General features: G+C 32.8%; 8 protein-coding genes and 1 long non-coding RNA gene across 18 annotated transcripts; 1 reads left to right on the forward strand and 8 right to left on the reverse strand.

Moving 5' to 3' along the window:
- The first annotated feature begins 3,914 nt into the window (after positions 1–3,914).
- LOC115968672 (cilia- and flagella-associated protein 251-like) lies at positions 3,915–7,491 on the forward strand. The gene is made up of 2 exons (XM_031088130.1): positions 3,915–4,099; positions 5,445–7,491. Exon 2 carries the CDS (start codon positions 5,506–5,508, stop codon positions 7,093–7,095), a length of 1,590 nt encoding a protein of 529 aa, XP_030943990.1. The 5' UTR covers positions 3,915–4,099; positions 5,445–5,505; the 3' UTR covers positions 7,096–7,491.
- A 9,518-nt stretch (positions 7,492–17,009) lies between these two features.
- Positions 17,010–18,926, reverse strand: LOC115968686. The gene is made up of 2 exons (XM_031088161.1): positions 18,217–18,926; positions 17,010–17,945 (listed from the first exon to the last, which is right to left on the reverse strand). The coding sequence occupies exons 1-2, from the start codon at positions 18,828–18,830 to the stop codon at positions 17,267–17,269; spliced, it is 1,293 nt and encodes a 430-aa protein (XP_030944021.1). The 5' UTR covers positions 18,831–18,926; the 3' UTR covers positions 17,010–17,266.
- Positions 18,927–30,170: 11,244 nt separating this feature from the next.
- On the reverse strand, positions 30,171–30,821 carry LOC115966678 (agamous-like MADS-box protein AGL61). The gene has a single exon (XM_031085858.1). It carries the CDS (start codon positions 30,819–30,821, stop codon positions 30,171–30,173), a length of 651 nt encoding a protein of 216 aa, XP_030941718.1.
- Positions 30,822–41,674: 10,853 nt separating this feature from the next.
- On the reverse strand, positions 41,675–42,334 carry LOC115967581 (agamous-like MADS-box protein AGL61). The gene has a single exon (XM_031086701.1). It carries the CDS (start codon positions 42,332–42,334, stop codon positions 41,675–41,677), a length of 660 nt encoding a protein of 219 aa, XP_030942561.1.
- A 9,796-nt stretch (positions 42,335–52,130) lies between these two features.
- Positions 52,131–52,793, reverse strand: LOC115966679 (agamous-like MADS-box protein AGL62). Its single transcript, XM_031085859.1, has one exon. The coding sequence runs from the start codon at positions 52,791–52,793 to the stop codon at positions 52,131–52,133; it is 663 nt and encodes a 220-aa protein (XP_030941719.1).
- A 3,489-nt stretch (positions 52,794–56,282) lies between these two features.
- LOC115967908 lies at positions 56,283–58,015 on the reverse strand. The gene is made up of 3 exons (XR_004086587.1): positions 57,951–58,015; positions 56,512–56,569; positions 56,283–56,350 (listed from the first exon to the last, which is right to left on the reverse strand). It is a non-coding gene; the product is annotated as an uncharacterized LOC115967908 (long non-coding RNA).
- Positions 58,016–90,636: 32,621 nt separating this feature from the next.
- On the reverse strand, positions 90,637–102,781 carry LOC115969626 (aspartate--tRNA ligase, chloroplastic/mitochondrial). The gene is made up of 15 exons (XM_031089315.1): positions 102,259–102,781; positions 102,038–102,181; positions 101,556–101,665; positions 100,721–100,832; positions 100,507–100,578; positions 97,791–97,882; positions 97,342–97,462; positions 96,231–96,353; positions 94,307–94,502; positions 93,960–94,147; positions 93,793–93,864; positions 92,935–93,033; positions 92,730–92,810; positions 91,354–91,411; positions 90,637–91,129 (listed from the first exon to the last, which is right to left on the reverse strand). Exons 1-15 carry the CDS (start codon positions 102,607–102,609, stop codon positions 90,960–90,962), a joined length of 1,989 nt encoding a protein of 662 aa, XP_030945175.1. The 5' UTR covers positions 102,610–102,781; the 3' UTR covers positions 90,637–90,959.
- Positions 102,782–116,492: 13,711 nt separating this feature from the next.
- Positions 116,493–119,489, reverse strand: LOC115966680. Its single transcript, XM_031085861.1, has 3 exons — positions 118,140–119,489; positions 117,360–117,923; positions 116,493–117,260 (listed from the first exon to the last, which is right to left on the reverse strand). The coding sequence occupies exons 1-3, from the start codon at positions 119,487–119,489 to the stop codon at positions 116,493–116,495; spliced, it is 2,682 nt and encodes an 893-aa protein (XP_030941721.1).
- A 14,035-nt stretch (positions 119,490–133,524) lies between these two features.
- Positions 133,525–142,215, reverse strand: LOC115969627 (protein argonaute 16-like). Of its 10 annotated transcripts, none has more exons than XM_031089323.1 (10): positions 142,034–142,214; positions 140,838–141,113; positions 140,553–140,650; positions 140,293–140,461; positions 140,075–140,191; positions 139,896–139,997; positions 139,656–139,718; positions 139,357–139,417; positions 134,101–134,149; positions 133,767–133,845 (listed from the first exon to the last, which is right to left on the reverse strand). In XM_031089323.1, exons 2-10 carry the CDS (start codon positions 140,913–140,915, stop codon positions 133,839–133,841), a joined length of 744 nt encoding a protein of 247 aa, XP_030945183.1. In that variant the 5' UTR covers positions 140,916–141,113; positions 142,034–142,214; the 3' UTR covers positions 133,767–133,838. The 10 variants fall into 10 exon arrangements, 9 of the variants coding, with proteins under 9 accessions (XP_030945184.1, XP_030945183.1, XP_030945179.1 ...); XM_031089319.1 differs by having other exon boundaries at positions 139,357–139,498; positions 142,034–142,213; XM_031089324.1 differs by lacking the exon at positions 139,357–139,417 and having other exon boundaries at positions 133,525–133,845.
- Between the last annotated feature and the right edge of the window lie 1,964 nt (positions 142,216–144,179).

The raw sequence follows: 144,179 nt of genomic DNA on the forward strand, positions 1-144,179 counted from the left end.
ATCAGTTCGCCTTAAGTTTCTTAATATATATATATATATATATATATATTAATCCTTACTAGCACAAATAATTTTTGTTTTGTCTAATTTATAAAGGTATCTTTCCTAAATACAACTTGACTATACCAAATTAGTTTCCCAAAATGTCTATCATGCATTTCATGCTAGAGGCATCTCCTAAAGGCTTTGAATTGGTAATTCCCTCTTTTTCTTTTCTTTTTTTGCCTCTTTTAGTGGGTAGAAGGACTGTATCAAATAGCCATGAGTTGTGTTATGATGGGTATTTCTTTATTATTATTATTATTTTGCCTCTTTAACACACACACCCACACAGACATATATATAATTCATTATTTAAGGGAGATGAGATTTGAATTTTACACATCTTTGTTGGCAACACTAGAAAATAACAATTAAACTAGATGCTCTTTAATAGTTGTGTATTTTTTTTAATATTATTAAATTACTATATTTGATTTTTCTTTCTTTAATACTATCATTTGAGAAAACTTAAGAGATGCTTTGCATGGAGGACATTATTTTTTTAATATTATTTAATAATTTAGATTGGGTAAACTCATAAACTTCAGTTTAATTTGGAGCTAAAACATATTTAAATTGATGGATTCAACCATTGCTTAAAGTAATAAGCTAAATGGTGCTATTTTATTTCAACTATACTCCTTTTTTTTCTGGATGGTAATTATAGTAACCCTGCATGTGGTTTGGCTTGTTTTCATTTTGTCTATCCGTGGTTTGAATAGTGTCACTTTGCCCACTTAAAGTTTGTTTTGTTTGTCTTTCATAATCCATGTCCATTAAAAATAAGGGTAAATATGTATTTTTACACCCCTTTTATATCTCTCACCTCCCACAAAAATATAAACAAAAACAAGAGAAAACAAGATCAAAAAGTGAGAGTTTTGTAAAAATTAATATTTGGAACCCCATGTTCAAAACACCTAACAACAGTTACAAGAATGCAACGAAATCAAACAAAAAACTCATAAATCTTAGCACTTAGCAATAGGATCGATCCTACTTTTGCTTGTGTTTTATACCCATTAAAAATTTAGATTTCAAAGCCAAACCAAAAACCCATAAAAAAATCCAAGCATACTATGATTCCACCCTTCATTCCAACTTTCAAATTCCCCTAATAGTAGCCTACATCACAGTAGTCATAAAGCTTGAATCAAAACCTAAACCCAAAACAAGAAATTAAAATTTTAGCGGTCGTGACCCAATCCAAGCACCACCATGATCCTCCCCTATTTCCTCTGATTTGCTAACGTGTACCACCACCACCAACACCCAAAGACTTCCACCATCACCACCACCATAACTAGAACCCCACCTCACAAACCCACCAACACCATTGTGCAAGCAATAGCTCAAACAGAGGGGGCATGAAATATGGATTTAGGGTTTGAGCAAAGAAAGAGAGTTATTAATAGCAACGCTAGTGACCCAGCACATCCATGATCACGCCGCAACCAAGATGCAACCACCGCAACAACCCAAAATCTTAGATTGACCACTACCAAAATCCAAATCACTACCCACACGTTACACTTCTCCTTAAAACCCAAACCCGAAGCAATCGTGCTCCTCCTCCACAAATCAAAATCCAAATCCATACAGCCCCTCTTGCTCCTCCGCTATCGCGATCATGACCTAAAGCTACCGTCGATTTGAACTGTGGAGAGAGAGAGAGAGAGAGAGAGAGAGAGAGAGAGATGAAATCAATTAAGAAGAAATAATAGATAGAGTTAAAAGTAAGTAAAATTTGCCTTTTGAATTATTTTCTTTTGAGTGTTACAAAGACATTATGTGTCCTATTAAAGTTCTTGAGCCAATTTTATAAATTTTTACAAATGGTATTTTTTTTTTTTTTTAATCTTGTTTTTATGTTTTTGTGTTTTTTTTTTTTTTTTTTGAAGGAGAGAGACATAAATTGGAAACAAAAATACATATTTACCCCATTTTTAATAGAGGTGGGTTAGAGTTTAACCTATATAAACTAACTATTTTAATAATTAGGGGAAGGTAAAAAATAATAGTAAGGGTCTATTTGGGAACCGTTTATTTTGCTGAAACTGAAAACTTTTTACTAAAAGTATTGTAGATAAAGGTAAAAGTTAGCTGAACTGGAGAGAGAGAGATGAGATCAAATAAGAAGAAATAATAGATAGAGTTAAAAGTAAGTAAAATTTGCCTTTTGAATTATTTTCTTTTGAGTGTTACAAAGACATTATGTGTCCTATTAAAGTTCTCGAGCCAATTTTATAAATTTTTACAAATGGTATTTTTTTTTTTTTAATCTTGTTTTTATGTTTTTGTGTTTTTGTGTTTTTTTTTTTTTTTTTTTTGAAGGAGAGAGACATAAATTGGAAACAAAAATACATATTTACCCCGTTTTTAATAGAGGTGGGTTAGAGTTTAACCTATATAAACTAACTATTTTAATAATTAGGGGAAGGTAAAAAATAATAGTAAGGGTCTATTTGAGAACCGCTTATTTTGTTGAAACTGAAAACTTTTTACTGAAAGTACTGTAGATAAAGGTAAAAGTTAGCTGAAATAGTATAGTGGGATCTATGAATAGTACAAAAAGTGCAGTGGAGCCCATGAATAGTAGCAAAAATAAGTTGAATAGTAAAATAATTTAGTTTTTTTATCCGCATCCAAACGCACACTAAAACTCATAGTTTTATCATTAGGACAAATTAAACCCCAACCTTTTATAAATACACTAAAAGAGAAACCAAAACAAATCGTATGCTGATGCATGAAATTTACATTTATGAAAGTCTAAGGTTTAAAATGTCACATTTAAAAGTTTGGGATTTGATGTGTCCCAATGATAAAATTAGGATTTTTTTTTTAAAATTTTTGGGTACTTTCCCAAAATATATATATATATATATATATATTTTTTTTTTGAGAAAATTCCCAAAATAATTAATAAACTGTAGTCATTGATAAAAACACATTAATTTTAAAATATATAATACATACATATATTAAGCTATTTGACACATGCATATACGATTCTTTAAAATACAAAATTTAATTCTTCTAAAAGTAATACAAAATTATAATATATATTTAAAATTACTATTATAAATATTAAATTCTACTTTAAAATTTATAGGCAACAGCATTTTACTTAGAGTAGGATTTTAAATTTGATCTAGAGTAATATCCAAACAATTATGATATTTTAAAAATAAAATTTCATAAAAAGGAAATTATCTTAATAATGACATCGGCTTTTTATTTATTTTTATTAAGAGTACTTGCATAAGTGATTGTATTATAGAAAATATACCACATTTTAGCCAATTAAGGTAAAAATTTGCCCATATTACCATGCAAAATTGTGTAAAAATATACGATTGTCATAGTAACCTTGTAAATTTATAATGATACTATTTATTTTGCATTTTATTTTTTATTTTTTCTTATCTTGAGGATGAAGAAAGAAAATGAATGATAGCTACTATGTAAAGAAAGATAAAATAAAATAAAATAAAGAAAATTTAGTATATTAATGAAATGGAGTGTAAAATAAATAAAATTATATAGAGTATTTTATAAAGTGAGTATAAATTTTTTTTTTTTAAATATTCTTATGCTAAAATAGATAAATAAAAAAATGCGAAAGCTGATGCAAATTGTCTAAACATTTTTTTTTTTTGGGACAGAATTATCTAATCCTTGACCCAATCAATGCTTCAAAAATCCAATTATTAGTATATACAGTAATAAATTATGTAGATGGATAAAATTAAAAAAAAAAAAAAAAAAAAAAAAAAAGAACAGAATTTTTGTTTTTGAAAATGTCAAAAAAGGACAGAAGTTGCTTGGTCATAAACGCTAGGGAGCTACCCTCAAAAGGCTTTTTTATTACCGGATTTTTCGTTGATTCTTCACTCGACTCTCACGCCCAAAACCCATTTGCTCAACAAACAAACACAACTCTCTTTGAGACCCACATTTTAATTAATTCAACAACACCACCCTGTCTCTCAGTCTCTCAGCTTTCACACTTTCCACCACACTCTCACTCCCTCACTTTGCTTTGCTTCTTCAGGTAATATATACATCACTTTCTCCCTCTATTTAACATTTTTGTATGAAATAATGTGTATATGAAGGAAGATCCATGTGTGTGCTTTGTTGTTATCTGTGTTTTTGGGCTCAGAGTTTGTTTGGTGCTTGTAATTACCTGTTTTGGGAAATGGGTTTCCATTATTAACCTCAAGTTATGGGATTTTGGCTCTTGTTTTATTTCTGGGTTTTGGTTTTGGTTTTTTTTTTTGGGTATTGGGGTTCTAGGGTTTGCTTTGCTTTTGACCATTTTGGACTTATTTTCTTAAAATTTTCTAATTAGGTTTCTGTGGGAATTTCACTTTACCTTCGTTTTGTTGTGTTTTGTATTCTGTTTAGCGAAATGGGTTTTCCTTGGTTTGGAAAAATATGTATATTTTTATGGGATAGAAGGTGGGGTTGCTTCCAGTTCTTTGAAAAGATTGTTTCTTTTTAAGAATTAAAAAATTATACTGCAACGCAATCTGGGGTTTGTTAATGATGTGTTTGATTGCCTGAAAATTAGGAGGAAAATGATTATAAATGTTGAATGTTAGAACTTTTTTTAATGCCAAGAAAAAAGAAATTGTCTTTCTTGGTTTTTAAAGTACAGTTACCAACTGTTTGGTTGCTGTCCCCAAATTTAGAATAAAAAAGATGAGAGATGAAGAAGTGAGATTTGTGAAAGAGGCTGTCTCCTGGAAAAGGTTTTAATGGTTATGTTCAGTGTTTCCGAAACATAAATGGTTCTGTGTTTGAGACAAAACTTAATGTAGTAATTGTATTGGGCTCACTTGAGGAGGCTGCTTATTAGAATTTCAAGATATTGTATTTTTAGTTTCCTTTATTTCTGCGAATGATTTCGCCAAAACTGATTGGAGTTGAATGTAATTTAAATTTCGGAAGAAATTTGTTTCAATTCATAGTTGTGGAACTTAGTAAGCACATGGTTTAACTTAGTCATTTTAGGAACTTAGTCACTTAGGATTCCTCATTCTCTTGTTGTCAACTTGTGCATATTTCAAAAGCCCTATTAAGTTAGGCATTTCTGAACTCTAGACCCTCGTCTTCATAATTAGATAGCACTTTGAGCTAGATATATTATCTTGAGAACCATCTCGAGTAACCTGAAAAGGGAATTAAAAAGACTAAATTAATTTTTAGTTCAAACAATTGGGCTGCCCATATAATTTTAACAAAACTCGTGACACAATGACGGTGGAATGAACTTGTCTAAGTTTATAATACTAATATACTTAATCATGAAATGAACTTTTCAGACTTCTGAATTGATTGTTTTCGGTGTTTTAATTTAATTCATTTATTTATTTACTTCTTATTCTGGGCAGGTGTTTAGACTTGATATTTACTTACAGAGAAGATAAGGACAGGAATTTAGGGAAGTCCATCATGTTCAAGCGATCACCAAGCAGACCCAGATCCAAAAGCGTCAAGGTAAAACATATTCTGCAAATTTGTCTATTACTTGGTGTGTGTTTCTGGTTAGTCTACCAGGTCAAGCGCTCCCATGATAAAAAGAAGGAATTTAGTGAGAAAGATGCAAAACTCTCGGTCAATGCACAAAGTGGTGGTGAGCTTCCTAGATTAGGGAGGAAAGATCTACCTCATTTGGAGGAAGTAATTGAGAAAGAGAATCATCAGGAAGAAGAGGAAAAAGTAATTGGAGGAGAGGAAGAGGAAAACAAGCCAGATGAAGAAGAGCGAGAAGAAGAAAGCAAGCTTGATGTAGAAGAGCAGGAGGAAGAAGAAAACAAGAATGAAGATACAGAAGATGAGGAAAGGGGTGGTGGAGACGACGAGATAGATGAAAATGATGAAGAGAAATTAGGCAGGGAAGCTGATCATGATGAGGAATTTGTGGATGAAGAGAAAGAGAGGGAAGAGGAGCATGATGAGAAGGACAGTGAGAGGAGCATGGATAAAGAAAGTCAAGTAGCAAATGAAAATTTTTCGGAGGATCAGGATCATGATGTAGGCGATCAGAACACTCATGAAGCACGAGAGGAAAATTACAAGGGAGATGATGCTTCCAGTGCAGTGACCCATGATACCCAGACTATTATCTCTGAAACTGAGAAAGTGAGTTCAGAAAACTCAATTGAGAAATCAGAAGTGAGTATCTTGGAGCAGGAGAAAAAATTGAATCACACTGAAGAAATTAATAGTGATCAAAACAATTTAATTGTAAAGGCAAGAGGAGATGAAATGACTAAGAATGGCACTTCTTTGAGTGTAACTGATGTTGAAGGCAAGGGTAATGATAATTCTTACAAATCTGCTGATAGCTCAGTTACAAATTCAACAGTGACAACCCAATCCGGTGATCACCCTGAAGCAATCAATAACACATCACTGTTGAGTACCAATGCAGGCAATAACTCAACTGAAGTAAGTACTGAAGGCCATGACACAGCAGTAACAGGTACAGACACTTCTGATTCTTCCCAGCAGAATGGAACAGTGCCTGTACCTGATTCAGCACATGCTCATAATTTAACAGTGGATGTTTTGACTACTGGAGAAGGTGTGAGTGTGCAAAGCTTGAAAATTGAAGAGACCAATAGCTCTACGACAGTTTCTGAAAGCAATCAATCTGATGGTAATTCAAAGCTTTCAGTTAAAATTGAAAATGTGGAAGCAGATGCAGGAGAATCATCTATTTCACATAGTAATTCTAAGTCTGCTGTATCAGAAAACTTAACAGGTGAAACAGAGAATGGCTCTGGGTCTTTGGCAACAAAGGAGAATGCTGATGCTACCGAAAATGACAAGTCAGATGGTAACACTGAATCAGGTAGAACTGAAGAAAGCTCAGACAATTCCTCCAGAGATGGGACTTCAGATTCTGTTCAACATGACCCTATTGATGTTTCAGATTCCCATATTGCCTTGACTGAGAAAGAAGTTCGCACAGATCTGGATACATTGCCAGATATCAGAACAGAAGGGGATAACAGTGAAGACACTGCAGCAGAGTGAGTGCCGTGGTAAATGGCTGTTTCGTTCCTGTGCTCTGGAGTTTCTTGTATGTCCCTCTGTCTTCATACTACTTATAAGGTTATTAGAGTGTTTTGCTTCACTGTTGATGAATGTTGCCTAGAGGATCAAGTTAGCAGGAAACATGTAGGCTAGTGGATATTATCTGCAGATTTAGTCTGTAATTTATTCAACTTTTTAATTTATACTTTTTTTTTTTTCGATGTATTTAATGTGTGCCATGGTTGCTTAAGGCCAGAACTGCACAGTTAGAGCACATATGGTTAAACCTTCAAAACTTTGTTTCCAATGGATTGACGCTCAACACAATGAAAGATGTTTGATTTCTTGGAACATAATGACTGAACAGCTACCTTATTTGACATTTTGTCTCAATTATGTTGTGTCTTTGGTTAAATAGGACTGGCGTTCTGCTAAAGATGAAAGAGCTTCAACGTTGGATTTACCTGAATCCAACTTATAATAAGAACTTGTCTTACCTTGTGCATATTGTTCAATGATGAAATCATCACCTATAATATGCTATATTTGATTTGTTTGGATATATGGTCAAGAAATTAACAACTAATGGTCTTTTTCTCAGACTACTTGTGCGGTCATATTATCATTTCTTGTGTGATGGTTGCCATGAGTTCTCTAACTAAAATTAATTTAAGTTTAACCAAAAAAAAATGCAAAATCGAATTTGGATTTTTTTATAATATCCAGTTTGTTTAGATTCATGTTACCAAATTAAAATCAATTGATTTAATTAAATCAATTATATCATCTCTGATTAGTCATATGACATCTAAACACCTTAGAGTTGCTCCAGTACTCAGACAACCTCTTTTTTATTGAGAATTATATATAAAACATAATATATAGAGTATTAACAACTAGATTTTTCCGAGGAATATTATAATCTTTTTTACTACATCAGTTTTACTGATCGATATGTAATCAATCACAGAATGGTAAATTAGATATTTATTTATTAAGGTGGCAAAAATCACATTCATTTGATTATAACCTCAAATTTGTAGTAGTTATAACATTTTCCTAGCAACTATTTTTTTCAACTATTAGTGTTTGGCACCATGCAGTAATGTAATTCCGTATGCAATGTTTAATTACCATGGATGTAATGTTTTAAATTCCATTTCGTTTGGTTAGTATGGTTGGAATCTTCACATTCAACTTCGTGTCTTAAACAAGCTATGTCATATATGTATCCAAAATGAGTGATAGCTATTCGTCCTCTACAACAATGATGGTGGCAGGGGAGCTTCATTGGTGTCTTATTTTTAATTTATATTTTTGGTGTTTGGACCTAGGCAGATGAGCAACTATGGGTGAGTTGGGTTCAGCCTTTTGGAACTGAACTTTTTGAAAAAGTAAGGTTTTCAAAAAGTACAGTATGAAATTTGGTTTTTTGAAAAAACTGAGTGTTAAGTAAAAATGGTTAAAAAATATTTTATAAAAAAGCTGAGTGTTTGATTTGCACTTATAAAAGTGGAGGTTTGAGTTGTAAATTACTAAAAATGACAAGATATATATATATATATATATATAAAAGAATTATTTGTTTTAATTATCTCTCTTAATGCAAGTTATGGACACAATATTTTTACAAAAATTTCACAATAAAGTCTATATGACAAATTGTTAATGGTAGATAAAAAATAATAATGTCACTAGTAGGTCCAAATGAGAACTAATAACAACTTACTGTGTAAAAATTATTATGAGATTGTTATGAAAATATTGTGCCAATGACACTTTTTTTTCTCTAAAGAAAATAGCACTAATTTAAAAAGTCTAGAGATATAATAAAATGTGACAATATTTTCACAATACAATTTATTTTTAGTTGTGATCAATCCCAGTCTAATAAAAGATTTAACACCTCCACTGTTTTGAAATTTTTGTGATAATTTATTGTGTCCTAATACAGTTGTAATTTTCATTTTGTAAATTTCCTTGCATGGACACGTATTCCACTCTACCTTTTATTTTTATTTATTTATTTATTTTACTTTTTTTTTTTCTTAACCACACGTTTCCTTTCGCCCTTATCTTCTTCCACCTTTGTATTCTCCCATCCTTATCTTCCTTCTCTGCTTCTCATTTTCTCTAATTTCATTAAAAATCAATTAAGGTGAGGCTTGTTCTGAAGCAGAGCAGCACGGAGAGAACCTTTCTAGCAGCATAGTGGGCAATTTGGTAATTTAACACTATCTTTAATGGTAATATTAATATTGATGAAACGTGCATTAGCTTTTACAAAAGACTCCGAAAAGCTGTCCACTGCCAAAGTCCTCTTCCTTCACAATTTCAAAACTCAGCTTTTAGCTAAAGCTGCTTTTAAAATCTAACTAAACGCTCATATAATTTTTTGGGTTTCAAAAAGAGCATTTTTGCCTTCTAAAAGTGCAAACAAACGGTCATTATATTGCACTTTAAGAAGGTTTGAGTAGAACGAGTTATTAGTGCAACTCAAAGTGGAATTAAAACATCAGTTGTATGATCATTGATCACTGACTAATGGACCATTGGACTTTAAGAAACTTTTTCTACCATTTCTCTCGAACAAAATTTTCTGTGAAACTTGTTGAGTTTCCTATGGAGTAATATATTTCAAGTAAAAAGTCACCAATATAATATTTTTCGTAACTTTTTTTTAACTAATCACTTTTATTTAGATTTACTATCAGTGTCATTTTTATCATGTATCAATTATAACAAATGATATATCACATGTTAACAATTATGATAAAAAAAATTATGAAAAATATGTCTCTAGACTTTTAATAATTATTCCTTCAAGTGACACTAACTCATTCAACAAAAGGAGGAAAAAAAATAACACTAATAAAAATGGTAAATTCCAATCAACTACTCTTAAATTTGAGCTAATGTCAAACACGTTCATGACAATTGAAAAATAATCAAGTTGATCCCTAAAGACAAACCATGTGTTTGTATATTTTACCTAAAACAAATTTTATATTGTATTTTTTCATTACCAAGGCTACAACGTTACATCATTTTGCTTTTCCCAAAGCCAACAAGTACTCTATAATCCTAAAGAAATGTCAACCCAATTTTAGCATGAGGAAAGAGACAGCATTCACTCGAAACAAAAAACAAAAAACAAAATTGGACTAAGCAAATAGAAAGGGGGCTTCTATGAATGTCTTGAAGGAAAGGTACAAATCATTTTTTTTTTTTTTATGTAGGTACAAATTAGTTCTTGATATTATAATATAGCTAAAATTTCTAGTCATTGAAGCAGTATCACCTGTCAACAATTATGATAAAAAAAATTATAAAAAATGTCTCTAGACTTTCAATAATTATTCCATCAAGTGACACTAACTCATTCAACAAAAGGAGGAAAAAAAAAATAACAATAATAAAAATGGTAAATTTCAATCAACTACTCTTATATTTAAGCTAATGTCAAACACATCCAAAACAATTGAAAAATAATCAAATTGGTCCCTAAAGACAAACGGCGTGTTTGTACGCTTTACCTAAAACAAATTTTATATTGTATTTTTTCATTTCCAAGGCTACAACGTTACACCATTTTGCTTTTCCCAAAGCCAACAAGTGCTCTATAATCCTAAAGAAATGTCAACCCAATTTTAGCATGAGGAAAGAGACAGCATTCACTCAAAACAAAAAACAAAATTGGACCAAGCAAATAGAAAGAGAGCTTCTATGAAAGTCTTGAAGGAGAGGTACAAATCAATTTCTTTTTTTTCTTTTTTTTTATAGGTACAAATTAGTTCTTGATATTACAATATAGCTAAAATTTCTAGTCATTGAAGCAGTATCAATGTCAACAATTTACATACACAATGGACTTGGAGGTTATTGGACAGCTTTTGGTTTCATTTTATAGTGTAATAACTTTTTTTATTTTTTGAGAGAGAGAGTTTCAACCTATGGCGTCCGCTCCTGATAATAGTTCTTTATCATCAGACCAAGACACCAATTAGTTTTTGGTGTAGACGGGGATTGAACCCCAGATCTCTTATACAACCATCAGAGATTTTACCAGTTGAGCTAACTGAAACCCACTAGTATATTAACTTTGATTGATAATTATTAGTGCAAGCTTTTTGTATTAAATAGATGGTATAATGTTGTGAATGTAACTGATGGTATGTATAACTTTGACAATGATGTTAATGAATGGCTATTATGAACTTGATTAATGGAAATGTAAATTTTACCTTACTTTTCTATACTTGTTACTTCTTAAGTTTGTGAAAGAAGTGTTCTTTGTTGTTTATGTTTTCATCGTAGGAATGTGGAAGGGAATTATCTTATGCATAACATTATTTAACTGCTTGACATGGTTGAGTTGTCTTTATTGTTAAATAAAATCATGGATTATACTGTCGATATGTACCGAAGGAGTTGTGTTCTCTCTCTCTCTCTCTACTGTTAGACAAAACCACCATATACTACTATTTATATGTACAAGCGCATTATTGTTAAGGAAAATTGGAAAGAAATACAACATCCAATCTCACACTAAACTGGTATCCAATTTCCAAAACCATACATTATCATTTGGAAAAACAAAATTTAGACCAGCTGCATTTCAATTGAGTTTGGCGCGAATAATATTGTATTTCTTTATTGTCAAACATTGGGTCCCATAGTTGGACTATAATGTCTCCTTCAGAAATTTCAAATTTCATTTAGAAAGCATTTGTATTTAAGTTGGAAGGAACAGAACAACTTTGTTGGTCTTACTTTCTGAACCTGCAGTCTTGGAAATGAAAAATTACAATATAAAATTTGTTTTAGGTAGAGAGCACAAACATGTTTGTGTAGGACCAATTTGGCTATTTTTCAATTGTCTTGGATGTGTTTTGAATGCCATTAGCTCAAACCTCAGGATAGTTGAGTAGAATTTACCCTAATAAAAATAACATCATCTCAAATGGCTACCAGGGTGCAAGTGTTCTTTCTTATTTAGAAGGAGCTCTATATGTGCCAGTGTTAATGATGCATTGGGCTACAACAAGTCAACAATCTAGACCCATTGTAACTGGGCCAGACTTGAGCTGCCAAGCCCGCTTTGTCAGGCGTTTCATAGCTTTAGTCTTTAGGTAAAAATTTCAAGCTTATTAGAACAGTCAAAGTCTGTGTATTAGAGCATTCAGTTGTGGATTGTTTCCTAGACTGTGAAGGAAAAGAAATTTGGATGTGGATAGTTTGTATGTGAAGAGAGAAAAATTGATAAATATTTAAATTAAAAAAATAATAATATTTTAATAAAATTGAGAAGAAAATAAAGAATTGGATATAGAGTATTTTGAAAAGTGGTTAATTAAAAACGAAAACGTGGGAATGCTCTCAAAAGCCAATTCAAGGCTTATCCAGCCTTTGGTATGCATTGGATAGCATCAGTTTGTGGGAGTCTTTTATTAAGTACGAAAGCCGAAAAGTCTTTGTTGTCTTTAGGTTTTTCTAAAGTTATTATGCTAAAACATTTTTTTTTTTTTTTTTTTTTTGAGGTTGTCTAAATTACTTTGACTTTGAGCATCTAACAAATACAATCTCTCTCCCCACATATAATTTGAAGTGAATGTATATCTATTTAACCTTCTACCTAAGCCAAGATTTTAATGATTTATTTAATTTTTATTATTAGTTCTATTCCACACTAAAAAGTTAGCCTAATGTGAGTTTCAATTAACTCAACCGATAAAATATATGATAATTGAATAAAAGATTTGATATTCAATCCCTACCTACACTAAAAACTGATTGATGTCTTGGTCTGATGATAAAGAGCTATCATTAAGAGCGGATGCCTTAGGTTAAAACTATCTCAAAAAAAAAAAAAAAAAAGTGGTTAGCCTAGTCAATGCATACGATCCAATATTGAGATGTCTTATAGTAGTGCCAAGTGAGGCAAATGTTTAAGATTATAACAACCAAAAAGGTTCTAAATCTACAAAGAATGGAGCAGACTATTAGAAATGTATGTAGCCGGAGATATATTTTCCAAGTGTGTTTTTAATTCAAAAGTCGTCTTAATTATTTAGAAGATTTGGAAAAGGTCGTGAAACTCTATGGTCCTTAACAAAATCAAATTTCGATGGGCCAATTTTTTAGGTAAGGAGGGTAATCGTGGGATGGTTATTCAAGATTTTGTTTTTTGATACAAGATAGAAATTTTATTATAGTTTAATCTAAATGTATAGGTGTGTGAATCTTCCTCCTAGAGATTTGAATTTTGGTCCTTACTCCCTCATCCCACAAGAACTTTGTACTTGTAGAATGAGCATCGTGCCAAGAATGCGCAGTGGTGTTATTCAAGATTGAAAAGGCTTGGTAGTAACTTGTATGAATAAGAAAGTAAAAGTGGTTCAAAATGCTAAGAAATTAAGAAGTTATTGTATTGTCTCTGTCCAAGCTCCAATTTGCAATTAGGGGGGGGGGGGGGGGGAATCACGAGGATATAATATTGGTTAATGATTCACTAAGAGTATCCACATTGGTATGTCTAAAATTTTCTGTCTATTTTACACTAAAAACCTATTTTTTTTTCTATTTTACACAATTAATTTGCAAAAATATCCGTATCAGCTCATCTATTATTAGGGCTGTCCAGAGACCCTATGAACCCGACTCGCCGCCGACCAAACTGACTTCTTCGACGGTTAACGATGGGTTTCTTCCTCCAAAACCCAAGTTTGGTAGGTCGGATGTCGGTTTTCCTTCTCCGAAATCCAATCAACCTGATCCAACCAACCCACAAAATTTCCTACAATATTTGGTAGATTGGGCGAGATCTAGGCCATTTTTGTCAAGATCTCGGTGAGATTTCGCCGAATCTAATTGAGATCTTGCCAAAAATGGCCTAGATTAGGCCGGATTTGGTGAGACCTCAAAGATTTTAGTTGTTTTTTTCACTATTTTCATGCAGGATTCTCGCCATTTTCATGCCAGATTCTCTTCGTTATCTAGATCTTCGATCTCGACCGTCCTGCCTGCCACCTGTTTAAGTTCCAACCCGCCCAATCTGATCATCCTTTCGCTCGGCGGCAGGTTGAGATTTCGTCCACCTAATCTGACCCAACCTGCGGACAGGCCTATCTATCACGCACTACGTTTTCTTTAAATAATCATTTATTTTTATTATTTGAACTAGGGATGGCAATGGGGCGGGGTGAGGCTAAAGGATGAGGTCTTCGTCCCTACTCTGCATGACGAGGAAAACTTTCTCACCCCATCCCCACCCCTTGGAGCCCCGCGAAGTCCCGCCCCAACCCGTAAAACTCCACTTTTTGTTAATTTGCCCTACAACTAGTACAATTTTTTTAATGAAACCTATTTCATTAATAAAAATATACTTGAAATTACAACTAAATTTATCCCATCAAATCAAATCAATTTAAAAAAAAAAAAAAAAATCTCATAGTATAACACATAACAAAATAAAGGTAGAGAACTATATTGGGTAGAATAAAATAAGCTAATATTGATATGTTTGTTTAAATAGTAGGGTTTTAGGGTATGCAAAATTTACAATTATAACCCTTAGCAACGCTGGGCGTTGTGGAGACGGGGAGGGGTAGGGGGGTGGGTCTAAACTCATTCCCACCCTGCCTATGGTGTGGGGCTAAAATTTTGCCCCATCCCCACCCCACCACCTTTGCGGGCAGGGAAAACCCGCGCGGGGCGAAGCGGGGAGGGGTGGAGCAAAACTGCCATCCCTAATTTCAACTATCACTCCAACCACACATGGTCTCTCTTTTTATTTTATTTTATTTTTCATTTTTCAGAACAGTACTCTTTCTCTTCTCCATAACCCAACCACTCCTCTCTATCTCTAAAACTCTTAGTCCCTCATGTTCCTCCATAGCTAGAGCTCACCTTGAGCTCCGTCCAAGGCCAAGAGCCCCAAAGCCCTTGCCACCACAAGTGGCAGCAAAGCTCAACAACATCACCACAAACAGTGGTTAAAACTGGACTCCTTGAACCATCACAGACCCAATTCGGGTTGGTACGGTCTTTTTTTCACTCTCTCATAACAGCGGTGAACACCCAAGCTTCCATGATAGTGGCAACAGCAGCTTTGGCGTGGGTTTTAGGTTGATTTGGTTTTTTAATGGGTTTACGATTGGGATTTTGTTTTGGGTTGATTTTGTGATGAGTATTTAAATTTGTTTGAGGTGATTTCTTCTTCTTCCTCTTTTTTTTTTTTTTTTTTTTTTTGGATTGAAGATAACAAGGGAATAGAGAGAGTTAGAAAAGAGAGAATGAGGGTGAGAGAGGAGAGAGAAAAAATTGATTTAATAATAAAATAGAAAGCTAGAGTAACCGTGTAAATATGCATAATTATTGTAGCATTTTTAGATATGAACAGTGTTATACACCCATTGGCGTGGGTAGTTTTTGAACAAAAATATGTAAAATTCACCACATTTTTTTTTATTTTCCATGGATTGGTAGGATTGGGTTTAGGGTTGCTCTAACAGTCTCGAATGACTTAAAAAAGAGAAAGGGCCGAATAGTTCTAAGGATATCCACATTATTGATGAAGCAGAAAGCACTCTAGAAGAGTTCACAATAATTGAGGTAGCTCATGTCATCAGAATAGATATAATAGTGTGGGATAGCTGGAAATGAAATGCACGTGGATGACTTCCAACCTTGGATTGATGAGCTACAAGGCTCTTCTTGCCCACGTGTGCATATTTGAGATTTCAATGAATCTAACTAATTGCAAGATTTGTATAAAAGTTAAGAATAATACCAGCGTTTGGTATAACTGAAAGGTCCTTAATGTTTCTCAAAAAAAAAAAAAAGAAAAAAAAAGAGAGAAAAGAAAAGAAAAGAAAAGAAAGGTCCTTAATGTGCCAAAAGATGAAGTTTCATACTTTCATTAATAAACTAGGGCATTTGGTCAATATTCTCTCTCTCTCTATATATATATAGATATATCTTTTTATTTTTATTTTTTATATCTGGATTCGAACTTGTTTGTTGCTCTACACCTAATTAGACCTGTACACTACAGCGCTTGTTGATAGGGAAATACTCTGGGACAACCATGAAAGAATGCAAGAGACATTGTTACCATATAACATGTAGATTTAATCACACTCTAAGACATGTAAATAATATTAGATGAGATTTTACCATGAATTTGCATATATGATTGCATATTTGTATTTTTTTTTTTAATTATTAAAATTTAGTGCTAATAAAAATAAAAAGGAAAAGAGAATATGTTAATGTTAACAATATTTTCTATTAACCTCAACAACCCCACCTTGAGAGAGAGAGGACCTAAACTATAGAATAAGACATTTTACATTGGTTTTTTGCTTTCACATGACTTTATGATAATAATTGACTGAGTGCATGTTCTATCATCATTTAAAAATCAACCCTCTCAAAAAAAAAAAAAAAAATTCATTTAAAAATCAAACACATGCTGTCTAGCAATAAGAATATGATTCATTTATTAGTTGTAATTTCATGCCTTTCTTTTTTTTTTTCTTCCTCCCTTTCCAAACGAAAAGTAAATGACGAAGAAGAGTCATGTAAGCAGCATCAAAAACACTTTGTCAAAATATGATCAAAACAAAATAATAATAATAATACTTTGTCAAATACAAGCACCAAAATCTACAGCATAAATCTATCATAGTGTTGAAACTTATGACTAGAGATATCCCTTTACACCTACACATTTGAGATTACATCACATTTCTAGCTGGGGATGCCATAATTTTCACTTATTATTAACCATCCAACTCATTATCCATTAAAATTAGAATCTTCATCACGCCACAGACACATGGATTGCTTTAATAAGAACATTTCTCCCAACATAAAATTCTCATACTCTTTCCAATATAGCACACATGGACTAAAAATCAAAATTGATATTAATATTATTCTTGTTTTTATTAATAAAAATAAAAATTAAAACTATACAAATCACAGGCATAGTAAAGAACTAGTAAAAATTAATCCCTTTATGCCTAATAATTCCTCACTGTACAATTAATGTTTAATCCGGAAAATCCAGACAAAAAAATTGCTGTTAGTTTTCAGCAATATGAATGAGTCCAATTACCCCCCTCCAAAATAATAAAACAAAAATCTGACAAGACCCGACCCGACCCTATTGCTGCCTCAATTCCTTTCGGAGCTTCTTCGAAAAAGACCCGCAAGCATCCATGCTCAAATCCATGGCTGCCGCCAATGCCACAAAGGCCGCTGCGTCCTCCGTGCATGTCACGTGCTTTACACCCACCTCCACCGTTGGTTTGCCACTTTTCCCCGCTTTCCTCACCGTAGAAGACATCACAAACCCTCTATAAAACTGAAGCAATGCTGCCGACCCGAGTTCGAACCCGGATCCGGATCCGGATCTCGAAGCAGGTCTGGACCCATTCCATGACCCAGATCCGAAATCCCAACTTCCTCTTGGGGTGTCCATTGCAGTGACACTAGAGGTTTTGTCCACACAGAATTTCCCGCCACTCTTGGAGCTGAGAGTCCCCGCGGCGATCTCGGAGGTGGTGTCGGGACCCGAGAAGAGGTGGAAGCGGTAGCCAATGGCGTCGGGGCCCCGGCGCTCCCGCCACGCCTCGAGGCGGCCCCACGGGTCACACGCCACATCCCCATGGCGAAAAATGAGCCACACCCCGGGGCTTGATTGGCTGACCCGCCCCGGCGACCCGGGGGACGGCACAAACCGTGTGACCATTGAGGCCATCGCCACCACTGAACCCGACAAGTCGTGCACGCTTATTTGCCATCCCTTTCTGTGTTTACAACTGGTTGAATTACTTTGTTCACTGCATAGGAATGAACATATTTAAGATTAGTATAACGTTGCGAAAGATTTCGTTTTCCCTTATTTTCTCAACAACCAAACAGAAACAAAAAGAGACGGATTAATTCGATTCAAGTCTTGGGGTTTTAGAACTACATGAGATCTTAAATTAACATTTAAATGGGTTACCAAGAAAATTCAAGTTTTTGGGGTTTAAGAAAAAAATTCTTTCATATTTCCACTTATTTTCTGGACAACAAAACAAAAACAAAAGAGGACAAAAAAGAACCAACCTTGGTAACGAAATTTGATCGGCCATGTTTCTGAAACTGAACTTGCAAGAGAACACAGGTTGTCTAACACTCCCATGGACTTGATAGACTTGAGGACTACACTCTGGTTCTCCACCGAACTCAAAAACAAATCTTGGGTCTGGCTCAGCCTTAACGCTCAAGTACAATTGCGCAGACGAGCCCTTCTTGTTATTGTTTCCAATGCCAACCCAACCTTGGAGAATGTTACTAGCCCTTGTCTCCACAGCACCCAGATCGATCTCTACAGGGACTGTCCCCAATAGCTTCCCACTGTTCAAACCACAAGTTGTGCCTCTCCTCCCTGTGTAGATTTCGATCAACAAGATTGGATTTTTCTGCTTCTTGAGGAATTTGTCGATGTGGGTTTTGTCCAAAGTGAAGCAAGCCGCTAAGGAATTGTCATGGGAGTGGATTTGGTTTTCTTGAGTGATTAGAGGGACTGTGGTGAATTGGGTGGGAAAGTTCTTGAGACTAATCTTGCAGAAACATGGAGAGGTAGAAGGGTGGACACCAGAGAAGGAGGGTTTGGAAGCTATGGGAAATTTCACTCCAAGATTTCCTACAAGGATTCGTACAAACTGGTTCGGATTCATTAGGAGTTGTAAAAGTTTTTCTTGGACTGGTTTTTCGTTTAGATGTGTTTATGCCTTTGAGAGAGAGAGATGTATATAAAAGGGAAAGGAGGGAGCGAAGAAAGAGGAGATAGGTGCAACTGTAACTGTAAGTACTAAGAACAGCTGTCTTTTTTTTCTTTTCTTTTTTTTTTTTTCTTTTTTTGAGAAAAGTTTAGGTACAGCCGTACAGGTACAGCTGGGTATTTGAGGTATTTGAGGAAACTCAAATCCAATTCGATTTTTCTTTCTTTTTTCAAATAAAAATATAAAAAATGATCCCTTTGGTAGATTAAGAAAATTTTATTTGTGCAAAATAAATATATATATATATATATATTTAAAAAAAAAATTGATGACACAAACTTAAAAAGAAATGGGTATTCACGTTACTAAAATTGATTAACCTAAAGAGTAAATGATGTGTTGGGTATTTTCTGTCAAAATAGATGAAGTGGAAGTGGTCAATTTTCCTACTGAGGAAAATAATTTAATTTAACATAAATGACATAATGTATGCATCAATTTAAAAAGAGAATATACTTTCATCAAAAAAGAAAGAGAATATGCTAAGGTGGGCTTATATTTTTTCGCGTGGAATAATGGATGGTTGAATAACTTTTGGTATTTGGTTGCTTGGGCCTGATTGGTTAAATTCTACCTACACAAAGAAGTCCATTCTTCTTCTTTTTTTTTTTTTTCTTTTTTTTTTTTTTTTTTTGGGGGGGGGGGGGGGGGTGAATGTAAGTAAGCCATTCATTTGTTAACGTTGAGTTACCGTTAATAAAGTGCTAACACAATTATGAAAAGTTAGATTGCTTCAAGAAATAACCTAAGAAATGACAAGTTTTTGAAGAATTAACCTCTCTCTCTCTCTCTCTCTCTCTCTCTCTCTCTCTCTCTTAATTGCACCTATGCTCTAATCAAAGTTAAGGGATTTCAAGTGTTTTGTCTAGTTGCTAATTACATTGAGCTAAATATGTAAATATTATATATATATATATATATATAAAATCATTTATACATAATAGTCAAAATTTAACCGCCGTGCACCTTTGATGCAATGGTTACTCCATAAGTATAAATACTTGCGGGATGTGGGAGTGTAAAGGTCAGAGTTCAAGTCTCCAAAAGGGAATTTTACACATATATACACTTAGATTAAGTTAGAGTAGATTTTCTATCTTATATCAATAAAATTTAAAAATAATATTTTCTTAAATTTTTTTTAAAATAATAAAGAAGAAGAGGAAGAAGGAAAGAGACATTGGAATGAAAATTGACAAAGAGGCACTGCCATCACATTTCCAATTTTTTAATGAATCTAGCTGCTCTAAATTTTTATTAAAAATTTGTAATTAAAGGCTCCAGCCTCTAGGAAATTTGAAACAATAAATTTGTGAACCATTTTTTTTTTTTTTAAAGTTGGATTTATTACAAAGTTTAGGGAAAATGCTAAACATATATACATATAATAGAATTTCAATTTATAGTGTCTATTCCATGATTTTTGATAGATATAATAGAATTTTAATATATATTGTCCACTTCATGTTAATTTATTTTTATCATCAGACTAAAACACTAATAAGTTTTTGATGTAGATAAAGTTTAAATCTCAAATCTCTTATTTGAGGATAAAAACCTTACAAGTTGAACTCACTTTGGTGTAAATTAATGTTGATAGCAAAATTACAAACAAAATGACTCATGCAACTACGCAATTCGGAAACATGGTGTACATTAATGTGATGTAATCTAATCCTATTAATATATATATATATATATATATATATCTTAAGAGATCATTGTACTTTTTTGTTATTTTATTTAAGTTTATTTTACAATTTTTTTTAAAGATATAGGTACATTTAAAATAAATAATAATTGACAGAACACTAATCCACCGTGATGTAAATCAACGTGATGCAACCTATTAGTACATGCTTGCCATTATTTTAGTTTTTATTTTTGTTTTCATTTCATAGCTTTACCCGTTTAAAAAAGAAATTTGTAACTTCAAAATAAAATAAAAAATTCGATCCCCAAATCAATAGGTAATTAATCATTTGGCCCACCCATCGATAGGTAACTAATTTCTTTATGGGCATAAATAAATTTAATAATTAAATGAGGAATACAACTATGTGTTTTTTACCACTCAAATAGATTACTTTAATAATTATAAAATTTTATTGTAAAAAGAAAATTAGACGTTTGTATGATAGACAGGAGTTAGATCCAATATAATTACTATGTTTAAGAATTATTGTAGCGTTTTTCACCAAAAAAAAAAAGAATTAATGTAGCGTGGAGAGAAAGTGAGAACGAAAGTGTAGAGTAGAGGTTTCCGTAGTAGTATAAAAAATTGCATGAGCATGCGTGGAGTAAGCTGGAAGTCAGTGCACACGTACACTTTTAAGTTATTGCCAGCAATATCGCATGATATGATATATGTGAATTAGGTGTCACTTTCTGTTTCTGCACGTACGGATTCTCGATTGGCTGCAAAGAGATCTACTGGTGCCCGACAGGCCACAACCCATTAAACAGCTGTCCCATTTGCCAACATTTTCGCACCTGGAGGGTGTGGGGTCGGCTTGGACTATATTTTGACTTTATTTAATTAAGACTCAATCTACAAAAAGAAACGTGGGTCCTACTGGTGACTACTGTCAACTCCCTCACTCAAACCCACCCCCAACCCAACTGATTTGGTTACGTTGGACAAGTCTGCCACCTCATTCCTGTAATCCTTCCAGATTGGATCTTCCTTCCTTAACATAGTTTATTATTATTTTAAGAATCCAATAAAGAGAACTAAAGCTGATAACTATATATGTATATAGGATTTTAGTAATGTGTACCGTAAGGTCACACAATATACTATTTTTGAAAAAAAATTTATAGGGGATTATATGACACTAAAGTGAAGGTGTGTATATCCTTATTTCTAAAATTAACTACCCTCCTTTCAAAAGGTGTGTATATCCTTGTTTTAGGAAATAGCCATACAGCAATGGAGTTAAAGCTATTTTTTAGCTTCATTGTTACAGTGCACATCTATCTATGGATGTACACTATAGCTTAGAGCTATAAAAAAAAAAAAAAAAAAAATAGTCCCTGCCCGGTTGTGTGTGTGGCTATGATGGTTGTGTGTAGTAAATATATTATTTATTGTAGTAGATATCTTATTTTATTATAATTTTTATATTATTTTATTATATTGAAAGCTAAAATAGATTCATTGTTGCAGCATGTGTAGGTAAAATAAATAAAGTAACTTTTTGTGGTGCCAAATAACTAAATTTTTAGCTCCACTGCTGTGGATGTTTTTACTAGTTAACTTAAAATACATTTCCATCTCATGAGAAAAAAATCTACATAACAGAATTTTAAGATGGAAATTTAAAGAATAATATCTAAGTATTGTACCTAAATCTTGCCTAATATATATATATATATATATATATATTAAAAATAAATTATGTGTAAGATTATAGATTAATTTGGAAAGGTTGAGAAACTGTTATGAATTTTCTTAATGATCTTAGAAGAATTCATTACAATTTCGATTACACTTGTGAGCTTTATCATCCTCCTTATTACTTATATATATATATATATATATATATAAAAGGTAAACTATTTCTAAAATTTTAAATGTAAAATTAATGGTGTGTATTAATTAATTAACTAATCCAACTAATTTGATCCATTATTCCAATCTAACACCTCATGTTAGTGTTCTATGGATTAATAGATAGAGATGAGTTATAATTTTATTTTTTGTTTAAATTCGGGTGGATAGAATCAGCAAAATTTAAAATTAAGTGAATCCAATCCATTATTATAATAATTTAAAATAATCTATATACATATATTTTATTTATTTTGAGAATAAGTTTAAATTTTTGTTATTTTAATTTTTTTTTTTTTGGTGAAGTTATCTTATCGTGTCTGATTGTATAAAATATAAACTAAAATTATATATTCAATAATGGGGTTGAAAATTTTATGAAAGCCTATTTATTTATTAGGCTTGATAAGATGGCCCTAACCCCACAACCCAGCTCAATTCCTATGGGTTAGGTTGGGCAGGTTTTTAAAGTTGCCTCGAATTGGGTTGGATAGGGATTTATCATATCGTGGAGATTGGGTTGGATTAGGTTAGGTATCTGGATTGAAAAATACCCCACGTCCAACTCATCTATGACTCATGCCTACGAATGTGCAAATTTCCATACGGAAGTGTTTTTTTTTTTTTTTGGTTGACAAACTGTGGAAGTTTATGTATTAGTGCCTAATTTTGTAACTTTCTATTTCTTGTGTTTAAATTACAATCAAGTATTCCAAAACCCAACATTAGGATAAATTTTCTTTTATCCAAAACGAAGATAATTGTATTAATAGAAAGGAAAAGTTAACAAATTTTCTAAGGGCATTGGTTAGGAAATATTTTTAGAAATTTTTTATGGAAAAAAAAATTGATAACTTTTTATATTTTTCATAAAAGTTATATTAAAATTAACTTTCCTATAAAGGTTTAATAACAAATGTTCTAAGAGAATTTGTTAACGGAACCCATAATATAATAAATGCTACATAGCGCATTTTATTCTATATGTGAAGTATTTAGTTGTTGGGTGTTTCATAATTAGAAGCCAAAATGCATAAAACATGTATCATTCTTGCTAGGCGATTGGCTTTGTGATACACATATGCATAACTTCAGCCTGCCAATCACTAGAGAGTAACATCCTAGATAAAGACATTAGACATGTATACTTTCATCATTCTAATGAAAAATGTCCTAACGGGTGTGGGAAAGTGTGGCAGCAGGGAAGCCATATACAACTTGCTGTGTAATGGCCTGCAATGGCTTAGATCGTCCTTACTAGAGAAAGACTACCCTAATGTGAGGGACAATATTGTGATTTTTTTTTTTTTTTTTACTTAAAAAGTTATGTAACTTATATTTTTCAGACAATATTGTGATTTTTTTATTTAAAAAATTATGTAACTTATATTTTTCCTCCCCTATTAAGAAGACTAAAAAAAAAATAGGTGATGCTAGAGTTACTACAAAATTTTACAACATAGGTTTTACAAATTAATGTGTCACTAATTGCAAGAAGTAAATTAAATACTCATTTATTATCCTATATTGAAGTGTCACTGATCACATTAAGCTTTTTGTAGTAAAATTTCTATTAATTTTAGCATTTCTCCAAAAAATTGCTAAAGTCAACATTTTTATTTACCAATAACCACTTACTACATCAATAATTTGTAAAATAGTTTGTAACTCTATCATTTTTCAAATAGAAATCTAACCCGATCACTATTAGACGAATTAATTACATTAAAATGTTAGAAATTAAATTTGTAATAAAAAATTATAATATAAAACATTAACCAAATATTATTTGAGTGATATCTAAATATAAAAAGAATCAATAGGCTCATGAACAGTAAATTTGGTTTAGTGAGCTACCCTTTTTCCTCCTTTTTTTTTTTTTTTCCTTTTTTTTTCTTTCAAATTCACCAGATTGGTTTTAGCTTGTTTTTGTTTGTTGTTGTTGTTGTTGTTGTTTTTTTTTTTTTTTTTTTTTTTTTTTTTTAAAGAATCTTTACATGTTTACTTTGTACTTGTAATATAAGCTTATATTGTATACACACAAAAAGTGGTAAATATAATATACATTTGCAACAAAAAAAAAATGATAAATATTGTACAAATTTTGCAAATGTGTACAACATTTGCAAATTTTTATGTGTTTATAATATAAATTTACATTGTAAGTATAATGTATATTTCTATATATAGAAAGAGTGAATAGGAAAAGTTACAGTAATTTCGCTACAATAGTTTTGGTATGTTCAATTTTCACTGTTTCGTTGGCCACTTTTTTTATTTTTATTTTTTTTTATGTGAAATAGTGCGAATTAGACAAACCAAAGATAATGTATCATGTCTGCTGCAGCTTTATGCATTCACCAAAAATATTATTTTTTTTCACATTATTTCACATTATGAAAATGTCCAATGAAACTATTTTTTTGTCCATCAATAACAACCTGTAACAACTTATTACTTATGATTTGTTGCGAAAATATTGTGGACATATAAATTATTTATTTATTTTTGTGAAATTGTTAAGACATCTTATTGTTGTCACAATATTTTCAAAACAGCTATCAATTATTTATAGGTCAAAATAAAATGAAACAAAATTATAAAGGTATTATGTAAATGTTGTGTCATTCTATTGTGTTTTTATAAATTTTTTGTTGGTTTAGTCAGTTTTTTGAGCCCAAATTCACTGTTTCACATACAATTTTCATGGGTTGACTTTTTGTATTTTTTTTTCTTTGCACACCATTTTAAGTAAAAACACATAGTTTTACACAAAACAACAATAACAAAAACTTAGGAAAAAAAACACTTTTCATCCTTTATTTTTGGGGTAGTTTATAATTTCTCCTTAAACTTTAAAATCAAGCAATTTTTACCTTAATATTTTGGAAAATAGCAAATATTTCATATTTTTATTCTCATAGTTAAACCCTAATAAAAGCTTATGATTCTTAAAATATTTTATTTTGTAATATCTAAATTACTCCCACTAAATTTTAACATCCCAAAAATTTTCTTCATATATTTTGAGTTTTAGATGGTAGTAATTCTTGGAAAGTTGGAATGATGACACAATGTGTTTTATTTGTTATCCAAAAAACATTGATTTTCTAGGTTTTATTTTTATTTTTTATAGCAAAACTAAGTTGTTTATTGTTGAAAGGTGATGATATTCGTTATCATTCTTAGAAATTTTTAGTGGGTGGATATATTGCCTTTAGCAAATAGGAACTAAAAGACTATTATAGTAAAATAGATATTTATATGTTAAATAGCTACCCTAATTTTGTGGTTGATCAAAATTCTTATATGAATGAGATTATCTTTTTATGACATAATTATCAAAATTCTTAAAATTTGTATCTCATTTGATTAATGTAAATCTCTACGTACTTTAAAAATCAAATGATTTATATTTTGTTTTGTGATACAAATAAAATCTAAAATTGAATGAGATTAACATTTTATGATATAATTATCAAAATTCTTAAAATTAGTGTCTTATTTGATTAATATAAATCTTTACATATTTAAAAATCAAATGATTTATATATTTGTTTTGTGATACAAATAAAATCAAAAATTGATTTTAATTACTACTCTCTTTTCACGGCAAGCACATGACTTATATGTGCTGCCCTAACTAGTCTAAATATAAAAAGACCAATTTAAAATTATCAACCCCAAAGTATTAAGCTGGCCCAGAGCCGTGTGGAACAACTCAAGTGGAAATGGCTAAAGCCCAAAACCGAGAGACCTCTCATTTGCTGTTGATCCTACTATCCGAGGTACAAGAATTACATGAAAACCACTAGACTTTATGTACGTAGTAGTTCACATAGCACCCCTAGAATTCCAGGTTATGATCATCATGATAAGTGGAACTTGATCAGGAAAGTTAACAGAGCTGTGTGTAAGTAGTGCATTGGTGAGGAATTCAATTTGATGTATGGAATGACCCTCTCTTGAGAGTGTGTGGGAGAGGGAGGAGAAGTAGACCCTATTGCCTTTGCCACAAAATTGTCTCTATAAAAATGAAGGCAAGGTTGCAAGAGGAAAAAGTGGGATGATCTTCGTCTAATATTAATATATATGTGTGTGTATATATATATATATATATATTTATATAAAAGAGTATAAAGTGAAATAGAGTATTTGAATTCATGATCTATCTAAAGAGTGTGCTTCGAAGAAAGTTTGGGGGGGGGGGGGGGGAATTTAACATATATATGTACCTATATGTCATCAATTTTTATTGAGGTGGCTTATTTTTATTGTCATGAAGTAAAAAATTAGCTTGCAGACTTTATATTCCAGAGTTACCTAATAGTTTCATGAAGTTGATAATATAAAATATGCTACGTTTTCCATCGAAACAAATGAAGTGTTAGATTTTACTTGAAAGGGGAGAATATTCGTGTAGAGAGAAGAACACTCCGTTCATTAGTTAACTAATGAAGAAAGAAATAAGTTTGATGATCATTTTGATAAAAAAAAAATTGAAATTATTTCATATAAAAAACCAAAATAGTTACAACATGATATAACTTTTAATCACATGACCTATTTAATAGTAATGTTACTTGTTTAAATAATTTATAGAGTTATGTGATTTACAATGCGTATGCATGGTCTTATAAACTGTTCCATAATGGGTTGGACTTGGAGGTGATTCCTATTGTAAAAACTATTACAGTCCCATTGTATTTTATTTTATGTAGATTGGCATATTGATAGTGGTTATGCAAATGTGAGTGTCTAAGGTTGTAAATGAAATAAATACAATGGGACTGTAAATGAACCAAAAAATAATTAAATACAATGGGGCTGTAACCTATAAATGAACCAAGCTATTTATGAATAGCTTGAGCTCGACTTTGAAAAAAATTTGTCTATGTCCATTTGTTAAGCAAACAAGTTAAGATCAAGTTTAAGTTTATGGTCAACTATTAAACAAGCCAAATTCAAATAAAATAAATTTTTTGTGAGCATGAGACTTGATTTAAATTTATATAATATTATATTTTTATATGTATATTTGTTTATAATTTACTCATAGAATTGAGAATTGATTTTGTAAGTTTGTAAATAGGTTCACATAGTACCAAATTATTATTTGTAGTTTATTGATAATATAAACAATTCATTTATAGTAAAGATTCATAGATTTGTAAAAGGGAAAAAACTATTATTCATGGTTTTACTATATAGAGGAAAAGAATAAATTATTCAAGTAGCTTGCAAACAAGTTTAAACTTGTTTGACAATAAAATGAACCAAACTTAAACATATAATAATGTTTAGTGATAAGCTCGAACTTAGCTTATGTTCAAAATAAAATTAAATGAACAAACTTAAATTTTTGATTCTCAACTTAGCTCAGCTCATTTACAACTATATTTCTTTTATTCCTAAAATAGGATGAACCAATATTTTCTACCCATGAGAAATCCCGACTTCAACTCTAAATAAATGGCAATTGGCTCATTATATTTTTATTCCCTTCTTATATGGCTGCTATGAGGCTTTGAGAGTATATTTCTCCTCCATACATGCTCACTCTGCTCATGTATCAACCACCATTGTTTTGTGAAATCAAGGGCTCTCTTTCAAGACTTCAATTGAAACCTCATCCTCAAGTCATGGAGATATGTCATTTCTTTATAAAACACTCATACATGCTTTGAATAAATCAAAATATCTTGTATAATTATAACAATTCCTTCAATCTGGTTTGAAGAAAAACTTTATCCTATATATATATATATATATATATTTTGTTCAATCTAAATTGACAAAGTAATAAGTATTACTAGTAATCTTTAAGTGTTGAAAAATAGTAAAATTTTGTGTATTTGTCTTTTTAATTGAGAATGATGATGATTACCACCCTTTCAACAAATGCTAAAAGAAACAAAAAGATTAAAGGCTTCCATTGTAGGTAGTAATAGTGAAGGTCTTCCCAAAGGACCAAAACTTCAAAAAGAAGGAATGAAAGGTCCAGAAAGGGAAGGGTTTGGGGCATTATTTTAGGCCTTTGACAGCATGAGAAAACCTAACAATATAAATCCTAGATCAAGAGAAATGCATGAAACTCAAAATACATTACACAAACGAAGAGCAGAAAGGATGAATCACTAAATGCTTTGCTTGAATGATGAATTTCACAAATTAAATTCATTGTGTAATTCACCATTCATATCATAAGAGGGACTACCATATCACCATGTACTCTAAAAGTACTTAATCATTTTCTAGAGGAAGTAACATTAATACATTTATGATTTATTTTAATAAATGACTTAGAGATTAATACTTATCCTTTTATGTTATAGATATAATTTCAATTATGCTAATACAGAATAGAAATATCACTAATCTATAAGAAAATTGAGATAATTAATCTATAATCACAAATTATTTTACAATATTTTTACAAACGGTTGATATAGCCAACTTTTTATTAGTTTTCACCTAGGCCCACTACTAACATCACTTTTTTTATTTACCAATAATCACTCATTACATCAGCAATTTGTAAAAAGTTTGTATTCCTAGCATTATTCAATTGAGATAAATGCTTCTAAGTTTACTCTAGCAAAAATCAGCAACGCCCAATATAATTAATGATGAAAAATAGCAAATATCAATAAATTCCTTATAGTCTTGTAGGCTTGTTTATCTATATTCTTCTTAAACTCCTTCCACGTAATCCTTAATTCGTTTCCTTTCAAAATAATAATAATAATAATCGGTAATTGTTGGAGCTCCATTCCGACCGCATCCATACGGAATTCCCCAAAAAAAAATTTCCTTCCTAAATGAATATGTTAGAGGATAAACTTATTCTGTTTTTGCAGACATATTGTCATTGTTTATTAACGAAAGCAGCTTTTTGATTATCAAGAAATAGAAAGAATAAAGCAACTTCTTCAGGAGCTAATTAACCTAATCGATGCCGTAAAAGAAAGCTCCTCAATGGTTTTTTATGTGGTGATTTGATTGGTGAAGAACTGTAGAAGTAGTATTAGGTTCTTATGCATTGCACCAAAAATTGAGAAATTCTATTTTACAGTTAAGATTTTATATATAATATATATTCAACTATATATTATGATATCATGTATTTTCGATTAAAATTTTAAATTAAGTGTTACTAAATTCACTTTAAATTTTCAATATTTAACATGAAACATGAATTGGATTCATTTTAAATGAAGATGATCCTTATTCAACTTGCAAGATAGATAGGTCATGGTATTTTTATTGTTTCAATGTCAAAATTAGATCATATAGAGAATATATACTAATGAAAATAAGCTCATCTAAACCCATAGAAAATTATGACTTTAATTAACTGTAATTAATTCTTATCGTAGGTTACTTTTCTAGTGCAAGGCTTTTCTCATTTTTTGCAAGGTTCCACTAGGTTAACGATCACGTCAACAAATGATTATGACCACTCCAATAACAACTGTAACAATAAACATTATTTTAAAACTCATCATAATTATTTATTTACAAGCTACAACTATAACTGAAAGAAGAACCAAAGAGTAGACCATAACTAGTAGCTAGGAAGGCACTAGTTTTTCCCTGCCTTCAGAAGATTGAAAAAAAAAGGGAAAAAAAAAACAACTGGTAGATGAAAAGAAATGCATAGAAATTCAGTTCAATAAAAATTAAAGCAGATACCCATAAGCAAAATCGTAGGCATTAGGGATAGTAGAAGCAGCATCAACTTTAGGCTTGCTCTCAAGAAATTCAACATATTCTATACCATTCATCTCCAAGTGTGGTAAAGAATTAGGAGCAGACTCAAACAAAATCTTGTTGGCTTGTTTTGCTACATTCTTCTTTAGCTCCTCAATCGAAACCCTTAATTGCTCTAACTCATGTAGCCCAAGCTCATTGATTGGAGCTTCCCACCAGCATTGTCTTTGGTTAGCCCTCCTCATGTGGTCAAGTGCTTCTCCATACTTTTTCTCAGCTTCGACTTGATTGATAATTTGAGTGAGATAATTGTTGAGCTCACGAACATTAGCATTTTGATGAGCTTCAATGAGCTGGTGTTTCTTGGACCCTAAGTTAGGGTTTCCAGTAAGAAAACGATCAAGTATAGGCTCAACGTTGGGGTGACCAAATGAGAAAATCTTGCCCGCTGGTGAGAAAACAACAATGGCAATCTCAGCCCCACAAAGTGTACAAAGCTCACTAGCTTTCTTAAAAAGCCCTGACCGACGTTTGGAGAATGTAACATGTCGATGACTTTTGCTCAGAATTTTTGTACACCCTGTCTTTTTGCGACCCATGCTAAGATTTTGCTTTGCCATAGCTAAACCTATCAGAGATTCAACTCGACTAGACTGAAAGGAAAAATACTTGTTTTTTTTATTTGGATTTTCTGTGCTTCTGCCGGGAAAACTGAAAAGTGGGTACTTATATAGGGTCTTTTGCGTTAACTATGTAATTAATTACTACTAAAACTATCATTTGTGTGTCTTAATTGTCAATTACTTTGTATTATTAATCAAAGATTTGGACGTTACAAAATCTTCTTTACTGTGTGGATGATAACTATGACATAATTATCTATTTATAGGTTTATAATTAATGATCATTTAACCTTTAGAGGTCATAATATAGCATATTTGAGGCGGGTTTATATCTTAATAAATTGGAATTAGAATTGAGTTTGACTTTCCTTCACAATAGATTAAGGAAAAATACTTTACATTTTTTGATCGAAAAAAGGAACTTTAGATTTACTTCTAAAATCGCTTTCATACATACAGCTGTTATCTTTTCCCTTTTCCTCCAAAAAAAAAAAAAAGCTAATATCTTTTCCTAAATTAAAAAAAAAAAAATACAGCTGTTATCTTTTCCCTTTTCCCCAAAAAAAAAAAAAAGCTAATATCTTTTCCTAAATTAAAAAAAATAAAAAAATAAAAAAATAAAAAATCTCTTACATACATGATGAACCAAGCTAATCCAATCTGAAGTAGGCCATAGAATAAAAGGCATTGCCCTTTGTCTTAGTATTATTTTTTTTAATAAAGTTTCTACCTATAGCGTCTACTTCTAATAATTGCATACTTTATTATTAAATCAAAACACAAATTGGTATTACAATGAAATTTTTTTTTTTGGTTGAGAATTCACATTGAAAAAGGTTAGAGATGTTTTAAAAAATAATTTTATTTGGAATAGATAAAATTTTATGCAAACCATAAACTAATACAAGATGATTTTGTATGTGATATAATAAGAACCTCAAAACCATCTTTAATACTATTAAATTATTAATTACTATGAAACTAATGCGAGGGAGATGCCTCCTTGATGACTGTCTTTAAGCATTGCAACTAAGCACCAAATACAGAGTTCCTGGTTCGTTTAAGTGGCTACAGTCTGGGATAGCTAGTAAAGTTGGGTTGGTCTCACTCTCAAGCAGAAATATGAAAATTATACAGAAAGAAAAGTCAGTTTCCACAATCCTAGATTTGTTTTAAAATTGTACTAGGCTGAATCTTCACGAACGTTCATTAAGATATTGTGTGACGCAGAAATATGATCCACGATCCCAGAATGCAATCACTAAAATAGCTCATGACGTACAGTAATACACGGTCTAAATCCTAAAACTACAAACAAGGTTGTGAAAGAATTTATAAAGAAAAAACATATATACTTGTCTATATAGTCCATACAATTGTGGACATGTAGATACGCATATTATGCACACGCGTGCACTCAATCCATATAATACTTAACCAATTTAAATAATAATAATAAAAAATGTTACTCATATTTTTTTTTTGATGAAAAAAATGTTACTCATATGAATACTAAGTGGTATTTTAATGTTATAAAACCCATTGTTATTAATTTCATTTTGGACCCATTTCGGTTTGTCTAGTGGAACGAAATATTTCGGTACTGGCCTATTTCGGCGTACCGTTTCAGGATGTTTCGGGGTTTCTAAAAAAAATATATATATATATATATATTTATATATATGTATATGAACACACACGTATACAACCTATTATTTACAATTTATTGTGTAAGAATTGTGAAAATATTATCAATATAACATTTTTCTAATAATAATATTTAAAAAAAAATAAATTAATATTAATATAAAGTTATAAACCATTGTACAAAATGAGGAAAATAAAAATAATACCTCTGACATTTGCTTTTGAATTTTTTAACTTTTTTTGTCATTTCCAAAGTTACTCACGTGATGGGCTCAGAAAAGTTAAAATTTGAAATCAATAAAAGACTTTAGGAGACACTAGGACACTCAAGACAATAGAAAATAAAAGGACAAAAGACCAGTCCCACTAACTAGTGGATACAAAACGGAGAAGAAGAAGATGAAGAAGTGGGCTAGGACGTTGGGTTCATTCAGGCAAATGGTAGGCCGGTGTCGTTTGGATCTTTATTTTTTATTTATTTTTTTAAATTTTAATAACAAGCTAAATCCTGTACTGGCCAGAATTTACATCTTGGCCGAAATTGTCCGGAATGGCCCGAAACAGCCCGAAATCTGACTCGAAGTGGAACGTGGGGTATTTTGGTACCAGTTTACATACCGATACGAAAAATTCCGGCCATTTCGGCTGGAACGGAACGGTATCAATAACAATGATAAAACCCATAAAAATTCGTTATATTGTGTTAATTTTTTAGGGTTTTTATATATGAATAAACCTTGATGTAATTTTTTTTATCAAATTTTTACTTATAATTCTCATGTAATGATTTTTAGTGAGTAAATAAATCCCAAGAACAATTAATGTTAATTGTATTTAACTTTATAAAATGATTAAATCATAAAAATTTTAAGCCATATTATAAGTACCATTTGTGCATCAAATACTTTTGAGTTCAACTTAAAAATAATATTAAATTATAAAGTTTATTATATAACTGTTTTTTAAATTTATTACTTAAACATTTATTTTTGAAAAATAATAAATATCATATAAAGAATTTGAACTCTTAACCCTTTTAAAGGTAACATTTTTTAATTTTATTTCTTTATATTTTTTATCTTCAATTACAAATTTCTTTCTTTATTATTATTATTATTTTGAATCCTTCCTTTTATTTTACCTCTTAACTTTAAGATAAAATAGGAAACGTCAAGGGCCTTTTACCTTAATCAGCACCTTCTCATACACAAAGTTCTTGGGAGGTTTAAGGAGGGGGGAGGGGGGAATTTGAGCTGCGAGATTAACAATATATTGTAACTATCTCAAAAAATATATATATATATACACACACACACACACATATATATATATATATATATGAAACATTTTTTTTTTGTAATGTTTTTTTTAATAGGTTTGACATATAAAAGAAAATTAAAGAAAAAATTCAAAAATGGAGAAGAAAAAAGGGAAGAAGAAGACCATTTATAAGGAAAAGGGGCAAGGGGGTTGGGCCCTCTTGACCCCCTACGCTGCTCTTGTTAGTATGTTTTTATAATTTATTTGAACATTTGTAGGGAGAGAAGAGTAGAGGGTAAGGGAGAGGAACTTTGCCTCTACTTTAATTAAAAAGTTGTAGTTTCCATCATGTGAAGAGAGAGGGCAATCAACCTGCTCATTTCCTTGCTAGAAGAGCAGTTTTATCTACATATTTTGATGTATAGGTAGAAGAACAACAACTAGATTTGGATGATGTATTCCAAAATAATTTCATTCATCAATAAAATTGAACCTTACTTTTTCTTATTTAAAAAAAAAAAAAAAAAGACATCCAAACTAGATTCATTAAGCTTCCTCAGTCATCTCATTCTACTTTCCTCGCCTCCCCCTCCATCCAAACACAATCTCATGGATAAAATTAAGGCATGAGGTTAACTTTATGATGTCCCACTATAATTCCATTTCATATTTGGAAAGGAAAAAAAAAAAAAAAAACTCAAGTCCTCATTCCCATCAATCTTCTTAGATATTTGAACCCTAAATACAGAAGGTGTTAACCAGTTGAGTTACTATTTAAATTTGTATACTAAAAAGAGTCATCTCGTTTGTATAGGGGCTTAAGGAAAATGAAAGCTATATATAAATGTGGAATACTCATAGTTTGACAAAATATTTATATTCTAAGGCAATTTTAATGGAGGAATCACTTTGAAGTGTTCCCAAGATGAAGGGTAGAAGTTTCACACCCAAGAACTTTGGATCTCATAAGGCTTTTTATTTTATTTTATTTATATTTTTTTTTCTTGATGAGGGATCTCATGAGGCTTTGAAAACCACTAGCCACTAGGCCAATCCCTTGGGGGTTAATATATGTGTATTTATGTATATGTATAAGTCATCATTATCCTATTCTAAAAAGAAAAGAAAAAAAGTCATTATTATCCTAGTCATTATATATTCTCTAATTGTAATTGAAAATTAATTATTTTTTTTAATTTAGTTTAAGTGATATTAAGAATACAACAAATTTTAGCTTTTTCAAATTGATTTGTCATTAATTTTAAAAAATAATAAAAATTAGACATTCATTTAAAATTTACTAGTTATATTCATTACTGTGTCATTTTGCAATGGTTATGTATAATCCTAGAATTTTCCAACTAATTTTTGTAGATTTAATTGTCTAAACGAAACCTATTAAATAATTGTTGACCAAAAAAATCTAACGGATCCAGCCTAAAGAAATTTACCTAACTCTTGCCTTCGCTTTTAATATAAAAGACACATTAGATATCAAATGGTTTGGATCTATCCTAACGATATATATATATATATATATATATATATATATATATATATATTCCCCTTTTTTGAGAAGACAGAACGATACTTAATACTTCTTCTTTTTAAAACAAAAATAAAATAGTTTAATATATATTTAAAACCTTTTCGGTGTGTAGTTCTGTATTTTTCCGACCCAAAAAAAAAAAAAAAAAAAAAAAAAAAGATTCTGTGTAACTTTTCTATTTTATGTATTGTTACAGATTTTCTTCAAAAAAATAAAGTATTGTTACAGATAAACATCTAGCCATCTAGGCGTGTTTTGCACGAGGGGAAACAAAATCAAGTTCTTAAGAAACGATTTATTTTTGGGGTACGAACTTTCTCGATGAAGGTGGTAAAATTAAGAATACTTACTTGGGACTTTCTAAAAATATTTGAATAATTTATATTGTTGTAGGCATATGTGATATACCAATTAGAGATTCTATCCATCTACACTATTTCGATGATTTGTCATTGTATACTCCTCGAAAGAGAAAAAAAAAAAAAAAATCAATCGTTTGTGTAATTATGATCATTAAACTCTATATATTGGCAGAGTTCAAGTGATAGTATAAATGGTAAGAACATCTTTTGTAGTGTCACATAGGGGTGTACGTGCTTCGGTGCGATTGGTTTTGGAGAGGCTTTTTGCACTATGCTTATAAGTTGTTATTTCACCCTATGCTTGACCGCACCTCACTTTTGGAGGATAAGAACTAGTCAGCACAAGGTGTGGTTAATCTTAGCGGCTCGGTGCAGTTCGTTTAGCTATGTGGGCTAGCCTTTTAAAATTATTATTCTAAAATTTGGGCTTTTGGGCCTCTAAAAAATAGCATTTTGAGCCCATTTTGACTTCTTTTTAATTGGACCTTTCTTTGCAAAGGGCTTATTTTTCCCCAAATACTACATTAAACCCTTATAAAATAGAATTTATAAAACATACGAATTATAAAATGCCTTATTAGATTAGATAATCAAACAATAACATCAACTTTCTCAGTGCTAAAATCACAATAACAACAAGATAATCAACTAAAACCATAATAGCATGATATAATAAACTAAAATCATAATCAATCAATAGGATGACCAACAAATAAATTTACAATATTTGAGCCCTAGAAACAAAATCAAATAGCAAACAACACGAGTGAACTTAAAAAAAAAAAAAAAAAAAAAAAAAAAAAACTAGAAGCAAAATCAAACACAAACATGAAAGTTCAACACAATAGGGTGAATTGAAAACAAAATATAAAATAACCCTAAAAAAAAAAAAAAACTAGAAGCAAAATCAAACATGAAAGTTCGACACAACAGGGTGAATTGAAAACAAAATATAAAATAACCCTAAAAACAAAATCAAACAGCAAAGAAAAAAAAAAATCAAAGGTATTTCATAAGTGGATCTCATCAAAGAATTTAAACAAGATCAATGCCTCATTCATAATAGAGGCCCATCATATTTTAGAAAATTTCCCCATTTTTTTCTCTTTTATCAAACTTATTTGGACCTATATATGAAGTGAGCCGTGACACTTTGAAGCCCACACCAACACTTCGTCTTTTTCTTTATGTTTTGTTTTGTTTTCATTTTTTTTTTTTTTCCATTTTATTTTATTTTTTAATTTTTACTTATCCCAACCTGTTAGAGTATTTTATTTTTTCCATTCCTAAGACCATCTCTTCTAGCCAAAGCCCATTTGCAATGTTCAATCCCTTCCTTAAGATGGGCCTTACATCTAGTTTCAAGGATCATGGTCCATTTACTTTTTCAATCTCCCTACTCTCATATGGGCCATACATCCAATTTCAATGATTTGGTCCAATGGTCGTGTCGGTCTCATTTTTTTCAAATGATTTCACCTTTTTTTTTTTTTTAATCCTCATTGAGTTTTTGGTGGGCCTACCCAACTCTTTGGGGTTTTAAGGTTTCAAAACATTATGGATGAGTCCAACATCATCTCAATAAAGCTCATAACATACATGATCTTGGGCCTTTTGTTTGAGAAATTGTATTGGATTTGAGGCCAAAAGTTAGGGTATCTTATAAGTTTATAGTCCATTGTCATTTTCCAAAGTCTATGCATACTCATGCTTTTAGATCCCTTAATTGAAAAAAAAAAAAAAAAAAAAAAAAAAAGAAGGTTTTGAACTAGGCTCAAAAGTTAGGGTTTACCGTGGCTAATTGGATCATATTCTTATTTCTTTTTGGGTTCTTCTTTAAGACATGCAACTTTGGGCTTTTCCCTAGGGATCAAGTTTTATGGCCATTCTATGTATGGCCGGGTATAGATTATTAATAGGGTTTCCTTCTCCTCTTCCTTCAAAATACCACTCACAACTAGGTGCCTTGTTCTCCAACCTAGGTGGAGTGGCCCTTAGTGGAGGAAAAGATTTATCTCCAAACTAATTTAGAGAAAAACCCTTCAAACTTTTCCTATATCTTTTTATTGTTTAAGAATTTTGAAAATCTAACCGTTGGATTGCATTTTTTTTTTTTTTTTTAATGTTCTTAACATGCATATCAAATTTTGTTCAAATAACAATCAATAAACTTATTTTTTATGCATAGTTTTATATCACAAAAACTTAAAATTTAATCATTTTATAATAAGAACATATAATCCAACTATTAGATTCTCAAAATTCACATTCAATAAAACGATATATGAGGATTTTGAAGAATTTCTCCATAATCTAGTTTAGAGAGAAACATTTTCCCTTAATGGATAGGTAGGTTAACTTGTTATTGTAGTTATATGTCATCACGAGCAATGGCACATGCTGTGAGTTTATGAGGTGAGGTACAAAGACCTTAAGCCCGAATGGGACTTAAGATCCCCCACCTACTTCCCTTGAGGGTTCATAGGGTAAAGAGATGTGCAAGGCATCATTAGGAGGGTCCTTGTTAGATAAGCTACAAAATAAACTAAAGTCTTAACTCTCTATCCCCAATGAAGTCTCCACTTTAGGCTCACCATCCTAGACATGGGATTGTTGCCCAAGGAGTATGCCTCAACCAAGTGGATTGGAGGTAGGGGGCTGGGAGTCGTCACTTAGTTCAAGTCCAAAAACCAATTTTGATCCCTTGTAAAGGTCTACACTGGATACTAGATTCGGAGTTAGGATACACCTTAGGACAGTATTAGAAACCCAAGTCCCCTTGGCATGTGGGCCAAGGTTCCATAGCCTAGCTAGTTCTATCAAGGAAGCCCATAATGGGCAATCCTAAAGCATGCAAGAAAGTAGCACACGTGCACGCGCGCGCGCACACACACACACTCATGTGAAACCTAAACTAGTCATTCATTCATCACACATTCAACATTCATCAACACATTCATATTCATCGTTCATGTCATAGTAAAGAAGGAAACATATCTGCAATTCAAAAACAAATCAAGCCTAATTAATCAAGTCAAGGTAAATTTGAGAACAAATCGAATCTCTCTAGTCAATAATCAAAGTAAACCAAATCACACCAAAGATGCATTAATAAGGGAAAACTTCATTCTAGACTTATCCAAATAAAATTTGATTATGGCAATGTCAACTAAAAATCATGGAAAATAACAAATAATTATTAATTTCCCAAATATGAGTAAAGTCAAATCTTATGACATACGAAAAGTATCAAAGCAATCAAATCAAAAAATCAAAATACAAAATTTTTCCTATTTTTAGTCAAGCTGCATATGCAAGCCTGAAGCATGCATGCACAAATATTAAACTTGTGTTCGTACAATCAATTATGAGTGCGCATCCTAACATGAAACCTAATTCCAAAATTATTTTCCATATTCAACTGGATTCACATGATTTATAATTTATTGACTTGACTCTTTCATTGAGAACAAACTATAACATAACAAATTAAATCTAAACTAATCAAAACCTAGTTCTATGCAAAAACAATATCCAAGAACACATTCATAAAAATAAACAATCATATTTAAGCAATAAAAAGTCATGGGGGAAGGACTTACCTTGATTGAGAATCACATATTTGAAACTTATAACTGGAAATAAAATGAAATTTTGAAATGGTTTTGAAAGAAGGATTAAAAACCATGTTATGCATAAAGTGACTTTTAAGATAGAAGTTTTGGAAAAAAAAAAAAAAATCATGAATAAGACTAGTGTGAAAAGATTGAGTGAAGAAAGAAAGTTTTTGGAAGACTCTTTAAAATTTATTTTGAATGGAGGCATAATGTGTGTATTTATAGAATTATTTATAGAAGAATAGAGTTTCTGTGGCAATTTACATAGGCTTGAACTAAGGATAAGCAGCCTTAAAAAGATGCATACTTGGTCGACAAAACTACTATCCAAACTTCAAGTGGAAATATCTTACTCATTTTAAATTCAAATAGGCCAAGTATGAAATTCTTTTAAAAAAATAATAATAATAAATTAGGCCAAGTATGTGTCAATTTTGAAGATTTGTATGTCTAATTTCCAAAAAAAAGAAAAAAAGAAACAAACAAACAAAAACTCATTCAAAAATTAGTTGTTGTTCAAGAGATATTGACAAAAGAGTGAGCAAATGTCATTTTTTGACATCACTTTTAAAGTAGTTTAGAGCATTTCTTAGTTATGATCACTTCTGAACAATCAAAAATACTTTAATTGCCTTTTAGTTAATATTTTTCAAGATCCTCTTTGGGACTGGGACCACAGGTTATTAACTAATATAAAATGTAATATCTACATTGTTGAGCCCATTGGTCTAAAGACTCTAAACTAGGTATCAGGGGAAAATAATTGGCTTATAGGATTAGTGTATGCCCTAGTGGTTTAGCAAGGGTCAACATAATTTTCAAATGTACTAATCATAGATAATACAGAAATGACATTTCATTATAGAATGCCAGATATGTCTTAGCCCTAAGCTTTTTACCATATATTTTTTTTTGTGGGTATGCAACCAACCTCAAAAATCCCATTTCTAGCATAATCAAAGACACTCACTTATCAAAACAGAAAGACACTCACTTTGATTTCAATCTTACCTTGTTTAACTTTCCTTGAATTTTGGGATATTATTTTCCAGCCAAGTTTGCCCAGTCTTCCCTCTTCACTCGAAACCTCCTCAACAAATTCCTTTTAACAAGCTCAATCATGGTTACTATAGCTATAGGCATATCCTCAGGATTGCTGATGGAGGACTTGAAATTCTCTGACTAATTGTTCATAAGCACATTAATCTAAATGTAAGCTCAAATAAAAATATAAAATAAACCTAGTGCACGTACTCTAGTAACATTAAAAAATAAAATAAAATAAATCATATTTTCTTCCACAAAAAAAAAAAAAAAAAAAAAAAATCGCATAAATTTCTTTAACAATAGTTGAAATGACATATTGTAAGCAATTTACAACAAAAATGGTAGACTATGTTGTAATATATACCTTTAAAGTTTGGAGTAAATTTGACTTATGCCCTAGAGTTTAAACTAATTTTTTGTTTTCTGACTAAAAAAAAAAATTGTAAGTTTTCTATTTTATGCAATTGTACAAATAAAATTCTAAATATGTTTTGCATAAGGGGAAACAAAATCAAGTTTTTAAGAAACAATTTATTTTTTAGGATACAAATTTTCTTGATTAACATGGTAAAATATTGTGACTTCCAGTTAGCTTAACTGTAATAGTTTTTTATCGTCAAATAAGAGATTTTAGATTCAATTTTCATGTACTCCAAAAACCAATTGATATATTGGCATGATAATAAAAAGAAATCATAATGAAGTAGATGCTATAAGTTTAAAATACTATCTTATCGATAATTTTAAAAAATTGGTGAAATTAACATTTCTTACTTTGTAATGGTGGTTACCAGATTGACAAATTGAAACTACATCCGGATTATAGGCATATTTGATTCAACATGAGACTCTCTCAATCTACACAATTTAGATGATTTGTCGTATTATTGTAGCCTCCAAAACAGAACCCGAAAAGAAAAAAGAAAAAAAGAAAAAGAAATCAATGATTTCTGCAAATGATTGAATTTTACTCATTAAACTCCATTTGTCCCCTAAGGCACCTACGTAACAATTACTGATGGCTCTAGAGCAAAAAGGCAGTTAATATTGCAGGCAGGCCTTGAATTTTTTCATTAATGCAAATTCATCACAAATGAGTTCATCAATAATGAGTTCTAATATATTGAGCTAAATGCATGATCTCTACGAATGGGTTCACTAATTTCGGAAATTGGAGAAGAAATCATACCAAAAAATCTATGTAAAATCCCTAAGTGTACCAAGAAAATTTATTTTCTAGATTATCATTCAACTACAAACCATAATTAAAAATGAAAACTACACGTAGATTGGTCATGACTAGTGAGTTACTAGCATGTAACTACCTCCGAAAGGAAACCAACAAGAAAAAAAAAAAAAAAAAAAAAATCAGAAAAGCCCATTTCCATAGCCAAAATTATAGACATTGGGCATAGTGGAAGAAGTATTAAACTCTCTATGTTTGTTCTCAAACAAATCAGCACTACTTCCAATACCATTCACTGCCAAAAATTGGGAAGAGTTGGTAGTAGAGCCAATCAAGATCTTGTTGGCTTGTTTTACTACATTCTTCTTTAGCTCCTCCATTGATGCCCTCAATTGCTCGAGCTCATGCAATCCAAGCTGATTGAAAGGGGCTTCCCACCAGAACTGCCTCTGGTTAGACTTCCTTATTTGGTCAAGAGCTTCTCCCCGCTTTTTCTCGGCTTCCAATTGATTAAGAATTTGAGTTAGGTGTATGTTGAACTCGCGAACATTAGCATTTCGATGAGCTTCAATAAGTTGGTGAGCACTAGACTCCAGTGGAGGGTTTCGAGTAAGATATCGATCAAGAATGGACTCAACTTCCGGGTGGCCAAAAGAGAAGACCTTCTCTGCTGGGGAGAAAACTATTATTGCAATCTCAACCCCACAAAGGGTGCAAAGCTCACTAGCCTTTTTAAAAAGTCCTGAACGGCGTTTAGAGAATGTAACTTGTAGATGATTTTTCTTCGGTATTTTTGCAATTGGAATCTTTTGGCGTCCTATGCTAGCCCTCTTTTTCACCATAGCTATGTCAGAGAAGACTCAAAAGAGATAGCAATATCAATAGCAAAACTTTGTTTTTCTTAGTTTAATTAGACTTGTTATGGTTTCAGGAGAACCATTTATGGGGTATTTATATGGCTTTTTTCTTCTATTTTGGCAAGTCTATTGTCCTTTGGCAGCTTAATTCTGAATTAGTTAATATGATTAATTCAAGATTTGAAGGTTATAAAATCTTATTCACTTAATGGATGATTACAAATTTACAATGAAACTAATTATCAATTGGTTGGCATAATAAAAGAAATTATTTGATGACTTTGGAAGTGAATGTCAACCTCTTTCATAGGTGTCTGAATCTGATAGACATATTACTAATCATAATTGACTGTTAATTGTTATTATTTAGTAAGAATTTATTAAACTCTTCCCTGGAATTCAACGTTATCTATATAGCAAGATTTTATTTTATTTTTTATCTGAAGGAAGATATAACATGATTATTGTGAGTGAAGAATTGTGTTTTATGTGTTGTAGGTAGCACCAAAAACTATTAGAGAGATAAGTTGTAATTGCCCCAGCGTATTGAATCAATTTTCGTTGATGCAAGTTTTTTTATTTTTTATTTTTTATTATAAGGTAGATGTGAGATTTAGATCATTAATTGTAAAGGCGATGTAGTAAGAAGAAGTTGACGTAGTGAGAATTTGCTTAATGAGAATCAAATATTGAACTTAACTTCCTTTTAGATTAGGGAGCAGCACATTAACTAGAGTCTTTAAACATATTCCTCATATAACACAATGATATTATATTATACCAAAACAGTGAGAAAGAAAATAAACCCAATTGTTTCTTTGGCTCGAAGAACAAATAATGTTAATTATGTAAAATTATTCAGTGCATCTAATGTATTATACATTTCTCTCATATAATGGCATATATAAAACTCAAATTTATGTGAATAAGAGAGGTGCCGGATATACAGAATAATTTCTGGTCGACAACGGCCAGTTCTATTTGAGTTACAACGAAGCAAAATGTCCATTGGATTATAAACTATAACTACTGACAAGGACAAAGGAGACATGAACTGTCAAATACTATACAGATTATATGGATATACCAACGAGCTTTATCCACATCATATCTGCCTCATTAATGGCGAAAATATGTGCATTTCAGGAAATGTATTTGGATAAATTGTAGAGGATATAGTTGCTTCATGTCAAAATTTACCTCAAAACTGTCTACAATGCTAATTTTTCTAGTATTGATTCTTTATTCCTTTTTGTATCTAATTTCCCATGTTTTCTCTATTTTCAGGTTGGCAACTAGTTAGTAGATATTAAAAAGTAGATATGCAAGTGCATATGTTTTAGGGCTATAATTGAACCAAGTTGATTATAAACAATTTGGGAATAGTTAAAAAGATAAAAACTTGTTTATTTAACAAATGAGTCAAGCCGGCACTAATTTTAGACTTGACTTTTAAATGAGTCAAGTTTAAACATAATAATGTGTTTGTTAACAAACTCATAAGTATAAGACTTGATTTAGGTATATATATAATATTATGTATTTATATGTTTACATATATAAAAATATATTAATATGGAATTGATATTGGACTATGTATGTTATCACAGAAGTTCATAAGTTATCAAATTATTTTGTATAACTTATTAATAATATAAATAGTCCATTTAAAATAAATAAAATTTATAAATAAGTTTTAACAATACAAAGTGGGTGAATTTAATTTTATATATAATATACAAAAATTATTCTATCTAATAAATTCAAATAATATAATTATAGTTATAATTTAGTTATTAATTATTAGCATAGATTTGTGATGGGGTTAAAAATTTTAGTCAAGTTGCTCATGCATAATCTCGAATTTATTCGATGATAAACTAATCGAGCTTGAAGATGTAATTTAGTTTATTGATGATTATGAGCTCAACATGTGTTCAAAATAAAACTATATGAATAATCTTAAACTTTCATTACTCAACTTGACTTGGCTTGTTCATTGTCCTAGTTTATAATAAAATGATTGTAATTTATTTAAGAGGCTAGAACAATACACAACATGGAAGGATAAACAAGCTAGCTGTCAATTTGCTGCAACTATAACTAATGATACAATTTAGAAGTGCTCGTTTGGGAGAATTTATTTTTATTAATTTATAAGGCTTAAAAATAAGCTAAGAAAACTTAATTGTATCTAGAAATAGTAAAACTTTAAAATTTTTTACATAAGCTAAATAAGCTATATAGAATATAAAATGCTCAGCCAATAAACCTTAACTCCAAGGACATGTATGCCTTAAGTTTAAGGCAATACTACAGACATACTCATTTTTTCACATGGGTGTGAATTGATTTGTATTTTTATATTTTTAAATGATTAATAAATAATTTAATGGTTTAAATAATTAATAAAAATTATTTTTTTTATGTTTAAAATTTAAAAGATAGTCGTTTTAACTTTTAAGAATTATATTTGCGCTTTTAAAAAGGTAATGGATAGAAGGATTAGATTCATTAGAATGATAGCGTTATTAAGATTAATGAACGTCTAAAATGTCAAAACTTAAACATAAGGGTTTAAATGACAATTCATCAAGTTTAAAGATGTAAATTGTATTTTCACCAAAAATATTATTTGAAAATAAGAAGTGATTTTTTTCCCTTCTTAATTTCTTTTGTTTGATGAATCAAAATGATTACCGACTAATCAGACTTGATTGGTTTTGGCCTAAAGAATAAAAACACCAAAGCACAATATGATTAGAGATAAGCATATAACCCCATTAATTGTTCTAAGATCACAACTGTAAGTGGTTTTCTATTACATTCACATGGAATTACCAATTTTTTTCCACCAGACACAATCAACTAGATCATAATTGGGGAAAAAAAAATTTGTGTCCACATATTTTCTCTAACCTTATTTCAAGTTTTTAGTCCCATGAGTAGCCTTGTCATCAACCCAACTTGCCACGCCGTTGTTGGGGCTCAAAACTACCAATTGAATCCGACAATCAAAAGGTCTTGATTCCAACCAAAAAGGAATGGATTTCAAAACTGTATTTAACAGACCGTAAGAGAATATACAGGCATACAGCCCCATTTCAGATTAGTCTTGCAAAAGGTCCATTCCAAGGCTAGGCCTACGGCCCCTACTAAAAAACCCTTCACCCCTTTTATAAAAAGGTCTCACTCCCTATTTCATATAAAGGCCCAAGTTTTATGATAGTCTTTTTAATAATAATAATAATAATAATAATAATAAAATAATAATGGTTATACACTATATTTCCTACCTCTAATAAGGCCTTCAAAATATTGTGGGTTTCAATTAACTCAAATGATAAAGTTTCTTATTATCAAATAAAAAATCTAGGGCTTAATCCTCTCTTACACAAAAAATCAATTAGTGTCTTTGTCTGATAATAAAGAACAATCATCAAGAGCAGATGGTATAAGTTGAAACTTTATCTAAAATAATTTCTTCTAAAAGAAGGTCTCCAAAATATTAAACTAATAGAAACTCAACCCAATTTAAACCCCTGATTATTGGAAAAACAGATATATACATGTGTAAAAGCATCAAGGATGATTAATTTTTCCTAACAGCTTGAGACTTTAATTTTTGTAAATGAATATTTTACATGTTAGATTGTCAACATTAACCACAAAATCTCTTACATAGCCCTACACCAAACAATTTTTATTTATCTTATAACACCAAAACCAAAACCAAAACCAAAATTGAAAATTAGATTAAAATATTATTTTACCATGCATTGCATTATATTCATCATAAAGTAAACCCCCTTTTATGAAAATTAATAATTTATTTTGTTAAATTTTATGCATATTTGACTCTCCATATGAAATTAACATTGGTTCAGTTAGATATTTTATCATGTTATATATTCAATTTGTCAAATTAAACTTGATTTTGAAAATAAATTTATTTATTAATATTTAAAAATAAATAAAATGTCCCACTTTAACTTATTGCTTTGGACCCAAATTGAATCGGCCTACAACAACATATTCTATTGGGCCTAAGTTATCCGCATTACGGTGACCCATATGATTACTACTACGTTTGCTATGTAAACAATTTTTAAGCATTACTGTACTGCATTGTTTTATTTAGTATAATATATATTAATTACATTATATTCAAGTCCAAAAATTAGAAAAGGGTCCACAGGTCCAGAATTTAAAAAAATAATGACGTGTCAATGATTTAATTGATGATTTAAATATATGATATAATTTAAATTCAATTAAATATATATATATATATATATTAAAATAATAATATGGAAAATTGTGAGGTTTTAAAAGTTTATGTAGCATAATATTATGAAGTCAATCCCTTCATCTGTAATCTATATATATAATAATAGGTGAAACTGAGAGAGACTCAAATTAGAATTTCAAATTAAAGTTTCAATTTTGCGCCATGTATCCTAAATTTTTTATTCTTAAAGAGTTTTATTTCTTAATTTTAGAATTAAATGTGGAACCACATCATAAATATTAATCCAAGTGAGTTATTAAGTACAAAAACCAAAGAGTTTATAATAAATGAATCGTAAAAAAAAAAAAATATATATATATATATATATAGATATATTAAAAAGTGTTTCACAATAATTTTAAAAAAAAAATATATATATATATATATATGGACAAATTTACATTTTATTCCCAATAATATCCTTACAAAATTTTTTAAAGAGTTAACAAAATATAAAAATGACTACAAATAGTATTTAAATTATATATATAAGAATTATATTATGCATCTTATTATATATCTTTAAGTGTATCAATGTATTTATATAGTATTACAAGCTAGTATATATAAAAAGATTTTCCTCTTTTAACAGGACTTTTATATGGTTCAAAAATACTTTTATTAATGAAAGGTAACTTCATTTAGAAATAAGGTCATAAATGTCAAATAACAAATTTTATTTTGAATTCAAAAAGAGAATTCTTAAAATTTAGGATTTTTTTTCCTTCATGTTCAAAAGAGAAATTACAATTATTGCTTATCTCTAAAATTTATCATTTTTATTTGTTTGAAAAAAAAATATTTCTAAATTATTGTAAACACAAAATTTTCACTAAGTTTGAAAATCAAACAAATTGAAAAATGTGTCACAAATAGATTTTTGTATTAATCAAGTAGTGAGTACAAACTCTGTTTCAATTTTTTTACAAAAAGTGCTCCTCTTGTTCTATCTTCTTTGTGGTCTTGACTTGAAGAAAAAAATTTCTTGATTTTGGTTGGAAGATGGATCGAACGGTCTTCACAACAAATCTCTAGTTTTGAGCTTATTAGAGGTTTGTTGTTCTTCAAGTTCTTCAAGTCTTTCGAACATTCTTTAAGTTCTTTGAAGATTTTTGAGACAGAATTTCTCCAAAACTTGGGCTTCTTGAAAACTTGGTGTTGAAAATGAGAGGAGACGTTTTTCTATTTATAATGGTTTTAGGGGATAAACTCTACTTTAAATTGATATGCTTGAAGAGATGTAGTAGACTTTGATTGGCCCAAATTTTGTTTAAAGATAATTATCTCTATTTATTTATTTTGATAAAGATCATATTTTGATAAAGATAATAATCAAAAAAGATAAATGATTATCTCTATTTTATCTATTTATTTTAATAAAGATAATTATCTATCAATTTTGAATAGAAAATTTATTTTTATTTTATTTATTTTAATAAAGATAATTATCCATCAATATTAAATAGGAAATTTATTTATCTTGTGGGACCAATGACGCGTGTCAAATTTCAATATGCCAAAGTAACACCAATTTGGATGACACATGTCATTATTTGATTTAATTAATTTAATGAATTTGTCACTAAATTTTGATGTGGCATTTTTAAATTTGCTTAAAATTTTGTCTCCTACAATTATAATAGATGCAAATTATTAACAAAGTCCAAAAAAATAGAAAGAGACTAGTATTATATATATATATATATATATATATATATTCAATTAAGTATGTAATAGTATTCAACCAAACTAACTAAATAAATCAAATTAATATATTTATAACATCCACAGTAAATTAATTAAATTCAAAAGTAATAATACATTGTCATTTAATCTTTATTTACAGTACATAAAAGAAAATTGCAAATTAAAAGTGAAGTGTCAAGTGTGATATTCAAATTTTGAAGAGAGAGAGAGAGACAGAGAGAGACATAGAGTAAAAAAATCATGGATAGGGTAACTCTATAAATTATTTTTAGGGTTGTCACTAAAAAAATTAAATTATACAAAATCTATAAAAGAAACAGCTTAAATATATTAACATCACAACAAAAAAAAAAAAAAAAAAAAGCACGCAAATACATATGAAATATTAAAATTTTTCGTACTAGCAAAGAGGGAAAAAATTACTAATAGGAGATAAAGTGAAAATTGAAAATGCTGATATGAGAATAATAAAGTGATTACAACAAATTTATAACAAATCTTATACAACAAGTTGTTATTGGTGGGTAAAACATGTCAATATTGAGCTCAAATTAGAATTATAATAGCTTATCACATAAGATATATTGTGAAAATATTATGGATGTAGCATTACTCTTATTTTTGTTAAATTCAAATTCTTATGATTCTTGGGTCATAGTGTTTAAATTTTTATTAGGTGGTTAAAATAAGTTAATTTAGTATATAATATCTTTTTTGTAAGTAAATAAATACATTTTTTAAGTTAGGGTGGTTACAGAACAAATTAGTTTAAACGAGGGTGATCCTGTGACCACCCTCACATACAAGTAGAGTTGTCACTGCATGGATATGTCATTTTTTTTAAGCTCAAGTAAATAACCCAATTATTTTGTATTGAAAAAAGCATAGCAACTTGTTGGATTCAAGTCAAAATATAAATTGTAAAAAAACTTAATTAATTAATTAATTTTTTTTTAAGGAAAAACTCAATTTAAACCACATGTTTATGTATTGTCCAGATTCATATGATATGAAAAGATTCAAATCAAACTTATCTGTGTATTATATGAATAATGAACATGATCAATATGGTACCTTTTTGGTTCAATATTCTAAATGAATTCTATTATACGTATTGCTTATTGTATGAGACTACAACCCTAAGAACTATGACTAATTAGGCATTTACTTCTTATATAGAAGATGCAGATATGATATTCCAACACTGTGATAAGCATAATCCATCTTGTAACGCCTAAAACTTGTGCTGCAATGCTGGATGTTGTTCCTATATTTCTTGAAAACACCACATCAACTCCTAACTCTGTTGATTCCTCTTACTCCTACTGAACCCAAGTTGCCAAGACTTAATCCGTTAATTTTATTATTAAAAAATTCCTCTAGAGGTGGATCGATCCCATCTAATAAGAATGAAAATAAAACCCTAATATCATAGAGAATAATACAGCAAGTATAAACCTTGAAAACACCTTTACAAGCCTCTTGTAGTTCTTCCTACCTCTCCATTTACACTACCAAACACAAGATCACTGCATGTGTTGTTGGAATTCTCTTTAAAACCACAAGGATCATTATAAATCTTCAAGAAGCCTTGAAGTAACCAAAGGTTTAGTTTACCAATTGAGTGATTGACTTGTGACATCAAAAAACTGTGAAGACTCAAGGCAGGAGGAGTCTGCAGTTGCAAGCAGATACAATGTCTCATGACTTGTACGGGAAGTCTAGTAATTAGTGTAGTTTTTTTATTGCAAAATTCTTCATAATGGATTTGATAAGTTAGGTAGTAAACCAGAGTAACCCTCATCGCTATATGTGTGAGTTGTTCGCTTGTTAATTTTTTTTAATGCTTGTATATCCATGATTTATATTTATCTTGAAATTGATCAACTAATTACCTGGACTTAATAATTGAATAATTATTAAAATTAATAGTTAGCCGATTTCATTCAAGGTCTAAACAGTGTTTCTCAAATTATTTCCCTAGCTCCATTTCTTCGGAAGGGAATCATTAATTCAAACATTATATGGATTTAGCCCTATCAAGGATTAGGGCTGCATTAAAGGGGTTGCCTTCCATGACTAACCTAAATCCTGATGTATGAATAATGTGCGATATGCTTACCGAGTAGAGCTTCAATTACTACTCACATTATGGATTTTTTTCCTAAATGAGAAAAGGTTAAGAGGAGGGATAACCAGTCATAGCTCCCCTATCTAAACGTTACTATAGCATATCCACCAAGCAAATAATGTATAAGAGGCCTGGACAAGGAAGGGAGGTCGCAGGCACTCCCTTCAGTCATAACTTGACCTTACTCAGTAATTGATCACCATGATCGAACATAAGCTCATGCTATTCTTGTATATAGGATTTCATTAGTTTCATTACAAGCAAGCTCCAAATCCAAATGGTTTCACCATGAAAGTATATGCACGGATCCAAGGCACCATTGCCATTTTAAGTATCATATGAAAGAGTTAGATATCTGGGGCCTATTTGGTATTGTTGTTTAAACAACAGTTTTTGTTGTTTAAACAATAATACACGTATTTCTACAACACTTTTTCACTCATACGTATTTCAACAGCACTTAAATAATGTTACTACCAAACGGATCCTAATAAGTTTGTCATTAAGGTTCTTTGTACTTTAGATTAACCTATCTTCTATATGGTTCCCAGCTTGTTACCCTTCCCAGTAGCCTTTTATTGATCGATTTCGATGGACATAATCAGATCATTTCTACCATTTTCCCTGCCACCACTCTCATGATCATTGGAAAACTCCCAATTGTGCCTAATCGTAGGTACTTCACCTCAGTGGATTATAACAACTTACTTTAGAGCAATAGGTCAAATTATTCGTAAAATATATATATATATATATATATAAATTATTAAAAAAAAAAAAAGAACAAATGTGCTAATTAGAAACCGATCAAGATATTGAAAGGTTAATTTTATTAGAGTTTACAATCTCAACTAACCAAAAAGAAAAAAAAAGCACTTTATATCTCAACTAACCAAAAAAAAAAAAAAAAAAGCACTTATAAATTTAAACAGCAAATATTGTTTCACATTTGTTCTTGTAGATTCAATTCGCATGCCCATAATTTTACACAAGATGTACAATTTTTTGTTTTTGTTTTTTCGATATTCACATTTAAAATGTGATAAAAATCATGTGTACGGACGATATAAATCAATGCCCTAATTTATAATATTTATTTAGTTTCTACAATTAATTAAATTTTAAATGATTTTATCTATAAAAAAGTAATTCTATATTTATGAACGGTCTTTTCACAACACATTTGAAAAGTCTGAGGCTTACTAGTAGGTTCTCCTTGTTTTTAAAATTCAAACTAAACAAAAAGGAAAAATCTAATCGAAGTAGAATTATCAAAACCACTCATTGGTCGAAATATTATAAACTACAATTAATAATATTTTATTACTGTGTGAATCTGTAAACAACTAAACACTCATAACACTCAAAATAAAGAACATAAATATACCAGAGTAATTCTTTGATACTCTGGATCATAAAAAATAATGCCCTCTCCTCTCACATTTGTAGTAGAGTTTACTCATTAAATATATGTTATAGTCTACTACAAATGTAAGAGGAATGAGCATAATTTCTCGTATTCCAAAAGTATTTAAAGAATTTTCTAATATGAAAAATACTTTTAAATTAAACATACAACACCCTAAACACATTGCCTTGAAACAGACTGAGGCTAAATCAGTTTCCTTCTTTCTTTAACATCTCCAGAAACCTCAGAAAAACCCATGTCCATATCCATGATTATATGTGTGGGGCATCGCATTGCCACTGAACCCAACATTCTTTGTGTCATAAGGGATTGTGGTATCAAAGGGAATAACCACATGGTCGGAGTTCCCAGCTCCAAAAAACTGAGGAGGATTTGAATTCTGGATCAAAAGCCTGTCAGCCTGCTTAGCCACGTTCTTTTTCAGCTCCTCCAAAGACCCCTTCAACTGCTCAAGCTGTTGCAGCCCTAGCCCTTCAATAGGTGCCTCCCACCAGTGCTCAGCCTGGCCGGCTTTGCGCATGCGGTTCAGAGCCTCGCCACGCTTCTTCTCAGCCTCCAGCTGGTTTGTGAGCTGAGTGAGCTGCACATTGTGCTCCCGAACGCTGGCGTTCCGGTGTGCTTCAATAAGCTGGAGAGTGCCGGAGTTTTGGGGAGGGTTTCGGGTGAGAAACCGATCAATGATAGTCTCCACACAGGGGTGGCCAAAAGAGAAGACCTTCTTACCTGGTGAGAAGACAATGATGCCAATCTCAGCACCACATAGGGTGCAAAGCTCGCTGGCCTTCTTAAAGAGTCCAGACCGGCGTTTTGAGAAAGTCACTTGGAGATTGCTGTCATTAGGCATCTTCACCATCTCGATCTTTTGCCGGCCCTTGCTCTTTCTCATCGTGTTTGAAGGAAGGAAATACAAGAACCTTATTAATGAGGAGAGAATAAAGAAGAGAGAGAGAGAGAGAGAGATGGAGAGTTATTTGGTGATGTATAATGTGTAAGACTACACTAGGTCTAGAGAGAGGTGTGGATTTATATGGTTCCTAAGTAGAGATTAAACTATTAGAGCTGTCCAAAATTTTTATTTTTTTAATTTAATTATTATTTTTTAGAGAAAGAGCTGTCCAAAATTAACATTACTACTGTTTTTGGAGTATTTGAAATCTCTTGACTGAGTATATATGGCAAAAATTGGCTGTATAATCAACCAAAGATACTACTCTTATCTCACAATACTTACTCTACACTTGTTATAACCGACAATTCGTACACAAGCAATTCGATATAGAATAATTATTCAGTACTCCAAAAATATAACAACATGTATAATACTTCCTTTTTATCATATAATAGAAAATCTCACTATATAATTAAATTTATAGTATGCTTGACTATAAGATGGGAGAGTATCAAGTCGTAGTACTCCAGAAGTATCTAATTATTTTCTTTTGATATATTCTCCTACCTTTAGGGTGTAATAATGCAATTGCGTAGAATTGGCGCGTGCAAATAATTAGTTTTGAGATGAGATTTTAGTAATAGTTGTTATTCAATGCCCGCTATTCGTACATTTGGACCATTATAGTTGGCTCAATGGCTAACTTACAGCGTTTATTTTCATTATAGTGAGAAAATGAGTTAAAACATGCATTGACAGGATGATTTATGTGGAAAATCCGGAGGATAAGGGTGAAAAACCACAGTTGGAGCACAGGAAATGCTCTGTTCAGGTACTGTGTATTTCAAAAAGAATGAAATACAAAATATTCTCCTCTGTCGTTCTCTTCCTCTCCAGATACTTGAAAGGTAGAAACATGCATATTTTGTAAATTTATGACAACCTATCAATTAAAGGAAAATACTTTAGAGGACAAAAAAACATAGTATCTAGGGCCATGTTAGTGAAAATGCTAGTTAAACTCTATTTATGATCTACTTTTCTTATTCTAACTTAGATAGTACCGAGAATATATTACACAACAAAAAACTTTCATATGCATCAGGCGCATGAGATACCGTCTCATTATGTATTACACAACGAAAAACTTTCATATGCGTCAGGCGCATGAGATACCGTCTCATTAGCCAACATATTTGCATTCCTTCCAAGTTGCATTTTCCAAATACTACTACATCTATACGTAAATCTTGCTTGCAAAAGTTTCCGGGGGAGAAGTTAAAGAAAATGAGTTAATTAATAGGAATTTCAGAAATGGAAGGCAGAAAGAGACTCAATAAAATTCATTACTATAGAATTTAAACAAGAAAAATCATTAAGATAGTTGGCATTGTGAAATAATCATATCTAGTAAGAATCCAACAAGATGGAAGGATTAATGTCCAATTTAAACATTTCAAATTTCAAGTTTATCTGCACGTTTAAAAAAAAATTGTACTGCTTCATTTATATTCTGTCAGTGGCGCTAATTTATAGATATTAGAAATCTTTAATTATCCTTGTTGGAAAAATTAAAAAGATCTTATCTTGAGTTTGTATAATTATATTGCGTATATATATATATATATATATATATATATTCTTCTTATCAGTTTTAAATTATGATATTAAGAATGTTAAACTCTATCCATGGGCTTGGATATTATCCTTGTTGAAAGAACTAAAAACAGCTTACCTTGCTCATTTATCTTCCATAAAAGGGGCTAGGCTTCCAAATAATTGTTTATAATATAATGTAACTTGTTTGGCTTGCAAATACCATGGGCTTGATAGTATTCTTGTTGAAAGAACTAAAAAGTAAAAACAGCTTACCTTGTTCATTTATCTTCCATAAAAAAGTCTAGGCTTCCAAGTAATTGTTTATAATGTAACTCATCTGGCTTGCAAATACCACGGGCTTAATATTATCCTTGTTTTTGTTTTTTTAATACAAGATATAAATTCTACTCTAAAATAATCTAAATATATGAAGCTCTTTTCTGAAAACTTGTAATACCTAAATTTGTGTTATGTAATTAAAAAGAGTATTAATAAAATAAATGCATTTATTTTTATGCATTAATTATTTGTGTGGTGCACTAATTATTTTATGTCAACTAAATTTTTAAGTTTAAGGTTCTTTCTCTAAGATTTACTATAATTAATTGAATTGAATTATGGCCTTCTTGCTCAAATTCATTTGTTTTAGCAAGAATTGAAACAAGGTCTAACATAAGCCAAAATTAATTTAATAACACACAATCAAGATTATAAAAAATGTTAACAATAATAATGGAGCACTTAAGTTAGTGAAAATAATTCAATATTTGTCGATTCACTCAGAGTAGATTCATATTCTTAATTATATTAGTTTTGACCGTTTGCATTTCCTCACTTTTGTGTCTTCCTCCATAGCTTCAAAGTAAACATGAACATACACCAATGCACAAGTTCATAATGACAATGGATGATGATGGAGCTCACCTAATTTTAGGGATTTTGATCCCAATTTCCGATTTTCCCCCTTGCACATGAGGTCTTAATTAAACTAGTTTTTATGTTAATTTATTCCATGTCAGTGGTACATGTGGCATTTGAGTTGGCATAAAAAATTATTTTTTATTTTAACTATTAGTCACATCAGCATTTTCAATACATCATTTTACAGTAAGAACTATTTTGACACAATATCAAAAATCAATGACTAAATTAGCCTAATAATAACAAATATAGCTGTTGGCTAGCAAGGGATGTAACAACCCAATGTCAATCAAAGTTTTAGCAAAGTAACAAATAGTAACAACAAAAAATATACCACTCAATTAGTTAAATTATGCCTCCTTTATCTTTTCCTTTTTCAAATCAAACAATTGGATTTGATCTCATGGTATGAACATCATGAGCTCATGGTTAATACCATTACATCATTCAAGCATTGTTTGCGTAGCACATAAGGCCATATATGCAAGGAAATGCTGATTTCTGTGTCACAGATTCACACACAAAAACACAGACACCTCTAGATGATGTTCAGTGGCATGTCAAGTGAATGATATCTTCTTATTGTTGTATTTCCATGGCCATTATACAAAGTCTGCAAGCAAATTGAATGCTATAGCAAAAAGACAGTACGAAAGTAGAATAATAACCTTTGATGCTTGTTTTAACCCTGCCTAACCACAATATTGATATATTACGTCCTTAAATATATGGTAACCGTTCCCTCACATACTAAACTGGGTGCCAAAAGAACTAGCAAAAGATCCCAGAGCAATACATATGAGGGAATATCAATGAGCAAATTCAAATAAATAATTAGTGTAGATGAACAATTGAACAACAAGACACTACTGAGTTTAAAATGATAGATCTTTCAACTGCTGAGTATCGACCTCTGATGGTGCACGAGTAAGGGCACACTGCAGTTGTTGTCTTTGGGAAAGCTATAACATCCCTGATGGAATTAGTACCTGCCAACAACATAACCAATCTATCCAACCCGTAAGCGATTCCTCCTGCAAGGGAAAATAAGAACTTCACGTGAATTAATATTTTAAGAGCAGAATGATCATAATTTGCTATCTAGAAAAAACTATTGATGCATATATATGTATATAGGTATGTATACGCATGCAGGCAATGAATTGTTACTTGTAGCTAGTGCAGAGTTTCATACCATGTGGTGGAGCACCCATGTCTAATGCCTCCAGAAGATAACCAAACTTTACTTCAGCCTGTAGAGAAATTGACATATTATCACATTATTGGAGGAAAGCAAAGGTGTTCAACTCTACCTCATAAGTCGACTACACTAGCATTCGTCTAGATAACCACTCTTGATTTCTCTGGCTCTTACCAATTTCATAAATTCCTTAGACTTTAAACTATCCACAATATTATAAATTCAGGATCAAACATCACTTTTCCTCATACAAAATTTAATATGCATTCCCTTTTCCAAATCAAGAAAAAATTAGGCAAGAGTTTATTTATTAAATTTTATAAGTAGCTGTCATTTTCATGTCCATTATTGTCTCTGTTCTCTTCCTGCTTTATATCCAAATCAACAGCCAAATGAGGAATTTTTTAATGTGTTAGACATAACCTATACAAAAACTAAAAGTTAATTAGAGCATCAACAAAATGCTCATATAGAGGATGGTTTTTTTTTCCTGATAAATATCAGCAGTAAGGCATTGCGCCAATGGAATTCCCAGTTTCCACTTCTGCTTGTGCTTACTCAAATCTCTAATCAACAAGATTACTAAATCAAATAAATGGTTCAAACAAGATATGAACCAGTGCTACATACGCAAAGACAAACAAACATACAAGCATATATGCATATGCAATATTTCTACATATATCCAATGGAGGAATAGGAAGTAATGTACTGTAACTACACAAAAATTACAAAACCCTGAGACCCATAACCCCTACCTACAATAGTGTACTTCCAACAAAGCCACAGGTTTACGTTAAAGTCCAAAGTGGAGAGGGTATTAGATATAGAATTCCGTTTAATAGGATTAAAGTTCTTATATGTGCTTAATAAACGAATTAGAAACCCAAACGCAATGATAACCTGTTTTATTATTACAACCATAATATAAGGTTTAGATCAAACATAAATTAATCGTGTTACATAGTTTCACCTTATTAATCAAACATATGACTCTCTAATTGCAATATGACCAATTCAATTTTAGCTTATTCTAATATATTTTAATGGCTAGGCTATTATAGAGACATTTAATTCAATCTTTCACCAGTACCAAGAACAATAGTGGCCCATACAAATAAAACTCTGTATGCAAAGACAACTATGTAAGCAACATCATTTGATCTTTTCATACAGGAAGTGCACTTTTGTGATGAGCTTAGGGCTTAAACTTATGAGCTTTATCTACTAATCTCATTCTCATAATCACTATGCAGTATAATTACATCATGTAGAGACATACAGACTTTTTTTATTAAGTAATATAGAGATACACTGATACAGAGTATTAAAACTACAGGAAACAAAAATCACCCCAAACAATAGCCATAATAAAATGTGTGCAGAGCCAATTACACAGTTTACACTGCACAAAAGATTATGGATCTACTCACCTGCTCCTGGGAGATGCCAACAATTTCCAAAACCTTTTGCTGTACGTCACGTTTAAATATTCTCAAACTTCGCCCACCAATCTGACAGGACCATAGGAAACAGGGTAACAACATATTGGTTAACATCAGGGAGAAAATAATCATAGGAGCTTCTGGCTTGCAGATGCCAGAAAATGAAAAGAAATTAAAAAGGATAATAAATCACCTCCACTCTTTGTGGTGGTGGCTACTGGTAAACTTTGGCTAGTAGCAGGTGAAAATTAGTCATTTTAAGATCATATTATAAAAATATTTCTATTCTGTAACAACTAGTGGAAATGCAAGATTTCTTTTTTGTTACAAAAAAATAATAATAATAATAAATAAAAAATCTTCAAATGACGAATTGACAATTGCAGTTTGAGGACGCAGTTTCACCGTGGCAAGAGGTATCAGGTATGCAATGCAGTGTAAAGCATGTTGAAGATAGAATGTCAGTTTCAACCCAGGCTTTTTGTTTTTTTATCATTATGTAGCCTCAGGATCATGACCTGCATCTTTTCAAGAATGAATATCAGGCCAAAAGATCTGCTGATATATTGGCTTAGTAGCGATTATTTTTGTTTCAACATCAAAGTTCCTAGATCTGCCACCTAGGTAAATTCCTTTGCCGTGGCCGTAATAGTCCTTGTCGACTTTCACTAGATTTTTTTTTTCTTTTTTAGAAAACACTGGGGTCACATTAGCAATTATTTACCTAAAAATTATTTAATTCTCCTAAAGGATCACATTAGCAATATCTAGTGGATATTCAATGCATAAAATGTCCATTGTATCCCCCCAAAAAAAATTGTAAACCCTTCCTAAATTTTACACCCGTACGTGGTTTCAAAACCAATTGGTGCCTCTGTCATTAAAGTTGCCAAAGAGGATTTAAATGCATTCCAGTAAAAATAAAAGCTTCTTATGTAGGCATCAAGTATTTGTAAGTAATAGACAGGATAAAATTGGTTCTGGGATGGACTCAGGTGGGGCCCGGGCTCCCTCGGGTCCCATTTTTTTTAGTTATTATATATTTATTTTTGTAGTTGGGCCCCCCTTCCAAAAATTAGGTCCCCCTTCTCCTCAATAAGCCTAACCAGCCTCAACCAAATAACAACTATCTAAGCCAAAAACTTAACAAAAACAATAAAATCATTCACAATAATGATTGTATTTTAGCAACCAAAAAAAAAAAAAAACTATTTTACCACCAAAGAACCAAAAAATCATGTGTATTGGAGAAGTTAAAGCTAAATTTTTTGCAACTACAGTAAACTGATATAAATACCAGTTGACTGTAGTAAATTGTTAAAAATAAAATACAATATTTTATTAAGATTATATCTCTTTTTTCAATTAAAAAACTCAAACTCTCTCACTTCCTTTATTATTTTAATGAGTTGTTTATATTATTTTAGATGAAGTAATAAAAAAATAGAATATTTGATATTGAGTGTATTGTAAAATGAGATGGTAAAATAGATAAAGTAGTCTTTTGAGGTGCTAAAAGCTAAAATTTTTAGCACCACCACTATAATGCTCAAACTTCAACAAAAACAAAATCCTAGCCAACTTATTATTAGGAAAAAAAAAATTATTTTGTTCTTGTCTTTGTTGATAAATAATTGCATGTTAATGTATTTAGAAACTATTTTGAGTATTTATAAATTTTTAATACTATATGGATGTTTATTTGGAGATTTTTTTTCTTTATACTCTGGCCCCTACTAGTTTAAAATCCTAGGCCCGTCCTTGAATTGGTTCAATTCTTCATCGGCTTTATCATGACAATTCATCTATTACTCAAAAAATCAAATTAGTTATCAACATATATGCCATATAAAAATATAAAAAATAAAAATAAATAAATAAGTGCATACCAATTGCAAATTTAGAAAATGGTCATGCACATGTCGAATAAATATCAGTAGCCCATTTCCACATTTGTAATCGACAGAACAAGTGTGAAGCAAATATATGTCGTAAAGAATACTTTGTTGTGGAATTCTTTCCCACCAATTTTATTGTAACCGGGGTTATGTTCAAGTTGAAGTAACTCTCTGAATATATCTAGCCCGAGGTTTATTAATTTCTTAACAACATGGACAAACCTTACCTTGTCTTGCGAGTTATAAAAGATTGGATGGAAATATTGTAGAGTTGAATAACAAGGGTAAAGAAGGACAGCCAAAAAAAAAAAAACTTAATGAGACTCGAAAAGAAATTTTTGTATTGATGTTTATTACAATGAAAAAAAATCATTGCAATAATATTAGAATCATTGCAATAGTTTATGCAAAGTGTTGCAATAAAATTTGAGGTAATAGGTTTGTGCTACAAAAAATTTCTTTGCAATAAACTTTGAATATTTTAATGACAATTTTGATGTAATAATATATTTGTTGTTGCAATAAACAATTAATTGCTTTGAATATCTTGTAGCAATAGTCTATTATTTCATGAATTTATTGCAACAAATTGCAAATAATTGACAAAAATAATTTGGGTCAAGTTATTGCAACAATATTTTCATTGTAATAAAAAATTGTTTCATATTTTTTTTTATAATAGATTGTAAAATAATTGATATTAGATTATTGTAATAATATCTTCGTTGTAGCCTCATGTTTTTCATTGCAATAGATTATAAAATAATTGATATTTAATTATTGCAAATTTGCAATGATATATTTGTTGCAACAAATTGTCACTTTGAAATTTTCATTGTTGCAATTGAAAATTATTAGCTATTGCAACTAATTATTATTAATTTAATAATTTACCACTCTTAAGTTACTATTACAATGAATTTTAATTTGTAGATGTGATATTATATCAAATACCACCATACTAATTTTGTTATAGTAACACTTAATGTAATAGAATTATTTTGGTGTAGTAAATGACATTCGAAGTATTAAAGCTACCATCCTTCTAAAGTGTATAATATCATAAAGTTTGCCAACATTTACATCATCGTCGATTTTGCTTGTATAAGCATCAAATGGGACAGTTGGATTGAAATCTGTCAAAATTCTAACCCTGTGGATTAGATCCCCGTAAAAATATCCTCTATTGTGTGTTCCAATTACAATTCTAGCTAACCTCATGGATATTTGCTAGATATTGCCTGAAAATCCTAATTGTTAAGCACCATTAGCTATCAGTTCAAACGAATTTGCCAAAGTAGGTAGTTGCGCTAAGAAGTCATGGAATCGCTGAAAAAATATACTTTTAAGATAAGAATGGTGAAAAAAAGACTTTATAAAAATTATTAGCTATTGCAATTGAAAATTATTAGCCATTGCAACTAATTATTATAAATTTAATAATTTACCACTCTTAAGTTACAATTACAATGACTTTTAATTTGTAGATGTGATATTATATCAAATACCACTATACTAATTTTGTTATATTAACACTTAATGTAATAGAATTATTTTGGTGTAGTAAATGATATTCGAAGTATTAAAGCTACCATCCTTCTAAAGTGTATAATATCATGAAGTTCGCCAACATTTACATCATCATCGATGTTGCTTGTATAAGCATCAGATGGGACAGTTGGATTGAAATCTGTCAAAATTCTGACCCTGTGGATTAGATCCCCGTAAAAATATCCTCTATTGTGTGTTCCGATTACAATTCTAGCTAACCTCATGGATATTTGACGGATATTGCCTGAAAATCCTAATTGTTAAGCACCATTAGCTGTCAGTTTAAACGAATTTGCCAAAGTAGGTAGTTGCGCTAAGAAGTCACGGAATCGCTGAAAAAAATATACTTTTAAGATAAGAATGGTGAAAAAAAAGAATTTATAAAAATTATTAGCTATTGCAATTGAAAATTATTAGCCATTGCAACTAATTATTATTAATTTAATAATTTACCACTCTTAAGTTACTATTACAATGACTTTTAATTTGTAGATGTGATATTATATCAAATACCACTATACTAATTTTGTAATATTAACACTTAATATAATAGAATTATTTTGGTGTAGTAAATGATATTCGAAGTATTAAAGCTACCATCCTTCTAAAGTGTATAATATCATGAAGTTTGCCAACATTTACATCATCATCGATGTTGCTTGTATAAGCATCAAATGGGACAGTTAGATTCAAATCTGTCAAAATTCTGACCCTATGGATTAGATCCCCATAAAAATATCATCTATTGTGTGTTCCGATTACAATTCTAGCTAACCTCATGGATATTTGCCGAATATTGCCTAAAAATCCTAATTGTTAAGCACCATTGGTTGTCAGTTCAAACGAATTTGTCAAAGTAGGTAGTTGCGCTAAGACGTCATGGAATCGCTGAAAAAATATACTTTTAAGATAAGAATGGTGAAAAAAAGACTTTATAAAAATTATTAGCTATTGCAATTGAAAATTATTAGCCATTGCAACTAATTATTATTAATTTAATAATTTACCACTCTTAAGTTACTATTACAATGACTTTTAATTTGTAGATGTGATATTATATCAAATACCACTATACTAATTTTGTAATATTAACACTTAATGTAATAAAATTATTTTGGTGTAGTAAATGATATTTGAAGTATCAAAGCTACCATCCTTCTAAAGTGTATAATATCATGAAGTTTGCTAACATTTACATCATCATCGATGTTGCTTGTATAAGCATCAAATGAGACAATTGGATTGAAATCTGTCAAAATTCTGACCCTGTGGATTATATCCTCGTAAAAATATCCTCTATTGTGTGTTATAATTACAATTATAGCTAACCTCATGAATATTTGTTGGATATTGGCTGAAAATCCTAATAGTTAAGCACCATTAGCTATCAATTCAAATGAATTTGCCAAAGTAGGTAGTTGCGCTAACAAGTCATGGAATCGCTGAAAAAATATACTTTTAAGATAAGAATGGTGAAAAAAGACTTTATAAAAATTATTATCTATTGTAATTGAAAATTATTAGCTATTGCAACTAATTATTATTTATTTAATAATTTACTACTCTTAAGTTACTATTACAATGACTTTTAATTTGTGGATGTGATATTATATCAAATACCACTATACTAATTTTGTTATATTAACACTTAATGTAATAGAATTATTTTGGTGTAGTAAATTATATTCGAAGTATTAAAGCTACCATCCTTCTAAAGTGTATAATATCATGAAGTTTGCCAACATTCAAGTAGAATAATCACATATGGCATCTCTTTTATTTTTAGTATCATTCTGTACTATTCACACAATAGAAGAATAAATGAAATGAAGAGGGAAAAAACAATAAATATTTTAGCAACAACCAAAAGAAACAATAGTAAAGAAGAGATACAAATGAGATGATAAAAATTGTACCATGAATGTCTTTCCCACGTATATCTACCCATTCTATGAACTGACCTACCATTTAGTACAACTTATCACCTTCACCACAAATTAGATATCCATTGGCGGTGATGGTCAAACTGTTTCAAGCATTGCTTATATGCGACGTGGTATTTGGATAAGGGAAGTCTTATAATCTGAAAAGAAGGCATGGAGAACTTAATGTTAGTTGGTTCATATCAGAAAAATTAGAAGGATCTGAAATTAATAGTCAATTAGAGAACTACTAATTAGTACGGTATCAATAACAAGTGTTTTTGATAAATAGTATCAATAACAAGTGTTACAACCAATCAAACTAACAAAGCAACTAATTATTGGCTTACTCAGAATATGATTGCTTCGCTATGCAATGAAGAACCATAAACTAAAATAGAGCTTGTAGTTGGGTCATCATGGACAAGTGAATTGGTTTCTGATTCTACTTGAGCATCTTACTGGAGTAATGGTCTCTTTGTTTGCTCCACGTCCCAGCTAAATCAACAAAAGCACAACATATAGGTGAGAAGAATATTTCATCACTACATTAACCATTAATAGAACTTAAAAAAACAAAATTGGAAATATATATCTCAAAACAAGACCATGGAGCCATCATATTAAAGGAGAAGATGATTAACAATAAGTATATAATTCTATTTCATTCAATTTTTCAATGGTGGTTATAAATTTGCAATTACCATAAGAATTTTACGGAAAAATAGTTCATGCGCCAAGGTGCGGTTAACCAACTCTGTTGATACTACTGCATGGTCAGTTTTAATATAACAACACATAAATATACTTTATTTACCACAATTTACAACAAAAACATTTTATTGAAATTAAAATTTCGAATAAGAAAGTGACATCAATCAACTGCTCATATCAAGTAAATAACCATATTAAATAAAGAGCAAAAATGATGAGGGTGCATCTATGCCAAAGGGAGACAATGCCTATTAGACCATTGTCCATATTGTTCAACTCATTAGCTATTATAAGACTAGTCTTTTATCTGTCTGTGTTACGTTTCAATTATTGTAATACTTAAGTCTTTTATTCGTTGTTGTTATTTGTACCAAATAATAAAACCCAACAAAGAAATTTTTTTTATTCTTTTTTTCACTTTCCCTTGCATCTACAAATAGGACATAAATCCTGACAAGGATTAACAATGATGCTGAAGCAACTAAACCACAGTAAAGAAGGCCAATTAGGCCAATTAGAAAAAAAAAAACCAACGACACACCCCTCAATATTGTATCTATAATAAACCATCAAATAATTTTCAATATTTGAAGTACAAAAACATTTAAAACAAAAAATTCACATTATTAGCCAAATTACCATCCTACATCCGTTCCATTCACATTATTAGCAAATTACCATCCCACAAGGACCACAACAATTCCATCACATAAACACATAGAAAATATGTAAACTAATAACACCCAAACACTCACACACAGATATGTTCATCGATAAAACTGTGCATGCAAAAGAAGATGGAATGGAGAAATATAGCCTTGAAGGAAGTGACCCATACTAATCTGCACATAACTTTGGTTTCTTCTGCAAGGTGCGATTAAAGGCACCACCATCCCTGCAATAATGTTAATATTTTATCAGACAAAAGTGTTACATTTAGACATTTAGAAGGTTGATGAGGATGTTGTAAAGAGCTAAGAAAACTTACAGCAACACAACATCACTGAAATGTACGCTATGATCCCGATGATATTTCTGGGTTGAAACAACTGAAATATGCAGGTCCCCGAAATCCTCCTCCGAATCTGATTCTAGAGAAAAATCAAATACAACAGAATGGAGATACCAATCATGCTTCATTTCAAATATCTGCATTCCTTGTTTCCACGGATGAGGGATGTAGGATAGAAATAGAAGGCAGAATTTGGTACCGCCTAAGTGGACAGGAGTTGGATTATTCATATAACTTACATCTTCTTTCATCCCAATGATTCTCCTTGGGTTGATAAAGCCCTCGAACCACTCATTTTTATATAGACAATAAGCATGGACAGCTAAAAGCTTATTATCCTCAATGAGCGAAGCCTAGTAGAGGGTATCATCCGCACCTACTACAGCTCTATTAACACGCGTAATTGGAGACCCACAACGTAGATTGATGGTCGGAGGCTCAAGTTCTGTCCAACAACAAGTATGGACATTATATATGTAAACCACACAACCACTATCATAATCATTATATATAGTCAGCTACACAGCTGCCTCTTCCCCTCTGTTTTGCTCTGTTTTTTCTGCTCATCTCCACTGAAAATTTCAGCATCAATTTTTAGTTCTAAGGAAAGGCAAATTAAGGTTGATCTTAGTTCTTCTTACTTAAGTGTGTGATCAACTTGAAGAAATCACTATAGTCTAATCTTGGGGAGTTGTTCGGTCAAAAGAGCCATTTACACCGAGTTCTACTATGGGTGGCATGAATCAACCTTTAAAGGCAACGCATTTTGTGTGATTCTATAGTTTGTGAGATCTTTCTAACTTTATCTATTTACTTTTTGGCATTGCTAATTTTTAGGGTTTGTATTGTTGATTCAAAACTTGTTTATTTAGCCTTATTTTCCTACAATAACATGATAACAATCCACGTGACAATATGTTGTGGACCTACGAGGACCATGGAACTAATCATCTTAATATTAGAATCCACAAGGAGCATATCTATTTGCAACAAGAAATATTAAATATGAAAATTCATGTAAAAGAAAAGAAAAGGTCAAAGTTGTAAAAGAACCCTTCTGATTTGATCCAGCTCAATGTCCAAAACCTGGTTAAACTGTGATTCACTCACTCTGTCCCCATCCCTAAAAGGAAAAAAAATATATATATATATATATTCTTATGTACTATCTTTATATAATGCAATAAGATAACATCTATAAAATCAAAGAAAATGAAAAAAAGATAACAACTTAAAAATACAAAACTAGATGACATCAACGTAAAGTAAAGATGCATGAAAAATAAAATAAAAATAAAAATCAACCAAAAAATGAAAAAAAATTGAAAGAAAGAGAGAGAAATAATCTTTTATGTATGTGAAAACTATGCATAGAATGTGAGAGAGAATTGGAAATTCATAGTAAGAGAATGAGAATAAGAAGAGCTAAAAATAAAGGAAGTTAAAGAGATAGATGATGAGTGATATTAAGTTAGTTAGTAGTGGGAAGATGAAATGGTAAAAGTGAGGGGGAAAAGGTTTGAGAAATTGTAACAATAAGTTAAGCGATAGGGAAAGGTTTTGCTGCATACAGGAGCATGTGGCCGCAAAAAGAAAGAGACGTGTATTCAAAGGTCATGTGGAGTGTACATAATCAGGTGGACTTTAGACACTTGTTTCTTTCTTTTTGCCGCCACATACCCCCATATGCAACAATTGTTACATACAAATATGCAACAAAACCTTTCCCTAAGAGAAATTAATAAGAAGAGAGAGAGAGAGAGACGGAAGTAAGTGGATAATGAGATAGCTGATGCGTCTCAACAAAAATGTAGTAATAATAAATGTCCAACTTCAACTTTTATAAATAGGGTCATGCTAACTAGTGCCTTTAGATCATTGGTTAACAATCCATTTTAGGAAAGTTATAACATCACTTTTGTGGAAAATGAAAAAAAAACTGCCAAAAGATTAATTGTTTTTTTTTTCCTTTTCCTATAAAACTTTCTTTAAATAGATTATTAACCAATGCTCTAAAGACATTCGTTAGCATTCCCCCCCCTCCCCCCACACACACAGATATATATATATATATATATTTCTCCTTAGTCCTTTTTTTTTTTTTTTTTGAAAGCCTACTTAGTCCTTGAAATGTAGTTTCTAGATCATCTCAAGAATGGGTAGTGAAATGATTTCACCAAAGAAATACTCCATCCGTCCTAATTTGTTTATTCTATTTCAAAAATTCAAAGTTTTAAGAGAATATCATTTATTGTCTTGAATGCTATATAAAAATGTATAAGCTTCCAAAACTATCCTCATTAATTTAAACTACAAAAAAAGAATAGCATTGACTTTTTAAATAAAGTAAAAGGTAAGATAGAAATTTTATTTATTAATTTTAGAAAGAGTACTTCATTTTAGGATATCCCAAAATGGAATAGATTACTAACAAATTGGGATGGCGGGAGTATTATTTAACAAGAATATATGAAATTTAAATAAATAGATATCCATGATCCATACTATTCTTGTTATTCCACAAGAATATATTAATGTTACTGAAAACCTACTCACTTAGGGGCATTTTAGAATGGGGAAAACTTTTTTACACAGAGGGTTTCAAACTTTGTGTGTGTTAAACTCATACTTTCAATTCATAAAAAAATATTGTGCGAAAGAAACACCATCCTTTCAAAATATTACCCAAAGATTGCACTTTTCAGTTAGTAAGAGCGAACTTTGAGAGCGCAAATTATTTAACTCATGCATCCTCTTGCGCTTCCACTAAAGTCTGCACTCCAACAATTTCTTCGATTTGGTAAGAGAGAGAGAGAGAGAGGAAGCATGGAATAAGCTACTCTAGGTGAAAATAGAAGAGAATATACCAATCATATGTTGAGTTTGAAAAGTTAAGCAGAGGAAGCATGGAATAAGCTACTCTAGGTGAAAATAGAAGAGAATATACCAATCATATGTTGAGTTTGAAAAGTTAAGCAGTGAACATATACGAGAACCAGAGTTCAGTCATCCATATTCATACGGAAAGCACTAGTATAAGATTAGGTCTAGGTGAAAACACAAATGTCTTAGCAAGCACTAGTAGTCTAGTACCCTTCTAATGTAGATAACATCTACAAGTATCCATAATTAGAAACAAAAGAATGCTTTTGTGCTTCTATCCCTGCACTCCACCTGAATATAACTAGGGCTGCCTGTCTAGACGCACGCCACCCAAGCATGTACATTGTCAAAAACTTTATGATATTAGCAGTATTTACAAAGGGTTGTTGAATAGCCTCAATAGAAGAACATGGAACCCTCGATACTTTTATGCAACCCAAGGAGCAATTCAGCTTCAGGGTGCTCTGGAAAGCCTTCAAACTTCATAATCTGCCCCATCTGTTGTGCAGCAAGGTGGGCATACCTAATTGGTGCCACTGGAGAAAGAAATGATGGTGATATGGAGAAATAACAGCAAAGCAGCCACTTAAGCAAATCCTTCATAAAAAATAATAATTTGAAAAACATAATTAATGAAATTACCAATTGAAATTGCAATTGTGCTCCTTTGGTATCTGTAATGAGTAAAGCGAGCACAACAACTATTATTGATAAATTATTGAAATTGACTCATATAATAAGCAATATTGGAGTAAGGAATTTGAAAGCTTACACATATGATAGTGAGTGGATCAGATCTTGTAATTGATTAGGTCTGAAACCAATCTCATCACACAAGATACGATAGTGTGCAGGCCTAGAAGTTCCCTGTTATCAACCAAAAAAACTGAGAGAATGGATTGATGCTTGAATGAGAATATTAGAATCAAAATTATATTTTCCACTATCATGCCTACATGTCTCATCAAATATCAATTTCTTTAAAAGATCTCAATATTGGGATACCAAACATCTACTAGAGACAACAAACTAACGATGAAAGGTAGAGGTAAGACAATAAATTGTTTTATGTTCTGCTGTATTCTACACTTAATGATTCCTTCAAACTAGAAGAAAGTTTCTGACACATACTAATTGCTCTTATCAAAGCAAAAAAAAAAAAAAGACTTACAACCATCCCTGCATGAGTGCACATATTGAAATTATAATTCTTAGGGTGCACAATTTTTGTGTCCACAACAGTCCCTAGAGAGAGAGAAAAGAGACTGTCAAGGTAGCTAGAGGTAAGAAGATCATAAGTACATAAAAATCAGTAAGTATCAGACCAGGTGGAACATTATCATGGGAATTAGCTTGAAATAGCTTTCTATGATGATTCTTCTGAGCCACGATCACTGTGAACATGGGATTGATATCCTTCCATAGATTCTGGTATCCCTGCAATTAAAGAAGATAACTATGCTAATGTTGAAGATCAAGAACAAAACTCGCATACCATTATCAGCAGCAAACTAAGACAACCTAACATCCATACTCCCTTCATGAGCACATGCAGGAATTGAGGCACAAGCTGTTAAAGTTCTTCAGAACTTAAAATATTTATTTATGATAAACTTTAAAGATTAACTTATTATAAGCTTTTGGAGATTCAAAATCCAGACAATCACTTGGTCTTTCTAAGGTAATTGTTATCCATCATAAGCCCTAAAATATTTTATGTTATAACTGTTGGAGTATGACTGTTTCAAACACTTAAACTGTGCTTGTGTCCCACATTGATTAGAGATGAGTTTTCATGTGTGTTTATAAACCATAGCACAACTTAAGTGATAGCTTAAAAGATAATGGCCTAAGGGTTAGAGTTAGGCTTGGGTTGGATTTAGGCTTGTCTCTATCTCTCTTGGGTTGTATCCTTTATCCCTTCTTTTCCCTTTTAACCCAATTCAGTTTAGCTCGTTGAAGGCATTTAATGTGCTGCCCGTTGGCACACACAGTGACCGTTGTAGCCCATGAGTCCTCTCATTAGTTAGCTTATAAAACCCTCTATTCCCCTCTTTATTCTCTTCAGTTTTTTTTCAGCTAGTCAACTACACAGCCGCCTCTTCCCCTCTGTTTTGCTCTGTTTTTTCTGCTCATCTCCACTGGAAATTTCAGCATCAATTTTTAGTTTTAAGGAAAGGCAAATTAAAGTTGTTCTTAGTTCTTCTTACTTGAGTGTGTGACCAACTTGAAGAAATCACTATAATCTAATCTTGGGGGGTTGTTCGGTCAAAAGAGCCATTTACACCGAGTTCTACTTCAGGTGGCACAAATCAACCTTTAAAGACAACACATTTTGCGTGATTCTATAGTTTGTGAGATCTTTCTAACTCTATCTATTTACTTTTTGGCATTGCTAATTTTTAGGGTTTGTATTGTTGAATCAAAACTTGTTTATTTAGCCTTATTTTCCTACAATAACATGATAACAATCCACATTACAATATGTTGTGGACCTACAAGGACCATGGAACTAATCATCTTAATATTAGAATCCACAAGGAGCATATCTATTTGCAACATGAAATATTAAATATGAAAATTCATGTAAAAGAAAAGAAAAAGTCAAAGTTGTAAAAGAACACTTCTGATTTGATCTAGCTCGATGTCAAAAACCTGGTTAAACTGTGATTCACTCACTCCGTCCCCGTCCCTAAAAGGAAAAAAAAAAAAAAAAAAGTCCTTAGCATCAAGAAATATAAAGGGAGACGTGAATCACCACACCAAAAGCTAGGACTAATATCGGGTCAGGTCGGGTCGGTTTTCCTACCACCTGCAACCCGACCCAATAACAATTGGGTTTATCAAGGAGAAACCCAACCCAACCCGAAAATTACGAGTCTCGGATCAGGTCGAGTGGTCGAGCATTGGGTCGGGTCTATCTTTTTTTTTTTTTTTTTTTTTTTTGTGCAAATTGTGTGAAGGTGAAACTGTGAAAGGCCTAAAGGAACATTGAAATAGCCACCACTTTAATGAGTTATTAATGGGGAAAAAATTACTTACCCTATTACCCAAACTTGCCATTTAAAAGTTGTCATAGTTTTATTTTTATTTTTATTTTTAAACTTCCATGTTTGAAGAATCTCCACTTTTTATGATAATAAATGTTAATTCTTTTTTCTTTTTTTTCTTTTTTTTTATCAAGTTAATGCATGTCTGTTTAGGCAATATTTTATTGAAATTATTTTACTTATTTAGTTATCAAGAAGCATTTTCAACATGCAAATATCAACAGTGCCATGGAAATCAAAATCCCAAATTTGTCATGTGTTTCTGACTCTTATTTTTCTTTTGTTACATTGATAGGACTCTCAAAAGTCAAAATCAATTCAAAACACATACCTTTTTAACAAAGAGAAATTCAACATGCAAATTTAGTAGTTGTTTAGGAAATATTTTATTGAAATTATTTTACTAATTTAGTGATTTACATTAATGTGAAAAATTAAATTCAATAATTTATTTATTGTCGTATAGGCTTAATGGTTGTGATTTCTTGATTAGGCAACAAACTTTTACAATTTTTTTCCTTGTGTATATCTTGACCCGCTCCTCATTGAATGAGAAAATAAAATTTACCATTTTTGTTTACATCAGCACTAGGCTTAGTTTGGAAACATAATTTCCAATAAAAAACAAGATCTTGATATAATTAGGACTGAAATAAAATATTTTTTGAACAACAATTTGACTTTCACTATGGAAAATATTATTGTTAGAGTTATTCCTTTTTTGCAAATTCCAATTATTTTATTATCATTTTAACCTTCATTTGGATGGAAAGTATTGTCATTAGAAAATTATGCTACAATAAACTAAATTATGCTAAAAATCAACACTTGACATTGAAAATTAGGGAAAAGATCTATTAAAAATATTATATAGTAGAGTTAATATATGGAAACTCATTAAAGACTATTGAAAACACCCTTTAAACAATAAATTAAGAATATTAAATTCCAAAATCCAATTAGGTGCTAAGTCTAACTAACGAGTATGGAATAGTATCATTTTCTTATTTGTTTCTATCATCATAAATACAGTCCTATTTTCTCTAGCATAACAAAAAAAATAAAATAAAATAAAAAACTACATATCTCTCTCCCTCTCTCTCTCTTGGGTTTGTATGATATTTTTACTAAAAATAGTACGAGATTCTGAAGCATAGTTTCGTGCTTGTCTCATACATTAGTTGTGTGTGTGGGTTTTTTTTATTTTTTAAGATCGGACCCGAAACCGATCCGAACCCAAGGAAGACCCGAATATTGGACCTGAACCTGACCCAAGCATCCATTCAACCCACCCAAAACCCTTTGGGTTGGGTCAGGTCAGTCGGGGTGGGTCGGGTTGGCCGGGTCTATGCTCAGTAAAAGCAATTTCAAACTAGTCATGCATTGGGTGCAAAGACTACAAAGCTAAAAACAAACATAAATCACAGTTGCTCCTATATTTCCTTTTGTAACTAAAATGAATGAGGTTTAATCACAGCTGTGTTCCCAAAATCTGCACCCCCCGGCCCCAAAAATAAACAGAAGAGGCTAAACAAAACAAGTCAGATGTAGGACAATTTTTTTCCAGAAAAATATTCTGATAGATTTAAACCGACTTTACACACTTCAAATTTGCAATATATTTTATAGTTTTAATGCTATTCTGTAATATGACAATTAGTTGATAACATTTCAATTTTCAACATTAAAAAATTTTCCTACAGACTAACAAACCAAAATCACTAATGATCTAATACCTGAACACAATAATCTGTGTGGGTTTACAATTGCTCATTTGATATAAGTCCAAAAGCAGTTCCCTGTGATGCAAAGAAAATTTCTGTTTTAAGTGGTACTGGAATTAACATATCCAAATATGTGAAGATCAGATGTCTTTTTTACCATCTTTTACTGAATACACGAGATATAGAGATAAGGACTTCCAAGATTTTCAAAAGAGCGAAATAATAATGTAGAAAAGTCAAAGCAAATCAATTGCAATGCATTGAATCAGGCATCTAATATTTGGTGGACAGCAAGTAATCTAAAAGTAAAATAGAAATATGAAATCATTTGGCCATTCAAAAAGTAACCTATAATACAGTATTATAAACTATAAAGTACGATGGCAACACTACTTTACAAAATGTGCATCAAGGTTTATTTATCTAAGAATTAACAAGAACATAAAACAAAACTATTAGTATTATGAAGGAAATTTTGATAGAGTAATAAGCATAAAAATACATATTTTGATCTTGATCTTATTATTAACAAGTTTTTAATAAAACATTTTGGACATAAATCAAACCAATAACCTGATGATACCATTATCATTGCCATCTTCCAAAGGGCTTGTAGATGGGAGATGATTGAAGCTTTATACAAGCCTTTGGAAGATGGAAATGACAATGGAATCATCAGGTATATCAGAGAGACGGAGCTTGAGAGTTTGGCCATGGAGGCCCGTTTGAGAGAGTAGAGGTAGAGGCCGAAAGAAGGTTCCAGAGGAGCTGATAGAAACGGCTAGGGTTTGCGAAGGAAATAAAAGGTTTGGGTTTGGGCTCGGCCTGACCCCTTCGATTGGACCCTACCAGGTCCGAATCTTGGACTGTTTTGATATGGGCCTCAGGCCCAATACGTGAGTGGCCTTAAGACCATCTCACAAATCAATCCGGCAGCCCCTGGGCTCAATACGAGTTGGGTTTGGTTTGTTACACAACACTTAAGCTCAAGTTTTGCACCTTGGATTCAAGCCCATATCATATTTTGACACCCTTTCACCCCCATCTTTTCAATAACACGTTTTCTTTTATTTAATGAAATGCCATCTTATTTTTCTGTGTACATACTCATATATTTTATTTTAATCCTTTTTCTCATATTCACATACGTCTATAATATTTTTACAACAAATTAAGGGTAGTTAGTTATTATTGGTTCAAATCTGAATTTAGTACTGAGATTACTTTTTTAACCCAACAGTAACAATTTATCACTTAAGATTTGTTGTAAAATTGTTGTGGATATATCATTTCTCTTCGTATCTTAATACCTATTTTCCCATTTTTACATACCAATGGCTCTAACCGATATATTACATCAAAATAATTATTGTCTTCTCAAAAAAAAAAAAAAAAAAAAATTATTGCAAGCTATCTGTGAATGCTAGAAACCCGAAAAATATAAAAAGAACTAATAATTTGCTCTTCATCTTGTAATTTGCAACAACTCTTCGCAATCAAAAATCAAACTCAAAAACATAAATAATCACACAACCTTAATCAAATCCCAACTTTCCAATCCCAAATCCCCAAACTCAACAATTCAATTTTTTTTTTAATTCTTTATTTTTAATATAGAATCAAGCAAAGATAATTCAAGAAATTAATACAAAATTCAACCAAAAGTAGGTGAAATTTAATAACAAATATCAAAATTTCACAGTATTTGGGATTTTCTTCCTAGATAAATTGAAGGAGAAAAATGTGAGAGCTTCAAATTCTATTTGTCAAGCTCTTAGAACGTAAAATAAAAAATATCAAAGCTCTGGTTTTATGGTAAATCAAATGCTTTCAATTTTATACTTTATAACTTATATATATAGTTTATAACTTTATATAGATGATGTAAGGACACAATTCTCTGTGGCCCAATAAGGATGTTGGGCTCGCGTACGAAAGATCCCTCACAATATGATTTGTAGAGAGTGGGCTTAAAAAGCTAGCCGCTGGTCACGGGGCGATGTCCAATCCTGGTTTTAGAGGAATTCAGGTAGAAAAAGGAGTTGGGCTTGAACATTTAAGCCCTAAGACGTCGTACCCTATGGGATGGGACTCCTCGGAGTTGATCCGAGGACCATTGAGGCCTTTCCCCGGTTCTCCAACGACGGACTTTCTTCAGTGAAGTCCGGTGTTGTTGAGATGTTCTCCCCCATGTGATCCTTCTCTTTTTGGGGGTGGGTTGGGCTCCCCTTTAGATTTACTTACTTTCTTCTTTTATACTCGTCCGTGTTGATTGTCCTTCGTCCACGTGTAGGGTCAATCTATACAAGACTGATATTTGTCCCATCAGTCTAATCCCAGAATTGTTGGGTATGGTTGATAAGGCTGCAGAGTACGGCTCTGTCATGTGTTGGGTCTTATCTGGAAGGGTAGTAAGGATAACTTCCCCAAGATATTTTGGATCTCCTCACGAATTCGTCCCTATACCTGTTTTACCCCTTTATTTCGGTGGGATTCAGGATCTGCCGAGGACTAAACCGTCCTCGGCTGCCTCCCAAAAATTGTTTTGTGCTCTGTATTGTAGAGCTTGGGCCACAGCTCTCCTCGGATTGGGCCTTCGGACTTTCCAGGAGCAATTGGGCTTGGCCCTTAAATTATTGGGCCCCACAGATGATATGATGTCAAACTGATCACAAACTTAATGTACAGAGGTTAATGTTCAAATGGAATGTTCAAGAATGAAATTAACACTCAAATAAATATCGGAGGTGATATTTATAATTTTAAAAAAATCCTTCAAATAAAAAAAATTAAAAAAGCAATTGTAAACTACATATTTACATTTGCTCACGAGGCTGCAAATGGGCACAAAAACAAACTTGTGAGGGCATAAGCTCCACAAAAGACACCCATGCAGGGTTCTCAAAGAGAAAAATATATAGACCACCTGTCCATGTCCATCCACTTGTCAAGGCATACGAGTTCAGTAAAACAAAACCTAATTACTAGCAAAAAGAACCTTTCATCACTACATTGAGCAAGAACAGAACCTAAAGCAACAAAATTGGAAATAAAAAAAAAGCAAAACAAGACCATGGAGCCATCAGGTTAAAGGAGAAGATGATTAGTAATAAGTAGATGACTTGCTTAGACCAAGCAAAAAGAACTTGTCAGCCGCGCATTGCCCTTACGAGACACTCGCTCAACAGGCTAAATATGTAGTAGATTCCATACTTTCCATCAAGTTAAAGATGAAATAATAGGTTCATAAAGTCATCCTAATAATACATTACCAATAACATTTGCACAATAATATCAATAAAGATAAAGAGTAACAAAGTTTCTCTATAATATATAGAATACTCTCATGGTAACAAAAAAGTTCCAGTAACAAAAAAGTTCCAACAACCACCTTAAATGGTGTTCACCTTTTTCTACCACCACGTTGATTTAAAGAAAGGGCAAGCTTTTCTCCTGATCCAACATTGTAATATGCCAGCGACATATTGTTCTTGAGAAAACCAAATTTTCCAAACAATTTCAGTTTTTTGGCAGGATGGTGAATATCACTAGCAATTTTATCTTTCATGCTGAGAACATTTTCAGACAAGGATGGCACTGTAATCTTCAGAGGCTCGTCTTTAGGATTTACTTCATCAACATTGGAAATAGATGCAAAGATATCGACAGGCCCCTGCAAAAATGAAAATCAATCTCAAACAGGAAAACCAGAAACCATTGATAGTGGACTCAAAACAGCAAGCATATGCATCAGATCAGCAGGCAACAAAGTCCAGGGAGTCAGAAGAACAAATAGAAGAAACTAACAGGCACACTGAAACGTCTCAATAACTTAAAGCTGATTCAAAACAGCAACTTGAAAGCTTAATGGAGGAAACTCTTGAATTGGTTGATTAGGGGAATTTTGAACAAACAGATGAGGTACAAGAAAAGGCCATTGAGTTCACTATTGTGGGAAAAGAAACTGACAAACAAACTAATATTCTGCCTAATTAAGTGCCAAATACATCTCAGTCAGCTAAACATCAATCCTTATTCAAGAACCCTTGAAGAAACTCATCAAGAAATAAATTGTAGAGTTGAATTCTAAAAGATCCTGCATCAGAAGGCCACTTGCCAGTTAGGTATTTGAGAATTCCTCTAATTTCTGGTAAGCTCAAACACCAAGACTGCATCACTTTGCTAGAAAAGATCACTGCAAGAATCTCATCCTGGTATTCTAAGATGCTCAGCTTTGCTGGTCGACTACAACTTATTCAATCAGTTTTGTTTAGTATTCAAGCCTACTAGTCAAATGTTTTTGATCTTCCTAAAAGTTAGAGAGTAGAAAATATCTAGCTTTCTATGGAAGGGAGCTGATGGGCCTGTGAAAGGGACAAAAGTGGATTGGAGTGACGTTTGTTGTCCTAAGGAAGAACAAAGCTGCTATCATGAAGTTCATATGGCTGCTTGTTACCCAGGCTAGTTCCCTTTGGCTTTGGATTGCCTGGTTTCTCTATCAAAACTTTAGGCATAGAAATAGTGCATGATGCTACCAGATCAATAAATGCTAAACTCTCTAGTGTGATTCTAGACAAGGCTTGGAATTGGAGCTATATATGCAAGGTCTACTGATCTTGTTACTATTCTAAGTAAATTGCCATGGATTGCTATTGGTGAATGTGATAAGGCTGTATGGATTCCCTCTAAATCAGGTACTTTCTCTATCTCAAGTGCTTGGGACCAAATTAGACTAAGGAGGCCAATTGTCAATTGGTGGAAAATTGGTTGGTTTGCCAAAGCCATCCAAAGGCATGCTTTTCATTACTTAATTGGCTTTGATTATCCACTAATGAATGAATAGTTAGTTGGGGAATAAGTTGTGGCATTTTGTGTGTATTATGTACTAGAGAAAGCAAGCATTGAAAATGGAGAGGATTTTGAGGATAATTAAAAAGATGGTGCTGTCAAGAAGGCCTTAATGAGTACTCTCATCACCAGGGCAGTACAAAAGTGGAAAGGAGAAAGCTAGTGCTGGTATTTAAAAAAAGAAAAAAAGAAAAAAAAAGGCAACGACTCCACATACCGGATGCTGAGCTAGAAACTGGTCTTCTGGAATAAGTAAAGATTGGTTCTGACTTTTAGACTCTGGATCTTCCTGAAGCAGTGGAGAATCTTTCTTAGGTGGTGGCGGTGGTGGATGTTCCTGAAGCGGTGGAGAATCTTCCTTAGGTGGCAGTAGTGGTGGATCTTCTTGTGATGGTGATAGTGGTGGAAGCAACACAAATTTAAACCCATTCAATGGTCACCATACAATGATATTTGGATCATGAAAACAAGTTGGCGGTGGCATTTTTAGGGGCACAGTTGGCATTCTGGGTGGTGGTGGTTGAATTGGAGGTGTTGTAACGGGTGGCTGTTGTGGAAACATCAAAGACACAAATTCATTAGGATCTTGTGGTGACCGTACAAGAATATTTGGATCACACAAAGAACTTGGTGGTGGCATTGGGGCTGGTAGACCACATGAAGGAAGAGCAATAAGGGGCAAAATTGGCAGTGTGGGTGTGGGAGCCAACTCGTTTGATGATGGTTTTTCAAGGCGAAAATGGCCAAATGGCCATAAAATCCTAGCTTTATAGTTAGTAGGCCGGTTCTGAAACAATATAATTTACTAACATTTCGAGCGTTTGAGAGTCGATTTTGGCCTATAAATCGAGTCTCAAAACTCGATTTCCAAAGCCTGATGTGGCAATTTTTCCTACCTGGAAATCGAGTCTCCAAGACTCGATTTAAAAACAAAAAAATTAAGAAAAAAAATTTAAGTCAAAGTCTCTTGTAAAAGTTTCGTTCAAAGCTTTCACTGCAACCAAAAAACAACACAGAGAGAGAGATTCAGATTCAGATCTAATCGGAAAGAGCATGGGTCGCGCGTTCAAAGCTTTCACTGCAGCCAAAAAACAACAAAGAGAGAGAGAGAGAGAGAGAGAGAGATTCAGATTCAGATCTGATCGGAAAGAGCATGGGTCGCGCGCTGCCTGGGCGCGGCCTAGGTCACGCGACCCAGGCAGCGCGCGATGGGTCGCACACGGTGAACATCCTAGGTCTTGCGCGCAACCTAGGACGTGCCCAGGCAGCGTGCGACGCGGCCTTGGTCGCGCAATGGGTCGCGCACGGTGCGCGGCCTGGGTCTCGCGCTGGGTCTTGATCTTCTCTCTCTGTTTCTGGGTCTTGCGCTGGGTCTTGATCTTCTCTCTCCGTCACGCGACCCAGGCCGCGTCGCGCACTGCCGGGGCGCGTCCTAGGTCACGCGCAAGACCCAGGTTTATGTATTACTATTATGGGACTAGCAATGGGACAAGGAAGTGCCATTTGAGAGCTCATTTGCATATCTCATTAGCATCTTAACTATATTAAAATCAAGTTTACCTACATATCTATACTACAATAAATTTATTTTATGCTATAATTTGGTATGATTTGAATTTTATTCTCTTTTGATGGACATAACAACTACAGACGCCACACCAGAATTCCAAAATGTAATGAAATTATGAATAACATCAAATTTGAATATCATGTGACATAATAGCCCTTGCGTTAACTAAACAACAACAAATACCAAATATTATAACCCTAATTCAACAATTATTTTCTATTCATCCCAAACTTTTTTGAACTACATAATCAGCACCTAGCATGCAATCACCATCACAAGCTTATAATAATCACAAACAACTTGTTGTTTGATTGAAGACAAACTCCAGATAATTCTTGTTCTTCAAAAAATATTCTATTTTGCCTACAGTGCCCCAATTACTTCTCGTCTGTTGTTATAAGGTTTACCAATTCAAGTCCCTCGATCAAAGGCAGTAGGTGAATCAAAGAAGTCTCTCTTGTTCTTGTTCAAGATGCATCACAATGATATAAGCTGGTCAGGAGGAATGAGATGAAGGAAGAAAATGTACAGATGAATGCAAAATTAAACCCAAGCACTTTGAATTGCAACAGACGCAGTAAGGAATGAAATCAAAGTTCCCACATAGAAAAACAAATAAGTCTCCTTGTTCCTCTAAAAGATCGATGCATAATCTCAATCATATGGGTTGGTCTTGAGGAATGAAATAAAAGAAGAAAAGGTAACGCTTCAAGTAGAATAATCACATATCGCATCTCTTTTATTTTTAGTATCATTCTGTACTATTCACACAATAGAAGAATAAATGAAATGAAGAGGGAAAAAACCATAAATATTTTAACAACAACCAAAAGAAACAATAGTAAAGAAGAGATACAAATGAGATGATAAAAATTGTACCAGGAATGTCTTTCCCATGTATATCTACCTATTCTATGAATTGACCTACCATTTAGTACAACTTATCACCTTCACCACAAATTAGATATCCATTGGCAGTGATGGTCAAACTGTTTCAAGCATTGCTTATATGCGACGTGATATTTGGATAAGGGAAGTCTTATAATCTGAAAAGAAGGCATGGAGAACTTACTGTTAGTTGGTTCATATTAGAAAAATCAGAAGGATGTGAAATTAATAATCAATTAGAGAACTACTAATTAGTACAGTATCAATAACAAGTGTTACAACCAATCAAACTAACAAAGCAACTAATTACTGGCTTACTCACAATATGATTGCTTCACTATGCAATGAAGAATCATAAACTAAAATAGAGCTTGTAGTTGGGTCATCATGGACAAGTGAATTGGTTTCTAATTCTACTTGAGCATCTTACTGGAGTAATGGTCTCTTTGTCTGCTCCACGTCCCAGCTAAATCAACAAAAGCACAATATATAGGTGAGAAGAATATTTCATCACTACATTAACCATTAATAGAACTTAAAACAACAAAATTGGAAATATATATCTCAAAACAAGACCATGGAGCCATCATGTTAAAGGAGAAGATGATTAACAATAAGTATATAATTCTATTTCATTCAATTTTTCAATGGTGGTTATAAATTTGCAATTACCATAAGAATTTTACAGAAAAATAGTTCATGTGCCAGGGTGCGGTTAGCCAACTCTGTTGATACTACTGCATGGTCAGTTTTAATATAACAACACATAAATATACTTTATTTACCACAATTTACAACAAAAACATTTTATTGAAATTAAAATTTCGAATAAGAAAGTGACATCAATCAACTGCTCATATCAAGTAAATAACCATATTAAATAAAGAGCAAAAATGATGAGGGTGCATCTATGCCAAAGGGAGACAATGCCTATTAGACCATTGTCCATATTGTTCAACTCATTAGCTATTATAAGACTAGTCTTTTATCTGTCTATGTTATATTTCAATTATTGTAATACTTAAGTCTTTTATTCATCATTGTTATTTGTACCAAATAATAAAACCCAACAAAGAATTTTTTTTTTTTTTTTTTTTCAATTTCCCTTGCATCTACAAATAGGACATAAATCCTAACAAGGATTAACAATGATGATAAAGCAACTAAACCATAGTAAAGAAGGCCAATTAGAGAAGAAAAAAAAAAGCAACAACACACCCCTCAATATCGTTACCTATAATAAACCATCAAATAATTTTCAATCTTTGAAGTACAAAAACATTTAAAACGATAAATTCACATTATTAGCCAAATTACCGTCCTACATCCGTTCCATTCACATTATTAGCAAAATTACCATCCCTCAAGGACCACAACCATTCCATCACATAAACACATACAAAATATGTAAACTAATAACACCCAAACACTCACACACAAATATGTTCATCAATAAAACTGTGCATGCAAAAGAAGATGGAATGGAGAAATATACCCTTGAAGGAAGTGACCCACACTAATTTGCACATAACTTTGGTTTCTTCTGCAACATGCGATTAAAGGCACCACCATCCCTGCAATAATGTTAATTTTTTATCAGACAAAAGTGTTACATTTAGACATTTAGAAGGCTTATGAGGATGTTGTAAAGAGCTAAGAAAACTTACAGCAACACAGCATCACTGAAACGTACGTGGTGATCTAGACGATATTTCTGGGTTGAAACGACTGAAATATGCAAGTCCCCGAAATCCTCCTCCGGATCTGATTCTAGAGAAAAATCAAATACAACTGAATGGAGATACCAATCATTCTTCATTTCAGATATCTGCATTCCTGGTTTCCACGGATGAGGGATGTAGGATTGAAATAGAAGGCAGAATTTGGTACCGCCTAAGTGGACAGGAGTTGGATCCTTCATATAACTTATATCCTCTTTCATCCCAATGATTCTCCTAGGGCTGATAAAGCCCTCGAACCACTCATTTTTATATAAACAGTAAGCATGGACAACTAAAAGCTGATCATCCTCATTGAGCGAAGCCCAATAAAGGGTATCATCCGCACCTACTACAGCTCTATTAACACGCGTAATTGGAGACCCACAACGTAGATTGTAAAACAATTGATATTTTTATTGTAAATTTGCAAAGATATATTTGTTGCAATAAACTGCCACTTTGAAATTTTTATTGTTGCAATTGAAAATTATTAGCTATTGCAACTAATTATTATTAATTTAATAATTTACCACTCTTAAGTTACTATTACAATGACTTTTAATTTGTAGATGTGATATTATATCAAATACCACTATACTAAGTTTGTTATATTAACACTTAATGAAATAGAATTATTTTTGTGTAGTAAATGATATTCGAAGTATTAAAGCTTACATCCTTCTAAAGTGTATAATGCGTCCGTTTGGTTTGTGCGTCCACGTCTCCCGCGTTTGCGTTTTCAACATTTTTTTTTTAAACCAATGCCTATTGCACTGTTCATGGGACATGAACAGTGCAATCAGGCATATAAATAGTAACCAAAGCTCAAACAGTAACTTTTTTATTATTTTTTTTATTGTTTTCAATTTTCAGTTTTCAACAAAATAAGCGGTATCCAAACCAAGGTTGTCAAAATCGGGATTCTACGTAGGATTGTAAGAGGTAGGTAGGATCGTAAATCGTAGGATCGGATCGTGGATCATAAGATCCTATATTATTTGAGAAAAAAACAAAAAATACACATTGGTATGTTAAATAATCACATAAATTATACATTCATTGCTATAATTACTATACATCACTACATTCATTTGTAAGCATTATTTAAAGATGCCAAAAACCTCAAAATGTGATATTCTATTGGAATATTTTTTATTTGAGTCTAACTGACACTCTCTCTACATTAGAGTGGAAAAATTTAGTCTATTGAGATTTTATTTTTCATTTGAGTCCAATTGAGCCTTTTGTCAAGTTAATGAAGATTACAAGAAACCAAAGTCATTTGGGAACGTCAGAATCGTACGATCCAACCGATCTTGAGCGACCGCAAAGATCCTTGAAAGATTTAGATCGTTTTGGGTAGGTGGGATCGTAAAATTGTAGGATCGTAAGATCCAGATCGAAATTTTGACAACCATGATCCAAACACATACAATATCATGAAGTTTGCCAACATTTACATCATCATCGTTGTTGCTTGTATAAGCATCAAATGAGACTGTTTGATTGAAATATGTCAAAATTCTAACCCTATGGATTAGATCCCCGTAAAAATATCCTCTATTGTGTGTTTCAATTACAATTCTAGCTAACCTCATAAATATTTGTCAGATATCGACTGAAAATCCTAATAGTTGAGCACCATTAGCTGTCAGTTCAAACAAATTTGCCAAAGTAGATAGTTGCGCTAAGAAGTCACAGAATCGCTGAAAAAAATATACTTTTAAGATAAGAATGGTGAAAAAAAGACTTGATAAAAAATTAAATTAAATTAAAAAAGCACTTCGAAATTAAACACTTTACCAATCTGTGATCTTCTTTCTATATTTACTTGATCTTGAACCAATGGTCAGATATGAGGGTCATAGTTGGGTCTCGAATCCGAGAATGCAACCATTGTTTCAATTCTAGCATGAAAATCTAGCCAATATAGTGCATCTAAATCACCATCCAAAATGCTTCATTTTAGCTTGGCTATGTTCTCTCTCTTTCTCTACAAAGAAAAGAAAATGAACAATTTTGATAAGGCCATATTCTAGTATAAGGTATACATCACAATTATATATAATAACCACGTTTATGAATTACAATTATTATTATTTGAAAGGAAAAAAGAAGAAGAGAGAGGATAATAGCTAATATTCTACCCAATTGTTTATAACCTATCTCACAACTTGTAAAGATGGCAAGTTTTTTTGATTGTAACATCACTTTTATGTAAGTCCACTAGAAAAATCCATTTTAGTTTGTACCAATTACAACAGGTTACCTCATAAATTGTGGAAAAATTGTAAAGATTTTTGCCTTGTTCTTAAATTGCATTATAGCCCCATGAGGTAATTGGATAAAAAACTGAGAGATTCAAAAAATAGCCTTTGAAAACCATGTTCCAAGTAACTTTTGTTTCGCATTTTTTTTTTCTTTTTCTTTTTCTTGCATTGGTGTTATGTGCCTCTGATTTTTAATTTATTTAATTTTAGTGAGGAACAAACAAAGCAACAAGTGAAAAACCAATAAATAGAGTTGTCATCAAAAGGAACAAAACCAAACCCAAAGAACTGCATGGACTTGGGCTCAAACTCATGACTATACTTGAAATCCACACAACCCCTTATGGAAAATCTCCCTGTGGAAGCCGGTTTCTTGAACCCTAGCCACCATTAAGTTCACTCCACCACATCCAATCAACACCTTTCATCTACAACAATATTTACTCTAGTAAAGCCTTAGCAATTGGAATGAAAACACTAGGATAATCGTTATCTACTTTTTAGACCATTTAAAAGTAATTTATTTTATTGGTAATTATATTTGATTCTTTGGTATAAACCCATCTAAGAGCAACTGCATCAGTTCATGCAAAATTCCTGTCTATTTTGCAAAAAAACCTATTTTTTCTATTTTACACACCCACTTTTACAAAACACCCACATCAGTTTATCTATTCTATTATCTATTTTATTTAAATAATAATCGTTCTTTAATTTTTTATTATATCTAACAAACCACTACCCACATGGCCTCACCCACCTTTTTCTTTCCTTTTCCCACACCAACCATCTCTTTTTCTCTGAACCATCTCCTTCTTTCTTGTTTTCCACTTCCTTCTTCCTTGTTCTCTTTATTCTTTCTTTTTCTTCAATAATTTCTCAAATTCAAACCAACCTCACTGCCGCCATCATCACACCGCCGCCAACAACCCAAGTCATCCCCAATTGCAAAGATCTACCACCACGACCTCCACCTCCGATCTTTATGTAGTGCTACATGGTCCCCACTTGACTTTATCTTGGTTTTGGTTAATTTTGGAGTTTGATTTCATCTGGTTCTTGCTGGTTCTATGATGGGTTATTGCTAGTTTTAGTTTTTGGGGCTTTTGTATTATGATGGGTTATTGCTAATTTTAGTTTTTGGGTTTTTGTATTTGGGTGGTACCACCTTGATCTGTGGTTGAGGTTGGGCAGGAGTGGTTTTGTGATTTTGTTGTTAGAAGAAAATAGAGATCGGTAGTTGAGGCTAGGGTAGGGGTGATTTTGTGGTTTTGTTGTGAGGAGAAGATCAAGATGAAGGGGGAGAGAGAAAAAAAGAATAAAGAAAACCATTTGCACATGAACAGTAACCGTGCATATATGCATGGTTACTGTAGCAGTTTTGTATATTTGCACATTTTTGCAAAAACTGATGTGTGCGTTTTTTTGGTTGAAATGTGTAAAATTGAGCACTTTTTGTATTTTGCAAACTTTTGCACCCACTGATGCGGTTGCTCTAACAATTCAAAGAATGGTGCGCTCTTAAATTCTTGTTTGAATGTAAATTCATAAGGCATCTTGTGCATCTAATAGACATATCATCTCTCATACTATATTTATATGGAACCTCACAAGTTTAAAGTCTACATTATTGTGAAGGTGATGATGTCGGTGCCAGATGCATGACATTATTATCGAGTTTCATTGACTTTTTGGCTATAAACACATCAAACTTAGAAAATAATAATAATAATAATAATATCTAAGTAATTCAGTTTTTGTACATTAAAATTAATTTCTAAATAAAACTTTATTATTATTATTATTATTATTATTATTATTATTATTATTATTATTATTACTACTGTTGTTGTTGTTGTTGTTATTATTATTATTATGGGCACTTCATTTAAAATAAAAACAAAAAAAAGACAAAAAAAAAGTACAAGAAATCCAAGAACCCAAAATTGTTTCTATAAAACCAAAAAAAAAAAAAAACTAAAGGGACAAAAAAAGGAAATGAATAACTCTATAAAAATAAAAATAAAACTAATGAAAAAAAAAAAAAAAAAAAGAGAAATGAATAGCACCAAAAAAAAAAAAATGGGGGGGGGGGGGGGGGGGGAGACAACAAACACATTAGGCAATGGGCTTTTTAGTCCAAAATTTTGGACCCCATTTTCTCTCAATTTTGGGGAGATTAAGTTTTGGTGGGCCTAGAGAAATAATAGCCGAGCCCCACCATTTTTCTTTCCTCCTCCTCCTCCATCCAACCAAACCAAACACTCATTCTAGCCATTTACTCTCTTATTTTCCACTCATCTTTTTCCATCCTCCCTAAAATTATCCCAACCAAACATACCTTAAGTCCATTGTACTTAAGACACAAGAAAGTTAGTTATGGCTCTAATACCATGTTCGAATTGAGAATGAATTATATATGCATTGAATTGTGTGTAAAATTAAAGGGCAAGACTTAGGTACAAGACTTAAGTACTGTTTCTTAAGTTCCTCTTTTAAGATTTTGCCATGTGGATTTTTTTTCATGGAATGGAAGTGTATATTTTAGTTAAACGGCCACATGGCTAAGTTTTAAGAGATGAAACTATGGAACAACACCTAAAGTACCATACCTAAGTTTTGTCCAAAATTAAATATACCCAAACAAGAGGAACATTCTTCCTTAAATATCGCATCATCAAAATTTATTTTTTATCGGTCCTGGACGGCATCCTTGTTGCTGCTATTGGTGATCTGTCAAAGTGGTTTTACTCACTTGCATTCCTCGTATTTTAAGGGGAAAAAAAATCCAATGCACCCGAAGCAATTTACTATGGGTTTGCCCTTCTATTTTTAAAAATCAATCTATTGCGTGATGTCCAAACCATCCATGAGATTATTAGAAATCATTAAACATTAGCTAAGTTTTAAGAGGGGAACCTAAGGAATAACACCTAAGGTTACCGTACCTAAGTTTTGTCCAAAATTAAATATACCCAAACAAGAGGAACATTCTTCCTTAAATATCGCATCATCAAAATTTAATTTTTTAATGGTCCTGGAGGACATCCTTGTTGCTGCTGCTGGTGGTCTGTCAAAGTGGTTTTACTCACTTGCATTCCTTGTACTTTAAGAAAAAAAATCCAATGCACCTGAAGCAATTTACTATGGGTTTGCCCTTCTATTTTTAAAAATCAATCTATAGCGTGATGTCCAAACCATCCATGAGATTATCAGAAATCATTAAACATTAACTAGAGTCTGTCTTCATTTTACACCAAAATATATATATATATATATATAGTCTTGCAATACAAAAGGATAATTAAAAAAATATTAAGAGTCTTATAATAGAAACTAACTAGAGTCTGTCTTAATTTTACACAAAAAAAGAAAGGACAATTAAAAAAAGTTAAGAGTCTTATAATAGAAACCAATATTAACAAGTCCAGAACAGGACAATAACAATGCCCCTACTTGGTTTCAAAACAAACACCTCTGTCACTAAAGTTGCCAAAGAGGATCTAAATGCATTCCAATAAAAATGAAAGCCTCTGATGCAGGCATCAAGTATTTGTGAGCAGTAGCCAGGATTCAATTGGTTCAATTCCTCATCGACTTTATCATAATGATTCATCTATTACTCAAAAAATCAAAGTAGATATGATATGTAATATTTTGATTTGAAATTTTACCCTTTTTGCTGTGCAGGCAATAACCAATGTTTAAACATCATATTATTTTTCTGAATTTTGTCGATTGACTAAGAAATATGAGACGAGATCACTATACACACACACACACACCTTGGTTGACCAACTCAAATACTTTACATTCTAAAGAATTATGTGTATTTCTTTGAATACTAGTATCGTAATTAACCATTTGTGTGTCTTATTCCTTAAAATCCATAGCGAAAAGGTCCATTTATCTTAACTAAATTTCTCTCAACCCTCCAAAAACATTAATAGTGACATTCATTTTCTCACTAAATTGACCACTCCTTAATTGGAAAATTTTAGTATTTTTAAGAACTTTCCCGTGCATCACACGGGTTAGCGACTAGTATATATATATATAACCGAAACCTCTGAAACTCTCACAATTTTCCACATCAACACATTATTTAAATAAAATTATTTTTTTTAGTTCAAACTTAACTAGGAGTGAAACTCTATCTCTCTAATAAGTCCAACTTAAACTCAAACTCATCATTATCATTTTTTTAAAATAAAATTATTTTTGTTTAATCAAAACTTAACAAGGAGTGAAAATCTATCTCTCTAACAAGTCCAACTTAAACTCAAACTCCAACATTGATAATCTATATAAAAACAAAAATTATGATAGGACTCACCAAAAAAAAAAAAAAAAAGGCTAACATTGAAAAAAAAGAGACTTACGTTGATAATTGTGGGTTTGGTTTTTGAGTTGGAAATTTCTACTAATTATTTTTTTTTATTGTATATGGCAGATAAAGCATCACTATTTTTTTGGAGAAAAATCAAAGATGCAACCTATGTCTTCCAGCCTAAAGAACGATAAATTTTTATTTGGTATATTAGACTCATGTTGATAATTGTGGATTTGGTTTTTAGGTTGAAATTTCTACTAATTATTTTTTTATGTTGTACACGGCAATAAAGCATCTCTATTTTTTTGGAGAAAAATAAAAAAATGCAACCTATGTCTTCCAGCCTAAGAAACGATACATTTTTATTTGGTATGTTATATATAAATTTGTTGAATTTGGTTTTGTTCTAAAGTAGAATTCGGGGATTTTATAAATTTTGAAGTTTTAAGTCTTGGGGTTTTTGGTATTTGCATCTCAATAGGTTGATCTTAATTCTTCACCTTAAATGCTTTTTATTTAGGTTCATGTGATTTTTTGTTTTCTTATTAGAAGCTATAGTTTTGGTTGATTAATTATTTGTTTGGATTAATTTCAATTTTTTTTTTTTTAAGAATGTCTATTTACTCATTATTGGATTTTTTATTTAAAGTCAATAGTTTTGACGTGCATCACACGAGTTGGCGACTAGTGTGTGTGTGTGTGTGTATATATATATATATATATTTCTTTCTTTCTTCCTATCAGTTTTAAATTATGGTATTAAGAATGTTCGAAAATAAACCCTATCCATGGGCTTGGATATTATCCTTGTTGAAAGAACTAAACACAGCTTACCTTGCTCATTTATCTTCCATAAAAGCAGTTAGGCTTCCAACTAATTGTCTATAATATAATGTGACTTGTTTGGCTTGCAAATACCATGGGTTTGATAGTATTGTTGTTGAAAGAACTAAAAAGTAAAAACAGCTTACCTTATTCATTTATCTTCCATAAAAAGGTCTAGGCTTCCAAGTAATTGTTTATAATGTAACTTATCTGGCTTGCAAATACCATGGGCTTGAAATTTTTTTTATTTTTTTTATTTTTTTTATTTTTTTTAATACAAGATATAAATTCTACTTAAAAATAATCTAAATATATGAAGCTCCCTCTTTGAGACTTGTATTACCTAAATTTGTGTTATGTAATTAAAAGGAGTATTAATAAAATAAATGCATTTATTTTTATGCATTAATTATTTGTGTGGTGCACTAATTATTTTATGTCAACTAAGTTTTTAAGTTAAGTTTAAGGTTCTTTCTTTAAGATTTATTATAATTAATTGAATTGAATTATGGCCTTCTTGATTAAATTTATTTGTTTTAGCAAGAATTGAAACGAGGTCCAACAAAAGTCAAAATTAATTTAATATCACACAATCAAGATTATAAAAAATGTTAACAATAATAATGGAGCACTTAAGTTAGTGAAAATAATTCAATATTTGTTGATTCAATCATAGAGTATATTCATATTCATAATTATATTAGTTTTGACCATTTGCATTTCCTCACTTTTGTGTCTTCCTCCATAGCTTCAAAGTAAACACGAACATACACCAATGTACAAGTTCATAATAACAACGGATGATGGTGGAGCTCACCTAATTTTAGGGATTTTGATCCCAATTTCCGATTTTCCCCCTTGCACATGAGGTCTTGATTAAACCTTTATTTTTTTTGTTAATTTATTCCACATCAGCAATATGTGTAGCATTTGAGTTGGCATAAAAAAAAAATATTTTTTATTTTAACCATCAGTCACATCAGCATTTTCAATACATCATTTAACAGTAAAAACTATTTTGACACAATACCAATAATCAATGACTAAATTACCCTAATAATAACAAATATAGATGTTGGATAGCAAGAGAAGTAACAACCCAATGACAATCAAAGTTTTAGCAAAGTAACAAATAGTAACAACAACAAATATCGCTATGTACCACTCAATTAGTTAAATTATGTCAAACAATTGGATTTGATCTCATGGTATTAACCTCATTCCCTCATGGTTAATACCATCAGATCGTTCGAGCATAGTTTGCGTAGCACATGAGGCCACATAAGCAAGGAAATGCCGATTTACATGTCATAGATTCACACACAAGAACACAGACACCTCTAGATGATGTTCATAATACCATCAGATCGTTCAAGCATTGTTTGCGTAGCACATGAGGCCATATCAGCAAGGAAATGCTGATTTCCATGTCACAGATTCACACACAAGAACAGACACCTCTAGATGATGTTCAATGGCATGTCAAGTGAACGATATCTTCTTATTGTTGTATTTCCATGGCCATTATACAGAGTCTACAAGCAAATGGAATGCTATAGCAAAAAGACAGTACGAAAGCAGAATAATAACCTTTGATGCTTGTTTTAACCCTGCCTAACCAAAATATTGATATATTCTGTCCTTAAATATATAGTAATCGTTCCCTCACATACTAAACTGGGTGCCAAAAGAACAAGCAAAAGATCCCAGAGTAATACATATGAGGGAATATCAATGAGCAACTTCAAATAAATAATTAGTGTAGATGAACAATTGAACAACATGACACTAATGAGTTTGAAACGATAGATCTTTCAACTGCTGAGTATCGACCTCTGATGGTGCACGAGTGAGGGCACACTGTGCAGTTGTTGTCTTTGGGAAAGCTATAACATCCCTGATGGAATTAGCACCTGCCAACAACATAACCAATCTATCCAACCCATAAGCGATTCCTCCTGCAAGGAAAAATAAGAACTTCACGTGAATTAATATTTTAAGAGCACTTATCAAAAAAATATATATATATTTATATATATTTATATATTTATATATTTTTTTAAGAGCAGAATGATCATAATTTGCTATCTAGACAAAACTATTGATGCATATACATGCATATAGGTATGCATATGCAAGCAGGCGATGAATTGTTACTTGTAGCTAGTGCAGAGTTTCATACCATGTGGTGGAGCACCCATGTCTAATGCCTCCAGAAGATAACCAAACTTTGCTTCAGCCTGCAGAGAAATTGACATATTATCACATTATTGGAGGAAAGCAAAGGTGTTCAAATCTACCTCATAAATTCATAAATTCCTTAGACTTTAAACCATCCACAATATTATAAATTCAGGATCAAATATCACTTTTCCTCATACAAAATTTAATACGCATTCCCTTTTCCTATACAAGAAAAAATAAGGCAAGAGTTCATTTATTAAATTTTATAAGTAGCTGTCATTTTCATGTCCATTATTGTCTCTCTTCTCTTCCTGCTTTATATCCAAATCAACAACCAAATGAGGTATTTTTTAATGTGTTAGACATAACCTATACAAAAACTAAAAGTCAATTAGAGCATTAAAAAAATGCTCATATACAGGATTTTTTTTTTTTTTTTTTTTTTTTTTTGGGGGATAAATATCAGCAGTAAGGCATTGCGCCAATGGAATTCCCAGTTTCCACTTCTGCTTGTGCTTACTCAAATCTCTAATCAACAAGATTACTAAATCAAATAAATAGTTCAAACAAGATATGAACCAGTGCTACATAACGCAAAGACAAACAAACATACAAGCATATATGCATATGTAATATTTCTACATATATCCAATGGAGGAATAGGAAATAATGTACTGTAACTACACAAAAATTACAAAACCCTGAGACCCATAATCCCTACCTACAATAGTGTACTTCCAACAAAGCCACAGGTTTACGTTAAAGTCCAAAGTGGAGAGGGTATTAGATATAGAATTCTATTGGATTAAAGTTCTTATATGTGCTTAATAAACAAATTAGAAACCCAAATGCAATGATAACCTGTTTTATTATTACAACCACAATATGAGGTTTAGATCAAACATAAATTAATCGTGTTACATAGTTTCACCTTATTAATCAAACATATGACTCTCTAATTGCAATATGACCGATTCAATTTTACCTTATTCTAATATATTTTAATGGCTAGGCTATTTTAGAAACATTTAATTCAATCTTTCACCAGTATCAAGAACAATAGTGGCCCATACAAATAAAACTCTGTCGCAAATACAACTGTGTAAGCAACATCATTTGATCTTTTTCATACAGGAAGTGCACTTTTGTGATGAGCTTAGGGCTTAAACTTATGAGCTTTATCTACTAATCTCATTCTCATAATCACTATGCAGTATAATTACATCATGTAGAGACATACAGACTTTTTTTATTAAGTAATATAGAGATACAGAGTATTAAAACTACAGGAAACAAAAATCACCCCAAAAAATAGCCATAATAAAAGGTGTGCAGAGCCAATTACACTGCACAAAAGATTATGGGTCTACTCACCTGCTCCTGGGAGATGCCAACAATTTCCAAAACCTTTTGCTGTACGTCACGTTTAAATATTCTCAAACTTCCCCCACCAATCTGACAGGACCATAGGAAACAGGGTAACAACATATTGGTTAACATCAGGGAGAAAATAATCATAGGAGCTTCTGGCTTGCAGATGCCAGAAAATGAAAAGAAATTAATTAGGATAATAAATCACCTCCACTCCATTGTAAACCATGTCATAAGCTAGTGCACGAGCAGAGGCAAGATCATTCATGTCTTCAGGATTTGGGGCAGTGAAGGGGTGATGTAAGGCCTGTAAAACAATAATTTCATCCACACATGTACAGATATAGGCTATGAAAGATGTCTTGCAACTTGTATCAACAACTAATAGCACGGAAATCCTATCTTGAAAAGCAACACAAAAATCAGAAGTCAATATAAAATGACTTAACACAATATACATTATCTAGTATTAAAAGCAGCTTTTTCTTTTGGCTAAATTGAAGGAGAGGAGGGATAAGGCCCATTAAGCATAATCCCAAGCCCACCTCAAAACTCCCAAGGTAGCTTAGGTACTTAATAAAACAGCATACTGAAAAATCCTACCTCACTAGAGATAGATGCAAATTGCAATAACTATAATAAGGAACAAACCTATATGCACCAAATCACAAGATGTATAGACAGAAACAAGATGCAACAATGCCTAACATCAAAGTATTGGTAAGAATCTACAATGTCAAGAATAATTGAGTAAAATAAAAAAGGAACAATCTAGCCAAATCCTTTCTTGATAATTCCATAGTAAGGGGAGGGATTTGAACCCTAATGTCTAAATTGGAAACACAAGGAGGTTTGGAAATACCAAGAGGTGCTAACCAATTGAGCTACAAGGCTCTTGGCCTACAATCTAGCCAAATACTATCAAACGGAAAAAGAAAAAGAAACAAAGAAAATATTCATAGTGATGATATAAGAACATGAAACAATCAACAGCAATGATTTTCACAATGGAAATTTATCAGACTTCACTGGAATTGCAAGGATGTATTACAAACATGAAACAGACCTCAAGCCTCTGTTCTGATTCGTTCCACTCAAACATCGGAAAATCAGTCACCCACAGAATTGAATGCCTGGACTACACATCAGACAAAAATAGAAGAAACATCTTAGAGAACAAGAGAAACTAAGGCTATTTATCTTTTCAAACTGATGAGCAGATTAGAAACTTACATGGTCAACCAAGCCTAATTCATGGGCTACAAACACCCTCAGACGATCAAGAGTTTTATTTACTGATGCATGTTGACCCACTGCAAACAACAAAAGATCACCCGGTCCAGCAGAGCCTCTTCTCAGCAGTTGATCTTTATTTGTAGGATCCAAACTTGATACTAGCGCAGGAATTCCCTCAAGACCCCCTAAATGGAAACATTGAAACTGTCAAGGGTGGATCCAAAATAACTGTTCACCATGAAATATAAATACCTATCCATCTATCCACCCCCACCCCCACCCCCCCCCCCCCAAACAAAAACAAAATAATAATAAAACAAAAAAGAAGAAAGAAACTCATTTACCATCATCCAAGACCTTCAAGAAAGGCAAACCCTTTGCTCCAGATTTGTTTGCTTCATTGTAAATATCACCTTTCTTAAGAGCTGTATTTGAATAACTTTTGGCACCTGAGGGCACACATAGCATCTTAATAATTCCCCCACTCTTCAAGGCATCTGCAAAAACCCTGAAGGGGGAATCTGAGAAAATATCAGATACCTGCAGCTCCAATCAACAAACATTTTCAATAAACCCCATACAGAATGGAACTAGGTCAAGCATACAAAATCAATTCTCATATAACTAATATAACTAATCAGTCTCCACATGAAACTTCCTGAAGGAACATTCTACAGCCTTAAGTGTTCACTCAAGCTAACCACTAGAGAGTTAGAAGCAGCAACTATCAATTTTGCAATATCCAGCAATTTATGAACATATGCAAATTACTTTTATGTTTTGGATGTGAGGATTTAAAATCAAGGAATTTGAGTAGCAAATTATAGAAAAAATTGCCTGATATGAGTTTCTGCATGATGATCATGACTTGGGAGTTACAAGAGACAAAAGAGAGAGAATTACTCCACCAAATCACTTGTCTTAGGTATTTAAATTGAAAATTAATAATAACATTTTTTGAAATAAAATTTGAAATCCTAGTCTCCCTTATGATTCTCTTTGAATGAAACATTGAAGAAATGATAACCACATACATGACCAGAAAGATTCTTAACATTATCCACCAATGAAAAGAAAGAGAAAAGGTTACCAGATACAGTTATACACTAACAAGTACAAAAGAAAATGAGAGAAGGGTGTATGATGACCAGAGAACTTATCAAAAAAACAAAGGATGACCAGAGAACTTCCATAACACTGTACAGTAATAAGTCAATGAATGCAAGATAATGTGTAGAGTAACCAACGCAAGTGTGGCCCTCAATAAGGGTCTGTTTGGTTAAGGGGATAGAAAAGTGGAGGAATAGAAAATAGGGGGATGGAAAAATGGGAGGATAGAAGAGATTTTTGTTTTCTCTCATGGTGTTTGGTTGGGGTTGGAAAAGTGGAGGGATAAAAAACTCTTTTGGAGGTTCCTCAAAAAAAAAAAAAAATTGTTTAGTTGAGAAGAAAAAAAAAATGTAAATTGTATAATTGTACTCCTATTCCCCTAGTACAAAGAAAAAAAAATTAATAGAATATAAAAAATAAATAAATAAAAGAGGCTGCAAGTTGAATATGGGGAGAGCAGATTTGGAATTTCCCATCAATTTTCTCCCTCCCCCACTTTTCTCCCCAAATTTGGGAGAAAACCATTTCACCCCAAATGGTGGGCCTAGGGAGAAAACTCCTAGGCCTCACCATTTTCACTCCCCCCCCCCCCTCCCCCCTATTAAAATTCAGTATGATATTAGATTTTTTTACTAAGTTAAGTAATTATTAAATAGGGAAGTAATACTTAAATATGCAAGGAGCATATGAGAACCATTTTTAAAGAGTCACAAATTCAAATTCAGAAAAATATATATATGTTAAAAAAAAAAAAACGCAGAATGTACTCTGTCTAAACAGCCATCCAATCATACAAGGATCTCAAAAAAGAAAACATAGTTGCATGCCAGTGATGCACAAGACCATCAAAAGTCCTACTATTCCTCTCTCTCCCCAAATTTTTACCATATTTATCTATATATAAATTTTGGCCCAAAGGAGAAGGGGGAAGGGGAAGGAGAGATTCAAACTAAACTATCCATCTTACATACTTTCTACAGGCTTGAGTGTTTGCATACGATGAGTATTTGACAGTACAAAATATTATATATTACCAGCTCACTTATAATGTGCCTATCCATCTTACAAGTTGTAAATTGATTAACAGTCACAAAAATTGTAATGTGAGATCAGAATTGCTGTTGTACTATATGAACAAGTTAAGAAAGAGAACATTACATCTTTCAACTCAAGATCAAATCTAATATCTGGCCTGTCAGAACCATATCGACTCATTGCTTCAGCATATGTAAGCCTTGGGAAAGGATTTGGCAGCTGCACACCTTTAATATCTAGAAAAACCTGCAATATATATAATTCTCTAAGTAAACCTTATAATGGGAAGATGCTAAAGAGACAATAAATCAATACTGCAAATTTATAGTAAACATTCAATACACCATAAAATGAACAACTTGAAGAATTAATTTCTGATAACCATATGATCAGCTGGCTGGATAGTTAAAACAAAAATGTTTTCCAAGGACTACTCTCAACAGTGTTCTTGAGGGTGTCAATGAGCCTGTATTGATTCATTCACAAGCTTAGTTCATTCAAGATGAACCTGAGCAAAGTTAGGAGCCTCAAAACCAAGCCCAGTTGATACACCAGAATCTGCTGTCATTAATTAATCACAAATCAAACCTACAGCTTAACAGTAAGTTATTTAATACTAGACTCACAGACAATTTATTGAAGTCTCTCTATCTGACAACACTACCATTAGTTAGCTTGAAAGTCTATCTGAACTCTCTCTTGTAAACTCTCTAAGAATTCGAGTAAAACCTGATTCTTTTTTCTATTCTTTGGATCTCCAAGTTAAACCTGATTCTACCAAGATTACTATCAACTAAAGCGATACTATATTTTACATTTTTTTTTTCATTGGTGAGATCCACATGCATCCAATGGGTTTTGAAACCATGACCTTACTCTCTGTCCCATTCTTATGGGAGGAGGAAGTGCCTTTTGAGCTAGTGCTCATTGGCGACTAAAGCAAATCAATACTCAGAGCATTCTACCAACATTTCTATTGAGATCATCTATCGACCACATCACTTAGTCAACCGTCCTTCCCAGTACTACATCGGGGTCATTATAGGCTTTCTTCATGTTACCCCAACTTATTTGTTTACTTCCCCCATCATCTTGTTCTAAAACTTTAACAGAACTCTTCTCATACAGGGCAAAGGGTGTTTTCATCATCTTCTAACTTATTTGTTAAACTTCTATTTTTGCACTTCTCGTATACAATTAGGGAGATTTTCAGTCCTGCATCATATAAACTAACCTTCCTGATCAAATCTTCATTAAGCTTCAACATGTCCTCCAAGGGAGTGAAAGCCATTTCCATATCAAGCTGTGTGAACTCAGGTTGTCTATCTGCTCTTAGATCTTCATCTCGAAAACACCTGCAGAGATTCATTTCAAATGTGAATCACAATTTTAATTGATTAATTTCTAACGAAGATATACATAAACCAAAGACCTTGCCAAAACAAAGTGAAAAACTGTAGTGCCTATTCCCGCATATATTAAAAGGCAGAATGGTGTTCACTTATTCTCTTCATGCAAGTCTTGGATAAAAGAAAGCACACCACAAAAATTAATGAGTTTGATAGAAGAAATCAGAAAGCTCCAATCACATTCAAAACAAAGTAATTTCTCCAAAGCTCAAAGCACTTTAAAATAAAAAATAAAAAAATCAACTCTCATGCCAGCTAGTCAGGAAAAATTTACCTTGCTATTTGATAATACCTATCGTAACCAGAGACCATTAACATCTGCTTAAACAGTTGTGGACTTTGAGGTAAAGCATAGAATGTTCCTGGCTTCAAAATAGACAATAGAGTGAATAGTCCTGCAGGCAAAGAAGGAAGCATAGCAGGAAATACATATAAACTATGAAAATTTAATCTCAACAAAACAAATTTTGCTCATTCAATTATCATTGAAAAGCACCCCCAATATATGAAAGATAGATCTCACTAGTTAGATAAATGAACATTCATCTCTTTCACTTAGGGGTGGCAAAGTAAGCCCAAACCCATTTGCCCACCCAAACCCACCCATTCTAATTGAACCCAAACCCACCCAATTATTAGTTGGGTTAAATGGGCATCAACCCAATTAGAACCAGTGATTATTGGGTTTTAACTAAAAACCCATTGAGACTCATTTAATCCAAAAACAATATACCCAAATTCAACCTAACCCTTCCCATAAAAAAAAAAAATTTTAAAAAAACCCTCAGACGTTTCAGTTTTCAAGTGTTCATTTTCCTTCATTTTCTCGGCCTCCAAACACCTTTCTTTGTCTCTCTCGCTTGCTCTCTCTCTTTCTCTCTCAAGCTCTCATCTAGAACTCATGGAATCCATTGGTGCTTGAGCTCGTCAGGGAAGTTACTGCAGCCGGCATTGCCGTTGGTGGTGGTGGAAACGATGGCTGGTCGTTTAGGAAGGACTGTACGGATCTGGTGCAGAGGATTTCGCTGCTCACGCATTTGCTTGAGGAGATCAGAGAGTTTCGTGCTCAGCCGATGGATGATGTGGCGTCGGCAGCGACAGCGACTTCTGATGATGTGGATGTGGAGTCGTCGTGGTTGTCCGATCTGGTTGGGGCTCTCCAACCTGCTAAGCGGCTTTTGTCTCTCACCAGGAACTTCCACTCCAAGAGCTCTTCTGTGAGTTTCATGTTATTCTTTGTGTGGCATGTGTTTGTATGTAGTGTCTGTTTGGTTGCTCAGAAAGTGAGAGAGAAAGAAAAAAGAAAGTTTCAAGCTCCGAAAATATACTTGACGCGTTAAAAGCAGTAGAGTTGAGTTTGAGACTGGAGTTTTTTTTTTTTTTTGAATCTCGCATTCTGGATTTTTGTTCTGTTTTGATCGTTTCCTGCATTTTCTAGGCAAACAAACGTAGCGTTTGTGTGAATTGTCATGGAATTTGCTTGCTTTTATTTTTTTGGAAATTTAGATCTATGCTATAGGTTTTTTTTTTTTTTTTTGGGTGGTGACAATGTGGGTTTTCACTTTAATGGCATTTTGGTGATTCTGATAATTGGGTAATTGGGTGAGTTGGGGTTTACCCATAATAATTGGTTTGGGTTGGATTTGGGTTAGAAACAATTAATTAAATGGGTTTTAATGGGTAAATGGGTTTTATATGCCCAACCTAATTATGCCCACCCCAAACCCACCTATTTGACACCCATACTTTCACTGAATTGATAGCCAATATATCTACAATCATTCTATATGGTTCTCCAACTCATTAATTGAGAGACTCAGATCATTGTCATCCTCAAGACTAAGACCACACAGATATCATACGGTGCTTTCAACATGCAATTCGTTTGTGAGGTGCAACCATTTCAGAGGTGAGATTATTAATATAAGTTGTAGGCACTTAAAGTGGCATCTTATATAAGAAGCACAAACAAAGCCAAATCCCTAATTCAGGGATACCTCAATACACATCCATAACATGTCAATAATGATTTTCTATTTTGGACATGCCAAAGACATGGTTGTGACATTGTCCAGACACAGTGACCACTAAATTTGAAAGGGAAAAATATCGATTTTGGTTACCTTCATCAACTTTTAGCTCATATTGACAAATCAACTCTCAAGTCTCAACAATCAACCAACAATTTGCTCTCTCTCTCGCCATCACATCATGTTCTCCTAAACTTAACTCCACCACCACCATTTCATCATTAGACTATGCTGCCATGGAGGATGATAAAGAAGGGAGGTTTCTAGGGTCTACTGGAGATAGCAATCTGGGTAAGGGGAATTTTCATGTTTGACTGAGTGAGTGATAGATTTAATACGCAAGGGAGAGAGAGAAATAAGGGTTATGGTGTTCATTAGGCCTTAGAATCTAGTTGATCAATTTGGTTGACATGCTGGGCTAGAGCAATGATTGTGATCCCAAGAGTTATGACTCTTGCACAAGAATCCTAGTATGTCACTTGGACTTCATGGCTCTACGACTTTGGGCTTTGAATTGGTTCAACAAGTAAAGTGCGCTTAGAGTTCGACTCCAAAAGAGTAATAATTGATTTTAAATTAAATTTAGATATGTTTTCAATGCAAATGGCATGACCACACGACACTTTTATGCTTTAGATAAGTACATCCCAAGTAGAAGGTATGTGATGCTTTTTATATATAAATACAAACAATGTTATTCAATAAAGAAGGTAGAATAAATACATGAGATGTGTGTCTAACTAGTAAATACTATTAAAGGATTAAAATCTAAATTATAATATATAAAATAATTAAATTTAAAAATAAAAATAAAAAGAGGACAAAGAAGAGATGCTGCCCCAAGGACTCGTGCTATCATACAAAGATCTTAGCAAATACTATTTGGTATTTGATGCTTGAGTATATCTGGCAAGAAAGTATATCCAGAAAATAGTGGCAGCTAGAAAAAAATGTACATACCTGAACTCGAGAGGGAACCAAATAATCCCGTGCACCTTCTGGAGTAGATCTAGAGAGTATTGGAGTCTCAATCTACCTTATAACCATGAAAAAATGTCAGCGATCCAAACATTCGGTAACTGTCTATTAAATTTTGGGATAAGCATAGAATAGAAGCAGTAAAAATAGAGTGCTCTTCAAAGTCGACAATTGACAATTATTCAGAGGATGGTACCTCCACAAATTGATGCATGTCCTCTAGATATCTTCGAATAAATTTAACCACCTTATGGCGCAGCATTATGTTGGAATTCATTTGCTGCCGCCGTAGATCAAGACATCGATATCTGTCGATATGAAAAGAAGTCCTTTACCAGAAATTTACATAAATTTCAACTAGCAACTCTACCTCAGTCCAAATAACAACATTAGCACATCTACTAGCTTCTTCTCAGCACGGAACTCTAAAAATGATTTCCTCAATGAAAAAAGGAGTTGACCAGGAACTTTATTATAGTCATTTATTAGAACAACTCCATGAATTTGGCAGATCACTAAGGAATAGGTAAATAACTTGAGAGGACCCAATAAATGAGATAGCATAAGAGTTGATAATATAATTACTTATTACTTATCAAAAAAAGAGAGTAGATAATAGAATCACTAACAAAATGACAAATGCAAGTCAGAAAACATTGAAGGAATTACTTATCAAAAAAACAAAGATTTTATTGTACTTTGATTAAGGATTCTATGGGATTTATTTATGTCATAATTATGGCTTATTATTATTTTTCCTTATTGATGTAATCCTAAAACACCTAAACGCTGAAAAAATGTTGAAATTGTGAAAGAAATTTTGACTTAGAACTTTCAAAAGGTTAAAAGTGATGCCACACAAACTCTAGGTGGTGAAACCAAGGGTTGAGGCAGCTTGTGTTGGTTATTCGTATGTTTTTTATTCTTGCAATCCCACCGCATCAGTGCATATGAATTATAAACTGAAAGGTTGTGCTTAACTAACATACACAAGTCAAGAACTAAGATGAGAGTATTTTCAAGCCAGCTACCTCAAACGGATCTCCTCCTTAACAGAATCTTTAGCATCATCAGCTGTGGTAACTAAGAATGGCAACTTTGATTTCACAGCATTCAATACTTGAACATGCTCTGCAGCAACCTGGGATGCACAGAAAATATTAAATCAAACCACCCAAAGAGACAGCACATAAGCCAAACTAGGAAGAAATGACAACCAGTTGATTTTGATGCATAGTGATACACCATTAGATGTAACCAAAGGCAAAACGGGCGAGAGGATTTTAAGAAACACCATTCAAACAATATTAAGCATGAAACACAAATAGAACTAATTAGGCCATAATACACTATTAGTCCCTCCCTAAAGTTTAAATTGATTGCTTTTAGTCACTAAAATAACTTGGAAATGATCTATTTTAGTCCCTAACAAACTTAAAGTGATCGTTTTAGTCTCCATTATAAACATGTGAAACAAGCAACATTTTTTTCTTCTACATGATAAAAATGTTACCTCTATAAAGCCAGTTTTCATTTTCTTGTTGACAGAATCACTTGGCCGAGACCGAACAACGCCTTCTACTGCAATAACATACTCGAGCCTCAAGTCATTGATGGTCGAATGAGCCTCAGGAAACTCATCCGGCAACGTCGTGACCTGAAATTCAAAACCCAGTTATAAAATTCCAAAAGGAAAAGAAAAAAAACCCAATAATGATAGAAAATGAGTGGTACCTGAACGAGACCAGTATGGTCTCTGAGATTGAGAAAAGTGAGGGAACCGTGGAGGCGGTGGAGGGCGACCCAACCGCAGAGGCGAACACGTTTACCGAGATCTTCTGTGGATAAATGGCCACAGAAGCTTGTACGGGTCACCCATTGGAGAGAGTTAGAGTTAGAGTTGCTGTTTTTGTTGAGAGGTTGTGGGGGTTTGGGGTTGGGAATATTGTGGGTTTCACTGCTTCCAGTGGTGGAAGCAGAGGAAACAGAGAAAAGGGTTCGTGTGGTTTTGGGGAAAGGTTTGAGAATGAAGGAGCGGAAGAGAGGGAGAGAGAGAGGAAGAGTTCTGAGAAGGAGAAGAGACATCGTGGGTGACTGAATGAGGATAGGGCTTTGGAGTTCGGGAGGGTTTAAGGATTAGATTTCCATAGCATAATTACCATTTCCATTCAGTTCAGCCCAAAATGGCCAGAACACCTCTCTACTCCATCTCGTTCCAAACTCTGGAGTCTAGCCCATTCCGCTCCATTTAATTCTTTGTTCATTCCACTCCATCTTCTAATTTTTTTTTTTTAGATAGATACTTTAAACCTATGGTATCCATTCCATAATAGTAATTTTTTTTTATCATCTTAACATTTTTATAATTTAACAACAAAATACAATATGAGTTAAACTAATTAGAACTTATAGGGTAGAATTCTTTAGAAATGCAATCATATCATTTATCCACTAGCATAAGCTTTAAATTTTTTTTTTTTTTATAAAAAAGACTCAAACTTATTCACGTTATTATTATTTTATGTGAGATAGAATTTTACTCAAACATAATTTAAGTGTATTTGTGTGTAAAGATACCTCTTAAAAATTTGAATCTCACCCTTGCCTCTCATTCCGCACAAGTATTTATTCGCTTTAATTATGTTCCCAGGTGAAAGGCATAAAAGAAAACGAATTAAAAGGAGTCAAAACAAATGGATTTGGACTTGTGTGGGAATCCAGGGTTTTATGATATCACTCTTATTCAAGTGTTCATTTTATTCTCTTTTTTTGCTTGGCTTTTATGGACTCCTTATTTCTCGGTTTGGTGAAGTTCATAGACTCACAAATACAGTCAGTTATTGTTTTTAGTTGATAAGGAATATTTCTTCAATGCTAAAAAGAGATCAACTCAAGTTAGTCATCCAACAAAGTCTAGTCGTTCGACTCCAAGAACTCAACCGACAGGGTCAATCAAATGACCAACTGATAGGTATTCTAGTTGTTCAACAGCCCAAGTAAACGGACGACCTAGACTTAGTCCCACAAATATACAACATGCCTTTGAAATAAGAGTCGTGTAAATGAAAAAGTCTAACACATAAGAGTCGTCATGTCGCTAGGGAGTCGTCACATACCAATGGGTTGTCAGGTACCCTTCCTGACACCTAACACATGAGAGTCAACACGTAACTAGGGAGTCGACACGTACCCCCTTAATCGTCAGGTACCAATCCTGATGATTTGCAATGTAGCCTAACCTACATCTACACTTGTAACACGCTGTGGTAACAAAAGGGTAAGACCTGACAAACGGTCTTTTACACTTGGCTTCCAGACTCGTTAATGTTCTTAGGGGCGGAGCCATTTTGAAGGTTGGGGGGCCATGCCCTCCTCCACCCAAATTTTTGAAAATTTTTTAAATATATATAATTATTTTAATGTTTTCAAAATTTAGTCTACAAAAATAAGAGTTCACCTCCCCAAGTATTTGAATTAGTCCAATGATGCTCTTAAAAAAAAATTGTTTAATAGTTATAGAGACATAACTTTATTTTTCATAATTCTATTTTTTATTGTAAAATGTGTTTTTATATCTGTTAAATATTTGAAAAATTTTAGCACCAAATATGTTTGAATTTATCTTTTTCAACTTATTATGTGGCGATTAACAAGTCATTGACTCATTAAAAAATTCTTGTTACTAAAACTACACATGAAATGTCTCTTTAGTTGCCAAATAATGGGTCAAAACAAGATAGTTTCAAATATGTTTGGAACATAATTTGTTCCTCTGAGTTTTGGATCATTCATGTTTTTGAAATTTCATTAATTCAATTGAATATTTTTACTTACATTAGTATAAAATTTGATAATTTTTATAGAAAATGAAACTTTTTAAGAATTTCATTATGAAAATTGAGAAAATGAATTTTATTAATTTTATGAAAGATAGCCATCAAACATAATTTTGATTGAAAATATTAAGCTCTTCTTTTTTGTTGGGTGTGTGTATATATATAACTTATCAAATAAAAAAGTGTGTGTATATAAGAAAAAAAGCATGTGTATTTATGTGTGTGTATGGGGTTGTCTTGATAAATATATTAGTGTTGCAACTTACCCCCGCAAACAAAAATTCCTGACTCTGCTCCTATCTCCACTCCACTATCTATAAGAAAATAACTTGCACACTATGCCCAAAGATCATTCTACATATTCATATCCTCTAAGTATGGAAACTTAGACTCAAAGATCTCGAGACATTAACTCCATACACTCCCTATAAGGGAAAAGCCTACATACACGAGAGCCTGGTTAGCTTTAAATCATTATATAAATACAAAGCCTTCTCTTCTTCAAGGTATATAGAATTTCCTAACTCTCATACTTTTTGAGTTATTAGAGATCATTCAGTCACTAACTTAACCTTTAGAGGGTCTTTGGTTGGCACTCCACCAAATCCAATTAGATTCTAAATTGGATTTCAATTGGAGTCCAATCCACGTGTCCCATCTAATTTTTTAATTTTTGTTGCAAATGAATTTTTGGGTGCAAAAATCGAAAAGTCCAAATCTAATTAGATTCTAAATTTTTTACACACACACACACACACACACATATATATATATATATAAATAATGAGAAACCATTAAATATTTTTAAAATTTATGGCTTAAAAAAGGTGTAAACTATGACTCTTACAATAGGTATAATTTGAACTGTGTAATTGTAATTGTTTTTAATTGTATCCATGGATATGCACAAAGTCATACACTAGTGAATTATTGAGAAAAAATCCAATTAAATTTTAAATTGAATTTAATTGGAGTCCAATTTTTGGTCATGTGTTCCATCTATTTTTTAATTTTTGTGAAAAGTGAATTATTAAGTGTGAAAATTGAAGAGTCCAAATCCAATTAGATTCTAAATTATATTTCAACTAACTTGTAACCTCATACATATGCATGGATACACTTAAAAATATATAATAAGATGCATAATATAATTCCTATATATATAATTTAAATACTATTAATAGTCATTTTTATATTTTGTTAACTCAGTAAAAAAAATTGTAAGGATATTATTAGGTATAAAATGTAAATTGTCCATTTTTTTTTAATTATTGTGAAGCACTTTATTTTTTTTTTTTTACAATTCATTTATTCTAGACTTTTTGGTTTTTGTACTTAATAACTCACTTGGATGAATATTTATGATGTTGTCCCACATTTGATTCTAAAATTAAGAAATAAAACTCCTTAAGAATAAATAATTTAGGACACTTGGGGCAAAATTGAAACTCTAATTTGGAATTCTAATTTGAGTTTCTCTCAACTTCACCTATTATTATTATTATTATTATTATTATATATTAGAGTTCAATTTTGCGTCACATGTCTCATCTATTTTTTTTAATTTGTGTGGCAAGTGAATTTTTAGGTGCAAAAACCAAAGAGTACAAATCTAACTAAATTCTAAATTTTATATATATATATATATATATATATATATAAATAATGAGAAACTATTAAATATTTTAAAAATATATGGCTTAAAAAATGTGTAAACTCTGACTCTTACAAGAGGTATAATTTGAACATCTTCTCCAAAAAATGTATAATTTGAATTGTGTAATTGTAATTGTTTCTAATTATGTAAAAAAATAAAAATAAAAATAAATTTTTTTTTAGAAAAAATAAACTAATATATAACAAAGGTTTGTCAGGAAGAGATGATGTAGGTGCCAGATGCATGACATTTAGGGGCTGGATGCATGACATGTAGAAAAAATCTAATAGATGAGTCTACATTATTGTGAAAGAGATGATGTAGGAGCCGGATGCATGACATTATTATTGAGTTTCATTGCACATCACATGGCAATTATTCAAGTTATCTCTAACTTCTCAACCATGACTTCATAAAATGGTTTTTACAAAGCGTGAGAATACAAACCCAACTAACCTTATTAAGCCTAATACCATTTTCAAATTGAGAATGAATTATATATGGATTGAATTGTGTGTAAAATTAAATATACCCAAACTAGAGGAACATTCTTCCTTAAATATCACACTATCAAAATTTATTTTTTATCAGCCTTGGAGGTAGGGCTGTAAACGAGCCGAGCTTTGTCAAGTAGTGCATGTTCAAGCTTGGCTCATCAAGAAAAATCAAAAGCTTGAACTTGACTTGAGCTTGTGACAAGTCTAAAAATAGTGTTTGAGCTTGAGCTCGTGGGAAAGCCAAAAAGCTTGAGCTTGGCTTGATTAATTAGTCAAGCCAAACTCAAACTTAATATCAAGCTCAAACAGTCAAACTTGAGCCCAGGTCAAGCTTTTAAGCTTGATATTTAAAAAAAATTACATTATTAAATGCTTAAATCTTTAAAATTAAGAAAAAAGAAAAAGAAAAAAAGTATACTAATTTTATCATGCATCTAGTCTTACTTATGATTAGCCATTATTCAAATTAATAATTTACACAATTCAATTAATTCATTCATCATTCATTGTCTACAGCTTCAGTAATTGTTCAAAATCCAATTTTTACATTCACGTTAGATGGTGAAGGACTAGAAAAATACATGTTTGTAACTATTATGAATGAGAAAATCCTAACATGTTTTATAATTTTACTTTAAATGATTGATAGGGAATGATCATATGTAGCCTTCTTAATTATTTATTATTTTTAAATGTAATTATAGTCTAAAGTGGTTCTTGATTAGTTTAAAGGGAAGGCAAAATTAAGGTAATATATATAGGTGGTGGTCTCATGTTGGCCATGTCATTAATAAGATATGTGTAATAAGTATATTTAGCTAACACATAGAAATTTATAAATGAGTCTATGCTTAAATTGTTGTGTATCAAGCCTAAAAGCTCACGAGCTTGCTCGTGAATAGATTTTTTTGCTTGGGCTTGGCTTGTTTATTAAACAAGCCTAAAACTAAGACTTAAGCTTGACTTATTTATAAACAAACAAACATAAACAAGTTTTTTATTGAGCCGAGCCCAAGCTATTTATGATCGGCTTGGTTCATTTACAACCCTACTTGGAGGGCACCTCTGTTGCTACTGTTGGTGGTCTGTAAAAGTGGTTTTGCTCACCTGCATTCCTCGTACTTTGAGAAAAAAGTCCAATGCACCTAAAGCAATTTACCGTGGATCTACCCTTCTATTTTCAAAAATCAATCTATTGTGTGATGTCCAAATCATTCATGATGTTGGGTTAAGATAGCTTGACCCTGGTTAATTAATTCAATTACCCAAGTTAATTAATTAGGTTAAATTGCATGCAAATCGTGGAGGCACCAACAAATCACCAAAAATACTAAATACAGCAGAAAATAAATTTGACATGGTAATTTGTTGACAAATGGGGAAAACCTCTCGCAAGGCAAAGACCCCACTAGGTGAATTTAAGGTCACCACTCACAAGAATCCACTAATCAATAATCCAGTAATCCATAATCAAGCGGTTACAAGTATAAGGAATCTTACCACTACCCTGGCCTATTCCAAAATATCAACCTACAGTTGAACCTTCGCTCCAATACCCAATTGGACTTGATCTTGTAATAGCCTTCTTTCCTTTGTTGCACAAATCTCCAATCTATAACTAACTCCTTTGTACGGATTCCAATACATGACTTACTCCACAGCAACCCTTTGATTGTTGTAGTTAGTTTGCAACAACTTCACATAGAAACACTAATAAGATTTTCAATGTTGGTGCTAGAGAATTTGCTTGGTTACAGAAATCAAATGCGTACAAGAAACGAAGCAAGAACTTTTTCTTCTGTAAGAGGAGGCTACGGTTTCAAAAAGAAAACCTTATGAAGCTTTCTAGGGTTAGAGTTTTCATTCTCCACCTCCCTATTTAAAAAGGAGCTTAATGGGCCTTTTAAATAGGTTCTCCTATTCCAATTAGGTTTACACAAACCTTGGGTTTTCCTAGTCCTATAAGGATTAAACAAACCCATAAACAAATAGCATTTTAAAATTAAAATGTTGCAGGCTATATTAAAAATCCCTTAAGCTCAATAGATCAAAACGTATTTAGACAAGTATCAAGCTTTAATAAATCTCAATAGATTGACAGGTATCGAGGAGGTATTGAGACCTACAGATTTAGCTTTTCTTGAGCAGTTCTTGAGTAATCCCTATGTCTTCAATGTAACTACTTGTAATGATCATCTTGAACCTACTTGGATTTACCCAAATATAAGTAAAGTGTGTTTTGTCATAAGATATGTCAATTACATAAAAATATGGACCTAACACATGAGATGATCGGAAATCATTAAACATTAACTAGAGTTTGCCCTAATTTTACACACACAAAAAATAGTCGTACAATATGTTAGGAATATGAAATAATTGTTGTGATCCCTTTAGTTAGGTAGTTGGTTGAGATTAGGATGAGTTAGTTAGGATTTGAGCACAGGTAGCTCATTTAACACATAACTTAATTCATAGAGCACATATTGAATTAACTAGCCAATTATCTTGAGCCATGTCAGCCAATGACATTAGAGCTAATCTTTTATAAATACATCATTGTAATTCAACATTAAATATCAATGGAAGAATAAGCCAATTTCTTAGTGCATTAGTTCATCTCTCTCTCCCTCTCTCTCTCTCTTTTCTTATGGAGGGTGACTACCTCGACTTAAGTCAATTTCCCTACAATTCCCACCAATTCTCCTGTAATACCTATTCATCCTCATTAGGAACCACTGGGTTCCTGACATAATACAAAAGGACAATTAGAAAAACATTAAGAGCCGTTACAATAGAAACTAACCAAAGTCTATCTTTTCATCCAAAAAAAAAAAAAAAAACTAGAGTCTATCTTAATTTTACACCCAAAAAAAGTGTTACAATACAAAAGGACAATTAAACAAAACATTAAGAGTCTTACAATAGAAACCAATATTAACAAGTTTAGAATAGGACAATAACAACACCCTTACATGGTTTCAAAACCAATTGGCGCCTCTATCATTAAAGTTGCCAAAGAGGATCTAAATGCATTCCAATAGAAATGAAAGCTTCTTATGCAGGCATCAAGTATTTGTAAGTAATAGTCAGGATACAATTGGTTCAGGGATGGACCCAAGTGGGGGCCCAGGCCCCCTCAAGTCCCCTTTTTTTATAGTTATTATATATTTTATTTTTGCAGTTGGACCCCCCTTCCAAAACCTTAGGTCCCCCTTCTCCTCAATAAGCCTAACCAACCTCAACCAAATAGCAACTATTTAAGCCAAAAACTTAACAAAAACAATAAAAACATTCACAATGATGATTGTATAAAGCTAAATTTTTTGCAACTACAATAAACAGGTATAAATACCAGTTGAGTATACCAGTTGACTCTAGTAAATTGTTAAAAATAAAATACAATATTTTATTAAGATTATATCTCTTTCTTCAATTAAAAAACTCAAATTCTCTCGCTTCCTTTATTATTTTAATGAGTTGTTTATATTATTTTAGATGAAGTAATAAAAAAAATAAAATATTTGATATTGAATGTATTGTAAAATGAAATGGTAAAATAGATAAAGTAGCCTTTTGAGGTGCTAAAAGCTAAAATTTTTAGCACCACCACCATAATGCTCAAACTTCAACAAAAACAAAATCTTAGCTAGCCTATTATTAGGGAAAAAAAAAATTATTTTGTTCTTGTCTTTGTTGATAAATGATTGCATCTTAATGTATTTAGAAATTATTTTGAGTATTTATAATTTTTTAATACTATATGGATGCCTATTTGGAGATTTTTTTTTCTTTATACTCTGGCCCTCGCTAGTTTTAAATCTTGGGCCCGTCCCTGAATTGGTTCAATTCTTCATCGGCTTTATCATGACAATTCATCTATTACTCAAAAAATCAAATTAGTTATCAACATATATGCCATATAACAATAAAATAAATAAATAAAGTGCATACCAATTGCAAATTTAGAAAATGGTCATGCACATGTCAAATAAATATCAATAACCCATTTCCATGTTTGTAATCAACAGAACGAGCGTGAAGCAGATATATGTCGTAAAGAATACTTTGTTGTGGAATTCTTTCCCACCAATTTTATTGTAACGGGGGTTGTGTTCAAGTTGAAGTAACTCTCTGAATATGTCTAGCCCGAGGTTTATTAATTTCTTAACAACATGGACAAACTTTACCTTGTCTTGCGAGTTATAAAAGATTGGATGGAAAAATTGTAGAGTTGAATAACAAGGGTAAAGAAGGACAGCAGGAAAAAAAAAATCTTAATAAGACTCGAAAAGAAATTATTGTATTGATGTTTATTACAACGAAAAAAATCATTGTAATAACATCAGAATTATTACAATAGTTTATGCAAAGTGTTGCAATAAAAAATTTGAGGTAATAGGTTTGTGCTATGAAAAATTTCTTTGCAATAAACTTTAAATATTTTAATGACAATTTTGATGTAATAATATATTTGTTGTTACAATAAACAATTAACTACTTTGAATATATTGTAGCAATAGTACATTATTTCATGAATTTATTGCAATAGATTGCAAATAATTGACAAAAATAATTTGGGTCAAGTTATTGCAACAATATCTTCATTGTAATAGAAAATTGTTTCATATTTTTCATTACAATAGATTGTAAAATAATTGATATTAAATTGTTGTAATAATATCTTCGTTGTAGCCTCATGTTTTTCATTGCAATAGATTGTAAAATAATTGATATTTAGTTATTGCAAATTTGTAATGATATATTTGTTGCAACAAATTGTCACTTTGAAATTTTCATTGTTGCAATTGAAAATTATTAGCTATTGCAACTAATTATTATTAATTTAATAATTTACCACTCTTAAGTTACTATTACAATGACTTTTAATTTGCAGATGTGATATTATATCAAATACCACTACACTAATTTTGTTATATTAACACTTAATGTAATAGGATTATTTTGGTGTAGTAAATGATATTTGAAGTAATAAAGCTACCATCCTTCTAAAGTGCATAATATCATGAAGTTCACTAACATTTACATCATAGTCAATGTTGCTTGTATAAGCATCAAATGAGACAGTTGGATTGAAATCTGTCAAAATTCTGACCTTGTGGACTAGATCCCCGTAAAAATATCCTCTATTGTGTGTTCTGATTACAATTCTAGCTAACCTCATGAATATTTGTCGAATATTGCCTGAAAATCCTAATAGTTGAGCACCATTAGCTGTCAGTTCAAACAAATTTGCCAAAGTAGGTAGTTGTGCTAAGAAGTCATGGAATCGCTGAAAAAAATATAATTTTAAGATAGGAATGGTGAAAAAAAGTCTTAATAAAAAATTAAATTAAATTAAAAAACACATCGAAAATAAACTCTTTACCAGTTTGTGATTTTCTATGATTACTTGATCTTGAACCAATGATCAGATTTAAGGGTCATAGTTGGGTCTCGTATCTGAGAATGCAACCATTGTTCAATCCAGCATGAAAATCTAGCCAATATAATGCATCTAAATCACCATCCAAAATGCTTCATTTTAGCTTGGCTGCGTTCTCTCTCTTTCTCTACAAAGAAAAGAAAATGAACAATTTTGATAAGGCCATGTTCTAGTATATAGTATACATCACAATTATATATAATAACCACATTTATGAATTACAATTATTATTATTTAAAAAAGAAAAGAAAAGAGGATAATAGCTAAAATTCTATCCAATTGTTTATAACCTATCTCACAACTTGTAAAGATGGCATTTTTTTTTTTTTTTTTATTGTAACATCACTTCTATGTAGGTCCACTAGAAAAATCCATTTTAGTTTGTACCAATTACAACAGGTCACCTCATAAATTGTGGAAAAATTGTAAAGAATTTTGTCTTGTTCTTAAATTGCATTGCAGCATCATGAGGTAATTGGATAGAAAACTAAGAGATTCAAAAAACAGCTTCCGAAAACCATGTTCCAAGTAACTTTTGTTTCACCATTTTTTTTTTTTTTTTTTGCATTGGTGCTATGTGCCTCCAATTTTTAATTTATTTAATTTTAGTGAGGAACAAACAAAGTAACAAGCAACTCTGAAGTTAGGGTGAAGGGCTCACCTGCGCTAGATGGAGTCCAAGTGAAAAACCAATAAATAAAGTTGTCATCACAAGGAACAAAACCAAACCCAAAGAACTGCATGGACTTGGGCTCAAACCCATGACTATACTTGAAATCTACACAGCCCCTTATGGAAAATCTCCTTGTGGAAGCTGTTTCTTGAACCCCAGCCACCACTGAGTTCACTCCACCACATCCAATCAACACCTTTCATCTACAACAATGTTTACTCTAGTAAAGCCTTAGCAATTGGAATGAAAACACTAGGATAATCATTATCTACTTTTTAGACCATTTAAAAGTAATTTATTTTATTGGTAATTATATTTGAGTCTTTGGTATAAAACCATCTAACAATCCAAAGAATGGTGCGCTCTTAAATTCTTTTTTGAATATAAGTTCATAAGGCATCTTGTGCATCTAATAGACATATCATCTCTCACACTATGTGTCCATTTGATTTGCATGTCTGCATCTCACGTTTGCGTCTATTTTTTTTTTTTTTTTTTTTTTTAACCAGCGCTTATTGCACTGTTCATGGGACATAAATAGTGCAAATAGGCAAATGAACAGTGTTTTTGGTGTGAACAGTAATCCGAAAATTATTTTTTAATTGTTTTTAGTTTTTAGCAAAATAAGCAATATCCAAACCCACACTATATTTATATGGAACCTCACAAGTTTAAAGTCTACATTATTGTGAAGGTGATGATGTAGGTGCCAGATGCATGACATTATTATTGAGTTTCATTGACTTTTTGGCTATAAACCCATCAAACTTTAAAAAAAAAAATTAATTTCTAAGTAATTCAGTTTTTGTACATTAAAATTAATTTCTAAATAAAACTTTTTTATTATTATTATGGGCACTTCATTTAAAAAAAAAAAAAAAAAAAAAAAAAAAGAGTACAAGAAATCCAAGAACCCAAAATTGCTTCCAAAAAACCAAAAAAAAAAAAAAAAACAAAACCAAAACCAAAGGGGAAAAAAAAGGAAACGAATAACTCTATAAAAAATAAATAAATAAAAAACTGATGAAAAAAAAAATGATGGGAAAAAACATTGTCAATGTTGGCAAGGGAAAGGAACAAATGGCAGAAAAAAAAATGGGGGAGGAGGGGGGGGGGGGGGGGGGGGGGGGGACAAACACATTAGGCAATGGGCTTTTTGGTCCAAAATTTTGGACCCCATTTTCTCTCAATTTTGGGGAGATTGAGTTTTGGTGGGCCTAGAGAGATAATAGCCTAGCCCCACCATTTTTCTCTTCCCCTCCTCCTTCCAACCAAACCAAACACTCATTCCACCCATTTACTCTCCTATTTTCCACTCATCTTTTTCCATCCTCCCTAAAATCATCCCAACCAAACATACCTTAAGCCCATTGTACTTAAGACACAAGAAAGTTAGTTATGGTTCTAATACCATGTTCGAATTGAGAATGAATTATATATGTATTGAATTGTGTGTAAAATTAAAGGGCAAGACTTAGGTGCTGTTCCTTAGGTTCCTCTCTTAAGATTCTACCATGTGGATTTTTTCTCATGGGATGGAAGTGTATTTTTTAGTTAAGCAGCCACATGGCTAATTCTTAAGAGGTGAACCTAAGGAACAACACCTAAGGTACCGTACCTAAGTTTTGTCCAAAATTGAATATACCCAAACAAGTGGAACATTCTTCCTTAAATATCGATTCATCAAAAAAAAATTTTATCAGCCCTAGAGGGCATCCTTGTTGTTGCTGTTGGTGGTCTATCAAAGTGGTTTTACTCACTTGCATTCCTCGTACTTTGAGAAAAAAAAAAATCCAATGCACCCAAAGCAATTAACTGTGGGTTTGCCCTTCTATTTTTAAAAATCGATCTATTGCGTGATGTCCAAACCATCCATGAGATTATCAGAAATCATTAAACATTAACTAGAGTCTGTCTTAATTTTACACCCAAAAAAAAAAAAATATATATATATATATATATATAGTCTTACAATACAAAAGGATAATTAAAAAAATATTAAGAGTCTTATAACAGAAACTAACTAGGGTCTGTCTTAATTTTACACAAAAAAAAAAAAAAAAAAAAAAAAGCCTTACAATACAAAAGGACAATTAAAAAAAGTTAAGAGTCTTACAATAGAAACCAATATTAACAAGTCTATAACAGGACAATAACAATTCCCCTACTTGGTTTCAAAACAAATTGGCACATCTGTCATTAAAGTTGCCAAAGAGGATCTAAATGCATTCCAATAAAAATGAAAGCCTCTAATGCAGGCATCAAGTATTTGTGAGCAATAGCTAGGATTCAATTGGTTCAATTCCTCATTGGCTTTATCATGACGATTCATCTATTACTCAAAAAATCAAAGTAGTTGTCAACCTATTAGAGGGTGATCTACTGATTCCCCATTTCTTTTACACATACAATGCCAATCCAAAATCAAAATCTTCTATTTCTAAAGATTATCAATAGTTAAAAAATTCCCTAAATCTACAATCCAAGCAAAAAAAGCAACTCTAGAAGGACCTTAGGCTTCCAAACAGCCTTCCAAGGGAAAGATTGATCTATACTTTTTGTCAGAATCTAATTGTAGGAATGAATTGCAAAACCTCTTCCCATAGTAGGTTTTCAAAAAATCTTATCGTCTCCAACTCCTCTCAAAGAAACTCTATAAATTCTATCCATGAAATTGTAAAAGGATTCCAATTCCCAATCTTAACTGTTTTTTTTCTAAAATTTAAATCCTATAAAAGAACATTTGGAAAATTCTTCAAATCACCTTACCTCACCCTTACTCCATGACTAAATTAAAGTGTATACTAATACAAATATTGATCTAACACAATAAGACAATAATACTACCAATTTGCATTGAGACAATAAAATAAAACCTTAAACTACCAATATAATATAACAAAGCAAATTCTTTATCAAGCAATAATATTCATAATATAAATCAAATATTGAACACTAATACAAAATTACAAATTTCACACTAAATTTGTTTGTGGCCGAGTAGCCACCTTCTTCTACATTTCTCTATGGCAAAGCTCTCTCTTCCAGACTCAAGCTGTCACCACCAACAATTTCATGTCCTGGCTAAATCAACAGAAGCACGATATACAGTGAGGAGAACCTTTCATCACTACATTAACCAAGAACATAACTTCTTCTTTTTTTGGGAAGAAGAAGACGGTTAGTGTTAAGTAGATAATTCTATTTCATTCAATTTGTTGACGGTAGTGATAAGTTTGCAAATACCATAAGAATTTTTAATTCAAATCACTATTTCACTATAAGTTGTGGTAAGCCAACTCCGTTGATACTACTGCATGGTCAGTTTCAATATAACAAGATATAAATATACTTTATTTACCACAATTTACATGGAAATTTTTTTATTGAAATAAAAATTTTGAAAAAGAAAGTGTGTTAAGGGTTGAATTGATGAGGTGATAATAGCTAAATTCGAGGTTAGCTAGGCCTCCTGGGATGAATGTAAGAAATGGAAGAAGAATAGAATAACAAAAAAAAATACTGAGCTTTACTGAATTGATACCCCTCATGGTTACATGCCTCTCATCCTTATACCCCAATTCCCTTTGGTAAATAACTGCACATAGCTGTGCTTACAGCTGTGTAACTAACTCACACCCCAGCTGTCCTAGCTGTCACAACTAACTCCACTAACCCTTACACCTGATTTGGGTACAAGCATCCCTATAGTCTTATTGTAGTTCCTACATACTTACCTTTGCTATTTTAGCTAATTAGGTACCTTAGCAGACAACCAAGCACTTAACCAATTAAAATAGCAATGGTCATTACATTTAACAATTCTCCTAATTAAAACTCCTAACAAATACCTCCCTCTTTAAAAGACCTTGCCCACAAGGTGAGGGAACCTCTGCTGCATCACATATAAATTCTCCCAAGTAGCATCATCAACACCTTCTCCTTGCCACTGAACTAGGACTTGAGTGATGGTCCTATTTCGAAGCTGGTGTGACCTTTCCTGAAGCACAGCTACATGCTCTGTGATGACTGCCCCTTCCATATCAATAGGTGGTAGAGTGGGAATTGAGACCACATGTTGACCCAACTTAGCTTTCAAGCAAGATACATGGAAGGTGGGATGAATTTTAGAATTTGGAGGTAAATCCAATTTATATGACACCTCTCCAACCTTCTGCAAAATCTGGAATGGTCCATAGAACTTAGGAGCTAATTTCTTCAACTGATGGTGCTTAAGGGACTTCTGTTTGTAAGGTTGGAGTCTTAGGAACACCCAATCCCCCACAGAGAAGCTTCTCTCAGCCCTATGCCTGTCAGAATATAGCTTCATTCTGTCTAGTGCTGCTACCAAATTCTGCCTTAGTAAAGAGGTCAATTGCTGTCTAGTCCTCAAATGAGCATCCACTCCTTCAATCTTTGTTGTACCAGCAATGTAGTCCATCAATCGTGGAGGAGGATAGCCATACACTACTTCAAAAGGAGTGAGCTTGAGTGAGGTGTGGAAGTTGGTATTAAACCAATACTCAGCAAGTGGCAACCACTCCACCCAAGTGGCTGGTCTGTCAGCTGCAAAAGCTCTCAGATAGTGTTCAAGACTCTTGTTCACAACCTCTATTTGGCCATCTGTCTAGGGATGATATGCTGAGGACATTGCCAATTGAATGCCCTGAAGTTTCATCAGTTCTTGCCAAAAGTGAGAAGTGAAAACAGGGTCCCTGTCACTCACAATTGAAGTAGGCATCCCATGCAATTTAAACACATGTTGCAGATACAAGTTTGCCACTTTAGAAGCAGTGTAGGGATGTGACAAGGCTATGAAGTGAACAAACTTTGTGAACCTGTCCACCACTACCATCACCACTTCCTTCATCTGAGATTTTGGCAAGCCTTCAACAAAATCCATGCTCACAGCCACCCAAGGTCTCTCTGGGATAGGCAAGGGCTGTAGTAGACCTGCTGGATGACATGTTTCATGCTTGAGTCTTTGACAAGTGTCACACTTCCTAACATATTTCCTCACATCTGACTTCAATCCGGGCCAATAGAAGTCCCTTTGAACCCTGTGCAAAGTTTTAAGGACCCCAGAATGTCCCCCCCATGGTCCATCATGTACCTGCTGCAGAATAGCTGTTTTTAAGGCTTCACATGACCCCACATACATCCTACCTTTGTACAACAGCAGCCCATTGTGCATACTAAATCCCTTAGGACCCTCCTTCCCTGTTTGAAAAGCTTCCAAAATACTCATAACATGGGAATCAGTAGCATAACTGGATTTAAGTTGAGCTAACTAGTCAGGAGTAGGGAAAGAAATCATACACAAAACCCCATTTTGAGATTCACTAGGGACCTGTCTGGACAAAGCATCAGCTACTACATTTTCTTTACCCTTCTTATATTCCACAATAAAGGCATACCCTAGCAGCTTGGTGATCCACTTTTGTTGGGCTGGTGTACCAATTTTCTATTCCAAAATATACTTGAGGCTCTACTGGTCTGTCCTTACCAGAAAAGAGTTTCCAACCAGGTATGGCCTCCACCTTTGCACAGCAGTGACCAAGGCTAGCAGTTCCTTTTCATAAGTTGATAAAGCTAAACTCCTGCCTTTAAGAGCCTGGCTGTGAAATGCTATAGCTCTCCCTTCCTGCATTAACACAGCTCTCAACCCAACACCTGAAGCATCACACTCCACCACAAATAGTTTATCAAAGTTTGGAAGAGCTAAGACAGGTGGATTGGACATAGCAGACTTGAGATTCTGGAATGCCATCTCAGCTTCTTCAGTCCAAGCAAAAGAATCTTTTCTCAAAAGGGCTGTCAGTGGTGCTGCAATCTGCCCATACCCTTTCACAAATTTCCTGTAATACCCTGTGAGACCAAGGAATCCCCTCAAGGCCTTAACATCCTTTGGAGTAGGCCATTGTTGCATTGCCATTGTTTTCTTAGGATCTGTCCTTACTCCTTCACCAGAAATCAAGTGGCCCAAGTACTCCACCTCTTCACAAGCAAAGACACCCTTGGATTTCTTTGCAAATAACTTCTCCTTAGTTAACACCTCCAATACAGTTTTGAGATGAGAAACATGTTCAACCAGGGACTTGCTATACACCAGAATGTCATCAAAAAACACAAGAACAAACCTTCTAAGGTAGGGTCTAAACACTTGATTCATTAGGGACTGGAATGTTGAAGGAGCATTAGTGAGTCCAAAGGGCATAACCAGAAATTCATAATGCCCCTCATGAGTCCTAAAGGCTGTTTTAGGAATGTCTTCCTCACTCATCCTAATCTGATGATATCCTGACCTTAAGTCAAGTTTAGAAAATATGCAAGCACCATTCAGCTCATCCAGCAATTCATCAATAACAGGTATTAGAAATTTATCCTTAATGGTATTCAAGTTAAGCTGCCTATAATCAATGCACATACGCCAAGAGCCATCTGCCTTCCTCACCAACAAAACAGGAGATGAAAAGGGACTGCAACTATTCCTTATAGATCCAGCAGACAACAATTCCTTAACTATTTTTTCTATCTCATTCTTTTGATAAAAAGGGTACCTGTATGGCCTCTGGCAGACTGGTTGAACTCCATCTTTAAGGGTAATATGATGTTCATGACCCCTGAGAGGAGGCAAGCCTACTAGAGTATCAAAAACATGAGAAAAATCTTGCAGTAGATCAATTACTGCCACAGGTAATGCAACCTGTTTCTCCAGTGATGAAGGGTTTGAAATATGAACCAACATACCCTTTTTGATTGGGGTTTTAAGAAATTGGTCACCATCAATGAGATGTGAATCAGTTTGCTTCAATCCTTGCAGCTTGATGTTGTGCCCTTGATGACAGAATTCCATAGTTAAGAATTGGAAATTCCATTGAATATCGCCCAATGTAGTTAGCCACTATGTTCCTAGCACCACATCACATCCTCCAAGTGGTAACACATGGAATTGAATAGAAAACTCCCTTCCTTGCAAGCAAACTGGTACTTGATCACAAAATCCCTTAGTCCTAATCAAGGCACCATTGGCTACCTTGACCTCCAGTGTCTGTGATTGGTCAACTGCTAATTTCAATCCAGGGGCTAAGGCTGCATCAATGAAGTTATGGGTGCTGCCTGTGTCAAGCAACACTACCAAACTTACTCCATTGATTTTACCCCTAATCCTCATAGTACCAGGCGTGGGGTTACCAATTAAAGCATATAAGGTTATCTCAACCTCCTCAGAATTGGCATTAGTGTCTTCTTTTTCAACCATTGAACTCCCCAGGTCTTCTTCCAACTCAGTGATCTTGACACCAGTCTGTGGATCAATTCCCAAATCAATTCCCTCAAGCAGAAATATCTTAGCACTTTTACATTTATGACCAGGACTCCATTTATCATCACAATTATAACATAATCCCTTCTTTTTCCTATCTTCCATTTGAGCAGGAGAGATTCTTTTAATTGGAATTCTAGACTTGGCTTCTAAAAACGTGTTGACTCTAGGAGGGCCCAAGATAGATGGCTTACCCATTTCTTGTTGGATTCTAGAACTCCTTTTGCAACTGCTCCAATACTCCTCTTGAATCTTAGCCAAACCAAAGGCTGCATTCAATGATGGTGGATTCAGCATTCTCACAGGCAAACGGATTTCATCTCTCAAACCACTTAAGAAGCAACTCATCTTGTGTGTTGATGATAAGCCTTTGATTCGATTTGATAAGGCCTCAAATTCAGCTTTGTAAACAGCTACTGTTGAGGTCTGTTTCAACCTAGTAAGGGCCTCCATTGGATCATCATATGGTGTTGATCCAAATCTGACATATAAGGCTTGTACCATACCCTCCCAGTTACAGAAAACTCCAGCATCCTCTGCGTCCTGGAACCACACCAGAGCTTCTTGGTCCATGTGAAAGGAAGCCACCAAAAGTTTCTCCATAGCTGGAGTTTGGTAATAGGCAAAATACTGATTAGCTTTGTATACCCAGTTAGCAGAATCATCACCTGAGAAGCGAGGAAAATCAAGCCTAACAGGTTTGCCAAAGGTCATTGTTGAAGAATTAGGAATTGTAGATGAAGGTTCCTGTGATCTATTGTCATCCGTGTTCAACTTCTGAAGAATTGAAATAAGATGTTGGTTCATCTCATTCATTGTTCTGGTATGAATCTCCTGAATCTTTTGAATTTCCTGGATGCTTTTGCCATGATGATCAGAAGTAGCTCGAAGAGAAGAAATAGCTTCATTAGTGGCTGCCATGGCAGCTGTTGATCGTGTCTCAGCCATTAGTCACAGAATCTCGGCTCTGATACCAATTGTTAAGGGTTAAATTGATGAGGTGATAATAGCTAAATTCGAGGTTAGCTAGGCCTCCTGGGATGAATGTAAGAAATGGAAGAAGAATAGAATAACAAAAAAAAAAAAAGAATACTGAGCTTTACTGAATTGATACCCCTCATGGTTACATGCCTCTCATCCTTATACCCCAATTCCCTTTGGTAAATAACTACACATAGTTGTGCTTACAGTTGTGTAACTAACTCACACCCCAGCTGTCCTAGCTGTCACAACTAACTCCACTAACCCTTACACCTGATTCGGGTACAAGCATCCCTATAGTCTTATTGTAGTTCCTACATACTTACCTTTGCTATTTTAGCTAATTAGGTACCTTAGCAGACAACCAAGCACTTAACCAATTAAAATAGCAATGATCATTACATTTAACAATTCTCCTAATTAAAACTCCTAACAAAGTGACATCAATCAACTACTCATATCAAGTAAATAACCATATTAAACAAAGAGCAAAAATGATGAGGGTGCATCTAAGCCAAAGGGAGACAATGCCTATTAGACAATTGTCCATTTTGTTCAACTCATTAACTATTCTAAGACTAGTCTTTTATCTATCTATGTTATGTTTCGTTTATTGTAAGACTTAAGACTTTTATTCATCCTTGTTATTTGTACAAATAATAAAACCCAGCAAAGCTTCTTTTTTTTCACTCTCTCTTGCATCTACAAATAGGACATAAATACTGACAAGGATTAACAATAATGCTGGAGCACCTAAACCACAATAAAGAAGGCCATTTAGTCCATTTTGCTCGATCATGTTAGCTATTACAAGATCAATCTTTTATTGGTCTATGTAATGTTACCAATCCACAACCCTTGCAAATTCACCCACCATTAACCATATTACCATTCCACAACCATTCTATATCATATAATAACACATACAAAATTATTCACTTGCACATCATACCAAAATGCATCATTCATACCAATTCTTATTCATTATTCAAAAAATCACATAAAAACATAAAAACAACAACAACAACAAGCCTTAATCCCAAACCACAATAAAAACATTACCAAAAAAAAACCAACAACACACCCCTCAATATTGTTACCAATAATAAACCATCAAATAATTTTCAATCTTTGAAGTACAAAAACATTTAAAACAATAAATTCACATTATTAGCCAAATTATCATCCCACAACCATTCCATTCACATAAAACACACAAAATATGCAAACTAATAACACCCTCTAAAACACACTCACACACACACACACACACACACACATAGATATATTTAATATGTTGTTATGTTGGGGATATTTGAAAATGTCATCTATAAAATTGTGCATGCATAAGAAGATGGAATGGAGAAATATACCTTTGAAGGAAGTGACCCACACTAATCTACACATAACTTTGGTTTCTTCTTCAAGGTGCCATTAAATGAACCACCATCCCTTCAATAATGTTAATTTTTATCGAACAAAGTGTTACATTTAGACATTTAGAAGGCCACGAGAATGCTGTAAAGAGCTTGGAAACTTATTGTTCAACTTTATGAAAATTTCATATCCCTACCAAGATATAATTTCGTATTATATTCACTAGGAAGTTTATTGTTCAACTTTATGAAAATTTTCTGCAAAAAAACCATTCTTTTTTAGAAGGGTGTCAAAATGAGTATTTTGCATGGAGAATCGGTTCTTTGAATGCTTAAAATTGTGGGTAGATAATGTGAGTGGTTAATAATCAAGGTGTGGGAAACTAAATGGTGGCAATGAACATAGCTAGCTTTAAAATGGCAAGACATTCTCAAGGGCTTCACATTTTGAACGGGTACAGGTCAATCTAGACTATTAGGAGGGTTAGCATCATAATCTTGTTATAAATAATGACTCAAAAGAGCAATCATCATAGGGGGTGTGATGGAAATTACCTTCACCCAATGCGAAATGCCACAAGAATGGGAGCAACTCACTAGTCATCTCTTCCAAAGGCTGCAAAAGTAGGAACTTTGTGCGCTGTTGGACTTCTTCTTTTTTTCCTTCATGAATTCGATGTCACACTTTTCAAGGCCTATCATATCTATCCCCCCAAAAATAAAAATAAAAAGATTCCTCAAAAGGAATGGCTTTTTCCTATCATTTGTTGTTACTGAGTTCTCAACATCATTTGCATTTGCATTTGTATTTGTATTGTACATGTTTTATGTTTAAATTAAGAGATATCTATATAACATTCATTTTGTATTTTAGGTTGTTTCAGCCATGTTTTCTTTTGGACAAGGGAATTCTTATGCTTTTTCTACAAATAGAATGAAAATGACTAAACAACAAATTTGCTTCTAATTTATGTCATCACCGCATTGCTAGATAATTCTAATAGATCCTATCCTTGATCAGATTGAGAACAGAATATTAACCACTAAAAAGATTAAAGTAACAGTAGTGGCAACTGCAACTGTTAAAGAACTTCCTGATATCCCCATGCCTAAGGAAGTTCGAAAAGAGTGGACTTATGATATATGTTAGTTAAATTTTCTAAGTGAGAAAATTTTAAATTTAAACCTTCAAGGAAAGAAACACAAGACTACTGAGGCACTACAAGCAAAAAAAACCAGCCAAATATTCTCCCAGTATCAACTGCAAAGAAAATTGAGTAGCCAGTTGAGGAGCCACAAAAGATTGTATCCACCAAAGAATGGAAACAAAGAACTACTACAAATAATGAGGGTGACCAACATGCCTAACTGCAGACACTATATACTGTTCGCCCTCAATTTGCGTGCCAAACCCTGAAAATTCCAAAAGTATTATCTTTTCTCCGTGGGGCCATAGAAACATCTAAATTGACATAGCGCAACCTATTCGGGCATCAAAGCACTCAATGTGCCTTTTCAAGTCAAATTGATCAAAATGCCCCTAGTCAATCCTAGGTTGACCGAAAGTCAAAGTAGGTCAAAATCATCCCAAAATGACATTTTTCATATTTCTACATCAAACCAAAGCTACTCGGTGATTTTCGTCAACTTTGACCAAGTTTGACTAAATTTGACCCGAGGTTGACTCTTGGGGGCACCAGAAATCCTAATTTTGATCTGACCATCAAAATAAGTTGAGACCAGTGCCATTACAAAGATTATAAAATTCTTTTTGCAATGACTATTCATGGATCAAAATCGGAATTAAAATGGTTGAGATATCTATAAAACCGTGAAAAGTACATTACCATGCATCCCAAGATCATAACTTTTGATACAATCGTTAGATTTTCAATTTATTTAGTATTATGGAAACTAGACATCCAGAGCTTTCCAAAGACATCAAGATCAGCTGAATCTGGGTCCAAGAAGGCCTTCAAATATGTGTCCAAATTTGAATTGGGAAAAGTCTAGAATTCCTGACATCAGCAAGGTGGCCAATGGTCCTTCAAGGTGCGCTGAAAGCCGAAGGGTTATTTTTTCGCTATAAATGACCCTAGACCCCTTATTTTGCAAAAAAAAAATATGATTTTTGGTAGTTTTAGGCAAATTCACTCTCTCTCATCTCTCTAATTTCTCTCCCAAACACCTCCAAACACATCAAAACACCCTCAAACACGTTAGGGTATGTTTTGTAACTGTTTTTTCTCCTTATTTTCTATTTTCAAAAACAATTTTTTTATTTTTGAAACTAAAAAACTTATTTGGCAACCCAAAATGGACTGAAAACAAAAACTGTTCTTAAAACTCATTTTGTGAAGAAAACTGAAAACATGCTAAAAGTTGTTTTCAATTTCTAATTTTCAAAAGTCAATGAAAATACACATTTAATTTAATGAATCTATCTCATTTAATGAGTTAGCATTAAAGTTCAAATCTTAGTAACAACATATTTTTAGTATTTTCTATTTTTTTCTTCAAAAAACAATTTTTTTTAATTTCAACTAACCAAACATGTTTTTTATTTCAAATATACAAGAAATTTTTTTTTTCTTTATATTCCCAAAAACAAGTTTTTGAAATTAGAAAATAAAAACGGTTACCAAATATAACCTTAGATTCTCATCTTTTCTCTTCAATCTTCTAGGTAGTGTTTTTGCACCTAATCTTTCTCTCCTTGGCTCCATGCCTTGGGTTTGAGGTTTAGGGGTGTGGATGTAGCTTTTTAGCTACAATCCATACCCCTTTCTCTTTATAAGCTTTTCTTAGCTTTATTTTGCTTAATAATATGTTTTATAGCTTTCCTAGCACATTTACTTGATTTTTGCCATGATTTATTGCTTTGATGTTGTTGGCTTAGCCTTCTTTGGCTAGGATATGTCTAAGCTTTCCTACCCCTTTCTCTTTATAAGCTTTTCTTAGCTTTATTTTGCTTAATAATATGTTTTATAGCTTTCCTAGCACGTTTACTTGATTTTTGCCATGATTTATTGCTTTGATGTTGTTGGCTTAGCCTTCTTTGGATGTAGCTTTTTAGCTACAATCCATACCCCTTTCTCTTTATAAGCTTTTCTTAGCTTTATTTTGCTTAATAATATGTTTTATAGCTTTCCTAGCACGTTTACTTGATTTTTGCCATGATTTATTGCTTTGATGTTGTTGGCTTAGCCTTCTTTGGCTAGGATATGTCTAAATTTAATGTTTGTACTTAGATCCACATGATTTTAGGCTCCTTGCCATGTTTAAGCTCGGATCTGCATGCCTATGTGCTTAGATCTGTGCGTTTATGTGCTTTGTGCCATGCTTGTGTGCTTAGATCTATGTTGGTTGCTATATCATGTGCTACTTTAGCCCTTTTTATCCCTTAATATCCCTCTTTCTTGCTTTTTAGCCCTTCTGGTAGGGTGTAGATCTGGATCATGTGGTCTAGGCCTACATCTATGCACCTAGGCCTATATTAAAGGGTTTGGATTATTTCCTTTGCAGGTCTATGTTTTCTTGCTTGCTTCTATGCTTTATCTCTATGTTAGCCTCTTTAGATCTAGGCTATGCCATGCTTTGTGCCCTCCATGGGCTTGTGCTTGCGTGGTTACATCCGTCCCTCCTAGGGTTTGTTTGGATGTAACCACTTGTGAGATACACTCTCGTGGTGTCAATGTGCTTGATATTATAGACACCGCATTTTGTACCCCTTACGACTCGGGCCCTCGTTCCCTAATGATGCTCAAGCTTTAAGGCCCAAGGCCAATTTAGAGCTTAATCAGATATTAAATTGACTTGAGGAGTGTTAAAATGGAAAGTATAACCTTTTAAATGAGAAAAAATCTATTTTTTGGAATAAAATGACCAAAGTGGCCCTTAGCCTGCGTACGTGAGTCACGATCTGCGTATGCGAGCCAAAGCAAGCGTACGCAAGCACATTCCTGCATACACAACTAGGGTTTCAAAAGCATAAGAAGGCAAGTTTTCCGCAATAATGGCTGAGGTTTGGAACGAATCTCACGTCATCTAAGAGCTATTCCAAACCCCATTTTTTCTACTATATAAAGCCTTACATGGTACATTTTCAAAACACACAAAAATCTCATAGGAAAAACCTAACATTTACTAGAAAATAGTGAATCAAAAGGGAGTTTTTCATAAAACACCCTTAAGTCATTTTTATTTGATTAGGACCTTTTCTAATCCTAATCCTTTAAGTTTAAGATTGCTAATCACTATTTTATTGAATTGTGATAGATTTGACTGAGGGGGACGGTCAAAAATCAAGCCTAAGAGCTTTTGTTTTAAGGTGTCCTTCTAAACTTTTCCTTTTCTTTTCTACCTTTAATCTTTATTTTAATCTGTTTCTATTGTTTAGTTTATGTTTACACATGTTTTTTTTAGGTTAGTTCTAGGTTTTCTTTTTGTCTTTAGGCATATTAGGCTACTAGATTTTACATTTTATGTTTTGTCTGGCTTCTGCTTAATCTCTATGTAAATTAGGTTTTCTAGGTTGGATTTGCGTACGCATGATCTAGCCTACGCACGCAAACCTGTTCTAGCTGCGTGACGTTGTTACCCAGAAACCCTAATTTTTGTTTGTTTTGTTTCTGCACTCACATGTGTTTTCTGTGTAGCCTCCTTTTCATAACTGTTTGTTTACCTTTTAACATGTTTGTTTGTTATCACATGTGTAGATTAGGGTTTCTTAGTGTTAATGCCATTCATTCATATGTTCATGCATTGATACCATAGGTGCTGTGCTGCTGAGAGGTAAGTAAAGGATAAGCCATGCATTAGCAATGTTCATGCATTGCATTAGGTTTTCACCTTGATGATATGATAGAACATGCTTAGATGTATGATTAGGGTTTTTAAACATGTTTTGCTTCCTGCCTTATTATAGATGCATGATAGGTTTTCACATGTTAGATGAATGCTAGGGTTTTCTTTTGTGCCTTGGCTCCCTTTTGTTTTAAATTGATAAGTATGTGTGTTTTAGGATGAAGGATACCATGATTGTATGCATAGATGTATATTAGTGTGTGTATATGTGTTTTGGGATGAAAGATACCATGATTATATGCATAGATGTATGTGAGTGTGTGTGTGTGTGTGTGTGTGTGTGTGAGTATAGATGCAAGTGTTGAGAATGCTTTTAATGAGGTTAAGGTATAAGACGCGATGATGGGAGGCCAACCTTAGGGTTAGATGATCTTGGGTGCCTAACACCTTCCCAAGGGCATACCTAAACTCCAAACCCAAACTGCTGTAGTAAGATCAAATGTCCTTCCTCGAAAAGACACTATATTCATGGTTCTTAAACCATAAAACTAGGTGGTGACTCCATCCGTTGTGTTCACAGATATACACCCTTCTCCGCTCCGTGCAATATTGATATGCTTCCCTTGTGCCACCCATTTGGCTTTCTTTGCTTCTTTGCATCTTTGCACGCTTGCCTACATGTTCATGCATGAGTCTGTGTGTCGTTCGTACACCAATCCAATGGAACTATGGATACTCAATCCAAACCTACATTTGTCCTCCTAGGACATTCTTTTGTTTGATAGCATGTTTGTTTGCCTTTCTTGTGCTTCACATGTTTGTTTGCCCCTGTTTGGCATCTTTTGCTTGCTTGTCTTTTAGTATGCTTTCCTTCTATTTGTTCTTTTGCTTGTCTACTAGTTTGTTTCCTTTTTTGTTGCATGTACATGCACAGAGCGAGGACACTTAAAGTAAGGGCACGACCTCCTAGGCGCAAGCAAAATGGGCAAGGATGCAAGCCCACAAAGGGCAATGTTCAGTTGATTAGAAGGCCTAGCAACTCTAGAGCGGTCTTCTCTTTCTCTCCCTCTAAGCCTCTTCTCTAGAGCATGTATTAGGGTCCCCCTCCATGTACCCCCCCCCCCTTTTATTTTCCTGCTCCTTGCCTGAGCCGCATTCCTTAGGTATGGCAATGTCTGCTTTACATTTCCTATACCTTGATGGGCCATACCTTTGGAACGTTGGCAATGTCTGAGGGCAATGTTCAATTGATTAGAGGGCCTAGCAACTCTAGAGCGGTCTTCTCTTTTTCTCCCTCTAAGCCCCTTCTCTAGAGCATATATTAGGGTCCCCCTCCATGTACCCCCCCCCCTTTATTTTCCTGCTCCTTGCCTGGGCCGCATTCCTTAGGTATGACAATGTCTGATTTACTTTCTTGCTCTGTATAATAGCATTGTGCATGATGTACGTATATCTATATCTGCTTGTACATGGATGATTGTGCACTTTGTATGATGGACTCTCGTGGCTATGTGAGTGCCCTCTCTAGTCATGAGAGCTCTTAACCTTGTAGTGTGCGTATGTGCTCAAGGTGATTGCCGTAGGTACATATTCATGCTATACTATGTGCACGATCATCGCAGTGTGATTGTTTTGACCCATGTCACCAAGTGACATTGGTTTCCCCGTGTATGCAACACATATCAACATGCTTGATGCTTTGAAAGGCTTCAGCTTGTCACAATACAAGCATGTCGATACGCACCGTATACACAAATGCGAAACCCTATCAGTGCGCCATAGTGCACCAAATGCAAAACTCTGCCAAATTTTCATCGTGAAAATGGGGCATCCCCATTGCTATATTCTCATTCAAAAGTTTGGTGAGGATAGCATTTAGTGTGCTATGACACATTTGAGGCGAAACACTGCCAGATTTCCGCCACAAAAATAAGGCGAAATGCTACCAGATTTTCGTCATGGAAATTTGACGACTTCAAACACACTAGGAAAGCATCGATCGAGACCACACCCATTCCAAAATCAAAACTCAAAGCCAACACATTTAAAGCCCCGAAAGCTAATGTCAATAGCTTGTTTTCAATTGCCAACGTCTAAAAATTATGATTTTATCAAAACAAATGACTGTCTTTGGGCAGGCATTGTGGGGTGCCTAACACCTTTCCCACACGTAACCAAACTTTCAAACTGAAGAATCAAGATTTTTTACCCATCCACATTAGATTAGGAAAAACGACATTTTTCTTAGCCTAGGATTGGTAATAAAATCAAATAGAGTCAGGTGACCAATCACACCTTAGAAAAAACGCAACTATTGGTGGCGACTTCACTTACCCTTGGTAATATCCTTAAAATCAACTCAAATTCCAGTCACACACCCGAGATACGACACACACCTCCTCCTCCGCATGTTAGTGTGCGAGCCGTCGCCGCAATGGGTGGTCGAGCAGCCATGAGGCGTTGACACCAGCCAATGAGTGTCTCAGCTTCAACTGCTAAAAAATTTGATCAGCCCTCGAAAGAGGAGCATGAAAAAAGAGTTTCAATGTCAAACAGTGCACTAGAACAGAAGAATGAAGCTGTTAGTGAGGAAGGTTATAGGAGCAACATCTGTAATACAAACTGCACTCGAGAGAATGACTTGGCTTCTCACTATAATGGGAGGAAACACAAGGCTCAGATTCGATTACACAAGAAATTTGTTGGGATTGGACAGGTCTGACCAATAATTTTGGTTCTTATCACGCTCAAAGGAACCGTTGTGCTTGCTGCAGTAAATATGAATATGAAAGTGTTTGGCTGAAAATTACTGTGTTTGTTTTACTCTTGAATTTTAGCTGATTGCATTCGCTGAAGTTGATAAACTTTTTGGTTTGGATAATGTTAATATTAGTATATTTAGAACCCGACACCAATACTAGATTGTGAAATCTAGTGCTATAGAATCTTGTTGTGAATTATCTAAAATGTCTTGCCCCTTCATATGATGTACCTCGGTAATTTTTGTGATTGTGGCCGAGAGCACCCATGTAGTTTCCTTAGAAATTTGAATTTTGTAGGTATTGCTTCCTTTTCTTGAGAGTTTTGAGAGCATTGAAAAGAAAACAATAATCATGGCGTTAATCTATGGGAAAGGTTTTTTATTCACAATACTAAAATTCCTTATTTGCATGGATATTGCATTATGACAAACTCAATAAGTGAGACAGATCCTTTTATGCTATGACAGTGCTGTGGAGGTTGCCAATGCCGATGCTAGAAAATCTTTTAATTGTAGTGCTTGATCTTCACTCACTCCCTCTCCTAAAATTTTAGAGTCAACAATTTTACTAATCGGATCATTTTGAATGTGAGATTCTCATTTTCAATTATTGACCAGAATTTTGTTCCCGTCCTGCATTGTCAGGCTTCTTCCCAGTCAAGAAAACAAGTAGAAGCACATCGAAGCTAAGACAATATCACGGATAGCAAAAGACAAAAGCTCATCTTCCATGACTGTCCCTTTAAACTCCTTGACGATAATTGGGCAGTTATCTAAAAACCCCATATACTTGGTATAAGCTGCATCATCATCAATGAGACAATCAAGCTCATCAAATTTAATAGTATCATACCGAATTCAAATCCTCTAGATTTCCTAGAGTACTCTACTAGATAGATTTCTTTAAATCTTAACCATTCTTTAATCATTTAATGGTCTAAATTTTACCATATCAGCATTCCACTAACAATAATCTTAATTGTTTTGTATACAACATTATTTTATTATTTTAAGAGTATTTTTAACGGAATGTTGTAATGGCAAAATTTAGACCATTAAATCATAAAAGAATTGTTAGAATTTAAGGAAATCTATTGGTAGAATATCCTGAGAAATCTAGAAGATCTGAATCCGTATCATACTGGGGAAGTATTTTACTTTTCTGAATAGCATGAGGTGGATTGAAGTTGTTTGTTGCTCTCAGGATCTCATCAGCAGAGAAATGGCAAACGGGATGGCATTTACCATTACAAGAAGCAATCATACCCTCTAGTAAGATGCCTCCATTTTTTAAAAATGATTTCTCTCTTTCCTCCATTCTCAAACATGGAAGGCCACCTTAAACTCTTTCTTGTTAAAGCTGGAATATAATATAGATAAAGCACAAAAGCAAGTTCATTTAGAACTGAATAATGAGAAGAAAGTGATCAAATGGGACGCCCTGCCCTGATCTGTCAAGCAACAGTCTGATTCTCGGAAAAGCAAAATTATTCACTTCAACAACCATTCTATATATATAGATGTTATTGAATCTGTCTAGCTGGGTTAGTTTTGGCATAGTACAATTCCTGATTACTTAAATTTCTTCTTTCCACACTACGTCAGCTGCATAAAACACTAGGTTATTTTTTCTTTTCTTTTTTATTGCTCTTGGTTGTTAATATGCATAGTCTATTCTTAATCTCATTTGTTAGCTATTTGTTGCACAAAGTCCATAAAATTGGAGATATTATTTTTCTACCACATTATAAACAAGCAGAAGACAGGACAGGATTTTGATCTCCAAATTTAGAAAACCATTCAAGCTCCTCCTTATCTAGGGTACAAGGTTTAAATTCTGTTCCTAAGGACAAATCCTCCCTCTCGTTTAAAAAAAAGGGTGAGGCAACCACCAAAGCAATTGAATGATCATATGTTAGAGTGTGCTTGGTCAGACTATGATGAACTATCTTCCTTACTCTTGGTATGAACTTTTTAAAGATATGAAGTACAAGAGATTTAAGAGAAACCCAAAACAACCAGGAAGAAGAAAAACCAAGAACTTCAAACAGCCAATATTCCTGGATGTGTACAAAATCATATTTGTGTAGCAGCGCAGGAAATTACTTAAAGATAGCAAACAGGATTTGAAATGCATTAATTGTGTGCTGAACCCATGTTCTGCAGAGGAGAATTTCGAAGGTAGGAATGCAGTGCTCATATTTAATTCCTCTAAATATCTAACCTTATTGATGTATCAAGAACCTCAAAGCTCTCGAGCCCTCGGAGATTAGTGATGGCCACAGTATAGTTTGTATGGCAATGAGGGGAATACATTTTAGTTCGGTTTAGCAAAGATGGGAACTCCAAAGCTCCAATAGGTATTAGAGTAGAGGTTTTAATCCTCTCATAGGAATAGAAGTAACAAGAAGCAAAAGAAAACAATTAAAAGATTTTAAAAAAGAAAAAAATAACTTCATCAATCAAGTGTACGCTGAATGAACAAACTCTAAACATAAAATTTCATTGCCTCAAAAACCATCATATGGACCTCTTTTGAGGGCTCAAACTTCAACGACCTGTTGTTGATGAAGATATTTTCTCTGCCTCTCTCAAGAAACCCTGATTGATTTGGCTTACACGCAAGGAGAACCTATTGCTACCTGGGTTTCAGTATTCATTTCTACATCTGGAAGACTGAATTGGACTCTTTGTATCTCTAAAAGACCAAGTTTTATGTATTACTATTATGGGACTAGCAATGGGACAAGGAAGTGCCATTTAAGAGCTCATTTGCACATCTCATTAGCATCTTAACTATATTAAAATCAAGTTTACCTACATATCTATACTACAATAAATGTATTTATGCTATAATTTGGTATGATTTGAATTTTATTCTCTTTTGATGGACATAACAACTACAGACGCCACACCAGAATTCCAAAATGTAATGAAATTATGAGTAACATCAAATTTGAATATCATGTGACATAATAGCCCTTGCGTTAACTAAACAACAACAAATACCAAATATTATAATCCTAATAATTCAACAATTATTTTCTATTCATTCCAAACTTTTTGAACTACATAATCAGCACCTAGCATTCAATCACCATCATAAGCTTATAATAATCATAAACAAATTGTTGTTTGATTAAAGACAAACTCCAGATAATTCTTGTTCTTCAAAAAATATTCTATTTTGCCTACAGTGCCCCAATTACTTCTCGTCTGTTGTTATAAGGTTTACCAATTCAAGTCCCTCGATCAAAGGCGGTAGGTGAATCAAAGAAGTCTCTCTTGTTCTTGTTCAAGATGCATCACAATGATATAAGCTGGTCAGGAGGAATGAGATGAAGGAAGAAAATGTACAGATCAATGCAAAATTAAACCCAAGCCCTTTGAATTGCAACAGATGCAATAAGGAATGAAATCAAAGTTCCCACGCAGAAAAAACAAATTAGTCTCCTTGTTCCTCTGAAAGATCGATGCATAATCTCAATCGTATGGGTTGGTCTTGAGGAATGAAATAAAAAAAGAAAAAGTAACGCTTCAAGTAGAATAATTACATATGGCATCTCTTTTATTTTTAGTATCATCATGTACTATTCACAAAATAGAAGAAAAAATAAAATGAAGAGAGAAGAAACAATAAATATTTTAACAACAACCAAAAGAAACAATAGTAAAGAAGAGATACAAATGAGATGATAAAAATTGTACCAGGAATGTCTTTCCCACGTATATCTACCTATTCTATGAACTGACCAAACCATTTAGTACAACTTATCACCTTCACCACAAATTAGATATCCATTGGTAGTTTCTCAAAAAAAAAAAAAAAAAAAAAAAAAAAAAAAAAAAAAAAAAAAAAAAAAAAAAAAAAAAAAAAAAAAGATATCCATTGGCAGTGATGGTCAAACCGTTTCAAGCATTGCTTATATGCGACATGGTATTTGGATAAGGGAAGTCTTATAATCTGAAAAGAAGGCATGGAGAACTTACTGTTAGTTGGTTCATATCAGAAAAATCAGAAGGCTCTGAAATTAATAGTCAATTAGAGAACTACTAATCAGTACAGTATCAATAACAAGTGTTACAACCAAACTAACAAAGCAACTAATTACTGGCTTACTCACAATATGATTGCTTCGCTATGCAATGAAGAATCATAAACTAAAATAGAGCTTGTAGTTGGGTCATCATGGACAAGTGAATTGGTTTCTGATTCTACCTGAGCATCTTACTGGAGTAATGGTCTCTTTGTCTGCTCCACATCCCAGCTAAATCAACAAAAGCACGATATATAGGTGAGAAGAATATTTCATCACTACATTAATCATTAATAATAGAACTTAAAACAACAAAATTGGAAATATGTATCTCAAAACTAGACCATAGAGCCATCATATTAAAGGAGAATATGATTAACAATAAGTATATAATTCTATTTCATTCAATTTTTCAATGGTGGTTATAAATTTGCAATTATCATAAGAATTTCACAGAAAAATAGTTCATGCACCATGGTACAGTTAGCCAACTCCATTGATACTACTGCATGGTCAGTTTTAATATAACAACACATAAATATACTTTATTTACTACAATTTACAACAAAAACATTTTATTGAAATTAAAATTTCAAATAAGAAAGTGACATCAATCAACTGCTCATATTAAGTAAATAACCATATTAAAGAAAGAGCAAAAATGATGAAGGTGCATCTATGCCAAAGGAAGACAATGCCTATTAGACCATTGTCCATATTGTTCAACTCATTAGCTATTATAAGACTAGTCTTTTATCTGTTTATGTTATGTTTCAGTTATTGTAATACTTAAGTCTTTTATTCGTCATTGTTATTTGTACCAAATAATAAAACCCAACAAAGAATTTTTTTTATTTTTTTTTCACTTTCCCTTGCATTTACAAATAGGACATAAATCCTGACAATGATTAACAATGATGCTAAAGCAACTAAACCACAGTAAAGAAGGCCAATTAGACCACTTTGCTCGATCATGTTAGCTATTACAAGATCAATCTTTTATTGGTCTATGTAATGTTACCAATCCACAACCCTTGCAAATTCACACACCATTAACCATATTACCAATCCAAAACCATTCTATATCGTATAATAACACACAATATTATTCACTTCCACACTGTACCAAAATGCATCATTCATCCCAATTCTTATTCATTATTTAACAAATCACATAAAAACACAAAACAACAAGAAGAAGCCTTAATTCCAAACCACAATAAAAATATAACAAGAAAAAAAACCAACAGCACACCCCTCAATATTGTTACCTATAATAAACCATCAAATAATTTTCAATCTTTGAAGTACTAAAACATTTAAAACGATAAATTCACATTATTAGCCAAATTACCATCCCACAGGGACCACAACCATTCCATCACATAAACACATACAAAATACGTAAACTAATAACACCCAAACACACACACAGATATGTTCATCAATAAAACTGTGCATGCATAAGAAGATGGAATGGAGAAATATACCCTTGAAGGAAGTGACCCACACTGATCTGCACATAACTTTGGTTTTTTCTGCAAGGTGCGATTAAAGGCACTACCCTCCCTGCGATAATGTTAATTTTTTACCAGACAAAAGGGTTACATTTAGACATTTAGAATGCTCATAAGGATGTTGTAAAGAGCTAAGAAAACTTACAACAACACAGCAACATTGAAATATACGCTGTGATCCAGACGATATTTCTGGGTTGAAACGACTGAAATATGCAGCTTTCCGAAATCTTCCTCCAGATCTGATTCTAGAGAAAAATCAAATACAACCAAATGGAGATACCAATCATGCTTCATTTCAAATATCTGCATTGCTTGTTTCCACGGACGACGGATGTAGGATTGAAATAGAAGGCAGAATTTGGTACCGCCTAAGTAGACAAGAGTTGGATTATTCATATAACTTACAGCTTCTTTCATCCTAATGATTCTCTTGGGGTTGATAAAGCCCTCAAACCACTCATTTTTATATAGACAGTAAGCATGGACAACTAAAAACTTATCATCCTCATTGAGCGAAGCCCAGTAGAGGGTATCATCTGCACTACTACAGCTCTATTACCACGCGTAATTGGAGACCCACAACGTAGATTGATGGTCGGAGGGTCAAGTTCTGTCCAACAACGAGTACAGACATCATATATGTAAACCACACAACCACTATCATAATCATAACAATGGTGGACCTTGGAGTTGGCCCTAAGGAATGCAGTCACAATAATTTGTTTAGTGCGCTGTAAAGCAGCAGAAACCATGCCAAAAGAACTAATCCGTAATGGAGGATTGGGCAATGGTCTCCAGGCTCTGTGTTTCGGGTTAAGAACCTCCATCCAAATGTATTCCTCTCTCACATCCACATATAAACCACCTAAAACATACAACTTACCGCCCAGGACAATGGTGTGATGATAAGATCTACGAACATTCATTTGAGGACCAAGTCTCTAATAACAACCATCAAAAATCCACGTCTTTGTAGTAGGGCTGCTAAGACAATATATAGATGATTTTAGAGCTACAAAGGAAAACAGTTTGTGAAGCTCCACTACGGAAAATAGACTCAGCTTTTTTTCTGTCTCTGCCTCTGCATCATCATCCGACACTACATAATAAGGGACTGGAATAGAATACCATTTAAACTTTGCTCCACCCACCATCAAAGTCGGTTCTCGTTCTCCTTCTAATGCATTATAATCACCAAAAACTGACGGATTTGCTGATATTAGACCTTGATCTTCTTCCCAGTTGGGATTTGGGAATCGAAGGGAGAGAGAGATCTTGATTTCGGAAATTGGGGTTTGGGTTAGGGTTAGGTATTTGGGATTTGGGAATCGAAGGGAGAGAGGGATAGATCTTCACTTCGGAAACTGGGGTTAGGGTTAGGCATTTGGGATTTGTGAATTGTGACATGGCTTTACTTTGGATATTTGGCAAAGTCAGTGGCGTTTTACTTTGGATATTTATCAACCTTTTTCTTATTTAATGATTTCTTTAATCATTGCACCATATTGATCAACCATATAGGCTGATTGAAGAAAATTCAGAATTTATTAGCGCTAAACCTGTTAAGAGAGTTGAAGAAATGTTCAAACAGGTTAAAGAAGCCAGCATGACCCAGGTTCAAATCATCCTGTGTGTCTTGCCAAAGAGGAAAAACTCTGTTATCTATGGTATGACTTCTTTCTCTGCCTTTATTTCCCTTTCTTCAATCTTACCATCAATCTATGTTGTTTTACATTTTCAAGGGCGGTCCTTGACAATGTAAAACAATATAAATTGATTGCAAGATTGAAGAAAAGGAAATCCTCAACAGGAAATAAAGGCAGAGAATGAAGTCATACCATAGATATCAGAGTTTTTCCTCTTTGGCAAGACACACAGGATGATTTGAACCTGGGTCATGCTGGCTTCTTTAACCTGTTTGAACATTTCTTCAACTCTCTTAGCAGGTTCAGCGCTAATAAATTCTTAATTTTCTTCAATCAACCTATATGGTTGATCAATATGGTGCAATGATTAAAGAGATCATTAAATAAGAGAAAGGTTGATAAATATCCAAAGTAAAACGCCACCGACTTTGCCAAATATCCAAAGTAAAGCCATGTCACAATTCACAAATCCCAAATGCCTAACCCTAACCCCAGTTTCCGAAGTGAAGATCTATCCCTCTCTCCCTTCGATTCCCAAATCCCAAATACCTAACCCTAACCCAAACCCCAATTTCTGAAATCAAGATCTCTCTCTCCCTCCGATTCCCAAATCCCAACTGGGAAGAAGATCAAGGTCTAATATCAGCAAATCCGTCAGTTTTTGGTGATTATAATGCATTAGAAGGAGAACGAGAACCGACTTTGATGGTGGGTGGAGCAAAGTTTAAATGGTATTCTATTCCAGTCCCTTATTATGCAATGTCGGATGATGATGCAGAGGCAGAGGCAGAGGCAGAGACAGAAAAAAAGCTGAGTCTATTTTCCGTAGTGGAGCTTCACAAACTGTTTTCCTTTGTAGCTCTAAAATCATCTATATATTGTCTTAGCAGCCCTACTACAAAGACATGGATTTTTTATGGTTGTTATTAGAAGCTTGGTCCTCAAATGAATGTTCGTAGATCTTATCATCACACCATTGTCCTGGGCGGTAAGTTGTATGTTTTAGGTGGTTTATATGTGGATGTGAGAGAGGAATACATTTGGATGGAGGTTCTTAACCCGAAACACAGAGCCTGGAGACCATTGCCCAATCCTCCATTACGGATTAGTTCCTTTGGCATGGTTTCTGCTGCTTTACAGCGCACTAAACAAATTATTGTGACTGCATTCCTTAAGGCCGACTCCAAGGTCCACCATTGTTATGATTATGATAGTGGTTGTGTGGTTTACATATATGATGTCTATATTCGTTGTTGGACAGAACTTGACCCTCCGACCATCAATCTACGTTGTGGGTCTCCAATTACGCGTGGTAATAGAGCTGTAGTAGTGCAGATGATACCCTCTATTGGGCTTCGCTCAATGAGGATGATAAGTTTTTAGTTGTCCATGCTTACTGTCTATATAAAAATGAGTGGTTTGGGGGTTTTATCAACCCCAAGAGAATCATTGGGATGAAAGAAACTGTAAGTTATATGAATAATCCAACTCTTGTCTACTTAGGCGGTACCAAATTCTGCCTTCTATTTCAATCCTACATCCGTCGTCCGTGGAAACAAGCAATGCATATATTTGAAATGAAGCATGATTGGTATCTCCATTTGGTTGTATTTGATTTTTCTCTAGAATCAGATCTGGAGGAGGATTTCGGAAAGCTGCATATTTCAGTCGTTTCAACCTAGAAATATCGTCTTGATCACAACGTATATTTCAGTGTTGCTGTGTTGTTGTAAGTTTTCTTAGCTCTTTACAACATCCTCATGAGCCTTCTAAATGTCTAAATGTAACCCTTTTGTCTGGTAAAAAATTAACATTATTGCAGGGAGGGTAGTGCCTTTAATCGCACCTTGCAGAAGAAACCAAAGTTATGTGCAGATCAGTGTGGGTCACTTCCTTCAAGGGTATATTTCTCCATTCCATCTTCTTATGCATGCACAGTTTTATTGATGAACATATCTGTGTGTGTGTTTGGGTGTTATTAGTTTACGTATTTTGTATGTGTTTATGTGATGGAATGGTTGTGGTCCTTGTGGGATGGTAATTTTGCTAATAATGTGAATGGAATGGATGTAGGATGCTAATTTGGCTAATAATGTGAATTTATCGTTTTAAATGTTTTAGTACTTCGAAGATTGAAAATTATTTGATGGTTTATTATAGGTAACAATATTGAGGGGTGTGCTGTTGGTTCAATCAGCCTATATGGTTGATCAATATGCTGCATTGATTAAAGAGATCATTAAATATGAGAAAGGTTGATAAATATAAGTACTCAAAAACAATCGCGTGGTGTAGACTACAATGCCCATATCTCTTCCGCAGTTGATAAGCTCCTGTGAAAAAAGAAAAGTTTCACGGGGTGTCAAGAAATTGACAACAACCCATCTTTCAATTCGAGTAGGTTCATAAAGCTTCTGCACAGCCAGGGGAAAAAGAGTATCATCACCAAGTATTAAATTAGGTAAGCAAATTCAAAATTATGTAGAGAACAAAAGATAAAATAGTCTCTTTCTCTTACAGAATGCAATTTAATAATTTTCAATTTCAAATTCCATGGACTTTAAGCAATACCTTGCTATTGAAATTCCATCGCCCATTACAAGGGATGCAGTCTTCGTTGTTACCAACCTTCAACTGTGAATCACAAAGACAGTCCATCAGAGAGGATACTGATAGTTAAGTGAAGAAAAGACAGTCCTTGACACTGCCTCTCTCTCTCTCTCTCTCTCTCTCTCTCTCTCTCTCTCTCTCTCTCTCTCTCTCTCTCTCTCTCTCTCTCTCAAACAACAACAACAACAACAACATTGATACCTTTGGAGTCTCAAGGATGCGGCCCTCAACCTGAGTCAATTGTTTCTCTATAGAAATATGAAACTCAGCAAGCACAGGGTCATCTTTTTGGTTTCCCACAGCCTGCCAGATAAGCAAAAATATGCATTGTATCATCCAACACAAACAAAATAGACTTTCAGGTCTTAAAGAAAACTTACATCAATCAGAGTTCGTACTCTTGCCTGAGGATTCGGCCTTGACTTTTTAGCTAATGATGCCCTCTGCATCAAAGATAATGCTTTTGTGTAGCATTGATCGGGAATAAGCGTACAGAGCTAAAACAACCAAAACAAAACGACAAAAGATCTTAGAGAGGCAAAAAACTAACATAAAGATTATACCAGTAGTGTGTGTGTCATGTAAAATATTTACACACCTCCAGAGGCAAATATTTGGGCCGTTCTGGCTTGCCGACATCAACACATGGCATGTATGCAGAATATTGAAGTTGTATGTTATAATGTTGAAGGAAATAATCATAGACACTGATAGCCACGGAATGACCTTTATTTGCACCGTCACCATTTTTCACTCTCATATCAAATCTTGGAGAACAGCAAAACCAGAGTAAGAAATTCAGATTAAAAGATAAAAGGACATTAGGATGGGGAAATTTCTTCGGTACAAAGCACATACAACTGGTCCTTGCATCGAGAATCACTCAGGCCAATTATTTTATATTCTATGCTCTGGTGCGCAGTCTTAATCATGAAATTTTTCAGCATTCTCTTAGCCTGTACATGAACAAAAGATTGAAATTTTGGATTAAACACAAAAGCTGGAATCTTTTGCACAATGTTTAGTTAACATAAAATCGGTTGTGTTAACGGGCACCGTATAGAAAACAAATTCTGACTCAACTTATACAGGCTGCTTGCAGAGAAATTTAGAAAACAATTGAAGTTTGGGTGAAGGGCTCACCTTGGCTAGATCGAGTCCAAGTGAAAAATAAACAGAGTTATCATAGCAAGGAATAAAACCAAACCTAAAGAACTGCATCTGCACTTGAAATGAACACAGCCCCTTGTCGAAATCTCATTGTGGAAGCTGGTTTCTTGAACTCCAGGTCCCCCAGCCACCTATCCACCAGTGAGTTCACACCATCACACCCAATCAACACCTTTTATTCACAACAATATTTACCCCAGCAAGGCCTTAGCAATTGGAATGAAAACCCCCTAGATAGTTGTCATCTACCTACCAGTCATTATTCCATTCAAAAGTTATTTATTTTATTGGTAAATTATATTTAACTCGTATAAATACATCTAACAATAATAAAAAATAAAAAAATAAAAAAAATAAAAAGCTGACTTTTAAAATTAGTGTGGAATGCACACTACCACTGTGTTTGGTTGGGGTAATTTTAGGAGGGATGGAAAATGCTGAGGAAAACAGTGTTTTTCACTGCTTGGAAAACTGAAGAAAAAAGCAAGGAAAACCCGGAAGATTATTTTCACTGCCGGGCCACAAATTTCTTCCTCCATTTGGGAGGAAAATTGTGGGGGAGAAAAGTGGACTTAAGGCATTTTTACACAAATGCCCTCTGGAATCAAGTTAAAAAGAAAAAAAAAAGGAAACAGAGAGAGAGGCTGGAGAATGAGAACTGCGCCTGCTAGTGCTGGAAGTCTGGAACGTTCTTGAATGAGGGAGACAAAGAAAATAAAAGAAGGGGGATAGAGATATAAAAATAAAATAAAAAAACAAAAGAGAGCTGAAAAGAACAACAAAGAGTTACAAAGAAATTTGAGAATGTTCAAAGACGCAGGTAAAAATATTGGATTCTTTATTATCTGCTTCCTTGGTTGGTCAAAAAAAAAACCAGAGAGAGCGAACTGGAGAAAAAAAGAGAGGGTGCTGGAGACTTGAATGAGGGAGAAAAAGAAAAATGAGGGGGTGGGGAATCCTTAAAAAAACCAAAAAAAAAAACACAGAAAAACAAAAGAAAAAGAAACACAACTGCTGGGAAGAACAAGCCGATCTATCTTTGCTTCAATCTCAAAAAACATCTCAAATAATCCAAACACAAAACACAAAACAAAATCCGATTCTTACAATGAAGTTGAATCAGAACAAGAAAAAAAAAAAAAAAAAAAAAAAAAAAAAACCTATCTGACCCAGTCTGGTGGTGGGGAGGAGGACGAACTGCGGTGGAGTGGCGGACGAGGTAGTGCTGGTGAACACTTCATCCTCTGGTGCTGTTTCTCCTTCTTCTTCTTCTTCTTCTTCTTTCTTCTTTTTCTACTTCTCTTTCTTTTGCCCGTCTGCACTTTCTCTCTTTTAACTCCACTCATTAGTTTTTGTATTAATTTTTTTATTTGTGTTTTTCCAAAGCCCTCCACGTGATTACATTGGAAAGGTAAGAAGAGTTTCAGCCATCCATTTTTTTCACCTTCCCAACATAACGTGACAACCCTCTTAATTGTTAAGTACTTCTAATTAATATTTACAAATTTTTTTAAAGAAAAAATCTAATACCGTAATTTGCCTTAGCTTTTTTTGGTTGTTAGTTTTTTTTTTTTTTTTTTTTTGTAATTCTGATGGGATAGAGAGTAGGCAGTTGAGGAAAAATAATGGATTTATATATATTTGATAGGTATTCAAATTTACAATTGTGCCCAAAAAAATATAAAATTGTGTGATTCTAAAATTATTTTAATTTAACACTATTAAATAATTTAAAACTTTTATTTTATTTAATATAATATAAGTGTCCTTCTAATTAGTATATTATTATTGCTATCACAAGTTTAACTAACCAACATATAAATAAATAAAGAATATCACGTCTACCTTTACTTAGTATTTAATATTTCTTATTTGTTTTGGAAAAGTTATGATATAAAAAATATATTTGAAAGATAGATTTTTATATTTAATTAAATTATTTTAGTTAATTTTTATATTTATAATAATTTAATATAATTATTTATATTTAAATAATTATTAAATTAATTATGACGTCATCACGGTTCGACCTCGGTCCAACCTCAAAAATCTTGAACCTCTCTTTTACGGTTCATTGAATGGTCTGGGTTTCAAAACCTTAGTGGGGATAGAGATACAACGTGTGTGGAGGAGATAGCGTTAAAAAAAATAATAATAAATAAATAAACAAAAATAAAAACATACGGAATAAATGAGAAAGAGAGGAGAGAAATAATAAAAAGAATAAAAAATCCTATTTAAAAAGTGTTACTACAATATTTTTACAATAAATTTTAAGTAATAGATTGTTATTAATTAATATTGGTGAGTAAAAAAATAATTTTAATAGTGGGTTCAAATTAGAATTAGTAATAACTTTTCATATAAATTTTGTTGTGAAAATATTGCGAAAAATGTTGTGGATGTAACACCTCTCCTTGAAAAATATAATTGTTGATAAATTTTTTATTATTTAATGAGTACAAGTAAATTTATTTCTTACCTATTATATAACAAGGGTATAATAGTTAATTTATATAAACTACATTTTATATCCTCTCACTTTTTTTTTCAACCAAATAAAAGAGTTTTCCACCCTCCCACTTTTCCATCCTTCCAACCAAACGCACATGAAAGAAAACTAAATATTTTCTATCCTCCCACTTTTCCATTTTTCCACTAATTTTTCATCCTTCCACTAATTTTTCATCCTCCTAATTTTCCACTCCTCCATTCAAACGGACCCTACGGTCTATTTAGAATCTACATATTCAATTAAAATTGAAAACTTTTTATTGAAAGTACCGTAAATAAAGATAAAAGTTAGCTGAAATAGTACAATGGGACCCATGAATAGTACTAAAAGTGCAATGTGACCTATAAATAGTAGCTAAAACAAGTCAAATAGTAAAATAAGCTAGCAACTTTCATCAATGTTAAACGCACAAAGTGACGACGTAGGTGTGGAATGATTCATGTCTTTAATTATAGCAAACTATCAAGCACTTCAAAGAATCATCTATCAACATTGTCAAATGGCACCCTTGATTCTTACTTAAGGGCAACAAGAGGTTCAGTTAAACTTACTTTAGTTAAACTTACTTCCTAAACACAAGGGGAAAGCTGCCACCATATTATTCTATTGTTGGATCAAGATTATTGCCATCAATACTGGTATTTCTTATCTTACTACTGGAACTCATGCCAACCATACTTTCTTAGAAGCTACCAGTACTATTTCCTTCATAAACAAAGACATAAAGATCAAATACTCTCAATCATTATCATCTGCTCAACAACCACTACATTCAACAAATCACAAAGTCATCCAGAATG

This window comes from Quercus lobata, chromosome 11, assembly GCF_001633185.2.
Source record: "Quercus lobata isolate SW786 chromosome 11, ValleyOak3.0 Primary Assembly, whole genome shotgun sequence".
Taxonomy (NCBI): domain Eukaryota; kingdom Viridiplantae; phylum Streptophyta; class Magnoliopsida; order Fagales; family Fagaceae; genus Quercus; species Quercus lobata.

What these genes read in the sequence shown, in the direction of transcription:
- LOC115968672 (XM_031088130.1), top strand. Translation starts at nt 5,506, where the DNA reads ATGTTCAAGCGATCACCAAGCAGACCCAGATCCAAAAGCGTCAAGGTA.
- LOC115968686 (XM_031088161.1), bottom strand. Translation starts at nt 18,830, where the DNA reads ATGAATCCGAACCAGTTTGTACGAATCCTTGTAGGAAATCTTGGAGTG. An exon ending in GATCAAATTTCGTTACCAAG is followed by an intron (nt 17,946 to 18,216) that starts GTTGGTTCTTTT and finishes ATTCCTATGCAG; the next exon opens with TGAACAAAGTAATTCAACCA.
- LOC115966678 (XM_031085858.1), bottom strand. Translation starts at nt 30,821, where the DNA reads ATGGCAAAGCAAAATCTTAGCATGGGTCGCAAAAAGACAGGGTGTACA.
- LOC115967581 (XM_031086701.1), bottom strand. Translation starts at nt 42,334, where the DNA reads ATGGTGAAAAAGAGGGCTAGCATAGGACGCCAAAAGATTCCAATTGCA.
- LOC115966679 (XM_031085859.1), bottom strand. Translation starts at nt 52,793, where the DNA reads ATGAGAAAGAGCAAGGGCCGGCAAAAGATCGAGATGGTGAAGATGCCT.
- LOC115969626 (XM_031089315.1), bottom strand. Translation starts at nt 102,609, where the DNA reads ATGTCTCTTCTCCTTCTCAGAACTCTTCCTCTCTCTCTCCCTCTCTTC. An exon ending in AAGGAGGAGATCCGTTTGAG is followed by an intron (nt 100,833 to 101,555) that starts GTAGCTGGCTTG and finishes TCATATCGACAG; the next exon opens with ATATCGATGTCTTGATCTAC. An exon ending in CTTGAAGGTCTTGGATGATG is followed by an intron (nt 94,148 to 94,306) that starts GTAAATGAGTTT and finishes GTTTCCATTTAG; the next exon opens with GGGGTCTTGAGGGAATTCCT.
- LOC115966680 (XM_031085861.1), bottom strand. Translation starts at nt 119,489, where the DNA reads ATGGAATTCTGTCATCAAGGGCACAACATCAAGCTGCAAGGATTGAAG. An exon ending in TGGTTGGAAACTCTTTTCTG is followed by an intron (nt 117,924 to 118,139) that starts GTAAGGACAGAC and finishes ACTCCTGACTAG; the next exon opens with TTAGCTCAACTTAAATCCAG. An exon ending in ATGGGATGCCTACTTCAATT is followed by an intron (nt 117,261 to 117,359) that starts GTGAGTGACAGG and finishes TATCATCCCTAG; the next exon opens with ACAGATGGCCAAATAGAGGT.
- LOC115969627 (XM_031089318.1), bottom strand. Translation starts at nt 140,915, where the DNA reads ATGCAGTTCTTTAGGTTTGGTTTTATTCCTTGCTATGATAACTCTGTT. An exon ending in TCTCGATGCAAGGACCAGTT is followed by an intron (nt 140,462 to 140,552) that starts GTATGTGCTTTG and finishes CTGTTCTCCAAG; the next exon opens with ATTTGATATGAGAGTGAAAA. An exon ending in GCATCCTTGAGACTCCAAAG is followed by an intron (nt 139,719 to 139,895) that starts GTATCAATGTTG and finishes TGTGATTCACAG; the next exon opens with TTGAAGGTTGGTAACAACGA.